This window comes from Procambarus clarkii, chromosome 94, assembly GCF_040958095.1.
Source record: "Procambarus clarkii isolate CNS0578487 chromosome 94, FALCON_Pclarkii_2.0, whole genome shotgun sequence".
In the NCBI taxonomy this organism is placed as follows: Eukaryota; Metazoa; Arthropoda; class Malacostraca; order Decapoda; family Cambaridae; genus Procambarus; species Procambarus clarkii.
In genome coordinates, this window is record NC_091243.1 from 13,415,418 (window position 1) to 13,559,596 (window position 144,179).

Here is a 144,179-nt window from a genome sequence, read left to right on the forward strand (position 1 = left end):
ATACGCAACCTCGCCAGAGCTGTTTCCCACCGCCGGTTATGGTGGAAGGAGGACGGCCACGAGGAAACACAACATTTAAGAGTACGTAGCTTGTTACCAGTAACAGACAACCAAGAAGCCTGCCAACGGGTAAGGACTGAGGAATGGATAACCGGGTAAAAGTCGGAATACGGAATGCCTTTACGAGAGATGGGACAAGAGCGGACAGCTTCCTTAGCGGCAGCATCCGCACGCTCATTTAAAGACACGCCAATATGGCTGGGAACCCAACAAAACTCAACCGACTTAAATTTACTGTGAACGAGAAACAGCCAATGCTGGATCTCGACAACTACTGGATTAAAGCACCCGAGAGCCATGAGGGCACTACGAGAGTCAACAACAACCACAAAGGAAGACTGACAACGAGAAAGCAGGAGACGAAGAGCATAGAGAATAGCATAAAGTTCCGCTGTAAAGATGCTAGTCTCCGGAGGCAAGCGACACATATAAGTGCGATCAGGAAAAACAACAGAGTAGCCAACACCGTCCGCTGACTTAGACCCATCGGTGAAGACAGAAACGGAGCGGGAGTGAGAAGAAAAGTGCTCGAGGAAAAGGCGTTTTAGAACCGTAGGAGGGGTAAAAGCTTTAGTGATTCGAGTCAAGGATGTACAAAACCGCGGAAGAGGGACCCTCCACGGGGGCAAAGAAGGAACAACACGAGGAGAAACATCAGAAATACGAACGGAAAGAGAATCCTGTAGGCGAGATAACCGGACAGAAAGAGGGAGGAGGTGAAGAGGAACAGGAACCGCAGGAGGGGTAAAAGTTAAAGCACGACAGAGGCGAGAGGAAGGATGTTGCAAGGACCGCGCAAGATAGCGAAGACAGTAGCGATCACGGCGGTCCTGGAGAGACAGGAAGCCAGTGTCAACATACAAGCTAAGGATGGGAGTCGAACGAAAGGCACCAGAACTGAGGCGCAACCCAGTATGGTGCAAAGCATCAAGACGGCGAAGAGTAGAAGGAGAAGCAGACGAGTAAGCAGGGCAACCATAATCGAGCTTAGACAGGACGAGAGAGGAATGTAAAGCAAGGAGAGTGCGCCTATCTGCCCCCCAAGAAGTATGGGACAAGACCCGAAGGAGGGTAAGGGCCTTAGAGCACTCAACACGGAGGTAAGAGATATGGGGAGACCAAGACAAACGAGTGTCAAGGAATAACCCCAAAAGCTTTGCGGAATCTTTGTATTCAAGGGGATGACCATAAAGTGACAAAGAGGGACGAAGAACAACCCGTTTCCGCGTAAAAGTCATGGCACAAGTCTTAGAAGTAGAGAACTTGAAGCCATGACCTGTGGCCCAAGACGACACGGCATCAATTGCAAGTTGAAGCCGGCGTTGAAGGAGAGGCGAATCATCACCCTGGCAACAAAGGGTAAGATCATCGACATAGAGAGCGGAGAAGACACCAGAAGGAAGAGAGGAAAGAAGACCATTGAGGGCAACCAGAAAAAGAGTAGTGCTCAGAACACTACCCTGGGGCACACCTTCGTATTGCTGAAAAGAGGGAGAGAGAGCGGTACCAAGGCGCACCCGAAAGGAACGACGAGAGAGGAAGCTGCGGAGAAAGAGAGGGAGATGACCACGAAGGCCAAAAGAATGAAGTTGAGATAGGATATGATAACGCCAAGTGGTGTCGTAAGCCTTTTCTAGGTCAAAAAGGACGGCAACAACGGAGGTCTTCGCAGCAAAAGCAGTACGAATATAGACCTCCTAGTTCACCAGGACATCTGTCGTGCTGCGGCACTTGCGGAAACCAAATTGAGAAGGGGAGAGGAGGTGATGGTGTTCCAGGAACCACATCAGACGAACGTTAACCATACGTTCAAAGAGTTTGCAGACACAACTTGTGAGAGCAATAGGGCGAAAGTCCTTAGGGGAAGTACCCAGAGACCCCGGTTTGCGAACAGGGAGGACAACGGCATCGAGCCAGTCCTCAGGGACTGACGACGACTCCCAGATCCGATTATACAGACTCGGTAAATACTGAGACGTGCTCGGAGGGAGATGGCGAAGCATCTCATAATGAATACCATCGGAGCCCGCCGCCGTAGAACCGCAGAGGGCCAGGGCACAACGAAGTTCAGAGAGAGAGAAGGGATCATTATAGGGAAGCTGAAGATGAGTGCAGAAATCTAAAGGACGAGACTCAAGGACAGGTTTACGAAGAAGGAAAGATTGGGGAAGATGAAGACCAGAGCTAACAGAAGAAAAGTGGGAACCCAGTTCGGAAGCGACCTGCAACGGGTCCGCCACAAGAGTATCATGGAGGTGAAGGACCGGTGAAACATCGGGAACGAACTTACCCGCTATCTTGCGGATACGCTTCCAGATCTGGGCCAGAGGGGTTTCGGACGTAATTGTCGAGACATAAGATGCCCAACATTCACGTTTAGCCGTACGGATGGCCCTACGGGCCACCGCACTCGCTTTCCGAAAGAAAAGAAAAGAATCGGTCGTCTGCCTACGGCGGTGCTTCTTCCAGGCTGCACGCTTACAGCGGACAGCCCGAGCACAGTCCGCATTCCACCAGGGAACGCACTTCCGTGGACCCCGAGAGGAAGAGCGAGGAATAGAGCGGAGGGCAGCGTCGAAGACAGTGTCATGAAAAAGGAGGAGAGCGCGAGAGAGGGGCAGAAGGGAGAGGTCAGAGAGAGTAGCACTGAGGGAAAATAGGGTCCAGTCCGCCTTAGCAAACTGCCACCTAGGGAAAGAGAGGGAAGGGCGAAAAGAGAAAAAGGAAACAAGGATGGGGAAATGATCACTTCCATGGAGGTCATCAAGAACCTGCCACGTGAAATCTAAGTAAAGAGAAGAAGAGCAGAGAGAAAGATCAAGACAAGAAAGGGTGCGAGTCCGGGAGTCCAAATGAGTGGGCTCACCAGAATTCAGAAGAGACAGGGAAGAAGAGAGGAGAAACGGCTCAAGGAGGCGACCCCGGGTATTCGTCAGAACGTCACCCCAAAGAGAATGACGACAATTGAAGTCACCCAGCAGGAGCACAGGCTCCGGCAAGGAGTCCAGGAGGTGTTTCAAATCAGGAAGAGAGAGCGGGACACTCGGGGGGAGATAAATGGAACAAACTGTGTACCATTTCCCCACAAAGATACGAGCAGCAGAACAATGGAGAGGCGAAGGAAAAAGTAAAGGAACAAAGGGAACATCAGCCCGAATCAAGAGAGCAGAAGAATTAGAAGCCCCAGCAATGGCTGGGGGGAGGGAGAGAAAGGAATAGCCACGAAAACGACCAGGACGAGCACCAAGCATTGGCTCCTGGAGACAGACACAAAGGGGCGAAAACCGCGAAACCAGAAGTTGGAGTTCGAGGAAATTGGCGTAATAACCTCGAACGTTCCATTGAAGAATGGACAACGACGAGAAGAGAAAGGACAAAAACAGAGAACAAGGAAGAAACAAAGGCGAAAGACCAACAGAGCACGTTAAAGAATATCAGGGTCGGGATCAGGGTCAGCAAAGTCAGGGTTAGGGGGCAAGGGTAAACTGAGCAAAGACGGAGGGAAGGAAACGGGAGAACAGATCAGAGGTGGGCGGGCAGGGTCCGGAGGAGGAGGAGGAGGAGGAGGTGGAGGAGGAGGAGGAGACGACGGAGAGGAGCAGTCAAGGACAGCAGCAGGAAGAGGGGGAGTAGAAAGAGAGGAGCGCACCCCAGCAAGAGCAGCAACCGAAAGGGAAGCAGGGGCCAAAGAAACCTCCATAGCAGGAACAGGGGGCGCAAGCACTGAAACGGGAGGGGAAGGAGCAACAGAGCCAGAAGGAGGAGCTGAGGAAGAAAGCGAAGCCTTCTTACCCGCCGGGGAAGAGGAAGGAGAGGAGCCAGGCTTACGCTTCTGACTTAAAGAGACCGGTGTCCCAGCAACTACGTACCGGGCAACGGATTCCAGTGTCTCAACAGGAGAAGCCGAACGAGAGCACACACGACGGCCGTTAGGAGAGCGATGGACATCCGCCCGCACCGACAGGCGGCGGGGAGAGCCGATAGATGGAGGAAGAGGATGGGAAGGAGGATCGGAGGGGGACGAGGAAGAAGACACAGAAGACACGACAGACCGGGTAGAAGGAAGGGGAACCCCAGACAGAGGACCAGAAGGAGGATCCTTCGGGAGAGAACCCAAAGGGACAGAGGAGGGGGGCAGTGGGCGCATCAGGGTCCAAGGCCCGGAAACGGTTGTGAGTCTGAGGAAGGCGGGAAGGACGAGGAGAGGAAGAGCGCAACACGCGAGCATAAGAGATATTAGCATAAGGCGGGAGCCGGCGAACCTGGCGCCTCGCCTCAGGAAAAGATAAACGCTCCCGGTGCTTCAAGTTGAGGACGGCTGCCTCAAGCTTATAATGGACACACGCACGGGAGAAGGTAGGATGGGCCTCACCGCAGTTGAGGCAACGAGCCTGGGGAGAAGCGCACTCCGACTTAGAGTGACCTTCGCCACCACACAAAGGACAGAGAGAGACAGTCCCGGAGCAGCGGAGGGCACCATGCCCAAACCTCCAGCACTTGTTGCAGAGCCGAGGAGAAGGAATGTACTCCTGGACAGAGCACCTGGCACCAGCAAGAATGACAGAGGGTGGAAGGGTCCTACCATCAAAGGTAATCTTCACAACCCGGAGGGGTTGACGGCGACTACCACGAGGGGGACGAGTAAACATGTCCACCTGGAGAATAGAATGGCCCTGGGCAGCGAGGATATGTCGAATATCGTCGTGGCAGTCGCGCAGGTCCCGAACACCGGTCGCAACATGGGGCCGGAGCAAAATAGTGCCAACACTGGCATTCAACTGAACGTTCTTCGAGACCCGAACGGGGGTCTCGCCAAGGCAGGATAAGGCAGCCAAGCGGGAAGCAGCATCCTGAGAAGGAGCAGCAACGACACAACGACAGTAGTGTGTCCCTGTGACCTTCCTCCTACCACCGTAACTAGCAGTGGGAGTGGTTAAGGCAGTGTCTGGGATGCTCCCGGACGCAGGTTCGAATCCTCGTCACGGCCCTTGTGGATTTGTTCAGCAGTGGGAAACGGCTCTGGGAAGGTTGCGTATTGGTCATACACGCTTAACTCACAGGCAGTTAATGGAGCGCCGCCCTGCTCCTTATTATCCAAACTACATTGTCCCTCTTACGGTCATGCATATCCTTGTCCTGACTTCCAACACGAGCGTGTCTTACTTTCCGACCATCCCTCAGTCACTTGTTCCTTGATAGAATTCTAGGTGAATCGGATACATTTGATGTCGTTCGCTTTGTGTGTTTCTGTTCTCGTATTGACATCCTTAGTGATATTTAGCGCCCTATGATTGTCCCGCATATATGATGGTGCTACATAGCCTACCCGGCTTGGTACCTTCTTTTAATAATTACACTACATTGCATTTCACCTCCTTCCTTTTTCGTATGGATATCTCACTTGCAAGATTCCCTCTCAGTTCATGTTAGCAATATATCTCCTTGTATCGTTCCATCTTTGCGCCAATGAAGGATTCCACTGGCAAAGTTTTGCAAGACCTTGACCCACATTGTAAAGGCCCTCCTGCGGTTATGAAATGTTTATTTTTTGTTAAACACTTTTCTTCGCACTCACGTTCCATTGCCCTCTTCCCAGATGGGTCTAAGTCTGTCGATGGTGTAGCCTACTCCGTTGATGATTGATGAAGATTAAGCCACCCAAAAGGTGGCACGGGCATGAATAGCCCGTAAGTGGTGGCCCTTTTGAGCCATTACCAGTATCAAGAGCTGATACTGGAGATCAGTGGAGGTGGGAATGCACGCTGCATGACGGGAGATGTCTCCCTTGTGAATGTGTTATGAAGATGAAGCCACCCAAAAGGTGGCACGGGCATGAATAGCCCGTACATGGTGGCCCTTTTGAGCCATCACCAGTATCAATAGATGATACTGGAGATCTGTGGAGGTGCGACTGCACCCTGCGTGACGGGAGATGTCTCCCACGTGAATGTGTTAAGATGAACATGAAGCCACCCAAAAGGTGGCATGGGCATGAGTAGCTCGTAAGTGGAGGCCCTTTTGAGCCATCACAAGTATCAATAGATGATACTGGAGATCTGTGGTGGTGCGACAACACCCTGCATGACGGGAGATGTCTCCCGGACCAAATGGTGACCAAATGGTCGCTACTCCGTTGTCTTTCCTGACCAGATATATGCCGCCTGCATCCCAAGACTTGCATCTCTACGGTTGAGCAGTATGCAGTCTTGTATGGACTTTGTCAGTTGCTTTCCCGACGTCAACGTTCCTTTGTAATTGTGGTTGAGGTCTCTTGCAGATGTTACTGGGAAATTTCTATTATCGATTCTCATTTTAACTCTTATGACAAGGTATTCTATGTCTTAACTCTGACAAGGTATTAGTGCCAGTGAAATCGATGTCAGTGGCTGCCATCGTGTGATATATCACCCAGAATACGTAACACAAATAAAAATAATAATACAATAATCAGTAGCATATACTGCAGGGATCATGAATCAAATCAGTTGTGACTGGTATTAAGAACTTTATTATGTTTCCACCGACGACACATATACTTAACCCATTTCACTTGAAGTCAAAAACCTGATTATGATTGAGACAGAATGTAAGTATTATCGTCTTTATTGTTGAGATTCATCTGTAAATTATTTGACCAATACTACAGTTAGCCATCAGTGCCTACCACCTTTATTATTCAAGGTTAATATTAAAGGGTGAAAATCATTCTTGAGATCCGAACTATATGCATTTACACACCAACAATATGTCATGTACAGCAATTCTGTATAAATGATGAGTCACTTATAACAGCAGTGTTCAAGTGCACTCACACGGGTGCTGGACTTAGAGGACACACTCAAGAGTCTCGTGCAGACGAGGAGTCACAATAACGTGGCTGAAGATATGATGACACAACCACACATCAACATTATGAAACGAGGACGTTTCTTCATCTTCTGATGCGTGGTTTGGTCATCAAGAGTTACGTGTGTTAGGCAATAATCGTACTGCTCACGCATAACTTGGCTAAAAGGCACTTAACTTTCCTTCCAGAATAAAATTGCCAGGTACAGAGATGGATTTTTGGATTTTGGATCACCATGGATTTTGTTTTACGCAGGTTGGTACAGGAGCAGACGACTATTTGTTCCTATAAGGAACAGTTTACCTTCAGACCGAAAGCAGTAGGAACCTAGGCAGGTCTACACACTGTACACCTGCACCACACAGAAGCAGATGCTCTGCGAGAGAAGACCTCTACGGAAGAGAGACACATATCGGCCTACAAGGGTGGTGGAGCCTGTGAGTGTGAGGACCTCCCCGGGACTGGCCGGACCTTTGTAGTTCACCAGTAACGTATCCAATATGTTCCCTTTGTCACCCACCTATAAACAAAAAGGTTACTATAGTCATCCACCTTCCTTAAACTTAGTTCTCGCACGTGCCTAGTTAATGACCCAAACTGACCGACCAAATCAGCCCGCGGCATTTATGGTTAAAACTGTCATCGGGTGAGGCTACCACCCGCCTCTTCTGACGTTTTGCGACTCATGAAAAACCTTTAACGACATTGTTAATCTAAATTCTACCCTCTCTTACCACCCAGGAATTAAAATACTTTTTTTTATTTTCAGAAACATAAGAGGAATTTAAATGATAAATTTTAACATTTTATAATTGGCATAGTTATTCCGTGGATAAATAAATTCTGATTTTTTCCCTATACAATTTCGAATCATCATTTTTTCCATGGTAATGTTTAAGTGCTCTCAGAGAAATGATTATTATATAAATCTTAATTTTAATCTTTAATTTCACATATATTCCATAATTTTGTTCATGCATATTAATGACAGGTGCATATTTGGAGAGGTGTGGTGGCACGGCCTCAGAGCCTACACACAGCACCAGGAAGAACCTACGCGTATATCCACGTTTGTAAAGTAGTGTGGGTAGAATCTGGAGACGGTGACGACGACGGTGACGACGGGGCTGGAGGTGCTCAGGTCCACCGTCAAGTAGGGGACCAGTTGTAGGGGCGAGCAGTAGCAACCTGTGGATGCTGCCTCGCACCGGGCGCCGCCCACCTGGTCACCACACACACACCGCCCACACGACGGCACGCACGTCACATGTCGTCACGCCCACACATGTCGTCACGCCCACATGTCATCACGCCCACACATGTCATCACGCCCACATACGTCGTCACGCCACACATGTCAGAGGGTAAAAATAAACAACAAAAGAGAACGTAAATAACAACATTGAGAATAAGGCTGCCAAAGAAGGCATCAATTTAATAATTTTCCAAAAGTAACAATTTCAAGGTGAATGTGTAATGCTTCACCTGAGGAGCAAGTCGCATATCACCTGGTGGACATGTTTTACTATATACATTATTATATGTAAACTTGTCTAAATCTAATGCACTATTACCAGTTTTATTTTGATGATTTCAACATCTTATTTATATAATTTTGTATCTGTCAATATATGCAGCATCAGCAGCTTCGTTCACTGTAACAACATTTCAGGACTGATATAAAGCAATACTATAACATAAGGGTAAGGAGTTACAGCCCCACTCCTGTGCCAGATAAGTCCAATACGGGCTCACCATAGCCCGTGCTGCTTGGCACTTTTTGTTCCTAGAAGCTGAGTCTTAAACAACAACAATAAGGGTAAGGATAACATACGACTGTGTAGCCAGGAGCGTAATTGGTCCATGAGCCTGCGTCCTTGACAGTCTTGCCGAGGGCCAGGTCTCCTCTGGAGGCTAAGAAGGGGACGAAGCAGGCGACCCCGGAGGATGACTGGGAATTACCAGACTGCCACACACCAGACGCACCCGCTACCTTCAGCAGGTGACAGGTGGTCTCTGAAGACAGGTGAACAACATTAAATACAACCACCAACGATGATTGTTACAGCCAAGTTCCTAAAGGTAAGGCTGATAACGCCGATACAGCCTTCCTGCTATCAGACTTTTTAGCACTACGACTGGATACGATAATCTTGTTTGCAGTATCTTAATAATTATGTTAAACTAAATAAATGAATAATAATAATTAAAATATAATAATTAAAATTAAATAACGAGAAACTTTGTACATTCTTATACAATATTAACACTCGGGCTCGCACTGTAATGAGACCATTTCTGAGATATAAGCTTTATTTTTGTTTGTGTTTAACAGTTAAAATCAGAAACAATTGCGAATTTTTTTAATTAGTGATTCTGTGTTAGAATTGAGCGAGGGATATGCGTAGACTGTTTCCAAATGTTAACTACTATAATTTTAAATTTATAACAAAGTCCCAGGAAACATACGATGAGCAAACGGTTGTAGAAAGACTGTATGCACTGTTAGTTGGGTGAGTGTGTGTGTGTGTATGTGACCTAACTTGTGTCCTAACTTGTGTCCTATGGCCAGCTTCCCTTCACTGCCCGCCATACTCCTCTCGCATTCCTCTGCGACCAGCCGCCATAATACACGCTGGAAACGGCTCTTACTAGGCTGCATATCGGCTATACGCGCTTAATTAACTCAAGGGCATTAATGGAACGACGCCCTGCTCCTTATTGTCCGGCATACAGTCGGCACAAATTCTCCTAGTTAAATTTATCTAATTTTCAGAATGATAAGTCTTGCTTTCCAATTGTTACTTGTCCCTAGAGTAACTTGAAAGTAGCCAGAAATCTTGACGAATCCAATACCTTTGATGTCGCTCGCCGTATGTCCGTTTGTTCTGGTACTGAGATCCTGAGTGATATTTAGCGCCTTGTAAATATCCTGCAATACAGTGATACATAGTCTTTCCGGCTTGCCGCTTTCTTTTGATAAGATTGGAGAGGAAAGTAAATAATAGTCTTTAACCTTGGTGCTCTTTGGCTCAAGATTTGTATCTCTTTAGTCACTAAATTTATCTAATAACTTTCCCAATATTGAGTGTATACACAGAGACGTGCAGGTTGTGAATCCAAAAGCATAATTATCAGCTCTGAGGTTTATGTGTACTGTCAGGTGAGGCGCTAAATAGGCTCCAACCTTAATGATCCTGACAGTCGATAGGCATAAAAGCCTTTAAAAATCGGTTCTACCTAAACAAATTCTCCTAATTACTCTGACATCTTTGTTTCTTGCTAATTAGTATAAAATATTTCCTCCTCTCCCAATTACAATAAAACAACAGCTGCGGGATTTTCCTCACCAGTGGGACAGAAAGAATTGCAGGTGGGGTGAGTGGCGCAGTGGACGCTACAGAAAAAGACTGGAGACACGTAGAGCGTCTTGGGCAGAGTTACCTCCGCCTGTAGGCAGGTGTTGAAACTGGTGGGCAGCACCGCCTGCCAACACAAGTTCAAGTTCAAGTATGTTTATTGAGATAAGCAAGAAATACATCTCAAATGGATAGAGTAGCTTAGGCTATTTCTACCCCCCAACACAAGCGGTGCGGGGGGTCACGCTGTTACACTTGCACTCAATAGCTTATGGCATACTAAAGGCATTGTCAACATGTATTACCTAATCACACTGCGAGTAGACTATTCATAAAAGTAAACATTTAATCTTATGGAAGTTGCTTGGATCCTGGGAAGGCTGTTTGGTCAGGTTAGATGGCAATGCTTTCAACAAAATTCTCAAGTGGAAATTTGTTTATTTATATTCATAAAGGCTTTCAACCATGAAAATTAATATGTAGCTGTAATGAATAAAGTCGCTATATACCTGTGTAAAGGTAGTGGAGACTACAGTGGCTCCAGTCTCCTGCAAATACAGGAGGAGGCCACCGCCGGACATCAGTAGCCAGAGAGGAGACATCTCCAGCACCTTCCCGCGTGGGCCGGCCCTCCAGAAGAGTGAGGCCCAGCGTGCGGTCCCTGGTGACTGGTGGTCCCAGCGGGGGGCCAGCGCATGTGCTCTCTCATCAGCAGCTTGGTATAGTTTCCTGCTGGCTTGAGGCTTATCACCTGAGCCAGACTTATTGACGCCGCTACAGTACCTTACTGACCAACCATCAAGAGTACTTTTATCCTGGATATACTGTACTTCTGGATTAACGTCAACTCGATGAACAAATCCACAAGGGCAGTGACGAGGATTCGAACCTGCGTCTGAGAGCATCCCAGACACTGCCTTAATCGACTGAGCTACGACAGGGTTAAAAGGGTTGCAACCGAAGTTCTACTGAACTTACTAGATATTTGATGCATCACGTTAGTGTGATCTCTCTGTGTGTGTTAACTCGATGTATATACGTGGAGAAGCAGGTTACACATCTCGGTTTATATATCTCTTGACTGACTGCGCACATCTGTTCGCTTGACGGCCGGTTGTCCTAGTGACCAGAAGCGTTACTCCTGTGTTTGTTGTACTAACGATTGATCAGTTATATATATGTTGAGAACATTACTATAATTTTACGATAAATTTGAAGCCTCTATGACTGTACTGATCGGTAGAGCGACGGCCTTCGTGTAGGCCCAGCGGTCGAGCCTCAGTGGTCCAAGGGGTTGGATACCGTTCCTTCACTCCACCTCATATTATACCTCTAATATATGTCCTTATATCCTTTCTAAGTACTATATAGTCGTACTGGATTAGCACCTGATAATTACCTCACCTCTTAGGGGGGGTAGAAATAGCCTAAGCTACTCTATCCCTTTGAGATGTATTTCTTTCTTGTCTCAATAAACATACTTGAACTTGAACCCCCCTCCCCTTCCGGCCCGTTGGCGTCGTGAGGGGGCTTGGTGGACGGCTGCCGGAGTGTGATGCTCCGTTGGGCAGTCCTCTGTCCTTTTCTGGCCTTGCACTCCTGCTGCTGTCTTCTCCAATTGTGCCGGATCGCTTTTCCTTTTCCTTATGTTTCGTTTTTCTCCCCCCTCTTCTCCTATCTGCTTGTCGTTTCCTGCCGACCTTTTGCTTGTTTTGGATTATTTCTTTGGACTTCTTCTATTTTGACGCCCGGGTGCTTGAGGAGGCATACTCTTGCACCCGTAGAACTGTAGTACCCGACGTCTCGAGCGAGGGGAACCTTTTATTGTCAATCCCCCTTTCGTCGCTGAACCCGATCTCGACGGACTGACGGTTCTTAAGGTGGCGTTTGTGGGGCGTATACTCACGATGCACCCCTAGGGGGCCCCGGCATGATCGGCGATAGCTTCCTGTTGGGTGTCCTGCCTCTAATTGTGGCTCCATGGTGGGTATGGGGGGCACATTCGTGGATGAATTTTTCACTTTTCGTCTCTATGTCGTTGAATGTTTCCGTTGTACCCTCTCAGGCTCGTGGGGTGGGCGACCAAGCCCCCGAGTCGGCCTGTATTGGAAGACCAGGCTCTGTAGCTCCCGCTGCGTTGGGCCCCGACCTTGCTCCTCCTTTGACCGTCCTGACTTCTTCCCCCAGCTCCCCTCCCTCCTCTGAGGTTGGGTCGAGCCTCCAGCCCCCGGTGGTGACCACTTCGTCCCCTGGTGTGGCTAAGTCTTTCGTTGTGACTACTGCGCCTTTTGACCCCTCTCTCTCTAGGGGTTCTCAACGCCGTTCGCGCCCCAACCGCACTCGCTCGATTCCTTCCCGTGCTGATGCGTATCAGGCCTTGTTTGGTCCTGCTTCATGGGCCAAATACTTTGATCTCCTCCCTCTTGATTCTGCGCCTCCTGACGATTTCTCCCTCCATCGGCATCTTGTAGATTCCGTGGATGCGTGTGTTACTTTCAACCCCACTCGTCTCGGTACCCGTGTCGTTGCTGCTCCTTCTCAGGATGCGGCTTCCCGCTTGGCTGCCTTATCTTGCCTTGGCGAGATCCCTGTTCGGGTCTCCAAGAACGTTCAGATGAATTCCAGTGTTGGCACTATTCTCCTCCCACCCCATGTTGCAACCGGTGTTCGGAATCTGCAGGATTGCCACGATGATATTCGGCATATCCTTGATGCCCAAGGCCATTCTGTCCTCCAGGTCGACTCGTTTACTCGTCCCCCTCGTGGTCGTCGCCGTCAACCCCTTCGCGTTGTGAAGATCACCTTTGATGGTAGGACCCTTCCATCCTCTGTCATTCTTGCTGGTGCTAGGTGCTCTGTCCAGGAGTATATTCCTTCTCCTCGACTTTGTAATAAGTGCTGGAGGTTTGGGCATGGTGCCCTCCGCTGCTCTGGGACTGTCTCTCTCTGTCCTTTGTGTGGGAGTGAAGGTCACTCTAAGTCGGAGTGCACTTCTCCCCACGCTCGCTGCCTCAACTGCGGTGAGGCCCATCCTACGTTCTCCCGTGCCTGTGTACATTACAAGCTTGAGGCGGCCGTCCTTAACCTGAAGCACCGGGAGCGTTTGTCTTTTCCTGAGGCGAGGCGCCAGGTTCGCCGGCTCCCGCCTTATACTAACATCTCTTATGCTCGCGTGTTGCGCTCTTCCTCTCCTCGTCCTTCCCCCCTTCCTCAGACTCTCAACCGTTTCCGGGCCTTGGACCCTGATACTCCCACTGCCCCCTCCTCTGTTCCTTTGAGTTCTTTCCCGAGGGGTCCCCCTCCTGGTCCTCTGTCTGGGGTTCCCCTTCTTTCAACCCGGTCTGTCATGTCTCCTGTGTCTTCTTCCTCGTCCCCCTCCGATCCTCCTTCCCATCCTCTTCCTCCATCTATCGGCTCTCCCCGCCGCCTGTCGGTGCAGGCGGATGTCCATCGCTCTCCTAACGGCCGTCGTGTGTGCTCTCGTTCGGCTTCTCCGGTTGAGACACTGGAATCCGTTGCCCGGTACGTAGTTGCTGGGACACCGGTCTCTTTAAGTCAGAAGCGTAAGCCTGGCTCCTCTCCTTCCTCTTCCCCGGCGGGTAAGAAGGCTTCGCTTTCTTCCTCAGCTCCTCCTCCTGGCTCTGTTGCTCCTTCCCCTCCCGTTTCGGTGCTTGCGCCCCCTGTTCCTGCTATGGAGGTTTCTTTGGCCCCTGCTTCCCTTTCGGTTGCTGCTCTTGCTGGGGTGCGCTCCCCTCTTTCTACTCCCCCTCTTCCTGCTGCTGTCCTTGACTGCTCCTCTCCGTTGTCTCCTCCTCTTCCTCCTCCTCCTCCGGACCCTGCCCGCCCACCTCTGATCTGTTCTCCCGTTTCCTTCCCTCCGTCTTTGCTCAGTTTACCCATGCCCCCTAACCCTGACTTTGCTGACCCTGATCCCGACCCTGATATTCTTTAACGTGCTCTGTTGGTCTTTCGCCTTTGTTTCTTCCTTGTTCTTTGTTTTTGTCCTTTCTCTTCTCGTCGTTGTCCATTCTTCAATGGAACGTTCGAGGTTATTACGCCAATTTCCTCGAACTCCAACTTCTGGTTTCGCGGTTTTCGCCCCTTTGTGTCTGTCTCCAGGAGCCAATGCTTGGTGCTCGTCCTGGTCGTTTTCGTGGCTATTCCTTTCTCTCCCCCCCCCCCAGCCATTGCTGGGGCTTCTAATTCTTCTGCTCTCTTGATTCGGGCTGATGTTCCCTTTGTTCCTTTACTTTTTCCTTCGCCTCTCCATTGTTCTGCTGCTCGTATCTTTGTGGGGAAATGGTACACAGTTTGTTCCATTTATCTCCCCCCGAGTGTCCCACTCTCTCTTCCTGATTTGAAACACCTCCTAGACTCCTTGCCGGAGCCTGTGCTCCTGCTGGGTGACTTCAATTGTCGTCATTCTCTTTGGGGTGACGTTCTGACGAATACCCGGGGTCGCCTCCTTGAGCCGTTTCTCCTCTCTTCTTCCCTGTCTCTTCTGAATTCTGGTGAGCCCACTCATTTGGACTCTCGAACTCGCACCCTTTCTTGTCTTGATCTTTCTCTCTGCTCTTCTTCTCTTTACTTAGATTTCACGTGGCAGGTTCTTGATGACCTCCATGGAAGTGATCATTTCCCCATCCTTGTTTCCTTTTTCTCTTTTCGCCCTTCCCTCTCTTTCCCTAGGTGGCAGTTTGCTAAGGCGGACTGGACCCTATTTTCCCTCAGTGCTACTCTCTCTGACCTCTCCCTTCTGCCCCTCTCTCGCGCTCTCCTCCTTTTTCATGACACTGTCTTCGACGCTGCCCTCCGCTCTATTCCTCGCTCTTCCTCTCGGGGTCCACGGAAGTGCGTTCCCTGGTGGAATGCGGACTGTGCTCGGGCTGTCCGCTGTAAGCGTGCAGCCTGGAAGAAGCACCGCCGTAGGCAGACGACCGATTCTTTTCTTTTCTTTCGGAAAGCGAGTGCGGTGGCCCGTAGGGCCATCTGTACGGCTAAACGTGAATGTTGGGCATCTTATGTCTCGACAATTACGTCCGAAACCCCTCTGGCCCAGATCTGGAAGCGTATCCGCAAGATAGCGGGTAAGTTCGTTCCCGATGTTTCACCGGTCCTTCACCTCCATGATACTCTTGTGGCGGACCCGTTGCAGGTCGCTTCCGAACTGGGTTCCCACTTTTCTTCTGTTAGCTCTGGTCTTCATCTTCCCCAATCTTTCCTTCTTCGTAAACCTGTCCTTGAGTCTCGTCCTTTAGATTTCTGCACTCATCTTCAGCTTCCCTATAATGATCCCTTCTCTCTCTCTGAACTTCGTTCTGCCCTGGCCCTCTGCGGTTCTACGGCGGCGGGCTCCGATGGTATTCATTATGAGATGCTTCGCCATCTCCCTCCGAGCACGTCTCAGTATTTACTGAGTCTGTATAATCGGATCTGGGAGTCGTCGTCAGTCCCTGAGGACTGGCTCGATGCCGTTGTCCTCCCTGTTCGCAAACCGGGGTCTCTGGGTACTTCCCCTAAGGACTTTCGCCCTATTGCTCTCACAAGTTGTGTCTGCAAACTCTTTGAACGTATGGTTAACGTTCGTCTGATGTGGTTCCTGGAACACCATCACCTCCTCTCCCCTTCTCAATTTGGTTTCCGCAAGTGCCGCAGCACGACAGATGTCCTGGTGAACTTGGAGGTCTATATTCGTACTGCTTTTGCTGCGAAGACCTCTGTTGTTGCCATCCTTTTTGACCTAGAAAAGGCTTACGACACCACTTGGCGTTATCATATCCTATCTCAACTTCATTCTTTTGGCCTTCGTGGTCATCTCCCTCTCTTTCTCCGCAGCTTCCTCTCTCGTCGTTCCTTTCGGGTGCGCCTTGGTACCGCTCTCTCTCCCTCTTTTCAGCAATACGAAGGTGTGCCCCAGGGTAGTGTTCTGAGCACTACTCTTTTTCTGGTTGCCCTCAATGGTCTTCTTTCCTCTCTTCCTTCTGGTGTCTTCTCCGCTCTCTATGTCGATGATCTTACCCTTTGTTGTCAGGGTGATGATTCGCCTCTCCTTCAACGTCGGCTTCAACTTGCAATTGATGCCGTGTCGTCTTGGGCCACAGGTCATGGCTTCAAGTTCTCTACTTCTAAGACTTGTGCCATGACTTTTACGCGGAAACGGGTTGTTCTTCGTCCCTCTTTGTCACTTTATGGTCATCCTCTTGAATACAAAGATTCCGCGAAGCTTTTGGGGTTATTCCTTGACACTCGTTTGTCTTGGTCTCCCCATATCTCTTACCTCCGTGTTGAGTGCTCTAAGGCCCTTACCCTCCTTCGGGTCTTGTCCCATACTTCTTGGGGGGCAGATAGGCGCACTCTCCTTGCTTTACATTCCTCTCTCGTCCTGTCTAAGCTCGATTATGGTTGCCCTGCTTACTCGTCTGCTTCTCCTTCTACTCTTCGCCGTCTTGATGCTTTGCACCATACTGGGTTGCGCCTCAGTTCTGGTGCCTTTCGTTCGACTCCCGTCCTTAGCTTGTATGTTGACACTGGCTTCCTGTCTCTCCAGGACCGCCGTGATCGCTACTGTCTTCGCTATCTTGCGCGGTCCTTGCAACATCCTTCCTCTCGCCTCTGTCGTGCTTTAACTTTTACCCCTCCTGCGGTTCCTGTTCCTCTTCGCCACCTCCCTCTTTCTGTCCGGTTATCTCGCCTACAGGATTCTCTTTCCGTTCGTATTTCTGATGTTTCTCCTCGTGTTGTTCCTTCTTTGCCCCCGTGGAGGGTCCCTCTTCCGCGGTTTTGTACATCCTTGACTCGTATCACTAAAGCTTTTACCCCTCCTACGGTTCTAAAACGCCTTTTCCTCGAGCACTTTTCTTCTCACTCCCGCTCCGTTTCTGTCTTCACCGATGGGTCTAAGTCAGCGGACGGTGTTGGCTACTCTGTTGTTTTTCCTGATCGCACTTATATGTGTCGCTTGCCTCCGGAGACTAGCATCTTTACAGCGGAACTTTATGCTATTCTCTATGCTCTTCGTCTCCTGCTTTCTCGTTGTCAGTCTTCCTTTGTGGTTGTTGTTGACTCTCGTAGTGCCCTCATGGCTCTCGGGTGCTTTAATCCAGTTCATCCAGTAGTTGTCGAGATCCAGCATTGGCTGTTTCTCGTTCACAGTAAATTTAAGTCGGTTGAGTTTTGTTGGGTTCCCAGCCATATTGGCGTGTCTTTAAATGAGCGTGCGGATGCTGCCGCTAAGGAAGCTGTCCGCTCTTGTCCCATCTCTCGTAAAGGCATTCCGTATTCCGACTTTTACCCGGTTATCCATTCCTCAGTCCTTACCCGTTGGCAGGCTTCTTGGTTGTCTGTTACTGGTAACAAGCTACGTACTCTTAAATGTTGTGTTTCCTCGTGGCCGTCCTCCTTCCACCGTAACCGGCGGTGGGAAACAGCTCTGGCGAGGTTGCGTATTGGCCATACTCGCTTAACCCATGGTCACTTGATGGAGCGCCGCCCTGCTCCTTATTGTCCTAGTTGCATTGTCCCTCTTACGGTCGTGCATGTCCTTCTTGAATGTCCTGACTTCCAGGACGAGCGTGTGTCTTGCTTTCCGACCGCCCCTCGCGGTCACCTATCCCTCGATAGAATTCTTGGTGACTCGGATACTTTTGATATCGTTCGCCTTATGCGTTTTTGTTCTCGTATTGGCATCCTTGGTGATATTTAGCGCCCTCTGGTTATTTTGCGTATTTGATGGTGCTACATAGCCTTCCCGGTTTGGTGCCTTCTTTTGATAATTACTTACTTACTTACTTGAACTTGAACTCACCTCTCCCCCTCCCCTTCCGGCCCGTTGGCGTCGTGAGGGGGCTTGGTGGACGGCTGCCGGAGTGTGATGCTCCATTGGGCAGTCCTCTGTCCTTTTCTGGCCTTGCACTCCTGCTGCTGTCTTCTCCAATTGTGCCGGATCGCTTTTCCTTTTCCTTATGTTTCGTTTTTCTCCCCCCTCTTCTCCTATCTGCTTGTCGTTTCCTGCCGACCTTTTGCTTGTTTTGGATTATTTCTTTGGACTTCTTCTATTTTGACGCCCGGGTGCTTGAGGAGGCATACTCTTGCACCCGTAGAACTGTAGTACCCGACGTCTCGAGCGAGGGGAACCTTTTATTGTCAATCCCCCTTTCGTCGCTGAACCCGATCTCGACGGACTGACGGTTCTTAAGGTGGCGTTTGTGGGGCGTATACTCACGACGCACCCCTAGGGGGCCCCGGCATGATCGGCGATAGCTTCCTGTTGGGTGTCCTGCCTCTAATTGTGGCTCCATGGTGGGTATGGGGGTACGTTCGTGGATGAATTTGTCACTTTTCGTCTCTATGTCGTTGAATGTTTCCGTTGTACCCTCTCAGGCTCGTGGGGTGGGCGACCAAGCCCCCGAGTCGGCCAGTATTGGAAGACCAGGCTCTGTAGCTCCCGCTACGTTGGGCCCCGACCTTGCTCCTCCTTTGACCGTCCTGACTTCTTCCCCCAGCTCCCCTCCCTCCTCTGAGGTTGGGTCGAGCCTCCAGCCCCCGGTGGTGACCACTTCGTCCCCTGGTGTGGCTAAGTCTTTCGTTGTGACTACTGCGCCTTTTGACCCCTCTCTCTCTAGGGGTTCTCAACGCCGTTCGCGCCCCAACCGCACTCGCTCGATTCCTTCCCGTGCTGATGCGTATCGGGCCTTGTTTGGTCCTGCTTCATGGGCCAAATACTTTGATCTCCTCCCTCTTGATTCTGCGCCTCCTGACGATTTCTCCCTCCATCGGCATCTTGTAGATTCCGTGGATGCGTGTGTTACTTTCAACCCCACTCGTCTCGGTACACGTGTCGTTGCTGCTCCTTCTCAGGATGCGGCTTCCCGCTTGGCTGCCTTATCTTGCCTTGGCGAGATCCCTGTTCGGGTCTCCAAGAACGTTCAGATGAATTCCAGTGTTGGCACTATTCTCCTCCCACCCCATGTTGCAACCGGTGTTCGGAATCTGCAGGATTGCCATGATGATATTCGGCATATCCTTGATGCCCAAGGCCATTCTGTCCTCCAGGTTGACTCGTTTACTCGTCCCCCTCGTGGTCGTCGCCGTCAACCCCTTCGCGTTGTGAAGATCACCTTTGATGGTAGGACCCTTCCATCCTCTGTCATTCTTGCTGGTGCTAGGTGCTCTGTCCAGGAGTATATTCCTTCTCCTCGACTTTGTAATAAGTGCTGGAGGTTTGGGCATGGTGCCCTCCGCTGCTCTGGGACTGTCTCTCTCTGTCCTTTGTGTGGGAGTGAAGGTCACTCTAAGTCGGAGTGCACTTCTCCCCAAGCTCGCTGCCTCAACTGCGGTGAGGCCCATCCTACGTTCTCCCGTGCCTGTGTCCATTACAAGCTTGAGGCGGCCGTCCTTAACCTGAAGCACCGGGAGCGTTTGTCTTTTCCTGAGGCGAGGCGCCAGGTTCGCCGGCTCCCGCCTTTTACTAACATCTCTTATGGGGCCATGTCACCGAAAGTCCGATGAAAAATGGAATATTTACGAAAAATTACGAAAAATACTACAACGTTCTGGCAACACTGTGGTCCAAACCGTTTAATGATATCTTAAAAAATAACGTAATTAGAGTCAAATTTCCCGCTGCAACTTTCGTGAATCTGGTCCTCGCGCCGTGAGTACGCCGCGGGGTATTGTATCTTACGTTGTAGATGTCTTATTTTTCGTAATAGCGTTGAAAATAACATGTTATGCATAAAATGTATATAAACTAACCATATGGCAACACAACATATGGTCTGACACGAGGGTGGTGCAGTCAGTGACTGCGTGTCTCTCATGGAGAGAGGATGTACGCTGACGCGCTCACACAATATCTCCCAGAACATGCTATTTTTGAATTTTTAGCTATTTGTACTGCAATATGACTTACCAAACGAACAAGAGAGAAGCATTGACAGCTAGATGCATGCGAGCTCTCCATACGAGCTGGCCGCAATGCGTAAATCACCACTCACGAGTGACCGCAGGTTCAGTAGACTTTGAGAGCGCGCTACGCAACTCCAACTTTTAATACTAGATAAAATTTCACAGCCTTTATTTATTATTCTATTTACATGAAACTTGCACATTATATGTAGAAAATTCACCTCTATAAACGCATGTCATTATTCTTGTCTACGTAGATTTATTGATTTTATAAATAATGATACACCTCATTTTGTTGCATACGTTTTTGGGGAACTTTTATAAAATCTGTATTATTGCACTAAATACATCTAGGAAAATAATGTGACATGCAAATCTTTATTATATAGTAAGGTCATAGCTGAGTGTCTTATAAATGATTTTGGTTCACAATTGTGGGCTGTGAAATTTTTTGAACATATTTGAAAAATTCGTATTTTTTTGTTTTTTTTTTTTTTTCTCCGTCTCTATTTAGGCTGAGATGCTGAAACTTGGCCTAGGTGCAGCACCTTTCACATGTATCAGGATAATAAATTATGAATACCCTACAACAATTTTTTAAATCCGGGTGATATGGCCCCTTATGCTCGCGTGTTGCGCTCTTCCTCTCCTCGTCCTTCCCCCCTTCCTCAGACTCTCAACCGTTTCCGGGCCTTGGACCCTGATACGCCCACTGCCCCCTCCTCTGTTCCTTTGAGTTCTTTCCCCAGGGGTCCCCCTCCTGGTCCTCTGTCTGGGGTTCCCCTTCTTTCAACCCGGTCTGTCATGTCTCCTGTGTCTTCTTCCTCGTCCCCCTCCGATCCTCCTTCCCATCCTCTTCCACCATCTATCGGCTCTCCCCGCCGCCTGTCGGTGCAGGCGGATGTCCATTGCTCTCCTAACGGCCGTCGTGTGTGCTCTCGTTCGGCTTCTCCTGTTGAGACACTGGAATCCGTTGCCCGGTACGTAGTTGCTGGGACACCTGTCTCTTTAAGTCAGAAGCGTAAGCCTGGCTCCTCTCCTTCCTCTTCCCCGGCGGGTAAGAAGGCTTCGCTTTCTTCCTTAGCTCCTACTTCTGGCTCTGTTGCTCCTTCCCCTCCCGTTTCAGTGGTTGCGCCCTCTGTTCCTGCTATGGAGGTTTCTTTGGCCCCTGCTTCCCTTTCGGTTGCTGCTCTTGCTGGGGTTCGCTCCCCTCTTTCTACTCCCCCTCTTCCAACTGCTGTCCTTGACTGCTCCTCTCCGTTGTCTCCTCCTCTTCCTCCTCCTCCTCCTCCGGGCCCCGCCCGCCCACCTCTGATCTGTTCTCCCGTTTCCTTCCCTCCGTCTTTGCTCAGTTTACCCATGCCCCCTAACCCTGACTTTGCTGACCCTGATCCCGACCCTGGTATTCTTTAACATGCTCTGTTGCTCTTTCGCCTTTGTTTCTTCCTTGTTCTCTGTTTTTGTCCTTTCTCTTCTCGTCGTTGTCCATTCTTCAATGGAACGTTCGAGGTTATTACGCCAATTTCCTCGAACTCCAACTTCTGATTTCGCGGTTTTCGCCCCTTTGTGTCTGTCTCCAGGAGCCAATGCTTGGTGCTCGTCCTGGTCGTTTTCGTGGCTATTCCTTTCTCTCCCCCCCCCCAGCCATTGCTGGGGCTTCTAATTCTTCTGCTCTCTTGATTCGTGCGGATGTTCCCTTTGTTCCTTTACTTTTTCCTTCGCCTCTCCATTGTTCTGCTGCTCGTATCTTTGTGGGGAAATGGTACACAGTTTGTTCCATTTATCTCCCCCCGAGTGTCCCGCTCTCTCTTCCTGATTTGAAACACCTCCTAGACTCCTTGCCGGAGCCTGTGCTCCTGCTGGGTGACTTCAATTGTCGTCATTCTCTTTGGGGTGACGTTCTGACGAATACCCGGGGTCGCCTCCTTGAGCCGTTTCTCCTATCTTCTTCCCTGTCTCTTCTGAATTCTGGTGAGCCCACTCATTTGGACTCTCGGACTCGCACCCTTTCTTGTCTTGATCTTTCTCTCTGCTCTTCTTCTCTTTACTTAGATTTCACGTGGCAGGTTCTTGATGACCTCCATGGAAGTGATCATTTCCCCATCCTTGTTTCCTTTTTCTCTTTTCGCCCTTCCCTCTCTTTCCCTAGGTGGCAGTTTGCTAAGGCAGACTGGACCCTATTTACCCTCAGTGCTGCTCTCTCTGACCTCTCCCTTCTGCCTCTCTCTCGCGCTCTCCTCCTTTTTCATGACACTGTCTTCAACGCTGCCCTCCGCTCTATTCCTCGCTCTTCCTCTCGGGGTCCACGGAAGTGCGTTCCCTGGTGGAATGCGGACTGTGCTCGGGCTGTCCGCTGTAAGCGTGCAGCCTGGAAGAGGCACCGCCGTAGGCAGACGACCGATTCTTTTCTTTTCTTTAGGAAAGCGAGTGCGGTGGCCCGTAGGGCCATCCGTACGGCTAAACGTGAATGTTGGGCATCTTATGTCTCAACAATTACGTCCGAAACCCCTCTGGCCCAGATCTGGAAGCGAATCCGCAAGATAGCGGGTAAGTTCGTTCCCGATGTTTCACCGGTCCTTCACCTCCATGATACTCTTGTGGCGGACCCGTTGCAGGTCGCTTCCGAACTGGGTTCCCACTTTTCTTCTGTTAGCTCTGGTCTTCATCTTCCCCAATCTTTCCTTCTTCGTAAACCTGTCCTTGAGTCTCGTCCTTTAGATTTCTGCACTCATCTTCAGCTTCCCTATAATGATCCCTTCTCTCTCTCTGAACTTCGTTCTGCCCTGGCCCTCTGCGGTTCTACGGCGGCGGGCTCCGATGGTATTCATTATGAGATGCTTCGCCATCTCCCTCCGAGCACGTCTCAGTATTTACTGAGTCTGTATAATCGGATCTGGGAGTCGTCGTCAGTCCCTGAGGACTGGCTCGATGCCGTTGTCCTCCCTGTTCGCAAACCGGGATCTCTGGGTACTTCCCCTAAGGACTTTCGCCCTATTGCTCTCACGAGTTGTGTCTGCAAACTCTTTGAACGTATGGTTAACGTTCGTCTGATGTGGTTCCTGGAACACCATCACCTCCTCTCCCCTTCTCAATTTGGTTTCCGCAGGTGCCGCAGCACGACAGATGTCCTGGTGAACTTGGAGGTCTATATTCGTACTGCTTTTGCTGCGAAGACCTCCGTTGTTGCCGTCCTTTTTGACCTGGAAAAGGCTTACGACACCACTTGGCGTTATCATATCCTATCTCAACTTCATTCTTTTGGCCTTCGTGGTCATCTCCCTCTCTTTCTCCGCAGCTTCCTCTCTCGTCGTTCCTTTCGGGTGCGCCTTGGTACCGCTCTCTCTCCCTCTTTTCAGCAATACGAAGGTGTGCCCCAGGGTAGTGTTCTGAGCACTACTCTTTTTCTGGTTGCCCTCAATGGTCTTCTTTCCTCTCTTCCTTCTGGTGTCTTCTCCGCTCTCTATGTCGATGATCTTACCCTTTGTTGTCAGGGTGATGATTCGCCTCTCCTTCAACGTCGGCTTCAACTTGCAATTGATGCCGTGTCGTCTTGGGCCACTGATCATGGCTTCAAGTTCTCTACTTCTAAGACTTGTGCCATGACATTTACGCGGAAACGGGTTGTTCTTCGTCCCTCTTTGTCACTTTATGGTCATCCCCTTGAATACAAAGATTCCGCGAAGCTTTTGGGGTTATTCCTTGACACTCGTTTGTCTTGGTCTCCCCATATCTCTTACCTCCGTGTTGAGTGCTCTAAGGCCCTTACCCTCCTTCGGGTCTTGTCCCATACTTCTTGGGGGGCAGATAGGCGCACTCTCCTTGCTTTACATTCCTCTCTCGTCCTGTCTAAGCTCGATTATGGTTGCCCTGCTTACTCGTCTGCTTCTCCTTCTACTCTTCGCCGTCTTGATGCTTTGCACCATACTGGGTTGCGCCTCAGTTCTGGTGCCTTTCGTTCGACTCCCATCCTTAGCTTGTATGTTGACACTGGCTTCCTGTCTCTCCAGGACCGCCGTGATCGCTACTGTCTTCGCTATCTTGCGCGGTCCTTGCAACATCCTTCCTCTCGCCTCTGTCGTGCTTTAACTTTTACCCCTCCTGCGGTTCCTGTTCCTCTTCACCACCTCCCTCTTTCTGTCCGGTTATCTCGCCTGCAGGATTCTCTTTCCGTTCGTATTTCTGATGTTTCTCCTCGTGTTGTTCCTTCTTTGCCCCCGTGGAGGGTCCCTCTTCTGCGGTTTTGTACATCCTTGACCCGTATCACTAAAGCTTTTACCCCTCCTACGGTTCTAAAACGCCTTTTCCTCGAGCACTTTTCTTCTCACTCCCGCTCCGTTTCTGTCTTCACCGATGGGTCTAAGTCAGCGGACGGTGTTGGCTACTCTGTTGTTTTTCCTGATCGCACTTATATGTGTCGCTTGCCTCCGGAGACTAGCATCTTTACAGCGGAACTTTATGCTATTCTCTATGCTCTTCGTCTCCTACTTTCTCGTTGTCAGTCTTCCTTTGTAGTTGTTGTTGACTCTCGTAGTGCCCTTCTGGCTCTCGGGTCCTTTAATCCAGTTCATCCAGTGGTTGTCGAGATCCAGCATTGGCTGTTTCTCGTTCACAGTAAATTTAAGTCGGTTGAGTTTTGTTGGGTTCCCAGCCATATTGGTGTGTCTTTAAATGAGCGTGCGGATGCTGCCGCCAAGGAAGCTGTCCGCTCTTGTCCCATCTCTCGTAAGGGCATTCCGTATTCCGACTTTTACCCGGTTATCCATTCCTCAGTCCTTACCCGTTGGCAGGCTTCTTGGTTGTCTGTTACTGGTAACAAGCTACGTACTCTTAAATGTTGTGTTTCCTCGTGGCAGTCCTCCTTCCACCGTAACCGGCGGTGGGAAACAGCTCTGGCGAGGTTACGTATTGGCCATACTCGCTTAACCCATGGTCACTTGATGGAGCGCCGCCCTGCTCCTTATTGTCCTAGTTGCATTGTCCCTCTTACGGTCGTGCATGTCCTTCTTGAATGTCCTGACTTCCAGGACGAGCGTATGTCTTGCTTTCCGACCGCCCCTCGCGGTCGCCTGTCCCTCGATAGAATTCTTGGTGACTCGGATACTTTTGATATCGTTCGCCTTATGCGTTTTTGTTCTCGTATTGGCATCCTTGGTGATATTTAGCGCCCTCTGATTATTTTGCGTCTTTGATGGTGCTACATAGCCTTCCCGGTTTGGTGCCTTCTTTTGATAATTACTTACTTACTTGAACTCACCTCTGTGGCTTAATTTAGAGAAGTGAATTTATATACCATTGATAAAAAGCAGAGGAATTGCCTTGTTGGCACTTGGACCAGTGCAAACAAGGCAGTTTGCACCACCCCAGGGCTCTGCTGCTGGAAATCTAAGCTACATGTCGCGGCATTGGGACCAAGAAAGCATTAAGTCCTCGCCATAAATTTGACTATTATTTTAGATTGAATTTATTTGTCCGTACGTCCATTTTTACTGTTGCATCCATGCATGAATTATGAGCCGCCGAATTATAACACAAAAATTAAGGACCTCTTGAAGGCCTTCTGATCTATTTGAGATAGGCTTTGTCTCCCAAGGTGTTTGAATCAGTAGTACCTACGGGCTCACCATAGCCCGTGCTACTTGGAACTGCTTGTTCCAAGTAGCGAATCTTTAACAACATTGAACCAGTCATCAGGTTCCCATACGTCTGCAAATCTTGTTATATAATATATATCAATGTTTATCTTTTATTGTTTAAATGTAAAGAGCTTTATACAAGATTTAATTTAATTGATAGTTACAGACCCTTATTAATATCCTGACGAAGCTGTATGAGTCAGACGAGGCTGTTAGATCCTAGAGGGAGGGAGAACGTGAGAGTTGATGGGAGGGAAGGAGTGAGAGACATACAGACACAGACAGACCCGTCCACTGCCGGGTACCCTATCTAGTATAATATATTATTTCGCGTTAGTGGGAAATGATGAGGATGTAAGTGATTGGATTAATAATTACCCGCGAGCACTGTGCGTGAGGCCACCGTACTGAGCTCAGGCTGATGGATCTTTATGGACTAATATGAACTACGTTCCTCGGGCAAGATATACGACCCAATTACCAAACGAAAGCCTGAGGCAGTGCTGATGGCTGAGGGGGGGGGGTTACCATGCTGAGGTGAGGAAGGTTGTGTTGATTACCGCCTTGGGGGGGGGTATTAGAGGCCCTTCAGCTAGGATACTGCAGCTGTACGGGTTTATGGGGTGGAAGCTAAAGGGATTGGGCAACAAGCTAGGGTGAAAGCAAGGAAGGTGGAGGCATCAAGCTGGGGTGAAAATATAATCGATTCTTAGATATAATTAGCTAGTAGAACAGCAATACTAACTTAGTGAAGGCGAAAATTAAAGAGTAGAAATGATTAAAGTAGGTATAATCGTGATCAATATAAAAAAATGTATTTGGTCACTGCAAGTTGAGAAGGATCATGGGTTAAGTCACAAAGTGAAATCTGAGCATCATGTATCAGCAGTGGGACCAAGAGAGGGGTGACCAGTGCTAGCACGTCACTCAGTGTTAATACAATTTGTTCCTTCACGTGATAATAATGACAGCAGCAAAGCTGTTTTGGCCAATTGCCCGAAACGCATTGCGTAATAGTGGCTTTAGGCATTGTATGTACTAGCTCTATCTATATATCAATCCATTAATGTAACATCACTTGTATGTATATACCTTACCTGAATAAACATCTGAATCTGAATCTGAATCAGGCACTGAAGACTCATGCACATGAGGGACCGTCTTGCACAGCATCATGTGTAAGACAGACTCAGGACGCCTCTGGAGACAAATGAGCTTCCTTGGCCCTTGCAATCTAGCAAGCTGATATTTCATAAGAAATTTGCGAAGGTGAACATCTTTTATGAATAGGTACATAGACATAAGTTGCAATAGACGTTCAGACAATTTAACAAGAAGTCATCAAGATTGTGACCTTTTGTAGAAGTGTCTGAATGTCTATTGCAACTTAATGTCTATGTACCTACTCATACAATTACTTGTGTGTACGACTGGTATCATTCTGGATGTGTAAAGGAAGACATATATATATGTTTATCAACCAGAATGTTCAGTAATATGTTGATTATATACATACAATCAAAATATATTGTATATATACATATCAAGTGGATTAAGGCGTCCTGTACATACCAGTTGCGTTGCTCCTGGCAGTATGGGTTCGAGTCACTTCTGGGGTGTGAGTTTTCAGTTGCATATAGTCCTGGGGACCATTCAGGCTTGTTCGCATACATACATATATATATTCTGTATCAATTCAATTTCTGTATCCCGTTTTCTGTAAAAAATGAGCGATGCGTGTTGCAGAATAATGCACATTTATTGCTCAGGGTGTAGCTCAATTGTTTAGGCTCCAGGAGTGGAATATAATTCTAGTTGATTGTGACAAAACGATGTGTGTGTTGTGTGTATAATTAGTCGCCTTGGTGGTTGGGCAGCCAGTCTCTCTTGTGTGGCCCACACTACGCGTGCGCAGGTGATGGTCACAGAAGTAAACAGAGTGTGAAGAACAGTGTTTTGTCAAACAGGCTGTGAGTGACGCCTTCGAGAGCCCCGTCTAGTCCTGCTGTGGGAGATGTATCAGAAAGACATGCTGCTGATTGGGTTCCTCCTCTCAGGCTTCCAGGAAACCCAAGCCATCATGTATCAGCAGGTATAACTCCTTCTTCTCTTGGTATAGATTAGGGACGTGTGTGTGTGTGTTTCAATTTCCAGTCTCCAGAAACTTAGTCCGGTGGCCATCGTAGCCACTCTGCTCCAGCCTCAGTGACATTTCAGCCCTAGATAACAAGCTAGGCAAAGATTTAAACATTTTTATGCATCGTACTTAATATGTCCCTCAAGTGTGTGTAAGCTCCCAGCATTATTGGAACTTCCAATAATGTGTGTTCAAATGTCCGCGTCACAGGCGCTGTTGCCCGCCCCGGCGTGTCAAAGATTATCCTTAAATTAATTGTGTCTCTTGACTACAGTAGTCTAGCAGGGCTGGTTCATTCTCACCTGCGCTTTCATATATTTACCAATATGATGTATTTTATCTTTAACAAATAAGCATTCTTATTTTTGACCATATCAGTTATTAAAGTACAGGTATTGCGTCTGTCGATCTGTCTGGACAACTTGCCATAACATATAAAACAAAGTAACCACTACTGATCAGTCGATTAAGGCAGCGTCTGGGATACTCTCGGACGCAGGTTCGAATCCTCGTCACGGCCCTTGTGGATTTGTTCATTTAACCATTACTGGTTTGTCACTCGTAACGCGACGCGTGTGACTCACACTACTCACAATTTATTCGGAATTTCATGTTTCCATGAGCGTTGCAATCTCTTTATTCACTCTGGTGTTCTTGTAGATATCCTCATAATACACCTTAAGATGGCCCTCTATGACTATTCATTACGTAGCTAGTTCTTGACACACACTGTACTCCCCTTCATATAGTGTAGGGAAGCTGCACAAATGCAAATGTACCTTAAAGTGTTAAAACCATTTTTTTCAAGTTGTGAATTGTATCTTCCAAATGGTGGCGTGTGTCAGGCGGAGGTGGAGAGCGGGGCGCTGCAGTGCCTGGTGGAGTCGGTGCCCTTGCCGCCAAGACTTACCATGTCACCGCGCACCTTTTGTGCCCTCCAGTGCTCCAGTCAGCTCTTCTGCAACGCCTTCTGTTATACAGGTCACTGTTTCATACATATTTCTACAGAATTGCTAGTTATAAGCGTTAACACCAATCCAAAGAAGAAAACTAATTTCATTCAAAATACAAGACACCGCTGGTAAATATAATTTAATAAATAAAACGTTGTCATTATATATGACTGCTCCATTGCATTTTTATTCCTCATTAATTTCAAAACACTTGCAAGCTTTACTACTTAAGGAATATATTAAGATGCTTCGATGCTTGCACCATAGCGCCCGTCTCTAGCACAATGACTCAGTGCAGACGAGGAGTCACAGTAACGTGGCTGAAAAATGTTGACCAAACCACACACTAGAAAGTGAAGAGACGACGACGTTTCGGTCCGTCCTGGACCATTATCAAGTCGACCATTATCACAATCGACTTGATAATGGTCCAGGACGGACCGAAACGTCGTCGTCTCTTCACTTTCTAGTGTGTGGTTTGGTCAACATTACTCAGTGTTTCTGAGAGTGAAGCTGTCGTCAGATTCTTGTCATGTTACAGAGAGCAACTGTTCCCTTCTGGAGCTGACGGTGGCGTCTGGGTGGGCACCGCCCCTGCTCGACTCCTCCAGCTGGTGCTTCACGCACTATGTAGTCCCTGCAGGCCCCTCCACTACGGACCTGGCACGATACAAGACCGTCTACTCCCTCAACACCATCCTCTCCAACTACGCTCTCGGCCAGACTGCGGTTTGTTGATGTCTTTTAGTGCCCTCTCTACCTTACTCTACTGGATCCAACTTTCTCCTGGTTCCTTCACTCACTAGCTTCAATATAGGCCCATGGGTAGTGCTACTAGGCTTCACCACAAACACTTTTTACATCATCGTGATTTATTGTGTCCATGTAACACAGTGCACTAATGGCCTGTATTCAAATAGCCTAACACCCCATGGAGCTGTGCTCAACAAATTATTATAAAATAATAATACAAAAATTCCACGACCAAATCCTTCCCAGTTTGGTGCCTTCTTTGATAATTACTCCACGACAAAGTGCGACTAGCTGTAAAGGGGACGACTGGACCTGGAGCTCCCTCGCTCGCCATCATCTCCGTCACTATCTTCCCTCACAGTATAAATAAACAATTAAATGAGTATTATTTCCTGCAGAGAAGCATTCATATAGATCTAATGATCTATAAGTTATTCCTAAAGCACTTAATAAATTTAGACCTAAGACAGAGATAAACGTCAAACTTACTTGTGATATCTATATCCTTAATTCTCTCTCTCTGGTCGATTCTAGTATCTTGGTACTAACACTCACAGAATGGGTATGGGGTTCACTACCGTTCATAGGATGGTTATGGGTTCAACTACTGCTCACAAGATGGGTATGAGGTCAACTACTGCTCACAGGATGGGTATGGTGGTTCACTACCGCTCACGGAATGGGTATGGAGTCCACTAACACACAGGATAGGTATGGGGCCAACTACCGCTCACAGGACGAGTATGGGATTCACTATCTGTCACAGAATGGGTATGGGGTCCACTAACACTCACAGGTTGGGTATGGAGTCCACTATCTGAAGCTAAACACAAAAAAAACTATTAATGATGATAACTTGAAGTGCACCAAAGTAATGTTACACTTTTTTATTTCATTTCTTATCTCCTCACTTCTTGTTTTGTGTTTGTTCTTCCTCTTGTGTATGTAATTTATTGACCATATCAGTGAATGTTTATGCCAGCAGGTGAGTGGAGCGAGATGCGAGGTGTCTGCGACGGACTGCTTCTGCTCCACATACCAAGTGATTCCCTTCTGGACGGTTGACCTGGGCAAGTCTCAGGCTGTGGCCGCCGTCGTCGTCACCGTCTCCAAGTTCTCCTACACGTCCTTTACAGATATTGACGTCCGGGTTGGTTCCTTGGCTCTTTCTTAAGCTTATATTAATAACCTCCTCACTAGGATAATATATACACACTATATACTGTATATATAAATGGGGTACCCCCAATGGTAGGAACCCATAGCCTCGGAGAAGAGAATAAAGAGTACAGTATTCAGAGAAAAACTCGTGGTTTGACTCTAAACACTTATGAGTATTTGTTTCTCCTACCACCCCCTTTTTTTATTATATTATTTTATAGATTATCCTGCGCAAATTTCTTCTTAGGCTACGTAGCTAGTTATTATTAGGCTACGTGGCTAGTTATTACAAACATTTTATAGTTGGGCAGTTTGGTCAATGATGTACTGGTCAGTGATGGGTACTAACAAGATGGGTGCTTGTATTTACAGGTGGGTTATACTGGAACCCCGATTGACACGCTGCTCACCACCTACAATGCGACGCCAGGTCCTGGTCAGATAATTAGGCTACAAGGATCTCTCGCCCTCACTGGCCGCATCGTCTCCCTCTTCAGGCAAGGTCTCTTCCAGCGCAGTCTCTGCCTCTGCCTCGTGGAGGTATACTCTGCATAGGACTAGGAGGATGGACAGGCACAGGTGAAGGGAAGTTTAGACATGGAATGTACAGTGAGAATTATGAAAGCAGGCAGACTGTCCCCCTTACTGACACCATGTGTACACAAAGCAGTACACAAATGTGCATCTTAGTTTGTGATTCCTGGTTCGTGTAGGCTTACATGAGCGGCTCCTCGGACAACTATGCTTTAAGCATTGACTGGGATACATTATTTGTGTTTTTTTCTTGAATAGTTGTGTATCAGATACCGTAGCATTGTAGTAGTATGTAGGTATGTTGGTGTGTGTGTGCACGGTGGCCACTCCAGTAACGTTAGAAAAGCACGTTATTAGAATAATGGCTCATGAAAAGTACACCTACACCACAGGACGCTTCAATGTGCACGATAGATGTAATTGTTAATATAATAATCTCCGTTGAGGTCTGATAAAAACCTTTTGCGTCCTCTGTAATCCCTTTTGCGCTACCGCTCACAGGATGAGTTCAAGTATGTTTATTGAGATAAGAAAGAAATACATCTCAAAGGGATAGAGTAGCTTAGGCTATTTCTACCCCCCCCCCCCCCCCTTAGGATGAGTATTGGGTGCACAGTAAACTAGGCGCCTCTGGCGGCAACAATCAATAAAATAATAACCCACCATTTTTAAAACACGAGAAAACGTAGACTATATTTCGATCCTTACCGGGATCTAAATATATACAGTTTACGTTTCCTCGTGTTTTCAAAATAGTGAGTTATTATATTCATTGATTAGTGCGCTATTAGACTTCGTTCTCAAAGAATGTCGTGATCATTGACACTGAGCAAGACTTGGTAGCCTCTTGTCATCATCATGTGGGACTGTCATGAGATACAAATTCCGTAGTCCACTTTATCTACATATTATCTGTGTGATTATTTTATGTGCATATTTACTGTTTAAATTGCGTGCACCTGACTAAGCACTAGAATGGATTAGCAAGTGTTACGTACGTATGTTCACTTTAACTGTATCATTTTAATGAATTTGTGTTAAATGTTAATAAAGTAAGAAAAAGGACATATGTTTCCATCCTTCCTTAATTTTGAAATACTTTCTACAAATCACATTTACATAGCCTCATTTTTAGGTCTGACTTCTGACCTATGGGTTTTGAACTCTATTGGGTTTTATAATACATCTGGAAAAAATCAGGGCAACTGTGAGGTACCTTTGACAAGCTGCTGGCTTCCTGTCCTCGTCGAAGGAAGGAAGGAATTATCAAGGAAAAGCGCCAAGCCATTACGACTATATAGCACTGGGAAGGGGTTAGGATAAGGATTTGGGATGGGACGGGGGAAAGGAATGGTGCCCCAACCACTTGGTCGGTCGGGGATTGAACGCCGATCTGTATGAAGCGAGACCGTCGCTCTACCGTCTAGTCCAAGTGGTTGCCCTTCAGGTAAATATCCTCCAGAAAGTATATGGTGTATGGTGTCTATTAATCTTGTTTAAATTACCAATCATGCTGTCAATGTAATCAATCAGAGCTTTAATATACCAATGTGCTTTAATACTCTTATTAATCTCTCTCATCTCATTTTTTTCCTGCAATGTATTTGTTATCATTTTATTAATTCTGATAGAATTTACCTACTTAAAATTATCTGTTAGATTAAGGACCTGCCCGAAACGCTGCGCGTACTAGTGGCTTTACAAGAGAGTAAATACTGTACTGTGCTATGTATTCTCACAAACCCAATGTACCTTCTTGTATAAACGGGGTGAGAATAGCTTGAGCTACCTCATCCCTTTGTGTGTATTTTACATCAATAAACTTATTTCAATTTCTTGCATAAATATAAATAAATAAATAAAAAATAGTCAAAACTCCCGCGGGAGTAGTTCCGGTGCGGGCCGCCAGGGGGTGAGGGCGTTGACGTCAGAGGTAAACAAACGTGCGGAACATCTTTGAGCGATGACACTTGTTCTTCTTGGTTCCCCTCTCACGCAGCCACAGTATGTAGCCAGGTGTCACCCAGGGCACCTCCCCGCCCTCGGGGGCCTCACCCACCATGCCTTGTTTAACGCTACAACGTTATAATGTGTGAGCGTTGTCATTCGCCGGATAGTGCAAGTCGAGAATTTTTTTAATTAGGTTTTTCACACAACGAAAAATTGGTATATCTGTGCTTGGTGTAATTACCAGAGTGTAGATACAAGATGAGAGCTATGCTCGTGGTGTCTCGTCTTCCCAGTACTCTTTGTTCTATAATGCTTTGAAACTACTGACGGTTTTGGCCTCCAACTTGACTTGTTCTAACCGTCTACCAATGCAAAATTGAACTTACTAATGTCTTTTCAGCAAGTTTATTTCTTTAGCTTGAACCTGTGTCCTCTGGTTCTTGAAGTTGAACTTTTTCAAAAATTCTTCTTTGTCAATTTTGTCAATTCCTGTTACTATTTTGTACGTAGTGGTCATGTCACTTTTGTCTTCTTGGGAATATTTAACTAACCCCGCTTCTAACCCCTCCCCATAGCTCTTGTGTATTGGAAGCCATTTAGTTGCATGTCTTTTTTTACCTTTATAATTTAATGATGTGCTTCTTGAGATATGGGCACCATACAACTGCTGCATATTCCAACTTTGGTCTCACAAAGGTCATGAGCAATTTCTTTAATATTTTGCCATCCATGTATTTAAAAGTGATTCAAGAGTTGAAAGCTGTAGCATATGCTCATCGCAAATGTTCTTTGTGATCTTCTCGTGACAGTTTTTTTTTTTTATCCGGAACTTCCCCCAGAACTCTCTTCCTTTATTAGAATTCTTTAAAGCTTTTTTGCATAATTTGTAGGTTGTGTGTGTCCTCTTTTTCTTGTATTCCACAATCCATAATGTGGCATTTATTCGCATTTTCATTTGCCAAGTGTTGCTCCACATACTGTAGTTATTTTCTATACTATAGACTGAATGCATGGAAGAACAACATGTACTCTTTCATGTTTCCTAATTGGTTCTGTAAATGTTGACTGCTGTATATGCAATCTGCTCTCCCTTTCATATCACTTGGGCTGGATGGTAGAGCGACTGTCTCGCTTCCTGGAAGTCGGCGTTCAATCCCTGACTGTCCAATTGGTTGGGCATCATTCCTCCCTCCTTCCCCCTGTCCCATTCCAAATCCTTATCCTGACCCGTTGATACAAAATCATACTGAGATATGGAAACCAACATCGTCTGCAGCATTCCCTCAAGTGATGATTTTTAATTTCTTCTCCGTAAGTGTTCAACATCTCTTGCTGGGGCCTCCTCCATATCCATCAAAAACAACGTTGCATTTTCCATATTGTTCCAAGGTGTAAGCAACATATTGCTCGCATGCTGTTCTGTAGGTTGCTGGAAGTAACCATACAACTCTGTGTAAAAGGTGTCAGCCATCAATTACGTTGCTTTGAGGACACCAGACAAATCACTTGATAGAAATGTATCCAGAAGATGAACAAGAGTTGATTTCGTACCCTTCTGGTTTGACTTACCATCAAAGAGTGATGGTAGATGTGAAGCAGTTCATACAATAAACTCTGCCAACTCTTTGTCACTTCACACAGTGCATATCATTCATGGAAAAAACTGGTTTGAGTTAATCGCAATGTCTCTCATTATTCACACTGTATGGCAGCTACATCTAATCACCACAGCACTTGGCTCAGATAAACAAACACATAATTTTCACCATTTTTATGTATCGAGTTCAAAGCTTTGCAGCGCACCCACCCCCCAGTTTCATTTTTTTTTTTTTTTTTTTTGGTACTTTCTCCAAAGTACTCATGAAAGACCACAAAATAGTTTGGAGTCAGATGGACTTCAGCTCCTGATACCCCATCTTCATCATCAAATGATAAATGTAGCAATTACCATGACCAATGTACAATATGTACAGATCTTTACTCTGTGTGTGTACATTATATATTATATATTTATTCGTTTCGTATTTATTTGTATTTATTCGGTATTCGTTTTGGTTTTGCTTACACATTTTTTACTTTCATGTGAAAAGTAATATAAAATCACATTTTTGTTTTATATAAATGTAATATAAAACACATAAGGAGCCAGTTGTGCTCCTTATGTGTAGTGGAAGCGTATTGAACAGTCTCTGGTCTCTGATGTTGATAGAGTTCTCTCTGAGTACCTATTGCACATTTGCTTTTCAACAGTATGCTTAAATTATCATATATTTACTTTATCACTGATAAGATATAGCTAGGTAAATGAATTTTTATTACAGAAACAATCAAGCACTTTGATATGAAATGCATTTAGCTTATAAAGTATTTAAGATGCAAAATACTTGTAAAGCAAGTACAGTATACCTTAAAGTTTTATTATGGTCATATTTTTGTAAATCTTATGTTCATGAAACAATGTTATGTGAAATTTGCAGGAGTTGATAATGGGTGTAAAGGAGAGTGGGAGAGTGTGTCTCCTGTCATACCAGCATCTTCCTATGCTTTAGTGATGGTGTGTTTACATCCCTGTGTCCCCCATGGACCTCTCACCAGACTTCAGGTGAATGGAATCTCTGATTGCTTATATTTTATGTAACCTACTAATTTATTGTTTTATATCCTATTCCATATGTGTAAAACTGTATTTTGTTTTTAGGTATCGCCCATGAAGATACATTATAGTTTTCATTAGTTTATTGATCTTAAAAATTTACAATGTCCTTCCAGTATTTGGATAACTTTGCTGTTGTTTATGAAAGTTTTTAAAACTCAAGTATGGTGTTGGAAAAAGATCTTTATTGTTATTAGGCCATGTAGATACTTAATGGTAGATAATAAAGATGTTTTAAAAATCATCAGATGAAGGGACAGGGGACCATGTTTAATATCTTAATGATGAGGAAACATAACTGTTTAGGAATTTCTACACAAGTATCCCATTGTCATGGAATAATCCTCTTAATCTGGGATGCTCATGCACAGGTGTATCCAAGCCTTAAGTGTACCAAATTCCCAGAATGACACTGATCTACTTGGAACCAGGACTAGAATCTGGCCCTCTCCACAAAGTGAGGGGGGGGGGGGAACGTACAGAGAGGTTGACCCAAAATCGAGAAAAATCTTCCAGAAAAATAGATGAAGGAAAACAAACTACTACCCAAAGATACACTACAAAAAGAGGGTTATCAGAATTCTCAAGCACTTACTATATACTGTACTGTACCCATAGAGTGTTATCTTTATGCCTGAATCTGCCTCTAATGTTTTTAGCAAAATCTTTTACATTCAGTTTACAATATTCCATTTCATTTTTGTGTCCTCTCTCTATCTTATTGGTTCACACCGATTCAGTGAGATAGAAAACCTCCAATGACCTGGAGGTTCATACCGAAACCTCCAGGTCTCGAGGCAATTTAAAGTCCCGCTAACTGGTTCTTTCAATGATTCCGCTAAAGTTGCCATCCCATCCCAGGCTGATATTGCAGCAGCCTGTCCCTTATTGCAAACATTTTCTGGCTTAGCTTTTGCAGTTGTTTCTTTTTTCAAGTTTCAGTGACTTGACTGAACACCTGTTATATTTTTACTGATAACAAAATGGTCCATTCTTTTTTTTTTTTTAAGGATTGACGTTTTTTTGTTGAGCTGTGATCTCCAATCTTCTCTCACCTGATAGAGCCTGATTCTAGTCATGGCTCCCATTAGGTCAGTGTTGGTCTTAGAGACCTGGGGAAATTCTTAAGGCTTGGCTTGAGCAGTGCATCAGCTCCATGGAGCTACTGATGGCTGACCAGAAAAAATCATTTCTTTACATTCAATGCTTGATTTCTACTATAAATATCAAAGATTATATAATGTAGAGTATGGAGAGTACATCTCATTGTTTGCCTTACATATGCATATAGAGCTGCAGGAAATGATTTTTATATTTCTTACAACATTGAAATAAGAAATGTTTAAGACAAAGTAATTCTGTAGGCCAAGAGCATTCTCTTTCTTATGAAAAGTAATAATTTTCCTGTTTTGTAAGCTTGTTTGTATATATTTTAGTGTGAGTAATCATCAGCTGGCAAGAAGTGGGAGTCATACCCGTAGTCTGTCGGTCTCAGACTTGTCCCTTGCTTCATTCCTCCCCGAGACTGTCAATGATGCTATTGTTAATGGCACCTATGACAGAAATCTCAATAAGGAAACAGCTGTCAACAGAAACCATGCTGGGTAAGTTACTTATGAATGCTGTGCTGTCATGTATAGATGAGTTGTGCAGTATCTACATTGAATTAATGTTGTGATCCAGATATTATACATATACTGTAATGTTATTCTTCTGGTAGAAAATACTAACTATATATATGTAGACTAGTTGAATGTTTTGTTTATAAAAACTCCTAGTTGTGCTTGTGCGGGTTGAGCTTGAGCTTCTCTCATACTGTTCTATGTGAGAGAAGACTAGTAAATGTGTATTGGATAGTGCTCACACCCCCATAAGACTCAAAAGTAAAACTACCATGGTTCATGGCTTCTGAATGTTAAACCACATATATGCAGATCGCTATTTCATAAGCTTCCTTGTCTCGGCCAGAATATCACACCACTAAGGTAAACTTAGTTGCCTATGGTAGGTATGAATTTTGCCCCATTCATTTTCACCATGAAACTTTTTTAATATTACAGCTGGAAAGAGCAGGTCTTTTCCTTACTAGAAATGTGAATTTTCACAATTTATATTATAGAGTGCATTTTTTCTCCTCAGAGGAATGGCTTAAAAATTTGTCATAGCCAAAGGGGTTAAAATATCCAAAACTTCTTTTCTCTATATTGCTCCCACGTTTTCTCCAAACTGAAGCCTCCCACCCCGTGAAAATAGGAAGCAAAATAATGATGATACTGTATACTCAAAAAGATGTTGATTAGGTCAATCATACATTTGTGACCTAGCATAATGCCAGAAAGATTCCACTATAAATGTTACTTCACTGTATGGGATTGGTTTCCTAGTGTGTCATTCTTGGCATATGTACTTTTGATGTTTGAGGTACAATTTTATCAAATTTAAATTTATGTGCAGGTGGAAATGGTTTGGACACACAAGTATGTCGACCTTTTTCTTATAATACATACATTTAGACAAAGTACAGTACATCTTGTGTATCTGGCATGTTGCTCAATAAAGGCATTGTTCATTTATGCCTTTCCTTGCCCGAAACACTGTGTGTGTGTGTGTGTGTGTGTTAGTGGCTTTAGGCATAGTATATACTAGCTCTATCTAGTAATCCAACATTCTGTGTGTAACTCATCTTGTATGTATGTACTTTTACCTGAATAAACATTTATTTATTATTTATGTATTATATTATTAATTTATTTATTTTTCCCAAGATAAAATATATCTAAACTTATTTGCAGTGCAATGGGTTGCTGGGATGAATTGCCCAGAAAATCATATAGTCTTCCGCACCGCTACAAGACCCACCTCATGGGTGGGTGGCGTGCACTGGGAAGAGATTGCTCAAATAGTCCATCCATACCACCCATCTCCCCCTCAGAATTTAAACAACAGTTCACGCTTATGAGACAGTGGTTCAACAGCTTTACAGATGAGCAGAAGAACCGTGTTTTAGCAGAATTGCTGGTAAGTATTTGTTAATAACGTTAAAAGAAATATAGTAATTAGGTTCCCAGAAGAGGTAACTTATTCTATAGTTTAAATTTTTGTTTATTACTTTGTGATACCCGACTGTGCCCGAGTCTCTTCCCCCTCTTCTCTCTCTTACCCCTCATGTATTGCATTATTTCTTTATTACATTCAAGCAATTAATTTTTAGGAACACATTGGTCCAAGCCAGCTGCATCTCCTCTCGGTTGCCATTGGAGGTCGGCTGCACCACGGATGTCCGCCCAATTGTCAAGACCCTATTGGTTGGCTCCCACCTGGTCTTGCTCTCACTATATTTTCCTATCTTGACCCAGTTTCCTTGGCTCAAGCATCACAAGTGTGCAAGTAAGAATTTTGTATTTCCACAAATGTTCGTCTTTTGTTCATGTTTATTTGTATTGATTTAGGAGCCCAGAGTCAGGCTGGGGGAGAGGAGCCCAGAGTCAAGCACAACATTACAATCTTTAAATAGTCTCAATAATTGGTCAGCAACATAAGTGTTTTCTGCTTTCTAGTATGGCTAGTTAAAGTAATGCTGTATATCAGCTCTTAAAAACATTTTTGGACAACTCCCTCGGTAACATTCCTGAGTTTATTCACTAGCTGCTTGAACATTCACTAGATGCAAGGACAGACTAGCCAACACCAAGTTTTTGTTACTCATTGTCTTCCAAGGACAAAGGCCAGAGCAATCTTTTCCTTGCTAATCTATGATACAGGAAGCACATGAAGATCAGTGATCAATCCAATACTAAGGCAGAACACCTTACAAGCAAATGAAAGAAGTCCGTAAGATACCTGAACACCCCTCTGTTTAGAAAGTCATTTTGTTTCACTCAATTCTCAATTTTTTTAAGGCAACCAAAACTTTCAGACTTTCTGGGATTAGTTTCTTATCCTTTGCATTTTTTAGGCCAGATCAGTAAGAGGAAAGGTAAGTGTTGAGTTAGAGACTGCTATATGATGTTTAAGGCTGTTTCATGAAAACTTTGTATTGTAATATACTATTGTATGAAAGCTGGGATAACTCTAATGATTGCTGAATATTTAATTTTGGATGCTTTAGACACTACAAACAAAGAAACCTAATTTTTAGAACCTGACATAATTTGGCCTTTCGTATAACAATAAAACATGTTTTTCAGAGCCTGGTATAATTTGGCCTCGCGAGACTGTTTATGGCGGAATCTCTCGTTTCATCGTGAATGGCAACTTTCCCTTTCTTCTCACAATAAGCAGTTAACACGTTGCCTACATAAGGATGGTTCAGTAGACTGGAAACAGGTAATTTATCCAAGTTTTACTGTAAACTTAAGCATGGTATTTTTAGGGATTGTCCCTTGCTTCATTCTCCAAAATGAACTCATTTTGGAGAAAACATTAATTATAAGCAATTTGGTTAGGTATGTGTATGGCAGTTCATGTGAATTGGACTTTCTTCCAATATACAGTACTATATGCTATGACATGACATTGGCCTTATGATTATGTAGGCACATGACATGGTACTAAAATGTTATCTTACTTTTTGTTGCCATATTCACAGGATTACAAGTTCATACATCAGAGCACTGAACTTATTTAATGTGGGTGGAAATATCTTGCAAGTAAAATATAGTGCAATTTAGTTATGTAATTGATCATAAAGCCTTTCAAATACGTTTGTAGAGTATACAGTACTGTATGATCAGTTATCTGAAGCCCACTCAACTGAATATTTGGGTTATCTGGCCAAAATTGTGTCCAGATAATTTTCTGGCAAAACTTCATATCTGGACAGAAATCTGGATAACTGAAGATTAGGTTACATAAATTGTCAAGAACTACACATTTCATGATCTACAGTATCAAACAAGAACACACTACAACAAGTTGCCGTTTGTTTTAAATTAAATTTTATATGCTGTATACTGTACTGTATAGTGTTTGTGGAAATTCAAATATTGTTGGTTGTGGTACGAAAAATTTTAAATACGGTCATTTTTGGTCTTTCTCGATAAGAATTCTCATCCGGTGAGGAGTCCTTCCTATATAGTGTGGATAAGTGAGCTTAGACAGCATTGTCACAGTTCATATTGTTTGGTTGTGCTCTTATGAAAAGGTAGAACACTAGGTAAATACAGAAGCTGCAATGATAAGATATCAATTTTTTTTTTTTTTCAAACTTTTCTTGGGTATTTTATGTTCATAGTTGGTAAGTTTCAATCTATTACTTTCTTTGTATTAATGCAGGTATTTGTAGAGCGTTATCGACTCCATCGTAATTGGATGGGAGCGCACTGCCATGTGCGAACATTTGAAGGTCACACAGAGGGTGTTTCTTGTGTGCAGTTTGATGATCATCGAATAGTTTCTGGTTCTCATGATAACACCATAAAGGTAAGACTTGAATATTTTATATAATAAATTATATTTAAAGACTACGTACTGTTATTCTGAAGTTTTGTCAAAATAAACAATGCTTATCAAATTCATCGTTACATTGAATCTACCTTTGCATTTTTATGTGTTTGAGTATTATAACCAGTATAATGTTGATATTTTTCCTGTAGGTGTGGAACATGCGGACTAATTCGCGATGGTCAGTGCAGACATTAGTGGGTCACTCGGGCATGGTCCGCTGTCTTCACTTGGCCGGTAATCGACTTGTTAGTGGCTCGGCTGATGCTACAATAAAGGTACACTATAGTTATATATTTTTTAGTCTATATGCCTGTAATATACTAGTGTCTTTATCACACTATCTTTTAACATATTTAAATTTACACAAGTCACTACACGCATCTGTGCATGATTACTTGCACCCTGGACTGAAATGATTTGGCAAAGCCAGGCAATCTCCCTGGCTTTGCAGGTGATTGCCATGTTTTTGAGTATTATGTTCTTAATTAAATTTTGTAGCTTTAATAGGCCATGTAGTATTAACACTTTCTGAGGATGAGGACTCCTCGCGGCATCCTGTTTCGCCTACCCGCTCCCGCATAGTGGACATAAAGTTATGTCCTCTTTTAAAATATTTGTATAAAATTCAATTTTTATCCGATTTACTTTGGGTTTGTTTCAAACTGCGCGCCATGAGGCTCTCTTTCTCACCAATAGGCTGCATGGTACAATAAGTTCATGAAAGGTTCACAAACATAACAAAAGTAAAAACATTTAGTGTGCGTTTGACTTTCACTGATATGTTCCAGCGTTGTTTTATATTTGGCGCTATTCTATCTTACGCTTTGTTGATCTTTTTTTACCTACGGGCTCATAGAACATTCTATTGTGAACACATTGACACAAAAATGAATGACGTACATAGAATAATAATGTCATGAGAGTGAAATAAGTATAAACTTTCAAAGCGCCGTGCGTCGTCCCGTCACCGATACCGGGTAACAATTTCACCACTTCCCACACTCTTGCGGGCGGGCCGCAATCATTATTCTACGCTTATATTCATATCACCGTGTTGGGAATTTCATTGCGAGTCCATTGATACCAAAATTAACGCTGTAGGACAAGTGTGGAGGTGATAACAATCCCAAGAGTAAAAACATTTTGTTGCTGTTGGGCGCTCACGGCGAGTCATCTTCGTAGTTATTTATTTGGTGCTGGTATCCCTATACGTTTAGTGACTTTTTTACTGATGTTCTTCTAGAGAATTTTATTGCGAACACGTTGGTACCAAAATGAAATACGTAGCTCAAGAACTAAGGTCAGGAGAGTAAAAAGAGTATACACATTTTTGTTTTTACGCTTACGCGGCAAAACGCCGGGAGCACATACGGTTGTTTTTTTTACATTCGCCGGGAGGCTGAAAGTGTTAAGTAGGGGGGGGATTTTAAAAACTTAATGTATTTACAAAATATTGAGGTGAATTCAACTCCTTTGTAGCACTATATTATCATGATGGGGAGAGATTGTGTGCTTTGATGACCTTTGTTTTGCTAGCTGTAAATAGGAACTTGGGAATTCCACAACTGTTATGGATTGTATCTTGAGGAACGTTGGTCTAGGGGGACCTTAATAATCCTAACAGGCTTCCTGTCACCACCTATGGGAAACCATATTTTCTGTGGACAAGTGTCACATTTAAAATTCTTTAATAACTTTATCCTTCTTTTCCAATATTACTATGGGCAAATTCCTCTCAGCATCCACACTACAGAAGGAAATGATGATAATTATAGAAATCTAGGCCCATGATATGACTGGTACTGGTGAGGATGACTTGTCCTAGTAAGTTGGTGTTAGATTGCCCTCATACTATTGAGTGTGGAAGGTTGAGAGTATAGATACCACTTAATAGTCTGGACTCTTATAAATGTGATGCTTCCATCATTTGTGAGCAAGTGCCACCCACTCTAGGAAAATAAGAAACTGGGTTGATAGAAATCTATAATAGCAAAGTAAATATTATGTTATATTGGCATTGGTATTATATAAAATAATATTTTGTATAATTTTAATTATATGGATAGGTTCTCATTTCATAACATTAACTAATAAATATTTAAATTAAATTGTATTATCCATTAATGATTCTCAGGTTTGGGATGTAGAAGAAACCAGTCAATGGTCATCAATTAACTGCAAGGTCACAATGATTGGGCACTCTTCAACTGTCCGGTGTCTTCAGGTAACTTGCCCGTGGGTCCTGTTGTCCCTTCACTTGTTAATTTATAGTATTACCAAGTACTGTAATTAGCCATATTTTATATGGTTTTGTTGTTCTTCGGTGTTCAAGCTAAACCAAAAGATAACAAATGTTAATTCAGAATTGATTAAAATCTTTATTCAGTGTTAACTAGAATCAGCTATACAGTACTTGGTTTTAGATAAGTGTTTTCATTACCAAATTTATGAGTTCTTGGGTTCCTGTGAATATCATTGATATTGTCATGATCAAATAAATCAAAGGAACTATGTATGCATTTTATGATGCAGGTAAATCCACAACCCGTCACAATTAACACACTTCAGTGGCAATGCTGTCAACACCTGCATGCACAGTGAGTTGCTTTAGTGGATTTAAAGTACCCTGTGACGGTAACGCGTTGGTGTTCGGCTGTTTAAGGCTAGGGGTATGGCCTCGTCACATAGTTATAAAAAAAAATAGAAAAACTGGAACTTCGTCTGTGGTAAGGTAAGGAGAAGACACACAAAACACAAGTAAAACTTTAACAATGAAATTTTAATTACGTTAAATAAATCAAAACATGAAAATAATGCACAAACAAATATGTATAATAAAATCAATGAATCAAAATAATAAGAATACTTAAATGACACAATGAAAGTTACGTTAAGGCAAAATAATAAGAAGTGCAACACAAAAGTTAAGTGGGAGGTGCTGGAATATTGGCTTAAAGCCACCACCTCTCTCAGTACACTCTAGAGTCTAGCTGGGAGGAGTGCTGGCTACGAAAGCACGGAACATTCTGAGGACTGATGTTGGGGCGACCCCAGACATCAGGTAGTATTGGGGGCGAGTGCAGGTGCAGCCAGACCGGCGACCAATCAGCGGAGCCGTAGCGATCAACGGGTAGTTTGGTGGTTGGAGTTCGAACAGGTGGCTGGTTGCATACGTTTCTGCTCACCCTGGCAAGCCTTGCTGGTGCTGGTGTTGTTGTCGTTGTTGGACATTTCTTCCATAGTCTTTTTATATAATTGTGAAGACGTAATTTTGGAGGGAAGAGCAGGCTCAATCTCTTGAAGGAGATTATCGTCACAACTCTCCCCCGAAGCCTGCGGTTCTGGAAGAAGTACGTCGTTATGTGGTGGAGTAATGGATGGAGTTGCTTCTACTTCATAAACTCTGGAGAGATCATGGGCTAAGATGTTGTCAGACTCTTGGTATAGCGTGTCTCCAGGTTGAATTTCTGCAGTTAGCAAGCCCATAGTAGAAGACGTTGAGATGAGAAGTGGGCGTGCTGCAGGAGGTGTAGGGTGGTGTGGTCCGTATTGATGGTGGACCGAGCACTTTTCAGGTGTGGAGTGAAGTGCTGAAGCTTCAGGATGAGGAAGAGTAGCTCCTTGCCAATTGTTCCGTCGTTCCTTGTAGCAGTAGTCGCTGACAGGTGTATTCTTCTCGCCTCGTTGCTGCATCACGACACCACCATCGTCGGTACCATTGGCGTCGACATGGAGGATGTAGGGCTTATCTGACGAGGTGAGAGTGGAATTAGAAGAGGGCATAGGAGCACGAGTATTATCCTGAAAGCATTTGGGAAGATCATTAAGGATTTTGGAATTAGAAAGCGCCGACTCCTTGTCAGTGCTTTCGGGAGGAGAAGCTGGGAAGGTCTCACTGTGGATGTAGGGTTCTGTGAATGTGGAATAATTAGTCAAGACAGTGGGAGGAGTACCATTATATTGCTTCAGGAGGTTGACGTGGCACAGCTGGGTCTTCCGCCGCCTATCAGGAGTCTCTATCACATAATTATTATTATTCCTGCACTCTTTGACGCAGTAGGGTCCTGAAAATCTGTTTTGTAAAGGTGAACCTGGGATAGGGAAATAAGCAAGGACGAAGTCTCCCGGCTTGAATTTTCTTACTTTGCTGGTCTGGTCGTAATGAGTCTTCATTCTCACCTGGGCTTTCAATAGATTATCATGAGCAAAGCGGTGGACTCTCTCTAGAATGTGTTGAAGGTTTTGAAGAAACTGGGGCACATTCTGATGCTCACTGAAGGTGGCATCTCTGAGAGAGTCTTTGAAAGCCTTAAGGGGAGTACGGCACTTACGGCCGTAGAGCATCTCATAAGGAGATACTCCTAGGGACTCATTGGGGAGACTTCTGAAAATACACATTATTAGGTCAATCTGCTTATCCCAATCCTTTGAGGTTTCACTACAAAACTTTTTCAAGAGTGCTTTGATGGTCTGATGACTACGTTCAAGAGAACCCTGTGAAGCAGGATGATAGGGGCTGGACAATACCTGTTTGATGTTGAACTCCTCCAGTGTCCTTTTGAAGAGATCACTGGTGAAGTTGGTGCCACAGTCACTTTGAATCTCCCTGGGAAATCCGTATTGAGTGAAGATCTTCAGTAGATGTTTGATAACCGTAGCAGCCGTGATGTTCTTCACTGGAACTGCTATGGGAAATCTGGTGGTAGGACACAGGATGGTTAGGATGTAGGCGTTACCTGAACTGGTCCGAGGTAAAGGACCAACACAGTCTATTATGAGTCTGTGGAAAGGTTCCGCAGGCACCTGTATGGGAATCAGTGGTGCTCTGGGAATGGAGACGTTCGGTTTGCCTGCCATCTGACATGTATGACACTGTTTTACGTACTGTTTGACGTTATTTACCATACCTGGCCAGTAGTAGTCTTGGCGAATCCCATGGTAAGTCTTGTTGAAGCCGTAGTGGGAGAATGCTCCATGGGCCAGGTGTAGAATAGTGGGCCGCAGGCTGGTGGGAATCACAAGTTGTTCGGTGTTGGCCCAATCGTCCTCCTCCTTCAGTTTACTGGGTCTATATCTGCGGTAGAGCAAGTCGTTCTCTAGGAAGAACCCAGGAATACTGTCGGGTTGAGTCTCAGCCTGGAAAAACAATGGTGTTAAAGTAAGATCTTCCCTCTGCAACTTACGGAACTCCAACTTGGTCAGATGCGGGGGTAGTTTCTGAGGGTCTTGAGGGACAGCGGTAGCAGTAGAGTCAGCTGGCTGTGGACGTGCGGCTTGTGCACGGGTGGTCACGAGAACCGGAGGAGAAACTTCACTCTCTTGAACCTCTGCTGGAACATACTCAAGAATAGGGTTACTTGGCACAGAGTTACACACCTGGGGTTTGTCCATGACGATCAGGTTGGTCGGTTGCAGGTCTTCTGCCAAGTCGTTGCCTAGGAGAAGTTGCACTCCAGGCATGGGAAAAGGCTTTTCCCTGACGGCGACTTGGACTTCCCCGTTCACGTAGGGACAATCCAGGTGGACTCTGGCGAGAGGGTATGGAGTAGTAGCAGTGAGGTCAGTGATGAAGACTGTTTCCCCGGTGTAGACTATGTTGGGCACAGCCGACTTCAAGATGATTGATTGTAGAGCCGCTGTGTCCCTCAAGATCTTCAATTTGAAACGTCCCTCCGGATTTGAACCGTTGGCAGAGACAGTTCCAGTATACAGGTGGTTACTGAAAAGAGAAAGATCATTAACATCAACACCAACATTCATCACAGGCTTACCGGACTTAGGAGGAGTTGGTTTGGGTCGTTGTTGGTCAGTGGTTCCCTTGTATTGAGACTTACCACACTTGTCTATGGTATGTCCATAGAGTCTACAATACTTGCAGTACAGTTGTGAACCAGCTTGATCGGGGCTCACCTTCTCGTAACTGTACCACGACTTCTTACTGGAGGATGGTTCAGGTGTCAGCCGGTGGATGAGGCTGTAAGTGTCAGCCGACTTAGCACACTTCAGGTAGTCGGTTTCTTCTTTATCTGCTAAGTAGAGGCGGACAGGAGGTGGCACACGTCTCAAGAATTCTTCAACAAGCATCAGGTTGACGAGTTCTGCAAAAGTAGAGACATGTGCTGCTTCCAGCCATTTCATGAAATACCTCCGTTTCGTGTTAGCAAACTCGAGGAAGGTAGTGGTACTTGCCTTCAGGTGGTCACGGAATTTCCTTCTATAACTTTCAGTAGAGAGGAGGTAGGCGTCCAACACTGCTTGTTTCAGAGTGTAGTAGTCATTCTCAGACGCCAAAGTACTGAGTGTGACTGCAGCTCTACCTGTAAGATGGACTCTGAGAAGTGTGGCCCATTGGTTGACAGGCCAACTGAGTTGATTAGCAAGGGTTTCAAAGGTGGTGAAAAAAACATCAACTTCTGCTTCTACAAAGGATGGCATTAACTTACTTGCATGTGATATATTAAAACTGACGGGAAGATTGGCAGTAGCTTGTTGGCGTTGAGTGAAGTGGGAAGTTTCCAAGGCGATTTCACGTTGACGACACTCTAGAGCCAGAGTTGCTTGTTGCTTGTCATGTTCACGTTGCATTTCCAACTCGCGTTGTTTGGTTTCAAGCTGTACGCGTTCCCGCTCCTGGAGTGCTTCAAGCTGTACTCGTTCACGTTCACGGAGTAATGCGACCTCGCGTTCTTGTTCTTCCCTCCGTATGGCAGCTGTTCGTTCTTCAATCTTTGCCAGTTCTAGTTTGAGTTTCAGCGTTGCCAAGTCAGGTTTATCTGCAATATAGTAAGTTTCATGAGTTTCAGAGTCTATCTTACCTTGCTCTAAATAGTAATCCAGCAACAGGTTGTGTAGGTCATTTTTGTTGGCTTGGTAGGGAACTTCTAGTTGATACTCATGTGCAAGAGTTTGTAATTCAGTCCTCTTGGCACGACTTAAAGTCCCTATTTCACCTGCTGGATTTGCACGGAAAGTTTGGAGACGAAACATGGTGAAATTAGCAAATAAAGGTACACGAATGTTCAATAATGAAATGTCAGAAACAGGACAACGTGGCAACTGGTACCTATCCTGTGTGATCTTTAACAATTAACGTTAAGTGAAAGATATTAAATGATTAAATTAAATCAAGGGCGCAGGAAATCTTGTACCCGGTACTCATGTAAGAGAATAAGGGCAAGAAAATCCTACTAACAAATGAAACAAAGTTTCGAAAACAAATGAAACAGTTAAATGCTTCAAAAGTAAAATTGGTAGTCCAAGGATGTAGGCATACCTTGCCAAGTCTCTATAGGACATAAAGCAAGTTTTTCCTACTGAATTTAATATGATACTTACAGAATTAGCGAACTTTTGTGCTCTGAAAAAATAAGCTAATTCCCTACCGTTGTATGTATCATCATCTCTGACTGACGTGTAGGGGTGCGAGGTGTCAACTGGTGACGAGAACTGCTGCTGAGGTCCCAATTCAGCAACTAAAGTTCGAGCTAGAGGAACTATGGCCCTCTTTGTCCTCCTACAGTCAGATTGCAGAAGATTGGGTACTCTTGACCCGGGGCAGACCACAGTACCAGGGTACCAATATGATGATCTGTCAGAATGAGAAATATTCAAGGGACATAGATGGTAAATACGAGTAATAACAAGGAGGGAGAGATGACCAATTAAGAGTATGACTGAGGCCTACAGTCACCACGTAATCCAAAGTTGTCTCACCTTCACTATATGTTACTCTCGTAATGCACAATACACCGCACCTTATAAAAAATGAAATTGAATGAAAAATAGTAAAGCTACGTTAACAAAGTTAAATACGCTTACCATAAATTACCACTTGGCACCAGTACCTGAGTGAAGCTCCTAGGACAGGCCCCCATATAACTTGTGACGGTAACGCGTTGGTGTTCGGCTGTTTAAGGCTAGGGGTATGGCCTCGTCACATAGTTATAAAAAAAAATAGAAAAACTGGAACTTCGTCTGTGGTAAGGTAAGGAGAAGACACACAAAACACAAGTAAAACTTTAACAATGAAATTTTAATTACGTTAAATAAATCAAAACATGAAAATAATGCACAAACAAATATGTATAATAAAATCAATGAATCAAAATAATAAGAATACTTAAATGACACAATGAAAGTTACGTTAAGGCAAAATAATAAGAAGTGCAACACAAAAGTTAAGTGGGAGGTGCTGGAATATTGGCTTAAAGCCACCACCTCTCTCAGTACACTCTAGAGTCTAGCTGGGAGGAGTGCTGGCTACGAAAGCACGGAACATTCTGAGGACTGATGTTGGGGCGACCCCAGACATCAGGTAGTATTGGGGGCGAGTGCAGGTGCAGCCAGACCGGCGACCAATCAGCGGAGCCGTAGCGATCAACGGGTAGTTTGGTGGTTGGAGTTCGAACAGGTGGCTGGTTGCATACGTTTCTGCTCACCCTGGCAAGCCTTGCTGGTGCTGGTGTTGTTGTCGTTGTTGGACATTTCTTCCATAGTCTTTTTATATAATTGTGAAGACGTAATTTTGGAGGGAAGAGCAGGCTCAATCTCTTGAAGGAGATTATCGTCACAACCCCAATATGGATGTTTCCTGGTACAAAGGATCTGAGTGTAGATGAAAAGCTTCTTTTTGAGCAAGACATTCAGTTGCTCACATTTTCTCCCAATTGCCTCAACTTGGGCTTTAATGGGGCTCTTCATCATTTGTTAAACTTAGTATACCATTTTTTTCACCTGGAAAATATTAGAGGGACTGATTCCAAATCTGCACACAGAAATAATATCACATGAGACAAGAAGGCATGGTAGGATGTGTTAAATAGCCCCATTAAAAAGTAGAGCTGGAATAGGTACATAGAACTCTATCAACATCAAAGAGGCTAAACTTTTCAACATTCTCCTGCTACACATAAGGGGCATAACTGGCCAGCCTCTCGTGGTGTTCAGAGAGAGAACTTGATAAACATCTCGAAAGGCTACTTGGTCAATCAGGTTGTGATTCATGCATGAGCCTACGAGCAGAGGTGTCCAACAGCCTGGTTGACCAGACCACCAACACGAGGCCTGGTCAGAGACCGGGCCTCAGGTATGTTAATCCTTGGAATCGCCACAAAGTAACAAAGTAAGGTATGCTCCATTGTAACCCATCTGTTCTTTTAATGTGATATTAGATTGTCTGTATTTTAGGTTTTGGGTGAAAACATTGGAATAAAGCAAAAACATTTCTCCTGGTGTGGTCTACTGGCTTGCTCAACCCTAGTTCACTGTGGAGGTGGCTTGTAATCAAACCCTGAAATGAGTGTGTTAGGATTTCAAAAAAGATTTTAAGATTAAAATTACAATTGTCATTGTAAAGGGACATGTATATACAAATATATGAGGATATGTTTAATACTGGGATGTTCAACTACTGAAAACTAAAACATAATCTGCACTTAAATATATACAGTACTGTTAACATAAATTTAACATAGACGTTTTCATCTCTCCGTAGGTTGATGGGGAACGCGTGGTAAGTGGCAGCTATGACCATTTAGTCAAGGTGTGGGCACTGGCTTCAGGCGAGTGTCTCCGAACTCTCACTGGGCATCAAGCTCCTGTGCTTACTGTTGCCTTTGATGACAATAAAATCATATCTGGTGCAGCTGATAAAACCATTAAGGTAAGAATTCTCTTCTATCAATACAAAGTAAATATCAATGGTGACAATTCTTCACATTTTGTAAACTTTTATAATTTTTCACTCATTGGATTGGGTTGAAAAATGCTCTATAGTATTGTGCCTATGCTGGTGTTAATAAGAATACAATTTGAGAACTCGGCATAAATATTGGAGGTCCACAACTCGTCAATCTCCTGCCAACAAGTGTAAGAAATTTTGCTGGACGAGTTGTGGAAGCTTTTAAGCCTTAAACTGTTCCTATAGCTCTCGGGGTGATAATGGTCAGTGCACATATCACCTGTAATTACCTAAGTGTAGTTATGAGACGAGAGCTATGCTCGTGGTGTCCTGTTTTCCCGCTACTCTTGTCACATGTTTTGAAACTACTGATGGTTTTGGCACTATCTTCTCATGTTCCAGCTGTCTGCTACTCTATTTGCTAAGGAGAAATTTCTAATATCCTTTTAACACTTTTGTTTCTTTATTAGAATTTATGACCTCTTGTTCTTAAAGTTGCTTGTTTCAAGAATGTCTCTGATAGTTTTTAAATTCATTATTAATTTGTATGTAGTGTTCATATCACATATTTGTCTTCCATCTTCTAGCTTTGGCATATTTAACACCTCTAGCTTTGTTTTCAGTTTTGGAAACCTTTGGAAGATTTAATGATCCCCTTAATAATAAAGTAAGTAAGTAATTATCAAAAGAAGGCACCAAACCGGGAAGGCTATGTAGCACCATCAAATACGCAAAATAATCAGAGGGCGCTAAATATCACCAAGGATGCCAATACGAGAACAAAAACGCATAAGGCGAACGATATCAAAAGTATCCGAGTCACCAAGAATTCTATCGAGGGACAGGTGACCGCGAGGGGCGGTCGGAAAGCAAGACACACGCTCGTCCTGGAAGTCAGGACATTCAAGAAGGACATGCACGACCGTAAGAGGGACAATGCAACTAGGACAATAAGGAGCAGGGCGGCGCTCCATCAAGTGACCATGGGTTAAGCGAGTATGGCCAATACGCAACCTCGCCAGAGCTGTTTCCCACCGCCGGTTACGGTGGAAGGAGGACGGCCACGAGGAAACACAACATTTAAGAGTACGTAGCTTGTTACCAGTAACAGACAACCAAGAAGCCTGCCAACGGGTAAGGACTGAGGAATGGATAACTGGGTAAAAGTCGGAATACGGAATGCCTTTACGAGAGATGGGACAAGAGCGGACAGCTTCCTTAGCGGCAGCATCCGCATGCTCATTTAAAGACACACCAATATGGCTGGGAACCCAACAAAACTCAACCGACTTAAATTTACTGTGAACGAGAAACAGCCAATGCTGGATCTCGACAACTACTGGATGAACCGGATTAAAGGACCCGAGAGCCATGAGGGCACTACGAGAGTCAACAACAACCACAAAGGAAGACTGACAACGAGAAAGCAGGAGACGAAGAGCATAGAGAATAGCATAAAGTTCTGCTGTAAAGATGCTAGTCTCCGGAGGCAAGCGACACATATAAGTGCGATCAGGAAAAACAACAGAGTAGCCAACACCGTCCGCTGACTTAGACCCATCGGTGAAGACAGAAACGGAGCGGGAGTGAGAAGAAAAGTGCTCGAGGAAAAGGCGTTTTAGAACCGTAGGAGGGGTAAAAGCTTTAGTGATACGGGTCAAGGAAGTACAAAACCGCGGAAGAGGGACCCTCCACGGGGGCAAAGAAGGAACAACACGAGGAGAAACATCAGAAATACGAACGGAGAGAGAATCCCGTAGGCGAGATAACCGGACAGAAAGAGGGAGGTGGTGAAGAGGAACAGGAACCGCAGGAGGGGTAAAAGTTAAAGCACGACAGAGGCGAGAGGAAGGATGTTGCAAGGACCGCGCAAGATAGCGAAGACAGTAGCGATCACGGCGGTCCTGGAGAGACAGGAAGCCAGTGTCAACATACAAGCTAAGGATGGTAGTCGAACGAAAGGCACCAGAACTGAGGCGCAACCCAGTATGGTGCAAAGCATCAAGACGGCGAAGAGTAGAAGGATCCCCTTAATAATAAAAAGTCCTAAAGATTCCATGCAGATGTATTCAACACTAGAGACCTCTGGCAACAATTTGCCTTATTGGAAAAGTTTTGAAAGCCTTGGTTCCCTTCCTGGGAATTAATTAAAAGATAGACACCATGTCAAGTGCCTCACCATCTATTTACTAACACTCATGCTACAAACCATTGGTGACATGCAAAATTTTAAGGACTTTAGCAAGGAGATATCTATTAGAAATACTTGAAAATTAATTCTCAGAATTTCAAGTTTTCAACATTTCTTCACCTCACCAGGGCCAAACTAAATTGATCAGAATGTTTATATTTTTCCCAAAAAAAAGAAATGTTTTATAATATATCAAGGAAAAGGGTATATATATTTTGTTATGGGCACCAGGAAATTGACCAAATTTAGGGTGCTCAATTTGAGAGTTAAGAGGGAACTCAACTTTATGTAGTTACTTGATCAACCTGGCTGTGATGGCTATTTGGGGCTTCAGGCTACAAACACTAAAGGTTCATGCAATCACTAGCCAGTAGAAGAATTTAAAAAATCATCTACTGCTAAAATCCTACCTAGTCCAGCTCGACTTTTTTTGCTGGTAGACAACTTTTCTTACCTATTTTCTCATTGAACCCCTATGGAGCCCAATAGCTGAGTGGGCAGCGCTTTGGATTCGTAGTCTTGAGGTTCCGGGTTCAATCCCTGGGGGAGGTGGAAACAAATGGGCAGAGTTTCTTTCACCCTGATGCACCTATTCACCTAGCAGTAAATAGGTACCTGGGAGTTAGACAGCTGCTACAGGCTGCTTCCTGGGAACGTGTAACAAAAAGAAAGCCTGGTCGAGGACCGGGCTGTTGGGATGCTAAGCCCCAAAATCATTTCGAAATAACCTGCCCTTAATTTTCTCTGTGCATTACGGCTTTGTAAGGATATAGAACACCACCAAGACAAGACAACACTCTTTGTTGATGATTTGCCTGTAAGAATTTATATACAGTAGTCCTTGCAAGCAAAATGTCATCTACAAAGGTGGTCTGGTGACTTCTTAGTGTTTGTCTACATCTTTTCAACACTTGGTGCTCTTTTCAACCACTATGCAAGAATGTTCAAAAAGTTTTCTGTAACAATAATGCCTAGAATATATCCTGCCTGATTGTACATATGTACTGTCTGTAGTACAGGGAAAACTTTAGGCAATATCTGAGTTTTTAATTGAACTGAATTTTAGAAAGTCAGAGAGACTTGAGAGTGTTAATCTCCTAATGTTTAAATCAATCATCCACAGGTTTGGCAGCTAGATTCAGGCCTGTGCCAAAAGACACTCGTGGGCCATGAAGATGCAGTTACCACTTTAACCTATGACAACACTACCATTATTTCTGGGTCACTTGACTGCACTATCCGCCTATGGTGCCTCTCGTCTGGCCAATGTCTGGGTGTCCTTGACTGGATGTCTAGTGAAGGTCATACAGGTCTGGAATGCCCATTATACACGTTACTTAATAATAGTATTTTTGTTTTTCTTTTCAAGTCCTTTACTAACATAAAGGACTTGAACTTTCAGGTTAGTTAAAGGACTTTTCAAGACCTTATGAGTAGCAGATAAAATTTGCAATTACAACAAAAAATTTTACAATTGCATTATTTTTCCTATAGTATTTGTTTTAACACTACCTTAGCTTCCATCACAAATTCAGGCTAATTAGCGTTTTCATTGAGAAATGAGAACGGCGAGCTGTGGTTTTTGTTTCTACGATACATTCTATCTAATCGTCTGTTATCCTGAATAATTCCAAAAGCCATTGATGAATGTATATCTGTGTGGCATTATTCAGTCTATTTTTATGCAAAGAGCCAATTTTAAAATGAGGTTTGTAGTACCATAAAACCAAAACTATAACATTAAGGAATGTTTGTGAATCTGTAAACTGATTGTTTTGATATTTATAAAATTAGGTGTGTATGTGCCACCATATTGTGTATTGTTGAAGTAATTCCAGTCACCTAAAGAGTAATTCATTGTGTTTAGAATTATCAGATTGTGAAAATTTTTTATAAAATTTTTAAATATTTGTCTGCAGCATTTGACTTACAGTTTAACATACTAATTTTTTTATTTCTTAGGTGTAATACGGTGCCTAGCTGCCGACTCAAGGCGAATTGTGAGTGCTTCCGATGATAAAACAATTAAGGTAAGAATTGTAAAAAAAAAAAAAATTAATTCCTGAGCAGTTTTGCTCAAGACACAATTGCTTTAGACATGCATTGCGATAGATTACTGGTTTATAAGTACTGTAGTAAATAAAGTTCATTATATGTAACAATTAGTTAATTCGGTTTTCAAGATATTGTAATATGATAAATTTTAACATTGCATTGGTAACTTCATATATACTGTAGTATGATTTTATAATATATATAATGTATAAGTATCTGTTGCTGACATACAATTTAGACCTTGAATGATATAGATGTAGGAGAGTGGATATTGAGTAAAAACCATGAGAGATTGCTTGTCACTATGCAAAAGAAAATTGAGCTTTCATTGCATCTTGTATACAAACATTTAGCATCTCGTTAATAAATTTCAGGTCTGGGACCGGGAATCTCGTCGGCGGTTAGTGACTCTGAGAAACCACACTGATGGTGTCACGTGCCTCGCATTCAATGATCACGTGATAGTAAGCGGGTCTTACGATAAGACTGTCAAACTTTGGGATTTCAGTGTGTGTTAGTTTTACCCGAATGTGCTGCAGGTAAATAGTAGCAAGATGAGCATACGTGATTGTGAAAGTATTTATATAATTTAGGATGATTTATTGTTACTTACTTCTCTTGAAATTTTTGACTGGAATGCTTGTTCAGCTTTGAGCTTATTTGTGTGAATGCATTTAATTGTTGCGTGGTTGTGTTAATTTTTGTTATGGAGGAATGTACTCTTAAATTAATCTTATTAGTCGTTAATTATTTTATACTCGTAATATTACTAATGAAACTATGATATTCTCATCCAATATAAAAATAGTACAAGCTCAGTTTTCACTACATACAATATGGTTACAGTGTAAAATATTAGGCGAGCCATTGTCAAAGTCATCAAATAGTAGTTTATTTTTTTTTATTTTTTTTATGATGTGCTTTATTATTTCTAAATATACATGTTGCAAGGTGAAACGGAAATTTGCACAGATCAAATTGTAGATGATTTGCAAAACAATGTGGTGAAGGCATGTTGTTATCAGCAAGTTGTGTACCTCAAGTCCCACCTTTGGCTAAGGTTGACTTGATTGTTTGTCTTTAACTTGCTGCATATTTACAGCTAGCTATACATAATATTGTAATTTCATACATTTAATTCTTTAATATATAACTTACTCTGTGAAGAGTATAAATGTAAATTATCCTTGTTGATTCCAGTGTAAGTTTACTCAGGTTTCTATTTATTTTCATTTTCATTTGTATCCAAATATCATTGCAATACTCTAGATTCTCATCCCATGCAATGTGGAGAGGAATAGTTGATGGAATGTTATCTTTACTATGAATAAATATGGTTGCTTTAGGTATAGGGAGTCACAGACATAGCTGTTGTGATATTACCACAAAAGAATAGCAGCATTAACGTATATATCAGAGATGTTATTTCCTCTCTGATAGTAGTGTAGCAGCTGTAAGAGAAGTCATGCTAGTCACTGAATGAGTTGTGGTATGGGAGTGCAGGAAAGGTTCCAGTGACCTTTGACTGTAGAGCTGAGGCATGTTGTTATGCCTCCTCTGTCCCAAAATAATTAACTGGAAAAAAACCTGGGAGGACTGAGCCTGTGGGTACTTTTCCCTAAATTTGGGTATAGAGTTCCTCGGATATTTGTCTCATTCTCGAGTCGGGTATGAATAAGCATACTTATTACTCCAGCAACATGATTCATTGCATGGTCAGCATGTGCATTGCCAATGCTCATATCTTTTGGTAAAAGATGTGTTTTAATGCTTCATGTGGCTTACCTATTTCACTGGGCAAGTAAGTTTTCATGTGATTATCTTACTCGTCTATACAAATATTAAATATCTATAATATAAATTTGAACAATAGCTACGTTATTATTCTCTTTATTATACATAACTACAAGCTACAATGCCTATGTATTAAACTTTTTTTAGAAGGTTGAGCACTCTTAGCAAACAAAATTCCTCAATTGCTTGGAGACCTAAGCAGTCTCTTTTGCATCTAAAATATAGACATTTTGGTGAAAAACATATTTATCATTCATTACTAAACCATATTGAAATATTTTATTGAATAAAGCTAGAGGATTTAAGTGTGTATATATAGAAGTATAGTATACAAAAATGAAGCGTGCATATGAATGGGCTAAAGCGGTATAGGATCTGTGCAGAGATTATGATGTGTTACTTCCCATCATTAACTGCTCACTGCCTGTTGTTATTATTTCTAGACATATGCTTATAGAAGAAAGAATATTGGTATTCACTTAAAAACACCGCTGAACTTTTCAAGTTATTCACATAGTAGTGTATTGGATATGTTATGGTACAACTTTACCATAACTTAGAGCATGATGTGGGTCACAGCCATGGAGAGTGAAAGTTTCATCATATATGATGGTCTTCAATTATTATTATTATTATTAAATGTTGTATTCATCTTTGGATAATTTATGTAGTAAAGCAACAGATGAATTTCTGCATGTCCAACAAAATACTGTATATGTGTATTCTCCACGGCACTTTTTACAAAACTTTTGTTTTCTGTGTTTAGTTTGATTTATTATATACAAAATACATAATGGTAATAAAGCATTTGTATTTTCATAAAGATTAGAAATGTTAATGAGAAATTTATTATTATTATTATTATTATTATTATTATTGAGAAGCTTACTACAATACCCTAGTGTTTGAATGAAGGTGAAGAAAAGACCAATACTTGTGTAAGTATATTATTAAACTGAATTTTTCGATGACTCTGCATCCTTTATCAAGGTGGTGTAAACAGTGTATTGAACCAAACTTTTAAGTGCCTGTGTTTATATATCCGGCAGAGTGCCTCAAATGGGTCCATCGTTAGAGATCATTATGATTATGCTCTCCAGGGACTCTAATGTATGCCAAAACCTCTGAGGAATGATCAAATGTCGTGGATTCTGGGAACTGTGGGCCAGGTACCACTGAGACATTATTCCCATTATTATTATTATTATTATGAGACATCATAATCATAATGATCTCTAATGATGGACCCCATTTGAGGCACTCTGCCAGACATATAAACACAAGCACTTGGAAGGTTGTATGAAAAGTGTATTGAATCAAGGATGTAGGTTCATCTGAAAATTCAGTTTAATAATACTGTACACACAATTATTGAGCTTTTCTTCACCTTTCATCATTATCATTATAAAATGCAAAGAAAGTTTTCAATACAGTAGTAAAAATATTACTGACTTAAGAACGAGGATCGTGAGCCTTAACCCTTACAGGGCACAAATGATACATATGCACTGTATATGATTTTGGCCTAACTGACTGGAGGGTGCATAACATGCATGTGTGTTTTGGAGTATTGTGTAAGATTTAAAAGTCCTGTGGCTACGCAGGGTTCACGTTGGCTTTCTCCGAGCGACAGTAAATAGATGCCATTTAAAAAAAAAAAAGTGTGGGCACCATTCCTGGGTGTGAAGGCCGAGTGTAGTACCGAGTGAGCAACCAATACTGGTGCATGCAGTATGAGCTAACAGCACTGCTGTTCACCTTGTGACCACAGCATTGCTTAAAAATTAAAAAATACAAAAAATATATATGTACAGTAACTGCTATTATTTAGGGTTGACTGTATTATTAAAGACCCCTGACTGATAAAGACAGTACACTGTTCAGATATCAGTGAACACAATGTTGTTCATGATGTTCACAGTGCTAGTCAGGCAGCCACAGCACTCTACCTGGTCCATCTAAGCATCTTGAAATGACTTCTCACATTCCTTTACAAAATAAGCTTGAAGAAAATTATTCATTTACAGGATTTAGTGACCAGAATTCTGATAATAGCAGCTTTGTGCCAAGAATTAGCGATGTGCGTAGTATGTTGGGAGGAGGATTCTTGCTGAGTGAAGTAGTGTTGTCAGCTGACTGGTGTGAGGTGGGCTATGCTGTCTGGGCACACCATACCAGCTTAGTGGTTTGTTACGGTGAACAAAAATGTAGATGTTATATATAACGTGTATAATGGCAAAAACTGTTTGATTAACTTAAGAATGTAATACTGGTACCTGTCACTAGATATGAGCACCATATTTTTGAGTATAGCAATGTTCTATACATTTATCTACATGTATGGAGTCCTCAAATTACAGACTATTGAATAATATTGCTGGAAAAACTAGATATAAAACCATTCAAAGACATTGAAATAAATATGTAAAAATGTATTTGCCACACTTGGCTAAATATGTAAAAATGTACTTGCCACACTCAGCTGCCAGGTGATAGGCTGACTTGGATTGTGTTTGAGTTTATATACTCTCAGCATCCAATCTTAGTGGTTAGTTATGGTGCACAGAAATGTAGATAAGTTATATATGTGTTTATATAGTGTAATAACAGCAAAAATACTATGTTTTATTTTTCAAAGTATATAATATGTAACTGATATTAGTGACATGAATATATCTGTGTGTACCAATATTCTATTCCTACTATAATGCAAATATTATTGATAGCCCAATACAACATTGCACTTGAGAAATCTATGGTAAAAACATTCAAAAGACAAAGAAAATATTAAATATTCAATGTGTGCTGTTGGAATTTAGTGCAAAATGTGTGTAACTAAGCTGAACTCTGATAACCTGTTGTAAGATTACTACATATGCCAGAAACTTTGTAACGATGCATGAAAGTATAGATAGTTATATATATAAATAACATACAGTATATGCAGTGGTTCCTGCAACAGCGCTGGAACCATGCGTATTGGCCTTTGCCTTTCCATTGGATAATTTCAGCAACGTGGGAAGGGGGGGGGGGGGAACCCTGCTGCATGGGTAACAGCTTCTCCTTCATATCAACCTGCCCTGGAGAGGACACTCCAGCCTCGACAACCTGACCGCAACTCCATAGTCTCCAGAGACTGCAGGATGCCTACTACTACTACTGCTATATGCAGTGTAGTTACAGCAAAAACATTGTTGTACTGTTCTATAAATATAATAATTGTATCACTATTTTTTTTTTTTTTTTTTTTTTTTGAGATATATACAATTGTTACATTCTTGTACAGCCACTAATACGCGTAGCGTTTCGGGCAGGTCCCTGGAATACGATCCCCACTGCGAAGAATCGTTGTTACAACCAAGTACACATTTTTACTGTTGAGTTAAACAGAGGCTACAGTTAAGGATTTGCACCCAGGAAATCCTCCCCGGCCAGGATACGAACCCGTGACAAAGCGCGCGCGGAACGCCAGGCGAGTCATATTACTCATCATATGCTCTTATGAGCAATATGCTAATCATATTTTTTATTATAGCAATGGTCCTCACATTTTATACAAGTTTATCACATTATACACTGTTGAATAATATTACTGCAAAAAAACAATTGGAGACATTGAAATAATACAGTAATAAATATCTTTGTGACAACTGCCGCCACTGGGCTTGGCTGGAGCAGACCAGCCTGGCCTAGTATCGTGCCAGTGTTTGTATCTTGCCACAATTCCTCGTCCTATCACACCCAAAATCTCTCTCATGCAAAAAAAAAAAAAAAATTCCGTGATATGTATTTTAATAATATTAGAAGAAAATGTTTTAATTTTTTTTTTTGGTGCACAATGCTACTGTTGGCTATTAAATAACTGCTCCCCCCCCCCCCCAGGGGTTAATTGCCACCGAAGCAACCATGTGGCACTCCCAGGATCTTGTATGGCTGCTTGTAGGCATCCTTTGTAATGGTAATGAAAAGTACATTGTGTGAATGAATAACATTATTGTTTAATTAGTTGTATAATTCTAATTGTCCAAACTTTTAAGGCTCCATTATTAAAATGTTACTAACATTTAATTGTAGTGAAAATTACTATGGGGAAGAAAACATTATAGTGCAGACAATGAGTTGCAATAACGTGGCTGACGACGTGAGGACTAAACCGCATACCAGGAGACGAGATGACGACTTTTGTAACAGTCGTCTCATCGTCTGGTGTGCGGTTTAGTTTTCAAACATTATAGTCCTCAATATGCAGGCGATGAGTCACAATAACGTGGCTAAAGTATGTTGACCAGACCACACACTAGAATGTGAAGGGACAACGACGTTTCGGTCCGTCCTGGACCATTCTCAAATCGACTTGAGAATGGTCCAGGACGGACTGAAACGTCGTCGTCCCTTCACATTCTAATGTGTGGTCTGGTCATCATAGTCCTCAAGACTGTATTGGTGGGCAGTGGATCACTGTTATAATTGGAAATAACAGTGTGACAATTCTTGAATTCAATAAATTTTGCCTCGGTGAATATCAAAGGAGTTCCAGTACAATACATCAAGTGCTATTTGAAGGTTTAAAAATAAGTGTTCCACTTGCTTATATTGTTAGCACAGTACATCATTTGTTTTTAATGGTTTATACAAGTGTGATCATTTCATTCTATTGTATACATGACTTGTAGAGGCAGATTGTGTGTTAAATCCTAGCTGGCAGGTTTTTAACTGATGATATGCCTCACTGTGGTATACTGTATTTACTTAATTTGTATTATCAAGTGTGTACATAATTTTCCCCTATACACTGAATTGTGTACATAATTTTTCCCTACAATATTTTGTGCACTTAATTTGTCCTCTACACTATCGATATAATTTTCTCTACACACTATTGTGTACAGTATTTAATTTTGCCATTTTGTCATCATTTCTTCCCTACCCTGTTATCTATGCACATACTGTATTGGTATTGTGCGCTGGATACCATACTCAAAATATTGTATTGGTTTTGGAGTCCTTATAAATTGAGACAATATTAGCTGTATTCATACTTTTCATTCTAAATACTCTATTGCACCTTCTACTTTGATACATTCCTGTTTAATAGTATATTGTTACTCAGTAAAAAGAGAAAGTGTTCATATAATGGGGTGCTTGCTGGTGAGTACTGCTTGTAAAATATATTTCACCCACCAAAAAGGTTGTGATGCCTTTACTACAATTTAGTCAAATTTAAATCTTTCATATTAATACTATGTAATTCTCACAAGTATGGAGACCTATTTAATTCATATTTTTCTGCATAGAGCAATTTTTTTTAGTGTATGTTAAATATTATTATGAAAGATAAAACTTTATACTTCATTAACTGCCTAAATTCCTTTAAAATATGGTATGTTATGAGATATATTCATGCAAGATGTGCATGCAAACTGCATTGTCAAATATTTTCAGTTTCTCTTGAAGTACAAAATGTGTCCCTTTATGATTTAAAGTAAAGTACTTCTTAAGTCATAAATCAGTATATTTTGGTCCCCAAATAAACGTAGTAAGGCCAAGCTGTAAGTGTGATCTGTTCGTGTTTAGCATTACAGTATATAGCCCTTATGGCTTATGGCTAAGCTCTTATGGCTTATGGCTAAGCCCTTATGGCTTAGCACATTTTGATAATTACTAGCTTCCCTCTTTCACACTCCTCAGTCTGTTAATTACAATTAACTAATGTAATAATTTTAAGTTCATTTATGTATAAAGTATTGCCTTTTCCACCTGAAATTTGAATTAAGGTAGAGGGAATGTTTGCATACTCGTAATGGTTATTCAGTTAAATTATTATGTAAATAATGAATAATAAGTTTCATATTCTGAAATAGGTTACATGTGCAACCATGCAAGTCTATATGTTGAAGAAATTTATTATCATGAGTTAAGAGCACATGCAAAAAAGAAATTGCAGTAAAATTGGAATAATGTGAAAAAAGTAGAAACATAACAAAGGATAGTCTTTAAAGTTTTGTTTAATGCTCGGGTTGTCATGTACAGTATTAAGTTAACATTACTATAATGTACTAATGATACATGTTAATGTGATTTCTTTGTGCATGAAAAACTCTGATTCAAAATCAGAGATTGTTGCCATTATAAATTAGTGAATTCATTCCTTGAGCCGACTGCAATGTGATCCTTGGTACCTATGCACTTGGTTTACAGGGATCAGTGATGCAAAATAAAATAAAAAAAATTCTTGGGTACAAATTTTCACGTGTTAGCATTTTGATTGAACATGAAGGATTAACACCCAGTCTTGCCCTCTTATGATGAAGTACACTAAAGAAAAGCTGGTGGAAGTGACTAATCTGCTTTGGATATGAAAATGAAAACATACTTTATTTATATGGCATTAGCTTAAGTGTAAGTATTTATTAAACTGGAATTTTTTTCTTTCTTGTGGATAAAATGTGCTAAATTGGTAAAGTTAGTTTAGCAGTTTCATGTCTGTATTTTAAATTATTCTTAATGCAAAACGGAATACAAATAATGAACCGATAAATGCAATGGCAACTAATTGTGTAGGTAAATTTGTATGTATATTATAAATACAGTAATATATATACACCAATTATTAAAATTGGTGTATACTGGCAGCAAGTTTTCATTTAGACATGTTTCATTAAATATGACTGCATATTCCATGTTGATTATTTTCTTGTTTAGGGCTTCTATCCCTCTGACTAGTGCTCTTGAATTTTGGTTTAATTGGAAGAGGATTTTTCTAAATGTCATCTTTTGTTCTAGGTTGACTAAAAGAAAAATTAACTGTAGAATGTATTACACTTACTAAAAATTTACACACCATTTTGAAGCTACAAGGTTCATTCTCAAGTGATGGGACAGGAGTGATTGATTGATTGATGGATGTAGATTAAGCCACCAAAAGAGGTGTCACAGGCATGAATAGCCCGTAAATGGGACAGGACAGAGCATATCAGATTTATACCACTGGGAGGTCAGGTACATTCAATTAGATGAGAGGTAAAAAGGTAAGATGCCTAAGTCAATAACCTATACATACAAATAGGTGAGGAGTAATGAGTAAAGGTTAGAACCATGGATCAATAACCTATGCTGTACATACAAAGATTAGTCAGGTGTAGTGGGCGTGGCATTGTCATTGCCATCTTCACGTTCTGGTCTTGTTTTCACTCATGGTGGGTAGAGTGAATAGTTTTGTTATTTGAGTATTTATGGTGGGTTGTTCAACTTTTATGTGAAGGGCTTCAAGAATTTGTAATCATACAAAAACACAAGATGTAAGATGATTACAAATCCCTCAGTTAACTTTTAGAAAGGTAATGTTCCAACTCCTGTTTCAAGAAGAGCCCAAGAAATACACAAACTTGTGCCAAAAGTATTTACTGATCCTTTTGGTCATTTTCAGTAACATGCACACAGGTTTTAGCGCTTTCCTTTTATAGTTACTTTAACACAACGTAACACACAGATAAAATTGATAGGGAAGAATTCCTGAAGCCTGGAACTTCAAGAAGAGGTCATATATTTAAACTATCTAAACAAAGCTGCCAAAGAAATATAAGAAAATTCACTTTTGCAAACAGAATGGTAGACAGTTGGAACAAGTTAGGCGAGAAGGTGGTAGGGGCCAAAACTGTCAGTAGTTTCAAAGCATTATATGACAGTTCTGGGGAGATAGGACACCACGAGCGTAGCTCTCATCCTGTAGCTACACTTAGGTAATTACACACACACATACACACCCGGAAATTGTGGAAGTTGCTTCTATCCATAACTTTTAAAGCCAAATTCGACAAAGAATTCAAATGTCAGAACCAGTAGGTGGTGCATAAAGAGCAAGACCTCACTCCACCATAGATATTGATAGGCAAGTTTACACACAAACATAACCCTGCCCCCTCCCCACCAATAGTGTATAGAATATGCATACATTTATGTATATTTAAGGAGTTGAGGAAATGTCAGTGAGTGCATATGTATACAGTATATATATTTTTATATTTTTTTAGCCTGCTTAATCATTCCTTTTGATTTTTTCCGTTTTCTTAAACTTGTGTTCATGCAATATACTGTATATTATTATTCAGAGTACTGTATAAGATATTAACAATATAATTTAATATCTATATCCAGTGTAAAATATATACAGTAATTACCTTAGGATAAGGTTATAAACAAATTAGATGTAATGTATTTGTATGATTATATTTATTTTTTATACACTTAAGAGAATGGAGCAGAAGTCTTGGTAGGAGGCTAAGAACTCTTCCTCCTGCAGCTCATTTCAAGCATCTTCATACATGGGCCCAATTTACTGGTTGGTGAATAGGGCAAACAGTGAAAAATTAGTTCCCAATCATCCCTCTCTGCTCAGGGTTTGAATCTGGGTCATTCACAATTGTGTGGCAAGCAGGTGATGGCACTGTCCACTACACCACTGGGAGCTGTGCATATGAGCAACCAATTTTAAGGTGGTTTGATAACATAGTAGACCCTAATTTATATACTGTAGTTCATAATTATATGTTTTGCATCTTGCCATGCATGGTTGTATAGTGCCTCGGTAATTTCATTACTCGTTTTCGGACATTTCTTCAAGCTACAGTACAACAAAACCTAAAGGTTTGGACACCAGCAACAAAGGGACAAAGGGACACAAAAGACATGTTACAATATGGTAATTTAGCTTGAAGTTTTTTCATCACCATCTCTAAAATGTTCTGTGCAATTAAAATATGTAAATAAATAACTGATGTGCATGTGGGATTCCTGTATTATAAAATCAAATTGATTATTAGTTAATATTCAGATGTGTATTTAAACATCACATTGGCTATACCAGAAGTGTGTCCTCTGGGTTATAGGTGAAGATAGAGCTCAATTATCAAAATGTCTATGCAACCAAGTTTTGAATAAGTAGTGATTGTAGAAAATACTGGAAAGGTAGACTTATGGTAGACATATTTACCAAATTAATTGATCATTCATATGCTCTTGCATTTTTATTGGCATAATGGATACTCTGCTAATCCAGGCAATATTGGCATAGCTAGTAGGACTAGTAGATACTCTGCTAGTCCTAGCAATATTGCAGAGGCTCTGGCTTAATATGAATATTTGGATGGTTGTGCAACTTTGGAAACTGAAAATGGTATAGAATTCAAATATCACTTGACTTATTAGGTCATCATTATCTTTTTACATCTTCTGAACAAGCCAAATATTCCAAATATTGTATATTAATTGCCTCACGTGATGTAACTTTCTAGTGAATAAGCACTTGCACTCCAGTTATGTATTGTTGACTGTAGAACACTGAGCAAAAATGTTAAAGTAGCTGTAATTTTATTGGTGCATTAACAAGATACAGTACAATGAACAAGGCCATTAAGCTGAATGACTAGGCTGAGGACAAAATAAGTATCGTGAGAAATTTTGAACGGTCCTGTATATCTTTAGAACTGTTCTGTTATTTACAGCTTTTGTACTGTGTGTGATTTGCTTTAATTCATGTACAGTTAAAGTGTTCAATCTACAGTAGTTGTATATAAGGTAGTGCTTTTTTTTTAAATAGGTAGAGTGAAGTGACCATTATGGATCCAGTTATCAAGATAACATTTTACATTGTTATACAGTAACCTACTCAAACAGTTCTTAACTATGAATCTTGGTACAGTAGTTGCATTATAATATATAGTTAGGAAATATGAAAATATATCTTAAAAGAAAAAAAGATTTGAGTAAGATAATCGTTGTACTGTATAACAAAATTCTGGTTAAGAAGGTTTTTTATTATAAACATCTAATGCAGTTAAAAATTGTGTTCACCGTTTGTAATAAATGTGTTGTCGTAGAAATATTAACACACATTTCCAGATGCTACTGCTGCAGTTAGATGCTTTGTGATTTTTGGTGAATTCTCATGGGCCTTACAAAATGTATCTATGCAACACAAATTAAAAAGGTGATAAATGACCGGAAGTATATGACCTCATACATGTTACATGTGCAAATGTTTCCTGCAGAAGCAAGTTACTGTTGTGTGTTTTGTGAACTCTGAACACGGCTCGAATGTTAATCTTGTTTTTTGGTGAGAGGTGCCTGGACTTGATTGAGGTGTATTATGATCCGTCATTACAGTGTGCAGACATGTTTTCCTGACACCGTACCTTAGTTGTCTCAAGTCTGAGTACAGCGTGTAAATACATGTTCAATGTATTGTGAAATATACTAGCCAGAGGCCCATGATTGCTTATTCTTGACAGATGTCCATGTTAATGCTTATTCTAGTAACTTTGAGCTATTAATTATTTTGTAGTTGGTGCTTGATGAGGAGATGTGTTATGTAGTAACAAGTTGAGTAACCTGGAATACTCTTTCACAACTTTTTCTGTTCTTTGATGTCATGTCTCTATGTATGAGACATACAGACAGTATATTTTACAGGACAGCACTATTGTAGTTGGTTGGGATGAATTGTGTGTGTGCAGTAATATATTTATATGAAGTAGAACCTTAGCATTTAGATTCTTACAATGTTTAATATAAAGGATACAGTAAATAAGAAGCCTTCTTTGACTTTTCCAACTGATCAAAATGGTCCAGAATTGATTTCCAGTAAAATTGTAAATGAAATCTATAATGTTGCAAGATATATATTTAACAAAACATGAAATTCCACAGATTTAATAAGGGCAACATGGAATAATTATGTTAATACAGGTATTCATGTTTCCCAGTACGTGTGTGTAAAACTAAATTACTTGTAACAAGAGATTCTACTGCAATATAGAACCAAGCTTTAATTTTCATAAAACTTCCCATCATTATTGAAAACGTTTGCTTTGATTACTATATTACTTTTTTAGTATAAATATAACTTATTTATAGAAGTGTATGCAAAACATTTTGGAACCCATAAAAGCAAAGTTAATTTAGCCAGATGCTTCGGTTTTTATTTTGAAATATACAAGTAAAATTAGATTCTTGGAATGTTTTATTTATCCTTTTATTTTATTTCTATAATATACCTAATAGCCAGAATGCACCACTTAGTCTAGTGTGCAAGGCCTGATTTGCCTAACAGGCAGTTTGATTTTGGTTCTTTTTTAAATAATTCAAATAAACAAATTTAAAAGGAAATATTATTTAGAACATGAATTACTGACCGAGTTATGTTAAGATAGGCTTGGTTAGGTAGGCAAGTAAGTTAGGTTTGATCAAATTTGTTAGCTTTAACTTGAACAAAAAAATCATATACTGTATAATATAGTAGAAAGCTATATCATTTCATAAGGCATATTTGTTAGAAAATGTATAATTTTAGGAAACCTGCTTGTTAAGCAATTTGGCCTATTAGGTACAACATTTTATTTATATTGTACCTAATAACCAGAACCACAACTACTTGACCTAGTATGCAAGATCCAATATACCTGACAGGCTGAATGATTTTCATTACTGTATTTTCAAATATTTCTTTCCAGATTGGTTCTTTTCTAACAATAATTATTAAATTAGGAACATGAATTACTGACTTTGTTATGTTAGGATTGATACAATTTATATGTTTTGTCACAAATAACAAAATTGCAATCATATACTGTATAATACAATGAAAATTATCATTACATAAGAAATACATTTAGAAACTTAAATATTTCACGAAAATTCAGCTTGTTAGGAAACGGGCCATTAGGTATGACTATATATATTATATATATAATTTCTCATGTAAATTAGTATAATAATATATTAGCATATTGTGGATATATAGGTTAGGTTAGGTACTTAGGTTCTGTTTGCGATTATTTGTATTTGTAGTACGTAGGTGAAGCATTTACAGCGTTGTGGTTCGAACAAAATTCGTCAGTGAAGCACTTGTTCCGAAAGTGTTCGAACGTCTACATTTGTGAATCGTGTGTAAACCGCTTTTCATTCGTGAACAGGGGGTTTGGCGGGTGCATGGAATCACTTTTGGATGTTTGTTTGGAGGACGGGCTGTTACACGCGACTCACAACTGATGACGTTCGAACACTTCCGGAACAAGTGCTTCACTGACTAATCTTGTTCGAACCACCGCTGCAAATGCTTCACCCACGTACTACAAATACAAATAATCGGCAACAGAATTTAAACACCTAACCTAACCTATGCCTATATATGCACAATATGCTAGTATATTATAATATTAATTTATATTTGAGCAAATTGTCATTTTGCATGAACTTGTTAAAATTTATGAATGTGTGTGGGGTTGACCGAGTCGAGGACGGGTTGGGCTGTGTTATAGATGCAGCAGTCAGTACCTGCTGGACGACAGTATTGTGGCTGCCTGCGGCGTCCAAAAACTGTTCCCCCTCTTACCATTTTGTCTGTGCATATTGTTTGCAACTTGCTCCTATGGCATCAGGAAATCTGTTAAGGGCTTCAACAAGCCGTGGAGCCAAGAGAAAACACGTTGTGATGACTTTCGAACAAAATCTTCACCATTACAAAGGATGTTGAAACCGGAATTCCTAGAAGTGTTGTGTTCACCAAGTACAAAGTTAGTAAAACCACTAAGTGATATATTGAAGGCAAAAGACAAAATTGTTTCAAGTTATGTAAAACTGAGTGATGTAGCAATGTGCAATATAATTTTTTTATTATTAGTGCACGAAGGAAGTTGATACATGGATTGAGTGTGACAGAGATGTTCCACTGCACCAAACATATCTTATGATGATGTTATTAATTTGGTGACAGAAACTAGCCAGGTGAGCAAGAGTCAAGAGGAGGATGAGGAAGACTCGAGCAAGAGTGGCAGAGTATAGAAGGGATTTGAAATCATTTTAAAGTTCACGGAGAGAAGATCGAATGTCAGTCTTCAGTCTGATGGCATTTTATAAATTTTACAGTTTTCACAATTGTAAAGAAATGGCTTGAGGCAATTAACAAGACTTTGGAGAGGACTTCCAAGAGAGAGCGAACTGAATTTCTCTTTAACCCTTAACCCTCAACATCAACCTCCACCCTCATTTAACACCATACTCGTCTATCAATCATTCCAAGATCAAATGTGGAGAAACATCCTGACACTTGGTGAGTACCCATATTTATTGTTACTGTTACAGTACTGTATCAATATTTCGTGTATTTTGTTTTAAAGTATCTAGTGAAACAAAAATGTATTGTTACGTACTTTTGTACATAAAATTATTATTTTTCGTACCTGTGGATAGGTGATGACCAAGACAGGTATGTGGATATCAACGCTCAATCCAGATAGGCATGATTCTTACATAAAGTTAACTGTCACCGACGTTCAAGGTTGATCGGTGGGAGATATGTTTCCTAGTAAATCATAACAAGAGTTTTCGTAGAACAGAACTACAAGCTGTGACGGTAGCTAAAGACGACACACTTGCTTACAAGCTGGAGAGATCGCTGTAGGGAAAATCGGCGCCGAAACAGCTAATGGTGAGGTCGTCAACAAAGTGGGATTGATTGATTGATGACGATTAAGCCACCCAAAAGGTGGCACGGGCATGAATAGCCCGTAAGTGGTGGCCCTTTTGAGCCATTACCAGTGTCAATAGATGATACTGGAGATCTGTGGAGGTGCGACTGCACCCTGCGTGACGGGAGATGTCTCCCGTGAACAACAAAGTGCGGAATGAATCCCCGTATAGTCTCTGTGGCACAGTGGTAAGACACTCGCCCAGCGTTTCGCGAGCGATTTGACCTGGGTTGGCATCCTGGCCGGGAAGGATTAACTAGGCACCAATCCTTAACAGTACGCTTGTTCACCCAAGAGTGAATGGGTACCTAGTTGTTAAACGATTTGGCGGGAAGTATTCCAGGGAAAATTAAGTTGAAGGATCTGCCCGAAACGCTATGCCTGCTAGTGGCTTTTCAAGAATGTAAGAACTTTTGTATATATAAATAAAATAAAATGAAAAAAGTCAGCGTATAGTGAAGACCGGTTAGGGCAGCCAGAGAGCAATGCTTAACACACTAACTTCGGAGACGCCCTTGTAGTGGTAAGATGAAGCTGGTGTAACAGTCCTAAGGCAAAATTTAAAGTCATAGCTGGATATGCAATTCCGCCCTCTCGCGTTGCCACAACGGACATTAAAGGAAGTACTAAAACGTGTGAACTAAACCTAACTTAACCCACCAACTAGTGCAAAGTTAAGTCTATAAAGTGCATACGGTACGTGAAGTACAAAAAAAAAGGAATAACATCTCAACCAAAGATTCCTTGTAACAATAAGCCCGAAGGGAAGAATACATTCCACGCACTGCCAGGATGTAAAATAGCAAGACGAGACAAACACTTTGAGGCCATGCCAACTCTTCAGAGCTGGTGTCTGGTAGGGTAGTGAAAACGCAAGCCTCTGTAGGAGCCAGAGTCCCCTTCCCTGGCCCCGGTCGTAGCGAAATAGAAGCTAGATCGATAGGACACACACACACACAGTATAGGTAAAATATATACAATCGTGAGGCTAAAATAAAATAAGCAAAACAATGCCCCAGGAGGAACAAGTTCCATAGAAAGTAAACAGCAAACTGTACTTACATAAAATTTTGTAGAGCGCCCAGCAGAGACCATCTGACCAAGCGGTAATCACAGCAGGTGGCAGACTGTTCTGGGCTGCCACCTGGAACAGCGGTCGCGTGGATCAGGGTTAGGGTCGTTTGCCTTGTTTAAGGGGGGGAGGGGGTTTTACAATAATGCAGTAATTTGCATTTTTGCTGCTATGCCTTCTGGTGGTTTTATACTGATTTTGGGTTTATCTGGTTTTCGATTGGCCACAGACATATGGGTCTCCCAATCCATTCTCATTATATACATGTTCAATCTACAGTCGTCCCCAAACAACCCGTACTCAGACAAGTCCATTTCATCCAGCTGTCGACCCCAAAGACTCATTCATCAATTATAACATGCTGTTCATTCAAAATAGGAATTTTCTCAAATATAAATTAATATTGTTATATACTAGCATACCGTGCACATTTAGGCATTGGTTGGGTTAGGTGTTTATGTTCTTTTGACGATTATTTGTATTTGTAGTACATGGGTGAAGCATTTATAGCGTTGTGGTTCGAACAAAATTCGTCAGTGAAGAACAAGCTTCCTTCGAACGTAATCGGTTGTGAGTCGTGTGTAAACCGTTTTTAATTAATAAACAGTTGGTTTGGCGGGTGCATGGAATGCACATTGGCCTTTGTTTATGAGGACGGGCTGAAATCCTTCACCCACGTACTTCAAATACAAAAAAATCACCGAATCTAAACACCTAACCCAACCATACATAGAACTATATTGTATAATAACATTAATATACGAATGAGAACGAACTTATTTCTAATGTACATTACGTTAGAATTGATCAATGCCTTTTTTTTTTTGGGGGGGGGGGGGTAGGTGGCCGCAGCTTTAACGAGCCTGGCCTGAGGACGGGTTGGAGTCTCGTGTAGTGTTTTCAATAAAAAAAAAAGGAGGGGGGGTTTGGCGGCTATATTAACGACCATTTGGCCTTTGTGAGGACAGGCTGCTGAGCGAGGGTTACCCAAAGTGTAAGCCAGGTGAGCTACTGGCGACCCCCCCTCACAGGACAGTTGCATTTTGGCTGGGTACAGCATCCCTTCAATAATAAATACTAACGCATATAAACACAATGTCAAAGACCATCATAAAGCCGTTAAAAAAATAGCATCATCAGTATCAACTAATAGATCTCTTGTTGCATACACACAGAAACCACAATAGCGTGATACATCAGATGATCAAATCCACGAGGGCCATGATGAGGTTCGACCCTCATCACGGCCCTTGTGGATTTGTTCTCTTCTTGAATCCTTTTTGCGAAGTAGCGTCTTAATTGTGACCCCGAGACACGATCTGCCAAGTGTGGCAAAATGATGCACTTGCAGCAGTGTTTGTCTCGTGAAGGACTATCTTGTTTTGGTAAATGTAATAATAAAATGTTGTTTTTATTTATATTTAAAAATATATATATACATAAAAAAACGAATCTCGCCAGACATCAACATAAGGTGCAGCGCTGGGCCTCAGACTCGATCTATATATCAACCATAAAATATGACATTAACTTATGAAATCAAAACGTGACTTAATTAGCTGGTATTTACAAGCAGCTTTCAAGTTGCAAGACAACAATTGCTGGCATCAGGTCTGTCCTGCACGGGAGCTGAACCCGAGCCACTCGACTGTAAGCGTCTACAGAATCCTACGTACGATGGTGTCCGTAAAAAGAGCCTGCTGTTACAGGGGGCGCAGGCCCGGGACTTGTCAGGACGCCGCAAGACGGTTACTTACTTTGCTGCGAGGCTCCGCGCTGATTAGCGGGTTAGGCTTGTAATAGAGAGGTACCATGATCAGGTTTGATGGAACCCGAAAGACGGTGAACTATGCCTTGTCATGAAGCCAGAGGAAACACGCGTACGTACGCAAACGTACGTACAACTTAACAATATTTATTAACAATTTTTTTATTAACAATTTTTACAGATGTGTTTTTCTCGCGATTTTTTAACTTAAATTTATTTTCAAAATTCCCTTAAAAACGTCTTTGGATCAGTACTCTAACTAGTTCCTGCTTCAAATTACATTAATTTCGCCCATGGCTTCGTCCGCCTGGCCTTTACCGAGGTGGATCTCCTCGTCGTCGTCGTCGTCATCGTCGCGTCCGTCTAGACACATCACCCCGTGCCCCCTCAACACTACCTCCTCTTCCCCCTCTTCCTCCTCTTCTTCCTCTTCACCTTCCAGTTCTTCGCCTCGTTCCGCCTCCTCGCCTTGCTCCCTCTGATTTCCTTCCTGCTGTTGCTGCTGCTGTTGCTGTTGTTGCTGCTGCTGTTGCTGCTGCTCGCGCTTTTTCAGCTCCGCGTGACGCCACTTCATTCTTCGGTTTTGGAACCAAACTTTGACCTATAAAAAGGCGAGAACAGTTTGGTAACAACATAAGCATGTCAAGATATGTGTCTGAGGTTTGAATGCGTGTCTTAGCTCTTTACAGGCGACGGTGAGCGACCGTGTGAAGGGGTTAACATACTAAGAAGGTTAGGTAAGGTCGGTGTTTTCTATGAAGCTTTTCAAGGTAAACTAAAATATTCACAATAAATTAGTATGTCACATATGCACGTATTTAATAAGTCAATATTGACTATAAGAAAGTGCGAGAACGGGTTGGAAGGGTAGACTACCTGTGTTGTTATTTTTATAGCATCAGATGGGAATAATAAACAGTAATTGGGGTTTACACGCTCCCGCTACACATAATGGGCATAATTGGCCGACCTCTCGTTTTGATCAAGAGAGAGATCCCGACAAACATCTCTAAAGAATACCTGATCAACCAGGCTGTGATTTATACGTCAGGCTGCGAGCAGCCGCGTGCAACAGCCTGATTGACGAGACGACCCATTGGGAGGCCTGGTCGGAGACCAGGACGCGGGCCGTTGATCTCTGGAACCTACACAAGGTAGAGTTATAGCGTTGACAAAGATAAATATTTTACATCAAAACAATTATCAAACTATGTGCATCATTTTCAATGCTAGAACCACTGATACAGTTTATTTGTCACATCTGACGCATGAGACATAATTCGAACGCAGCCTCAATTGACCCCCACATTGTGACATAACATTAGAATTAAGGAAATTGTGAAAGGCCTTTTTGATCCATACAAGGTAATGCCTATTTATATCTAACCATGCACTCACTCAGTACATGCCTAACATACTAAAAATCTAGCGATCCTACGCTATTATGTAACCCGGTAGACAAGAAGGCGTAGCAAGTGTAAGATACGGAGAACTTTGTTACTCTAGATATTTAGTAATTTAATTTGTTACATTTTTGTAATTGCACGTAAAGATCTTACAATTTATTACGTATGTTAGGGTCAACCAACCTGTAGTGATTCTTAAATAGGCATTATGAGTATAGATCAATAAATACCTATTTCAAATATTGATAATATGAGAGAACAGTGCCTACGTACACCAGTATTCACAGCAAGTAAGACTTACAGTGTAAGGTTAGTTATTATCATAACTGCGCGACCTACAGCACGCAAGCTTGGCTATGAGTTTCGTCAATATACAGTTCTGGCTCAAATGTTTAATATTTCTTAATGATGCCGTAATTGTTGTTAGATTCTTGGAATATTTCATTCGTTATTAAGAACGTACATGAAGTACGTTAAGCTAAATTATCATCTAGGTGAAGCAGTGGTGTGTAGGGCGGCTCACCTGGGCGTCGGTGAGGCCAAGAGTGGCGGCCAGCTGGCGTCGGTCGGGCTTGGTAATGTACTTCTGCAGCTGGAATCGCTTCTCCAGTCCCTTCCTCTGTAGATTGCTGAACACCGCCCGCGTCCACGTCCGCTTCCTCCGCCCGTGACTACCTGCTGTCACGCCCACTACCTCGTGTCTGCTGCTACTTCCGCCCACGCCCCCACCGTATACTGCCGGGGGAAACAAAAAGAGACCTTGTGAGATGCTTTATTAATAGGAGAAATGACTGAATTTAAAAGAATTTAGGGCCAGAAATGTTTATATTCCCGATATATTTTAGAAACAGTACAGTAAATGTGTAAACATATGGTTCGTGCAAAAAAAAATTACGAAAATACAGCACTTGACTTGCTATAAACCGGCGCCAGCCATTATGCTGGATGGGTGGATGATGTGTCACACACCCATCCAGCGGGGGCGGTGGATGATAGTGTCACACACCCATCCAGCGGGGTCGGTGGATGATAGTGTGACACACCCATCTAACGGGGGCGGTGGATGATAGTGTGACACACCCATCTAACGGGGGCGGTGGATGATAGTGTCACACACCCATTCAGCGGGGACGGTGGATGATAGTGTCACACACCCATCCAGCGGGGGCGGTGGATGATAGTGTCACACCCATCCAGCGGGGGCGGTGGATGATAGTGTCACACACCCATCCAGCGGGGGCGGTGGATGAGTGTCACACACCCATCAGCGGGGGCGGTGGATGATAGTGTGACACATTCATCTAGCGGGGGCGGTGGATGATAGTGTCACACACCCATCTAGCGGGGGCGGTGGATGATAGTGTCACACACCCATCTAGCGGGGGCGGTGGATGATAGTGTCACACACCCATCCAGCGGGGGCGGTGGATGATAGTGTCACACACCCATCCAGCGGGGGCGGTGGATGATAGTGTCACACACCCATCTAGCGGGGGCGGTGGATGATAGTGTCACACACCCATCCAGCGGGGGCGGTGGATGATAGTGTCACACACCCATCTAGCGGGGGCGGTGGATGATAGTGTCACACTCCCATCTAGCGGGGGCGGTGGATGATAGTGTCACACCCATCCAGCGGGGGCGGTGGATGATAGTGTCACACCCATCCAGCGGGGGCGGTGGATGATAGTGTCACACACCCATCTAACGGGGGCGGTGGATGATAGTGTCACACACCCATCTAACGGGGGCGGTGGATGATAGTGTCACACTCCCATCTAGCGGGGGCGGTGGATGATAGTGTCACACCCATCCAGCGGGGGCGGTGGATGATAGTGTCACATACCCATTCAGCGGGGGCGGTGGATGATAGTGTCACACACCCATCTAACGGGGGCGGTGGATGATAGTGTCACACACCCATCTAACGGGGGCGGTGGATGATAGTGTGACACAGAGTTCAGGTACTGAACCCACATTATCTTAGCTAAGCAAATTTGTGCCAAAATGTTTGTTTAGAGACATCAAAAGGTCAGAGTGCGCAATATGTCACACAATAGTTCACTGGCTGAACAAACTGCACGTTCTGGGCCTGGTTTACGGATAACAAGCCAACTCACAGTCTCACGAAGGGAGGGAATTATCAGGGGGGGGGGAAAACGCCAAGCCATTATGACTATATAGCACTTTGAAGGGGTCAGGATAAGGATCACTCAATCTCAGTCTCTCAAAATCTCTTAATTGTTTTTCATTCCTTACAGTTTTGTCATAATTTATGTATAAGAAAGTACTGAGCCCAATTAACAATAATTAGCATTAACAAATTATGCCCAATTATTACAAAAAGTATGACTATTTACTGGGAATTATTCTCCGATATTAAGTTCCCCCTTAATAAATGTCTTAAAACAGAATAATTAAAGGTATATTGTTAAGGTTCTGAAGATGGACACCTCCATCCTCCTCCACACGGGTTTGTGGAGGGTAGAAATAGCCTACGCTAGTCTATCCTTTTGAGAGGTATTTTATAGTCTCAATAAACGTACTTATGATAAATAATTTAAAGGCTACTGATGCAATTTCCAATATTATAACAATTCTAGGACATTTCTTAAAAATAATAGTGCATCTTTTGTTACTTATATATTTTGCCTCCCTCGCTCTGTTTAGCCATTACGATATATAGTTCCTCCCTCCCTAGCCTATCACATTTCTTTAACATGTAAACTGAAAACTTGGAGCGTGCAATATGCGGAACAGATGACACCACTGGTCAACAGTTTAAGTAATTGTGGCAGGCGCGGTGTTGGTGTCGTCACTGTTCCCATATAAACGTTTGCAGCCTCGGCTCATGTGGCCATTATGGCGCTGATTGATGAAACGCTATAGCCTAATAAAACGGTATAAATGCGGGCCTCTTCCGAGAGCCCGCTAAACATTGTTACAAACACAGTGTTCCTTCCCTTGCCTTCCTTCTGTTTCTCTTCGTCCGCCAACACCCTCCAGGTATGAGGCAAACTGAGCGAAGTGCAGAGGAAGTCTCAGATTAACTTAGTATTCTGGGTATGAGCTATAAACAGACGCCAATGACTCAAAACGCTGACAGAAACTTGTAAACTGTTTGTTCTCGACCAATCACAGCTCCCTGTGTGCAGACTAACTCTAGCCATTCGTGATAAACAACCCGGAGCCGTAACCCGGTGGAATGAAAGAGACCATCCTCACCCTTATGACTTCCGGCCCCAAGGCCCATGAAAGACAGCCACCTTCAATGATCCCTGTACTAATGGTAACTGTGTGTGTGTGTGTGCTGATGTGGTTGGAGACTCGCTTGAAAGATAACATAGTAGCCTGGGGAAGGAAGGAGCACGTGCAGCAGCCCCCAACACTCTTCTTAGTGCCGCAAACTGCCACGATGGATGCGACCAGCTTAAACAACTGACATCATGAATGCCTCCCTCCCTCAATATTTCACACAACTTGAGCAAACAATATCGAGAAATGGTGGTAATATCTCCATTTCTCGATACTGTTTGCCCAAAGTTGTTTGAAAGACTGAGAGTTTATCTCTGAGCAGGCAAGCTCAGGAACCAACCCAAGAACCACATCTCGCGTCACAGTTTGTTTGGGCAGGTTTTCTTGTACACATACGCAGAGAATCCTAGAAGAATTAAACTTAATCTTTCTCATCTGGATGTTCTTACATGTGTTCAATACTTTACACATGCTTCGTAACGAAAGGCAGCATGTCTAGTGAGCTCCGCCCCAGGCCAGGTGTGGCTGGTGATGGAGGCAAACCTGGGAAGTAAATGTGCATAAGAAAACCACCAAAATAAGTAATATTTACGGTGAGTAGAGAAAACAATATGATAGCAATACGTCTGATGAAGAGGAACTGCGAGACGAAGGGAAAGAAAATACGAACACAGACAAAGGAAAGCTCAGAGTATTTAATGTAGATGTTGGTGGATTGGGTTGGTTTCTGTGTAAAGTTGCATATATGTATGTACTATAATAATGTCAGTAGTAGCACTACCATTCACACTCCTCGGCTAGCGTTACTACCACTTGCATTGTTACTATTATTCGGCTTGATAATGGTCCAGAACGGATCGAAACGTTGTTGTCACTTCATCTTGTGTGTGGTTCGATCATCATATCTTCAGCCACGATATTGTGACTCATCGTCTGCTTACTATTATTCCCTCCACTCTTACTCATACTGTCACAGCTGTGCCAGAAACCCTGTGTCAACTGCTACAGTCCCTGGCACCTAGCAACCATTTGGTCGTAGGTCTTCTATCCCTGAACTATATGTTTAACACATCTCTAACCCTGTCCATGGAGGACAGAAGAAAATGTATATATGCTGCTTAGTATTGTAAATGTGTGGCCACGTCTGTGGTAGAAAATAATAATAACAAAAAAGTGTAAAGCAGCAACAGTTACTGGTGTCATCACCACAGAGAGAACAGGGGAGCAAGGGAACGGTAAACAGGATGGGGGAAGAGAAAGAAGAAAAACTAACATGATGATAACATATATATGGTGGGGTGGGAGGAAAAGGCAGAAAATAGGAGGCAAGTCAGTATGGGTAGAAAGCGTCAAGCCAGTTTGGTTACATAGCACTGACGAGGCAGAGGAAGGAAGAGGAAGAAGCATAAGGAAGAGGTGGAAGAGGAGGCTGGAGGCGGGTGGCGGCCACAAGCCCAGGGTAATGAAGGTGTTGGCTTATGTGTACAGCGTCGAGGCGCCTCCCACCACCCAGTGTTTGACGCTCGCAAAACAACATTAAACATAACCAGTAGCGCGCCCACGCCCACACCTTCCGCGCCCCCCACCACACCTACAGCGCCCCCACCATGCCCACACCTGTCGCACTTATACCACGCCCACACCTGTCGCACTCATACCACGCCCACACCTGTCGCACTCATACCACGCCCACACCTGTCGCACTCATACCACGCCCACACCTGTCGCACTCATACCACGCCCCATCTTACGGGGTTGTGAATTTGGTGGAGAATGGTAACACAGGAGACCAACCCATTGTCATGACCATTAAGCACCTCCATCAACCGCAGCCCATTAGGACCCTTCCTATGCCGTACTCATGCACGCCGCCACATTTATACCCATACTCCACACTCACGTGCCCCCATCACCACCTCCCCTCCCCACACCACACTCCAGCTCAGCCACACCAAGGACTATGTAAAAATGGCTCAGGGGTCGGTGCTGAGGCCGGAGGGTGTAGTGTGGACCCCCCACGCTTTATGGCGTGTCGTGGCCGCGGCCAGCTGGAGCGCCCGCCTCTCACTCGCCTACATGTCCTCACCTACATGTTCTCACCTAGATACACTCACCTATATGTCCTCACCTACATGCCCTCACCTAGATACAGTCACCTCAAAGCCCTCCAAATGTACTCACTAGAAAGAAGACGAGAGATATATCAAATAATATACACGTGGAAGATCTGGAGGGTCAAGTACCAAATCTACACAGTAAAATAACAACGTACTGGAGTGAACGATATGGAAGAAAATGCAGAATAGAACCAGTGAAGAGCAGGGGTGCCATAGGCACAATCAGAGAACACTGTATAAACATCAGAGGTCCGCGGTTGTTCAACACCCTCCCAGCAAGCATAAGAAATATTGCCGGAACAACCGTGGACATTTTCAAGAGGAAACTAGATTTATTCCTCCAAGGAGTGCCGGACCAACCGGGCTGTGGTGGGTATGTGGGCCTGCGGGCCGCTCCAAGCAACAGCCTGGTGGACCAAACTCTCACAAGTCAAGCCTGGCCTCGGGTCGGGCTTGGGGAGTAGAAGAACTCCCAGAACCCCATCAACCAGGTACCTATATGTCCTCACCTACATGTTCTCACCTAGATACACACACCTAGATACAGTCACCTATATGTCCTCACCTAGATATGCTTGTAAGGGTCAATTAAGCTTCGGTTCCCAGTGTCCCGGATTTCAAACTTTTTAAGTTTAATGTAATTCGCCAATTTCGATTTTTTTTTATATTTACAGTTATAGATTGTACATTGAATTATCTTAAACCATTTCTTCGTCTAACCCTTTCCGTGTTCCTCCTCTTTTTCCAGTGTGATGGAGCCTGTTTCCTTAGTCTGTCATCTAATTGTTTCTTTACTTCCTCAGCCTTAATTCTGGTGGTGGTTGTTCCATTGGAAGTCTTAGATCTGGGGACACCTCTGGTTTATCTTAACAGCTTCCTGCAACAGTTGTATGGGTCAACAGATGTATGGGTCAACAGTTGTATGGGTCAACAGATGTATGGGTCAACAGTTGTATGGGTCAACAGATGTATGGGTCAACAGATGTATGGGTCAACAGATGTATGGGTCAACAGATGTATGGGTCAACAGATGTATGGGTCAACAGTTGTATGGGTCAACAGTTGTATGGGTCAACAGTTGTATGGGTCAATAGTTGTATGGGTCAACAGTTGTATGGGTCAACAGTTGTATGGGTCAACAGTTGTATGGGTCAACAGTTGTATGGGTGCACTGGACCAGACCACACACTGTACTGGACCAGACCACACACACTGTACTGGACCAGACCACACACTGTACTGGACCAGACCACACACTGTACTGGACCAGACCACACACTGTACTGGACCAGACCACACACTGTACTGGACCAGACCACACACTGTACTGGACCAGACCACACACTGTACTGGACCAGACCACACACACTGTTCTGGACCAGACCACACGCTGTACTGGACCAGACCACACACACTGTACTGGACCAGACCACACACACACTGTACTGGACCAGACCACACACACACTGTACTGGACCAGACCACACACTGTACTGGACCAGACCACACACTGTACTGGACCAGACCACACGCTGTACTGGACCAGACCACACACTGTACTGGACCAGACCACACACTGTACTGGACCAGACCACACACTGTACTGGACCAGACCACACACACTGTACTGGACCAGACCACACACACTGTACTGGACCAGACCACACACACTGTTCTGGACCAGACCACACGCTGTACTGGACCAGACCACACACACTGTACTGGACCAGACCACACACACTGTACTGGACCAGACCACACACACTGTACTGGACCAGACCACACACACTGTACTGGACCAGACCACACACACTGTACTGGACCAGACCACACACACTGTACTGGACCAGACCACACACACTGTTCTGGACCAGACCACACGCTGTACTGGACCAGACCACACACTGTACTGGACCAGACCACACGCTGTACTGGACCAGACCACACACACACTGTACTGGACCAGACCACACACACACTGTACTGGACCAGACCACACACACACTGTACTGGACCAGACCACACACACACTGTACTGGACCAGACCACACACACACTGTACTGGACCAGACCACACGCTGTACTGGACCAGACCACACACTGTACTGGACCAGACCACACACACGCTGTACTGGACCAGACCACACGCTGTACTGGACCAGACCACACGCTGTACTGGACCAGACCACACACACACTGTACTGGACCAGACCACACACACACTGTACTGGACCAGACCACACGCTGTACTGGACCAGACCACACACACACTGTACTGGACCAGACCACACGCTGTACTGGACCAGACCACACACTGTACTGGAACAGACCACACACTGTACTGGACCAGACCACACACTGTACTGGACCAGACCACACACACTGTACTGGACCAGACCACACACACACTGTACTGGACCAGACCACACACTGTACCGGACCAGACCACACGCTGTACTGGACCAGACCACACACTGTACCGGACCAGACCACACACACACTGTACTGGACCAGACCACACGCTGTACTGGACAAGACCACACACTGTACTGGACGAGACCACACACTGTACCGGACCAGACCACACGCTGTACCGGACCAGACCACACACTGTACTGGACCAGACCACACACACTGTACTGGACCAGACCACACACTGTACTGGACAAGACCACACACTGTACTGGACCAGACCACACACTGTACTGGACCAGACCACACACTGTACTGGACCAGACCACACACTGTACTGGACCAGACCACACACACTGTACTGGACCAGACCACACACACTGTACTGGACCAGACCACACGCTGTACTGGACCAGACCACACGCTGTACTGGACCAGACCACACACTGTACTGGACCAGACCACACACTGTACTGGACCAGACCACGAACATGGGTCTGGTCACCTCACCAGCACCAGAGACCATAATCCTTCATTCCATCATAACTAAGCATATATAAAACACTGATCTATCGTCACGTCGGCTGTAATAACAGGCTTTTAAAAACATTATTTCTAGTAGATATTTTTATCGTTCCCAGGGGTCTAAATATCTCAAGTTATGAACAGAATGGTCCAGTCATTGCAGAGGTTGCAATGATTACAGAGGGTGTGAGGAATACAGTGTGCTGTTGTACTTACAGGCAATACTAGCACTATAATGAATTTAGTCTGGTGCTGTAATGGAGGCGGGAGGGAGATGGTGGTGTGGTGTGGTGGTGGTAGTGTGGTGATGGTGGTAGTGTGGTGGTTGTGCTGGTGTGATGGTGGTAGTGTGGTGGTTGTGCTGGTGTGATGGTGGTGTTTTGGTGGTGCTGGTGTGGTGGTGGTGCTGGTGTGGTGGTGGTGCTGGTGTGATGGCGGTGTAGTGGTGGTTGTGCTGGTGTGATGGTGGTGGTTGTGCTGGTGTGATGGTGGTGTGGTGGTGGTGGTTGTGATGGTGGTGGTTGTGCTGGTGTGATGGTGGTGGTTGTGCTGGTGTGGTGGTGGTGGTGGTGGTGGTTGTGCTGGTGTGGTGGTGGTGGTGGTGGTGGTTGTGCTGGTGTAGTGGTGGTGGTGTGGTGGTGGTGGTTGTGCTGGTGTGGTGGTGGTGGTTGTGCTGGTGTGGTGGTGGTGGTTGTGGTGGTGTGGTGGTAGTGGTGGTGGTTGTGCTGGTGTGATGGTGGTGGTTGTGCTGGTGTGATGGTGGTGGTTGTGCTGGTGTGGTGGTGGTGGTTGTGTTGGTGTGGTGGTGGTGGTTGTGCTGGTGTGATGGTGGTGGTTGTGCTGGTGTGGTGGTGGTGGTTGTGCTGGTGTGGTGGTGGTGGTTGTGCTGGTGTGGTGGTGGTGGGTGTGGTGGTGGTGGTGGTGGTTGTGCTGGTGTGGTGGTGGTGGTTGTGCTGGTGTGGTGGTGGTGGTGGTGGTTGTGCTGGTGTGGTGGTGGTGTAGTGGTGGTTGTGCTGGTGTGGTGGTGTGGTGGTGGTGGTGGTTGTGCTGGTGTGGTGGTTGTGATGGTGGTGGTGGTGGTTGTGGTGGTGGTGCTGGTGGTGGTGGTTGTGGTGGTGGTGGTGGTGTGGTGGTTGTGCTGGTGTGGTGGTGGTGGTGGTGGTGGTGCTGGTGGTGGTGGTTGTGGTGGTGGTGGTGTGGTGGTTGTGCTGGTGTGGTGGTGGTGGTTGTGCTGGTGTGGTGTGGTGGTTGTTCTGGTGTGGTGGTGGTGGTGGTGGTTGTGGTGGTGGTGCTGGTGGTGGTGGTTGTGGTGGTGGTGGTGTGGTGGTTGTGCTGGTGTGGTGGTGGTGGTTGTGCTGGTGTGGTGGTGGTGTGGTGGTTGTGCTGGTGTGGTGGTGGTGGTTGTGCTGGTGTGGTGGTGGTGGTTGTGCTGGTGTGGTGGTGTAGTGGTGGTTGTGCTGGTGTACTCACCTAGTTGTACTCACCTAGTTGTGTTTGCGGGGGTTGAGCTCTGGCTCTTTGGTCCCGCCTCTCAACCGTCAATCAACAGGTGTACAGATTCACGAGCCTATTGGGCTCTGTCATATCTACACTTGAAACTGTGTATGGAGTCAGCCTCCACCACATCACTTCCTAATGCATTCCATTTGTCAACCACTCTGACACTAAAAAAGTTCTTTCTAATATCTCTGTGGCTCATTTGGGCACTCAGTTTCCACCTGTGTCCCCTTGTGCGTGTTCCCCTTGTGTTAAATAGACTGTCTTTATCTACCCTATCAATCCCCTTCAGAATCTTGAATGTGGTGATCATGTCCCCCCCTAACTCTTCTGTCTTCCAGCGAAGTGAGGTTTAATTCCCGTAGTCTCTCCTCGTAGCTCATACCTCTCAGCTCGGGTACTAGTCTGGTGGCAAACCTTTGAACCTTTTCCAGTTTAGTCTTATCCTTGACTAGATATGGACTCCATGCTGGGGCTGCATACTCCAGGATTGGCCTGACATATGTGGTATACAAAGTTCTGAATGATTCTTTACACAAGTTTCTGAATGCCGTTCGTATGTTGGCCAGCCTGGCATATGCCGCTGATGTTATCCGCTTGATATGTGCTGCAGGAGACAGGTCTGGCGTGATATCAACCCCCAAGTCTTTTTCCTTCTCTGACTCCTGAAGAATTTCCTCTCCCAGATGATACCTTGTATCTGGCCTCCTGCTCCCTACACCTATCTTCATTACATTACATTTGGTTGGGTTAAACTCTAACAACCATTTGTTCGACCATTCCTTCAGCTTGTCTAGGTCTTCTTGAAGCCTCAAACAGTCCTCTTCTGTTTTAATCCTTCTCATAATTTTTGCATCGTCCGCAAACATTGAGAGAAATGAATCGATACCCTCCGGGAGATCATTTACATATATCAGAAACAAGATAGGACCGAGTACAGAGCCCTGTGGGACTCCACTGGTGACTTCACGCCAATCGGAGGTCTCACCCCTCACCTTAACTCTCTGCTTCCTATTGCTTAGATACTCCCCTATCCACTGGAGCACCTTACCAGCTACACCTGCCTGTCTCTCCAGCTTATGTACCAGCCTCTTATGCGGTACTGTGTCAAAGGCTTTCCGACAATCCAAGAAAATGCAGTCCGCCCAGCCCTCTCTTTCTTGCTTAATCTGTGTCACCTGATCGTAGAATTCTATCAAGCCTGTAAAGATGTTATCCGCTGTGGTGTGGTGGTGTGATGGTGGTGGTGGTTGTGGTGGTGGTGGTGTGGTGGTTGTGCTGGTGTGGTGGTTGTGCTGGTGTAATGGTGGTGGTGGTGTGGTGGTGGTGTGCTGGTGTGGTGGTGGGGGTGGTACTGGTGTAGTGGTGGTGGTGTGGTGGTGGTGGTGGTGTGATGGTGGTGGTGGTGTGATGGTGGTGGTGGTGTGGTGGTGGTGGAGAGTGACGAGGAGTGACGGAGTGACCGCTCACACCTGACAACACCACTCTTGTTGGTCCCTCCGCACTTCCTTCCTTTCTCTCACATTTCTTTACTTTTCCTTCATTATATTTCATTGCAACATTTCATTCATCTTTATTCTTTATTTACTATATACCCTTTATTTCATTCTTTCAATTCAATTTATTTCTTTATTATGCACCCCATACCCATCCCGTGGGCGGTGGTGGAAAGGGTTAGAGACACAATGGGTTCAGGAACTGAACCCCCATAGTTCGTTTAGCTAAGCAAGTGACAATATTTCTTTACGCAAAAAATCATTACTAGAAAAGATGACCCCCATACGGGACTACCCTGTAAACCCCGGCATGTTGAGAGAGAGAGAGAGAGAGAGCGAGAGAGAGAGTGAGAGTGAGAGTGAGAAAAAGAGAGAGGGAGGGAGAGGGCGAGTGAGAGGGCGAGTGAGAGGGCGAGAGAGAGGGCGAGAGAGAGGGCGAGAGAGAGAGAGTGAGAGAAAGAGAGAAAAACAGAGAGAGAGAGAGAGAGGGTCGTAATCACTCACAGTGGCTGTAGGGTAGGAGGTGGCCCGCCGGGGTGTTGGCATAGAGCGGGGCGTAATAGTAGCCGCAGTCAGAGGGGCACTTGCTCCCCGCCGCGTCACACCCGCAGCCCGCGGCGGAGGTCACATACGAGGTCATGATCGGACAGGTGACGGAGGAGGAGGAGGTCATGCTGGGGCAGACGGAGGCGCCGTGTGAGGAGGTAACAATGGTGGAGGGGGTGATGACAGGGCAGGTGGTGGCTCCCAGGGTGTTGAGGAGGGCGGAGGCAGACGGAGGAGCCGACGGGAACATGTGTGCTAGAGGACCCATCAGTGACGTCACGTGTGCTGTGGGAGAGACAATATAATATTAACTGTCCAAGGTCAAGCTCGATATGTTATATAAATGACGACAACAGTAATAATAATAACAATGCAAGCAAAAATAGCAATAACGAAATGTGCCGATGTTTCTGGCGTGTGGTCGACGACGTCAAGAATGGCGGCAAGCTTTGCGCTCTTTACGGCAAGCAGGCGTGTCCTGGCCCGGGGCCGAGGCTTCTCTTGTATTTCTCTCTCCTTCTTCATAAATTTATCTTCATCCATCTTCTTGCATCCTCTTCTCCTTCTTTTGTTGTTGTTACTTGGAGGTTAACCCGGGGCGAATTAATTGCTGATTTTCCTAATGAAACTGCAAGCTAAGAATTGTTTTCCCAACAGCAGCTCGTATAAAGCCTAAATCTAGAAACTGTTACCGAGGTTATTATTAGTTTGTCATTAGGAATAAACTATTTAATATTAAGTTCCAATCATGATGTTCCATAGTAAAGTTCCTCATCATGTTCCATAGTAACATGATGAGGCTGGAACCAACTGTGTACCTTATCAACGTGTTCAGCCAACATGTTCCTAATACGGGATGAGAACACCTTGAGCTACCCCATCCCTTTGTCTGTATTTATACATCAATAACATTATTTCAATTTGAATGTTCCTAATGCTAGTATGTGTAGTGTGTGTGTGTGTGTGTGTGTGTGTGTGTGTGTGTGTGTGTGTGTGTGTGTGTGTGTGTGTGTGTGTGTGTGTGTGTGTGTGTGTGTGTGTGTGTGTGTGTGTGTGTCTGCCTGTGCATGAGTGTCTCTCTCTTTCTGGATCAGTGGTTCCCAAGCTTATTGTCAGTACTCCGTTTTCATATAGTGTCTTTATTAATGTCTCCTACACTCGGTATTAACAATGTTTTTGCAGCCTAACCACTATAGGTGGCTGTGTCGCCCTTCCCTCTGGTATCAACCCGTACACTTCCTAAACATATGGCCCCTACATCGTAAAAAATAAAATCCTCCAAGGGGCCATGGTTCCCAGTTGGAGGCCATGAGAGACTCTAGAGCATCCCCCTACCATCAAGCCTTTTCCATATCTTTTACCGCTCCCATCCCGTTTTTCCCCTTCCGTCCCTCCCTCCCTCCCGGCTGGTGGTGCGGCCAGGCGCCGCCACTCACTCACCACTCGGGCATCATGAGACTGTACAGGCGCAGGGCTCCTCCTGTTTACACTTGCTCTGGGCTGATGATGTGGACAACACCATCAACGTCGTCATCATCATCATACACACGCGCTGACAGCTGATACCATCACACCCGCGCCCCGGTGCGCTGGGACGAGTATGGGGGAGGAAGATAACAGAGAGAGAGAGAGAGAGAGAGAGAGAGAGAGAGAGAGAGAGAGAGAGAGAGAGAGAGAGAGAGAGAGAGAAAGAGAATTATCAGCATTCCGTGTCCTGGCAGTGCTTGTCACCCGTGTCCTGGCAGTGCTTGTCACCCGTGTCCTGGCAGTGCTTGTCACCCGTGTCCTGGCAGTGCTTGTCACCCGTGTCCTGGCAGTGCTTGTCACCCGTGTCCTGGCAGTGCTTGTCACCCGTGTCCTGGCAGTGCTTGTCACCCGTGTCCTGGCAGTGCTTGTCACCCGTGTCCTGGCAGTGCTTGTCACCCGTGTCCTGGCAGTGCTTGTCACCCGTGTCCTGGCAGTGCTTGTCACCCGTGTCCTGGCAGTGCTTGTCACCCGTGTCCTGGTAGTGCTTGTCACCCGTGTCCTGGCAGTGCTTGTCACCCGTGTCCTGGCAGTGCTTGTCACCCGTGTCCTGGCAGTGCTTGTCACCCGTGTCCTGGCAGTGCTTGTCACCCGTGTCCTGGCAGTGCTTGTCACCCGTGTCCTGGTAGTGCTTGTCACCCGTGTCCTGGCAGTGCTTGTCACCCGTGTCCTGGCAGTGCTTGTCACCCGTGTCCTGGCAGTGCTTGTCACCCGTGTCCTGGCAGTGCTTGTCACCCGTGTCCTGGCAGTGCTTGTCACCCGTGTCCTGGCAGTGCTTGTCACCCGTGTCCTGGCAGTGCTTGTCACCCGTGTCCTGGCAGGGCTTGTCACACGTGTCACCGTGCAGCTTGTGTTAGCTGAAGGTGACTGCCTTGATGATAGTAAAGTACAATACTGTCCGTACAGTTGTGTAGCCTTTATGTCCAGACCCGTACATCCTTCCTCTCTCGCCGCCTCCCTCTCTCTCCCTCCCATCTCCCTCTTCCTTTCCGCTTCCATCCCTCCCTCTCTTCCTCCTCCCTCACTCTCTTCCTCCTAAAGAAGCCAGCTCCCTCTCTCCCTTCCCTCTCCACTCCCGTCTTCCCAGGTTTACTGGCCGTGTTCACTCGGGGTCAACAGTCCCACACTCGTTTACTCAAAGGTTTTCATAGGTTGGATTATTGGTTGTTAGGTCGTCAACAAGGTGCTTGCCTGTAGGCCAGCCACGTGTTCCTCCGCCTTCCTACACAAAGATCTCATGTCATACTAAATGTCAAAGTGCATATTTGGTGACCCCTGGGAGCCAGAGGCCGCGTTAACACCAGACTGTCGCTGGTTGACGGTCCTGACGGCCGCCTTGTCACCCTCGTGACCTCCAGTGACCTGACCTCTTCACCGAGGCCAATGACGACCAGTAAGGTGGCTCTCACCAGTTGTTAACCCTCCCACCCACACTCCCACACACCCTCCCTTCCCCCACAATCCTTCTCCCTCACACACCCTCCCACCCACACACCCTCCCACCCCACACACTCTCCCACCCCACACACTCTCCCACCCCACTCACCTTCATACCCACACACCCTCATACCCACACTCCCTCCCACCACACACTCCCTCTCGTACATACAGCAATGAAGCGCGTCAATGATTGGGTAAGTACAACTCCAATCGAACTTGCAGGCATATACCTTGCCACTGAATTTTTAAAAGACAAAGGCAGTGGACTTACATACTGTGACTCGCAGAGTGCACTCCTGGCATTGAACGCACATAGTAGTAACACCCAGAAAATAGTCAGTGATATTCGAATGAATGTTTTAGCTGCTAAAGAAAACAGATGTAAAATTAAATTCCTTTGGATACCATCACATGTTGGCATCTCAAGGCATGACACTGTAGACATATTTGCTAAGACAGCCTGTAGAAAACCAGTGGTAGAAATTGATATTAGTGTTTCATTAGCAGTGACAAAGAGAATACAATACCTAAACAAATACCTAATGAAAATCTTACTGACCTAACTAATTCACAACGACCTGAAAGTTGTAGCTATAGACGTATCTGGCAGCTTTCTCAAAAATACACAATGTGTCAACTTTGTGAAAAAGAAAACATGCATTCCCTTGAACATTATATTGTAGAATATGCCCCATACTGACTGAATTTCGCCCTCCTGGGCTAAGGTAACGGGTGATGAGTGACGCTGCCGAGTACTGTCACTATGGCGGTATGTTCACTCACAGAATGAGTGACGCTGCCCAATATTGTCACTATAGTGGTGTGTCCACTCACAGAATGAGTGACGCTGCCCAATATTGTCACTATAGTGGTATGTCCACTCACAGAATGAGTGACTGTGCCCAGTACTGTCACTATAGTGGTGTATTCACTCGCAGCATGAGTGACGCTGTCCAATAAACTCGCCCTTCGGAGAAATTGTTTAAATTAAACTAAGTTTAGTACAAAATTAGCATATGGTTATGTTAAAACCCTAGTTTACAAAAATTACTAAATATTAACAAGTAAATTCAGCCTACTGTTTTAACTTCATAAGACCATAATTAGCATAAAATACTCGGGTGTTTATCGCTATTAAGAAGCGTTAACAAAATCGGGCATTATGTAAGGCAAGATTAGAGTTGTTTATGGCGTGTTGTGGCGGCCCCCGACGGGCCTGGCCAGACTCACCACAGTTACCGTCTGGTAAATACCGCCGTCTTCCCCGTCGAAGGACAGATGCCGGACGACAGCGGCGGCGGCGACGACGGCGACGGCACGCTGTGCTTCCCAGACGTCTCCCCCTCCCCCCCGCCCTCTCCCGCCCTCAGCTAACACCATAGTGTATTTTAATGATTTTAAATGACTGCGAAGTATCTGGTACTATAACTCATCCTCATGAGAAACAATGGGCAGAGTTTCTTTTCCCCTATGCCCCTGTTACCTAGCAGCAAAATAGGTACCTGGGTGTTAGTCAGCTGTCACGGGCTGCTTCCTGGGGGTGAAGGCCTGGTCGAGGACCGGGCAGCGGGGACACTAAAAGCCCCGAAATCATCTCAAGATAACCTCAAGATAGATCCTTCTGTACAAGCTTTAAGTTAAAAAATAACACGAAAATTGTAATGTTATTATTCGACATAAAGTACTGTAAGAATTCGTCTTGGATACACATATTCATAGAAATTCGGGATGGAAACAACAGCGGAACTGCAGAATCTGTGGTGAGAGTGACGGGCACCGCCTTGACCACTACCTGAGACAATGTGACTATCTAAGAGACATTAGAAATGTGGACAATTTTTAACCCCCCACATTGTTTGAATTAGGAAAACACTGTGTCAAATATATATACTGTTCTTAAAAGATTCCCTCATTTTGCACCCGCAAGATAACTTAATAACTTAACTTAGGAAAGAGTAAAGTAATGAAATTAGGTGAAGGGAGCAGGAGGCCAAACACAAGGTACCATCTGGGAGGTGAAGCGTCAAATAGAGAGAAAGATCTGGGGGTTGATATCACACCGAACCTGTCCCCAGAAGCCACACATCTAAAGGATATCAGAGCCGTATGCTAGATTGGCCAACATAAGAACTGCCTTTTGAAACTTGTGTAAGGAATCATTCAGAATCTTGTATACCACAGAGCTCTAACTATGAGCTCACAGTACAAAACAGAAGAAAAAATAATAAAAACTATAATTTCAAATGGAGTGGAACCGACAGCCCCAGACCAGTTAGTTCATTTATTATGCACCTCATACCCATCTTGTGGGTGGTAGTGGAAAGGGTTACAGAGGCACATAATGGGCTCAGGGACTGAACCCCACAATTCATTTAGCTAAGCAAGTTACAATCTTGATGAGCTAGTTACAGAGTTCAGTATAAGTCGTCACATCATCAATGGGTCAACAACATCAACAAAAGCCCCAGACCAAAAATTGAAATTCATTTACAAAACAAAAAGTACTGCTGTAAAATATCAGGCCGTGAGGCTCTATTATGAGGCCGTGAGGCTCTATTTTCTGCCCGAAACGCTGCGCGTACTAGTCGCCTTACAAGATTGTAATTAACATATTATGTATCCTCACAACCCCAATGTACCTTCTTGTATATGCATACATAAATGAGGCCGTGAGGCTCTATTATGAGGCCGTGAGGCTCTATTTTCTGCCCGAAACGCTGCGCGTACTAGTCGCCTTACAAGATTGTAATTAACATATTATGTATCCTCACAATCCCAATGTACCTTCTTGTATATGCATACATAAATGAGGCCGTGAGGCTCTATTATGAGGCCGACGATAGAGCGTCGTCCTCACATGCGTGGGGTCCAGAGTTCGATACCCATACAGCCCCGGTGAATGGAGTGGAGGAAAAAAACTGCTGATGTAATACTTAAGAACAGCCTAAGTTAACAAGACAACACTGCAAATAACAAACAAGGTATACCAGTTAACATGCCCCAACGAAGGATGTCACCTCCGATCTACTTATATTGTTGTCACTACCACAAATATTTCCATAACACTCGTTTGATATTTACAAGCTGGTGCCGGGAGCCGGTCGGCCGAGCGGACAGCACGCGGGACTTGTGATCCTGTGGTCCTGGATTCGATCCCAGGTGCCGGCGAGAAACAATGGGCAGAGTTTCTTTCACCCTATGCCCCTGTTACCTAGCAGTAAATTAGGTACCTGGGTGTTAGTCAGCTGTCACGGGCTGCTTCCTGGGGGGTGGAGGCCTGGTAGAGAACCGGGCCGCAGGGACACTAAAAGCCCCGAAATCATCTGAAGATAACCTCAAGATAACCCTAGAAACCCTATACAACGTGAACACTTACTAGCAACATGCTAGTCGATAATACAAAAATCATGGACTCTACCACCGACCAAAGACGATTGCAAATCCTGAAAGCTATAATAATAAGAGAAAAAAAAGACCCACTTTAAATATACAGATCAACGACTTCGCTACATTACCGACACTCTGATCCAGATCTGACCACAAACATTACTGGATGACGACGACATCTCTACCGAGTACTCCCGCCCGCCCAGAGTACTGGTACTACAGTACTCCCGCCCGCCTAGAGTACTGGTACTACAGTACTCCCACCCGCCTAGAGTACTTCGTGACGTCTTACCCTAAGTTTGGCCCTTTCCCTCATTCTTTCCTTATTCACCTATTCCCCTACCGTATGTTTGATTTATATATATATATATATATATATATATATATATATATATATATATATATATACATTATATATATATAATCAATTGTATTAAACATTATCGAATTTCGTACTAAACTTCGTACAAAATTTAGCTTATTTAGTAAGCTTGTAGGCGTGAATGAGGAAACATCACCTTGGATTACAGACGTACTAGAGAGAGATGACAAGGCTGCCGGCCTTGCTGCCCCGGAGATTAACACATGACAACATGCATTAGTGTAGTGGTGTTAGGCCTATGACCGCTATATTGATGTGTGTTAATTGGTGCGAGAACTTATTGTATATTTCCAAGCATCTCCATAATGGCTTTCACGCTGGTGCCACCATCACGTGACCAACAGAGTGTATTAACATCAAAGTTCACCACATCAAAGCACTACTATGCTTCCTCTAGTGTGGATATACTCTAAGGACACCGTGTATTTTAAAATATAACCAAACTTAACTTTAGTGTGTTACGTGGGATATGTTGTTAACTTCCTTTAACACACAAACTTGCAGCAAGCTGAGACATGTCAAACACTTACTGAATCCTGCACCTCGCCAGGCAGTCTCGCACAAGGCTGTAGAGCAGGACAGCTGTAAAGATACTAACAACCTCGTCCACAGACCCGCCGTAACCCAAGCGTCACCGTCTTGGGGACAACGAGTGTTAATGAACAACAGTAAACCACGTCAGACGTCAAGGTACTACAATACTACACGCACTCTAGCACACAAAGAATAGAGCGAGAATTCTAACCAAAAACATATCCTACATATCGTTACTGAAGGTCCGCGGACCTCGACCCCAACGAGGTCCGCGCGGTGGCTGACACGCTGATATACAACCCAGATACTTTCCTGAAGGTACAGTGAAACAGACAAGTTAACATGTGCGCATTAGATTAGGGTTTCTCTGTCGGTAGATCATAGGCATCCAGGTGACCAAGTCATCAAATTCAATTTGACAATAGAAGGAGCCGGTCGGCCGAGCGGACAGCACGCTGGACTTGTGATCCTGTGGTTCTGGGTTCGATCCCAGGCGCTGGCGAGAAACAATGGGCAGAGTTTCTTTCACCCTATGCCCCTGTTACCTAGCAGTAAATAGGTACCTGGGTGTTAGTCAGCTGTCACGGGCTGCTTCCTGGGGGGTGGAGGCCTGGTAGAGAACCGGGCCGCAGGGACACTAAAAGCCCCGAAATCATCTGAAGATAACCTCAAGATAACCCTAGAAACCCTATACAAAGTGAACACTTACTAGCAACATGCTAGTCGATAATACAAAAATCATGGACTCTACCACCGACCAAAGACGATTGCAAATCCTGAAAGCTATAATAATAAGAGAAAAAAAAGACCCACTTTAAATATACAGATCAACGACTTCGCTACATTACCGACACTCTGATCCAGATCTGACCACAAACATTACTGGATGACGACGACATCTCTACCGAGTACTCCCGCCCGCCCAGAGTACGGGTACTACAGTACTCCCGCCCGCCTAGAGTACTGGTACTACAGTACTCCCGCCCGCCTAGAGTACTGGTACTACAGTACTCCCGCCCGCCTAGAGTACTTCGTGACGTCTTACCCTAAGTTTGGCCCTTTCCCTCATTCTTTCCTTATTTACCTATTCCCCTACCGTATGTTTGATTTACATATATATATATATATATATATATATATATATATATATATATATATATATATATATATATATATATATATATATATATATATACATTATATATATAATCAATTGTATTAAACATTATCGAATTTCGTACTAAACTTCGTACAAAATTTAGCTTATTTAGTAAGCTTGTAGGCGTGAATGAGGAAACATCACCTTAGATTATAGACGTACTAGAGAGAGATGACAAGGCTGCCGGCCTTGCTGCCCCGGAGATTAACACATGACAACATGCATTAGTGTAGTGGTGTTAGGCCTATGACCGCTATATTGATGTGTGTTAATTGGTGCGAGAACTTATTGTATATTTCCAAGCATCTCCATAATGGCTTTCACGCTGGTGCCACCATCACGTGACCAACAGAGTGTATTAACATCAAAGTTCACCACATCAAAGCACTACTCTGCTTCCTCTAGTGTGGATATACTCTAAGGACACCGTGTATTTTAAAATATAACCAAACTTAACTTTAGTGTGTTACGTGGGTTATGCTAACTGCCTTTAACACACAAACTTGCAGCAAGCTGAGACATGTCAAACACTGAATCCTGCACCTCGCCAGGCAGTCTCGCACAAGGCTGTAGAGCAGGACTGCTGTAAAGATACTAACAACCTCGTCCACAGACCCGCCGTAACCCAAGCGTCACCGTCTTGGAGACAACGAGTGTTAATGAACAACACTAAACCACGTCAGACGTCAAGGTACTACAATACTACACGCACTCCAGCACACAAAGAATAGAGCGAGAATTCTAACCAAAAACATATCCTACATATCGTTACTGAAGGTCCGCGGACCTCGACCCCAACGAGGTCCGCGCGGTGGCTGACACGCTGATATACAACCCAGATCATTTCCTGAAGGTACAATGAAACAGACAAGTTAACATGTGCGCATTAGATTAGGGTTTCTCTGCCGGTAGGTCATAGGCATCCAGGTGACCAAGTCATCAAATCCAATTTGACAATAGGAGCCGGGAGCCGGTCGGCCGAGCGGACAGCACGCTGGACTTGTGATCCTGTGGTTCTGGGTTCGATCCCAGGCGCCGGCGAGAAACAATGGGCAGAGTTTCTTTCACCCTATGCCCCTGTTACCTAGCAGTAAATAGGTACCTGGGTGTTAGTCAGCTGTCACGGGCTGCTTAATTAACGTGACTGAAAAATACTGACCAAACCACACAGTAGAAATTGAAGATATGACGACTTTTCGGTCCGTCCTGGACCATTATCTAGTCTATTGTGATGAGACGAGATTGATTGATTGATGAAGAATAAGCCCCTCAAGAGGTGGCACGGGCATGAATAGCCCGTAGCAACGAGACGAAGTCGTTGTTCCAAGAATCGCTACTTGGAACAAAAAGTTCCAAGTAGCACGGGCTATGGTGAGCCCGTTTTCACCGAGACGAGGGAGGCAAAGGGCATTAAGTAAGGCAAGAGAAAGAGGTGAGGAGATGGAAATCTTAGAGCAAGGGAAAAGGTAAAGTGATAAATGTCAATCACTTTATGTCGAAAATGCAAGAATTGACTTAGATTGATATACACCAGTTTAGTCCGGCCAGTACTGTAATGATACGTGTAAAGTGTTACCAGTAGTAACCTTTGTGACAACGACAATGTCCGCGTGGTATACTGTTGTTGTCACTCTTATGTAATTAATATACTCTAAGTTTTATATAAACTTTACCCAATTATAAATATACATTTACGATGGATTTGACTTCTGTAAAAGCACATAAAGCTGAAGACGATGGAATTGGTAATAGACAAGTTTGAAGGACTGGAGCAACAAGTGGCACTCGGAGTTCAACTCATTTAAGTGCAAAATAATGAGGCCGGATGCCGGAGACAAGAAACCAAATAGGAAAGGAAACCATAATGGAATATGAGATTGATATTATGTATTGTACCGTCGTCCAACACCCAGGTATACTGTACCGTCGACCAGCCCAACACCCAGGTATACTGTACCGTCGACCAGCCCAACACCCAGGTATACTGTACCGTCGCCTAGCCCAACACCCAGGTATACTGTACCGTCGCCTAGCCCAACACCCAGGTATACTGTACCGTCGACCAGCCCAACACCCAGGTATACTGTACCGTCGCCTAGCCCAACACCCAGGTATACTGTACCGTCGCCTAGCCCAACACCCAGGTATACTGTACCGTCGCCCAGGCCAACACCCAGGTATACTGTACCGTCGACCAGCCCAACACCCAGGTATACTGTACCGTCGCCTAGCCCAACACCCAGGTATACTGTACCGTCGCCCAGGCCAACACCCAGGTATACTGTACCGTCGACCAGCCCAACACCCAGGTATACTGTACCGTCGCCTAGCCCAACACCCAGGTATACTGTACCGTCGCCTAGCCCAACACCCAGGTATACTGTACCGTCGCCCAGGCCAACACCCGGGTATACTGTACCGTCGACCAGCCCAACACCCAGGTATACTGTACCGTCGCCTAGCCCAACACCCAGGTATACTGTACCGTCGCCTAGCCCAACACCCAGGTATACTGTACCGTCGACCAGCCCAACACCCAGGTATACTGTACCGTCGCCTAGCCCAACACCCAGGTATACTGTACCGTCGCCTAGCCCAACACCCAGGTATACTGTACCGTCGCCTAGCCCAACACCCAGGTATACTGTACCGTCGCCTAGCCCAACACCCAGGTATACTGTACCGTCGCCCAGGCCAACACCCAGGTATACTGTACCGTCGCCTGGCCCAACACCCAGGTATACTGTACCGTCGTCCAGCCCAACACCCAGGTATACTGTACCGTCGTCCAGCCCAACACCCAGGTATACTGTACCGTCGTCCAGGCCAACACCCAGGTATACTGTACCGTCGACCAGGCCAACACCCAGGTATACTGTACCGTCGCCTACCCCAACACCCAGGTATACTGTACCGTCGTCCAGCCCAACACCCAGGTATACTGTACCGTCGTCCAGCCCAACACCCAGGTATACTGTACCGTCGTCCATCCCAACACCCAGGTATACTGTACCGTCGACCAGGCCAACACCCAGGTATACTGTACCGTCGCCTAGCCCAACACCCAGGTATACTGTACCGTCGACCAGCCCAACACCCAGGTATACTGTACCGTCGTCCAGACCAACACCCAGGTATACTGTACCGTCGTCCAGACCAACACCCAGGTATACTGTACCGTCGTCCAGACCAACACCCAGGTATACTGTACCGTCGACCAGCCCAACACCCGGGTATACTGTACCGTCGACCAGCCCAACACCCGGGTATACTGTACCGTCGACCAGCCCAACACCCAGGTATACTTTACCGTCGTCCAGACCAACACCCGGGTATACTGTACCGTCGACCAGGCCAACACCCGGGTATACTGTACCGTCGACCAGGCCAACACCCGGGTATACTGTACCGTCGTCCAGCCCAACACCCTGGTATACTGTACCGTCGACCAGGCCAACACCCAGGTATACTGTACCGTCGACCAGGCCAACACCCGGGTATACTGTACCGTCGTCCAGCCCAACACCCTGGTATACTGTACCGTCGACCAGCCCAACACCCTGGTATACTGTACCGTCGTCCAGCCCAACACCCAGGTATACTGTACCGTCGTCCAGCCCAACACCCAGGTATACTGTACCGTCGACCAGCCCAACACCCAGGTATACTGTACCGTCGACCAGCCCAACACCCAGGTATACTGTACCGTCGTCCAGCCCAACACCCAGGTATACTGTACCGTCGACCAGCCCAACACCCAGGTATACTGTACCGTCGTCCAGCCCAACACCCAGGTATACTGTACCGTCGTCCAGCCCAACACCCAGGTATACTGTACCGTCGACAAGCCCAACACCCAGGTATACTGTACCGTCGACCAGCCCAACACCCAGGTATACTGTACCGTCGTCCAGCCCAACACCCAGGTATACTGTACCGTCGACCAGCCCAACACCCAGGTATACTGTACCGTCGTCCAGCCCAACACCCAGGTATACTGTACCGTCGTCCAGCCCAACACCCAGGTATACTGTATCGTCGTCCAGCCCAACACCCAGGTATACTGTACCGTCGTCCAGCCCAACACCCAGGTATACTGTACCGTCGTCCAACACCCAGGTATACTGTACCGTCGTCCAACACCCAGGTATACTGCACCGTCGCCCAGCCCAACACCCAGGTATACTGTACCGTCGACCAGCCCAACACCCAGGTATACTGTACCGTCGCCCAGCCCAACACCCAGGTATACTGTACCGTCGACCAGCCCAACACCCAGGTATACTGTACCGTCGCCCAGCCCAACACCCAGGTATACTGTACCGTCGTCCAACACCCAGGTATACTGTACCGTCGTCCAACACCCGGGTATACTGTACCGTCGTCCAACACCCAGGTATACTGTACCGTCGTCCAACACCCGGGTATACTGTACCGTCGTCCAACACCCGGGTATACTGTACCGTCGTCCAACACCCGGGTATACTGTACCGTCGTCCAACACCCGGGTATACTGTACCGTCGTCCAACACCCAGGTATACTGTACCGTCGTCCAACACCCGGGTATACTGTACCGTCGTCCAACACCCAGGTATACTGTACCGTCGTCCAACACCCAGGTATACTGTACCGTCGTCCAACACCCGGGTATACTGTACCGTCGTCCAACACCCAGGTATACTGTACCGTCGTCCAACACCCGGGTATACTGTACCGTCGTCCAACACCCAGGTATACTGTACCGTCGACCAACACCCGGGTATACTGTACCGTCGTCCAACACCCGGGTATACTGTACCGTCGTCCAACACCCGGGTATACTGTACCGTCGTCCAACACCCAGGTATACTGTACCGTCGTCCAACACCCAGGTATACTGTACCGTCGACCAGCCCAACACCCAGGTATACTGTACCGTCGTCCAACACCCAGGTATACTGTACCGTCGACCAGCCCAACACCCAGGTATACTGTACCGTCGTCCAACACCCAGGTATACTGTACCGTCGTCCAACACCCAGGTATACTGTACCGTCGTCCAACACCCAGGTATACTGTACCGTCGTCCAACACCCAGGTATACTGTACCGTCGTCCAACACCCAGGTATACTGTACCGTCGTCCAACACCCAGGTATACTGTACCGTCGTCCAACACCCAGGTATACTGTACCGTCGTCCAACACCCAGGTATACTGTACCGTCGTCCAACACCCAGGTATACTGTACCGTCGTCCAACACCCAGGTATACTGTACCGTCGTCCAACACCCAGGTATACTGTACCCAGGAGGCCTGGTCGACGACCGGGCCGCGGGGACACTAAGCCCCGGAAGCACCTCAAGGTAGCCTCAAGGTAGGTAGGTACCGTCGACCAGGAACATGCTATACAAGGGAGGTACAAGCAGCAAACACGTCTCACTAATTATTTTGGTTCCTCGTCATGCAGGAAGCCATGGACTGGAGCTTCATACAAAGTTGACGGAGGGAACACGCAGGGAGACGGTAGATGTCAACACCTCAGCCGGCATCAGTAAATTAAAACATTACTAAACTAGGATTGAAACAACGATTCCTGCACGACCACGCCCTCTCTAACACCTCAACAACCATATGAACACTACTCAACCACTGCTTGCTCAACTGTAACAAGTTCCATCAGCTAGAAACCTGCGCAGTAAAGGTATAAATGACGGATGCGGCCAAAGTTGTTATATATGATGAATTTGATTGATTTTTCCTTGTGAAATAAATCTCAAATTTGCAGGTTGTGCGGGTGCAACCCCTCTCCTGGAAAACCATTTCCCATGCAACATGTAATCTGATGCTGCTTCTCCAACAATATTATGATGCAAGTGGCGCAGGCAGCTGGTGGTGGGTGTGGCCAGCTGGCGGGCCACCACCTCCAGCTGGCCTGGCCAGCTGCGATAATTTAAACCGTTACATTACATGACGTCAGTAACACGCCAGATATGAGAAACCACAGTCATTATATGGAGGCTATAAGGCCTAATGTAATTGTCTGGGTAATGGTAAAGTTCCTATGGAGGTCGGAGAGGGAAGCTCACCTGTGCGGGGCTCTGCGGCCAGCAGGCGGTCAACGCCGAACTTGAGCGGCGGTGCTGCGGGCGGTGATGATGCCTTGGTGTACTGGGCGTGTGTGGTGGTGGGCGTGTGGCGGGTGCTGAGGGAGAGTGTGGGCGAGGGGTTGATGTTGGCCTGAGAGAGTACCACACACGCAGCGGTCCTGGGCACGGGCGGCGGCAAGAGCATGGACGCCCGCACGCCCTCCTTGCCGTCAAACATACTGAGCAGGCCGCCCAGGGGAGGCATGGTGGGCGGCGGCACCTCCCAGGGCAGAGCACCGGAGACGAACATGAGCGGGGCACCAGAGTCGACCTTCACCAGGGCGACACACACACACACAGACACACACACACACACACACGACGGGTATCTACACTGACGATCACTGATGGGCAAGTCCAGTCACTGACGCCTGACGTGGAGCTGTCAGTGAGTGCGCTAGTGCGGGTTTACTACTGACTAGCCTGAGTGCCTCTTGTCCTGATTATCCTGCCCGGGCACGACTCTGTAGTCCCGCCCCTCGCCCCGCCCACCCATGCCCATCACCCAAACATTTCTTTCATTTAATTTCACATTACCAGTTTGGCATTCCTAATGCCCATTTCGAGAGCAATGTGCAAGACCAACACTCAGTTTATATCTCACGTGCATCCATCAATCTCTTAAAACGTACGAAACAGTGAACTAAGAAGTACATATGATGGGTAATACCCTTCCCAAGACTAATGGGAAGGGCGAGGAGCGTGAGGTGATCGACGATTGGTGGACGGCGAAGCCTGCCAGCTATCATTGGCTGGGGCAGCGCCTGGGCGGGGGCGATTGGTGGAGGCGTGTGCGGGTTGTACACTGTCGTGTGAGACTCGTCACGTGGGTGTCAGGCGCCACCACGGTATCTGAGTTTGGTCTACAATGCGTTGGCTGCTGATGGACGAGGACAACCCCGTCTGCACACAACCTGTTGTTTCATACAGTTGATCTCTAGCACAAGCTGGCAGACTGTATGGCGTCTCTCTCTTCATATTATTCGCTAAGCCATCAGTTTATCCGAGGATCGTCAGTCAGTAATGCTGGTGATAATGAGGTGGTGAAAGAGTGTGCAGAAATTGGTGCGGCCGCTTCTCTAACACGGTGGTGAGATTCTCTCCTTGAGGGCTCCTCTCTGCCGCTCCCACCCAATTACTGGACCCTTTTATCTCCCGCCACGGATACTCACCCACGCCCATATTCTCAGAACACAGCTCATTAAATATGGTAATAAATCACTAAGTTCCCTTCACCACAGGTGGACACAATGAGTCAAGTTCCCTTCACCACAGATGGACACAATGAGTCAAGTTCCCTTCACCACAGGTGGACACAATGAGTCAAGTTCCCTTCACCACAGGTGGACACAATGAGTCAAGTTCCCTTCACCACAGGTGGACACAATGGATCAACAGACTTTAATACAAATGAAAGCTGACCTTATCTCAGGGTCAGTGTAACCTGTTAATCGAACTAATTTTCGTTCAGCACTTGCTGTCTTCTGTCCACGAACTTCAGCACTTCCTGTCCTCTCTATCCATGAGAATTCTGATGCGAAATTTACAAGTAATTATTTCACTGGTCTCGGTAATCATCCAGAGACAGGATTATATGTGAGAGGACACACACACACACACACACACACACACACACACACACACACACACACACACACACACACACACACACACACACATACACACACATACACACACACACGCACGCACACACGCACACTCAGGTCAAGGGTGCACACATGAGAAGGCAGTATTTCTCGCTGGTAGTGAGGTACACAGCCGTGTCCCGCTGACACGGTGTGTACCTCACTCACTCACTCACTCCACCTTGCCCCACAACGGCGAGTTTTACTGTGCACTCTAATGTGTAAGTACTCACCTAGTTGTGCTTGCAGGGTCCAGCTCTTAAGCCCAGTCTTTCGACCATCATTAGTTCAAAGCAGTGACTCTTTTCACTCTTTTTTCTAATCTAATTACATGAAGAACTATGTATCGAATTGGCTTGGACCACTTTAATTCTTATCTAGTCCGTTCCAGTTATTGACGACGCTTAGACCGATAAAAGTTCTGCTGACATCTCTGTGACTCATCTATGTTTCCAGTTATGTCCTCTAGTTCTATTGTACCTTAATTTGAACACTGCTTTTATGTGTACTTTGTCAATCTCCTTAAGTATCTTATACGTCGTTATCATGTCTGCCCTATCCCTTCATTCCTGCACTGTAGTGAGGTCTTACTCTCTGAGTCTTTCTTCGCAGCTCAGGAACGAGCATTGCAGCATACTTTTGTATTTTTTCTAGTTTGGCTTTGTCCTTTAGATTGGGAACCCATGCTGGGACAGCATACTCAGTAACAGCTCTCACGAGGATGTGTACAGTGCTCGGGGTGTTGTTGCTGAAGAGAGAGGGCAGGGGAGTGTTGTACATGAGAGGGTTGGGGGGTGGGGGTTGTAATGGAAGATTGGGGTTGTGAGGAGCGGTAATGAAAGAGGCTTTAATGTACAGATAAACTTAAAAGTATTAGTAAAACTCTTAATATATAATTTTACTAATACTTTTAAGTTTATCTGTACATTAAATCCTCTTTAATCCTTTACTCATTATATGAATATAATGAGTAAACATAAATATTAAGTGTAAACATAGTGTAAACTAGTGTGACTACTGCGACTCTCCCAGCCGGGTGTACCTGGTCACCCGCAGGAGACATGTATACCCAGAGGTGTACCTCGCTCCTCAGTGTATACACACACAGTATACATTAGTCCTGGACTATTTTCAAAGCTAAAGTATACTTGCTGTTAGTCTATTGTGGCCTAAACAACCCTCCAGCTCCAGAGGTTGACCGGCCTTAAGCCCCAGGTACACTAACTAGGGACGCGGGTGGTAACTAGGGACGCGGGTGGTAACTAGGGACGCGGGTGGTAACTAGGGACGCGGGTGGTAACTAGGGACGCGGGTGGTAACTAGGGACGCGGGTGGTAACTAGGGACGCGGGTGGTAACTAGGGACGCGGGTGGTAACTAGGGACGCGGGTGGTAACTAGGGACGCGGGTGGTAACTAGGGACGCGGGTGGTAACTAGGGACGCAGGTGGTAACTAGGGACGCGGGTAGTAACTAGGGACGCGGGTGGTAACTAGGGACGCGGGTGGTAACTAGGGACGCAGGTGGTAACTAGGGACGCGGGTAGTAACTAGGGACGCGGGTGGTAACTAGGGACGCGGGTGGTAACTAGGGACGCGGGTGGTAACTAGGGACGCGGGTGGTAACTAGGGACGCAGGTGGTAACTAGGGACGCAGGTGGTAACTAGGGACGCGGGTGATAACTAGGGACGCAGGTGGTAACTAGGGACGCGGGTGGTAACTAGGGACGCAGGTGGTAACTAGGGACGCGGGTAGTAACTAGGGACGCGGGTAGTAACTAGGGACGCGGGTGGTAACTAGGGACGCAGGTGGTAACTAGGGACGCGGGTGGTAACTAGGGACGCAGGTGGTAACTAGGGACGCGGGTAGTAACTAGGGACGCGGGTGGTAACTAGGGACGCGGGTGGTAACTAGGGACGCGGGTGGTAACTAGGGACGCGGGTGGTAACTAGGGACGCGGGTGGTAACTAGGGACGCGGGTAGTAACTAGGGACGCAGGTGGTAACTAGGGACGCGGGTGGTAACTAGGGACGCGGGTAGTAACTAGGGACGCAGGGTGGTAACTAGGGACGCGGGTGGTAACTAGGGACGCAGGTGGTAACTAGGGACGCAGGTGGTAACTAGGGACGCAGGTGGTAACTAGGGACGCGGGTAGTAACTAGGGACGCGGGTAGTAACTAGGGACGCAGGTGGTAACTAGGGACGCAGGTGGTAACTAGGGACGCGGGTGGTAACTAGGGACGCAGGTAGTAACTAGGGACGCGGGTGGTAACTAGGGACGCGGGTGGTAACTAGGGACGCAGGTGGTAACTAGGGACGCGGGTGGTAACTAGGGACGCGGGTAGTAACTAGGGACGCAGGTGGTAACTAGGGACGCAGGTGGTAACTAGGGACGCGGGTAGTAACTAGGGACGCAGGTGGTAACTAGGGACGCAGGTGGTAACTAGGGACGCGGGTGGTAACTAGGGACGCGGGCAACATGGATGTTAGAAACACTTCCTTATTTTCATGCTAAATAAATGGAATACACGTGGATGTGGAGGTAGATGCCACATAGATTAAAATACAAAACCCAAAAGGTTCCGTATCTCTACATCATACAGTTCGATATACATTTAGGTTGCTACACACACGCGCTTGAGACCGCGTACACACACTCACACACGAGGTTACGAGGAAAGGCTGCGGGAAATGCACCTTACGACACTGGAAGACAGAAGAGTAAGGGGAGACATGATCACAACCTTCAAAATCCTCAGGGGAATCGACCGGGTAAACATAAACTATTCAACACTGGTGGGACGCGAACAAGGGGACACAGGTGGAAACTGAGTACCCACATGAGCCACAGGGACGTTAGAAGGAACTTTTTCAGTGTCAGAGTGGTTAACAGATGGAATACATTAGGCAGTGATGTGGTGGAGGCTGACTCCATACACAGTTTCAAATGTAGATATGATAGAACCCAGTAGGCTCAGGAACCTGTACACCAGTTGATTGACAGTTGAGAGGCGGGACCAAAGAGCCAAAGCTCAACCCCGCAAGCACAAATAGGTGAGTACACACACACACACATACACACACACACATACACACACACATACACACACACACATACACACACACACACACACACACACACACACACACACACATACACACACACACACACACACACACACACACACTAAACAGCTCGATTCTGTAGGCACAAAACAAAACAAATTGTCAATGCACACACACACATACACACACACACACACACACACATACACACACACACACACATACACACACACATACACACACACATACACACACACATACACACACACACATACACACACACACACACACACACATACACACACACACAACTTTGAGTACCTGGTAGAGCTAGGACTTATCTCCCCCCAAAAAGAACTAGGAATCAAAAGGCTGGCATACCGAAAGGGGAATTATGAACAGATGAGAAGTTTCCTAAGTGAAATACCTTGGGACACAGACCTCAGAGACAAGTCTGTACAGGGTATGATGGACTATGTTACCCAAAAGTGTCAGGAGGCAGTAAACAGGTTCATCCCGGCCCAAAGGGAAAAATCCGAGAAGCAACAAAAGAATCCATGGTATAATAGGGCATGTATGGAAGCGAAGAAACTGAACAAGAAGGCGTGGAGGAACTTCCGGAATAACAGAACACCAGAAAGCAGGGAGAGATACCAGAGAACCAGGAATGAGTACGTCAGGGTGAGAAGAGAAGCAGAGAAAATTTTTGAAAATGATATAGCAAACAAAGCCAAGACCGAACCAAAGCTACTCCACAGTCACATCAGAAGGAAAACAACAGTGAAAGAACAGGTATTGAAACTTAGAACAGGCGAGGACAGGTATACAGAGAATGACAGAGAGGTGTGTGAGGAACTCAACAAGAGGTTCCAGGAGGTCTTCACAATAGAACAGGGTGAGGTCACTGTGCTAGGAGAAAGGGAGGTAAACCAGGCGGCCTTGGAGGAGTTCGAAATTACGAGAGAGGAGGTCAAGAGACACCTGCTGGATCTGGATGTTAGAAAGGCGGTTGGTCCAGATGGGATCTCACCATGGGTACTGAAAGAGTGTGCAGAGGCACTTTGCTTGCCACTCTCCATAGTGTATAGTAAATCACTAGAGACTGGAGACCTACCAGAAATATGGAAGACGGCGAATGTGGTCCCAATATACAAAAAGGGCGACAGACAAGAGGCACTGAACTACCGGCCAGTGTCCTTGACTTGTATACCATGCAAGGTGATGGAGAAGATCGCGAGAAAAAAACTGGTAACACATCTGGAGAGAAGGGACTTCGTGACAAATCGCCAACATGGATTCAGGAAGGGTAAATCTTGCCTTACAGGCTTGATAGAATTCTACGATCAGGTGACACAGATTAAGCAAGAAAGAGAGGGCTGGGCGGACTGCATTTTCTTGGATTGTCGGAAAGCCTTTGACACAGTACCGCATAAGAGGCTGGTACATAAGCTGGAGAGACAGGCAGGTGTAGCTGGTAAGGTGCTCCAGTGGATAAGGGAGTATCTAAGCAATAGGAAGCAGAGAGTTACGGTGAGGGGTGAGACCTCCGATTGGCGTGAAGTCACCAGTGGAGTCCCACAGGGCTCTGTACTCGGTCCTATCTTGTTTCTGATATATGTAAATGATCTCCCGGAGGGTATCGATTCATTTCTCTCAATGTTTGCGGACGATGCTAAAATTATGAGAAGGATTAAAACAGAAGAGGACTGTTTGAGGCTTCAAGAAGACCTAGACAAGCTGAAGGAATGGTCGAACAAATGGTTGTTAGAGTTTAACCCAACCAAATGTAATGTAATGAAGATAGGTGTAGGGAGCAGGAGGCCAGATACAAGGTATCATCTGGGAGAGGAAATTCTTCAGGAGTCAGAGAAGGAAAAAGACTTGGGGGTTGATATCACGCCAGACCTGTCTCCTGCAGCACATATCAAGCGGATAACATCAGCGGCATATGCCAGGCTGGCCAACATACGAACGGCATTCAGAAACTTGTGTAAAGAATCATTCAGAACTTTGTATACCACATATGTCAGGCCAATCCTGGAGTATGCAGCCCCAGCATGGAGTCCATATCTAGTCAAGGATAAGACTAAACTGGAAAAGGTTCAAAGGTTTGCCACCAGACTAGTACCCGAGCTGAGAGGTATGAGCTACGAGGAGAGACTACGGGAATTAAACCTCACTTCGCTGGAAGACAGAAGAGTTAGGGGGGACATGATCACCACATTCAAGATTTTGAAGGGGATTGATAGGGTAGATAAAGACAGTCTATTTAACACAAGGGGAACACGCACAAGGGGACACAGGTGGAAACTGAGTGCCCAAATGAGCCACAGAGATATTAGAAAGAACTTTTTTAGTGTCAGAGTGGTTGACAAATGGAATGCATTAGGGGGTGATGTGGTGGAGGCTCACTCCATACACAGTTTCAAGTGTAGATATGACAGAGCCCGATAGGCTCATGAATCTGTACACCTGTTGATTGACGGTTGAGAGGCGGGACCAAAGAGCCAGAGCTCAACCCCCGCAAACACAACTAGGTGAGTACACACACACACACTAAACAGCTCGATTCTGTAGGCACAAAACAAAACAAATTGTCAATACACACTCACACACACGGGAAGTGATTGGTGTTAACTGGCGGCTAGAAAGGCGGGGCCCAAGAGGTAACGCTCGATACTGCAGCACAAATAGGCGAGTACACGCCACAGATAACATATAAAATATATAGTAACAACGAGGATGAGGAGTGAGTAGGGAGGGAGTGGGAGCATATTGAGGCGGGGAGTGGGAGCATATTGAGGCGGGGAGTGGGAGCATATTGAGGCGGGGAGTGGGAGCATATTGAGGCGGGGAGTGGGAGCATATTGAGGCGGGGAGTGGGAGCATATTGAGGCGGGGAGTGGGAGCATATTGAGGCGGGGATAGCGGCGTCATATCACACAAACGTGAAGGTTATGAGAGGCCCCGGACGCGGCCCCGGCCCGCCAGCAGGTCACTGGCAGTTAGCGCCTCAGTGTGGAGTCTTGCCTTACGAGGCCCACCAGCTGCAGTCTCCTGTTGCTGCCCTTAACCTGGGGTGCGGCCGGCCTCCAGCACCCCCTCCTCCTTCCCCTCTCGCCTGGCTTACCCCCTCCCTACTCTCTTGGCTCACCCCCTCCCCACTCGCTTGGCTCACCCCCTCCCCACTCGCTTGGCTCACCCCCTCCCTCACTCGCTTGGCTCACCCCCTCCCTCACTCGCTTGGCTCACCCCCTCCCTCACTCGCTTGGCTCACCCCCTCTACACCCGACTGGCTCACCCCTTTCCCCTGGCTCATCCGCCTCAGCCATTAATCTTAATCAAATATTTGTCAGGTAGAGAAGACTACCACAAATAAGACAAAATCAGCCTCTGGAAACATAGAACAGCGTGGAAAATAATCAATGCAGTTCTTATAAATGGAAACCGAGTGCAATCAACAAATCATTTATGATTCATGCTACACCAGCCCGCCAACAGTTGTTAATTCAACAAGTATTATAGTTGGAGGAGAACCACCCTCTCTTGCCATCAAGCTGACAATGGCTTGGTCACCTCCCCCTCAACACCCATAGTGACATAGTAGTGACATGAGTGCCAGTGCCACTCATGTCACTGCTATTACTACCACGAACGATCAATATATTATACATTAACAGCTATAACGCCATCTCATCACACAAATTTGTATCAGTGGAGTGTTTCAGGTGCTAAATTATATGTCCGTTATCTTCCAATTGTACATACAGGCGTATGTGTGTGTGGTATGGCACGGTTCAGTATAATATATATATACAGGCATATGTGTGAGTGGTATGGCACGGTTCAGTATGATTTATATATACAGGCATATGTGCGAGTGGTATAGCACGGTTCAGTATGGTATATATACAGGCATATGTGAGGAGTGAGTGGTATAGCACGGTTCAGTATGGTATATATACAGGCATATGTGAGGAGTGAGTGGTATAGCACGGTTCAGTATGGTATATATACAGGCATATGTGAGGAGTGAGTGGTATGGTGACCTGTCCTTGAGGTAAGCCCAGCCTCACCCTATCTCTAAGCAGTGTTAGCAAGTTGGGTCTAGGTCATCACGTGTTGAGTGCTAAATGGCATAATAGCCACATCGTGGCCTGGCTGAGGTCAGGTCAGGTCAGCAGGCAACCTTCTCAGAAGAAGAGTAGACCCGTTACTGTTGACAACACCGTACGAACCTTTGGTCTATCTTCTGCCGCCACCCTCACTAACCTGACTCCTTCCGCGCCCGGGGGGGGGGGGAGGCTCATATGAACACTATTAACTGCTTTAATCACAAAGTCAAACATATATTAATATATATGTATATATATATATATATATATGGGAAGAACTTCCCATATATGGGAAGTTATCTTCCCATATTAACAGGGACTTGATGAAATTAATGTCTAAATGACCCCTCACTTGCTCTGGTGCTCTTGGGAGGTGTTGATCTTTGGGGTATTTAAATAGTCCGAAATTACCATCTCTTTTAAGGGTCTGAGCGGTGGTGCAGAGGGTTAAGGCGTACCTGTTATGCCAGTTGCTGGAAGGCTTCTGTGCTGGCTAGGGTTCGAGTCTCCTGGTGGGAAAGTGTTCTAAAGTTGTATATATATATATATATATATATATATATATATATATATATATATATATATATATATATATATAATGACAATGTCAGACCACGGAGGAAAAATGAAACAGGAAATTTCCTTAAGTACTTTCGTATATTAAATACATCTTCAGAAGGTCATTTTACAGATCGAGTGATGGGTATAAATAGGCAGGAAGGAGTGGTGAAGTAAGGTGAGGTACAATACTTGGACAACGCAGACGGCCCATTGGCCCATCAGATGCACCCAATTGGCACATCCGATGTAGCCCAATGGCCCATCTGATACAGCAGACATACAAGCATAATATATAGGTAATTATAACATAAAGAAGTAAATATATACAATAAATTAGTATATATATATATTAGTATATATTATATATATATATATATATATATATATATATATATATATATATATATATATATATATATATATATATATATATATATATAATGTATATACGTACATACAAAAAAATAATAGGGGTGGTAGGAGAAGAAAAGAATAAGGTATTCAGTGAGAATCCACAAGATCTTCTCTGAATGCTCTTTGTTTTCTTCTTCGAGGATGTGGGTCCCTGCAATTGCACCAGAGGTGGTACCCCTAATATATATATATATATGACAGTGTCAGACCACGAATGAGGGATTGAAACAGGAATTTCCACAAAATAATTTCGTATTTAATAATACATCTTCAGAAGGATCCTTATGAAGATGTATTATTAAATACGAAATTATTTTGTGCAAATTCCTGTTTCAATCCTTCATTCGTGGTCTGATACTGACATATTTTTCGTCACGTGTTAATTTTCGTGATTTACACATATGCTGGGGAGGAGGTGCTGGGGAGGAGGTGCTGGGGAGGAGGTGCTGGGGAGAAGGTGCTGGGGAGGAGGTGCAGGGGAGGAGGTGCAGGGGAGGAGGTGCAGGGAGGAGGTGCAGGTGAGGAAGTGCAGGTGAGGAGGTGCAGGAGAGGAGGTACAGGAGAGGAGGTGCAAGGGAAGAGGTGCAGGGAGGAGGTGCAGGGGAGCGAGGGTTGTGGAAGGTGGTGCAGATACTGAAATTCTTCGTCAGTGTTATACGCCATTTACTCATCCATGGGCAGTATTATTTCACAGTCTAGTTGTGGGCAGGTAAGATAAGGAGCAGCGTTGGGTAAGGTGGTGGGGAGTTCATGGAGGTGGGGTGTGCTGGGCAGGGGTTTAGGGCCTCGTTACCCACGTGATTTACCTTAACCAAGTGTGCGCCCCACAGCTTTAGCGGCTGGACCCCTCCAGCTCATAATGCATAATAAAACGCTGTTCAGATCCATCTGAAGAACATAGTGCGCCTTGTACGACCTCCACTTGTGCCCGCAGTCTCCTATTGTGAGTGCAGGGAGGGGGGAGGCCGGACCCAAGAGCTGAAGCTCGCCCTTCAAGCGCAGAGACGAGAACGGTGCCATGTGTCACAGATGAAATGTAAGTTTCAAGAAGCCTATCATGCCTATTAAACCGTTTCTTAATGGTTTGTGATATGTTTACACCAATGACATCGCAGGAGACTGTTCCCAGCTCAGAGCCACAATGGGAACAGAAAAACCCAGAGAAACAAAAATTATGCCAGAACTTACATGGGTCCAAAGATCAGATTGTAAATATTAAATTTGTATGTAAATGGTGTAAATACAATTGGAAAGATCAGAGAGAGAGAGAGAGAGAGAGAGGGGGGGGTGAGAGAGAGAGAGGGGGGGAGAGAGAGAGAGGGGGAGAGAGAGAGGGGGGGGAGAGAGAGAGAGGGGGGGGGAGAGAGAGAGAGAGAGGAGGAGAGAGAGAGGGGGAGGAGAGAGAGAGGGGGGGGGAGAGAGAGAGGAGGAGAGAGAGGGAGAGGGGGAGGAGAGAGAGGGAGAGGGGGAGGAGAGAGGGGGAGGAGAGAGAGGGAGGAGAGAGAGGGAGAGGGGGGAGAGAGAGAGAGGGGGAGAGAGAGAGAGGGGGGAGAGAGAGAGAGGAGGGAGAGAGAGAGAGAGGTGGGGAAAGAGAGAGGCGGGGAGAGAGAGGAGGGGGAGAGTGAGAGAGAGAGAGAGAGAGGAAGGGAGAGAGAGAGAGAGAGAGAGAGAGGGAGAGAGAGAGAGAGAGAGAGAGGGGGGGAGAGAGAGAGAGAGAGGGGGGGAGAGAGAGAGAGAGAGGGGAGAGAGGGAGAGAGAGAGAGAGGGAGAGAGAGGGAGAGACAGAGAGAGAGAGAGGGAGGAGGGCTCCCCATGAAGGCTGGGGCCCCATAACGACACTGCCAATATACAGCAAGTGACGCCCTCCTCCCAGCCAAAGATACGCACATTTGCATATAATTGCTGCGTCTGAACGTGGTGAAGGTGACCCTAATGGGGGACCCCAAACACCACTACCTTCACCTTCTCCCCCCCCCCCCCCCGCGCCCCACACCGCTAATCCTCCCACATTTCCTGATAGTGTGGGGAAAATATTCTCACTGTTACTTAAGAACTCATTTTTTGTATGAGTAATTACTGCAAAAAGAAGAGCGTTAATGTATATGATGAAGACTTAGCGGTCCGCGGATCTTCACCCGGAGACTACACTCACTCTAGAACCTGTCCTCTAAAAAGAACGTCGCTTTTGGCCGTTTACCCGTATGGCCGAATTTGGACGTAATTTGAAAATGAAAAAAAATGAATATAAATTTGGGATTTTTTTTTTCAACAACAGTAAGTTAAGGGTCCTCTGATAGGTTAGGTGGGCAGGAAATTCTCATAAAGTTTCAAAAGGTTATGAAAAACGTTAATTTAAAGTGTCCTCTTATAACCTCTGCGCGTACGCCGGACAACTCAAATAGAAAACGGAACAGAACGTCACTTTTGTGAGTCGATTTCATTTCAAATTACGTCCAAATTTGGCCATAGTGCCGCGCATACCAGCCAAAAGTGACGTTATTTTTGCTCAACTTCCTCTTAGTCTGGACCCTTCAGCGTCCTCCTACTGTCACTCCTGGAACATTAAGGATAAACAGGAGAAATAAAAAATCATTCTTATTTTGTTTGTTTTTATTCGAAATGCATTTGAAGTACAGATCATTTGGGTTTTGACTACACCTGGAGAGTGTGGTGTGGGGTCCTGACACACCTGGAGAGTGTGGTGATGGGTCATGACACACCTGGAGAGTGTGGTGAGTGTCCTGACACACCTGGAGAGTGTGGTGTGGGTCCTGACACACCTGGAGAGTGTGGTGATGGGTCCTGACACACCTGGAGAGTGTAATGAGTGTCCTGACACACCTGGAGAGTGTGGTGAAGGGTCCTGACACACCTGGAGAGTGTGGTGAGGGGTCCTGACACACCTGGAGAGTGTGGTGAGGGTCATGACACACCTGGAGAGTGTGGTGAAGGGTCCTGACACACCTGGAGAGTGTGGTGAGTGTCCTGACACACCTGGAGAGTGTGGTGTGGGGTCCTGACACACCTGGAGAGTGTGGTGAAGGTTCTGACACACCTGCAGAGTGTGGTGAGGGGTCCTGACACACCTGGAGAGTGTGGTGAAGGTCCTGACACACCTGGAGAGTGTGGTGAGAGATCCTGACACACTTGCAGAGTGTGGTGAGAGGTCCTGACACACCTGCAGAGTGTGGTGAAGGTCCTGACACACCTGCAGAGTGTTGTGAAGGTCCTGACACACCTGCAGAGTGTGGTGAGAGGTCCTGACACACTTGCAGAGTGTGGTGAGAGGTCCTGACACACCTGCAGAGTGTGGTGAAGGTCCTGACACACCTGCAGAGTGTGGTGAGAGGTCCTGACACACCTGCAGAGTGTGGTGAGAGATCCTGACAAACCTGGAGAGTGTAGTGAGGGGTCCTGACACACCTGGAGAGTGTGGTGAGAGGTCCTGACACACCTGGAGAGTGTGGTGAAGGTTCTGACACACCTGCAGAGTGTGGTGAAGGTCCTGACACACCTGCAGAGTGTGGTGAGAGGTCCTGACACACCTGCAGAGTGTGGTGAGAGGTCCTGACAAACCTGGAGAGTGTAGTGAGGGGTCCTGACACACCTGGAGAGTGTGGTGAGAGGTCCTGACACACCTGGAGAGTGTGGTGAAGGTTCTGACACACCTGCAGAGTGTGGTGAGAGGTCCTGACACACCTGGAGAGTGTGGTGAGAGTCGTGACACACCTGGAGAGTGTGGTGAGAGTCCTGACACACCTGCAGAGTGTGGTGAGAGGTCCTGACAAACCTGGAGAGTGTAGTGAGGGGTCCTGACACACCTGGAGAGTGTGGTGAGAGGTCCTGACACACCTGGAGAGTGTGGTGAAGGTCCTGACACACCTGGAGAGTGTGGTGAGAGGTCCTGACACACCTGGAGAGTGTGGTGAGAGTCCTGACACACCTGGAGAGAGTGGTGAGAGTCCTGACACACCTGGAGAGTGTGGTGAGAGTCCTGACACACCTGCAGAGTGTGGTGAGAGGTCCTTACACACCTGGAGAGTGTAGTGAGGGTCCTGACACACCTGGAGAGTGTGGTGAAGGTCCTGACACACCTGGAGAGTGTGGTGAAGGGTCCTGACACACCTGCAGAGTGTGGTGAGAGTCCTAACCACACCTGGAGAGTGTGGTGAGGGTCCTGACACACCTGGAGAGTGTGGTGAGGGTCCTGACACACCTGCAGAGTGTGGTGAGAGTCCTAACCACACCTGGAGAGTGTGGTGAGGGTCCTGACACACCTGCAGAGTGTGGTGAGGGTCCTGACACACCTGGAGAGTAATTAACCAATTACGATAATTGGTTGTTAATCTTTATATTGTCTGGTATTTTCTTGATTTTTAATATCCCTTGATATCTTAATTGGCTGTTATTGTTTTTGTTGCTGTGTTAATCCATAATTGGTAGTTAGTGAGTTGAGCACCGGCATCTGATCGTCTAATTACCCCCAGTCATCGTCGGTCATAAAATGTTAACTACTTTCAAATATAGTCTTGATTAGTTCTATCAAGATTGAGCTATTGAATAGTTCCAGTTTTGTCAGTTGTGTGCAGTTGTCGTACAGCTGTGTCGCAGTTGTCGTACAGCTAGGTCGCAGTTGTCGTACAGCTGTGTCGCAGTTGTCGTACAGCTGTGTCGCAGTTGTCGCACAGCTGTGTCGCAGTTGTCGCACAGCTGTGTCGCAGTTGTCGCACAGCTGTGTCGCAGTTGTCGTACAGCTATGTCGCAGTTGTCGTACAGCTGTGTCGCAGTTGTCGTACAGCTGTGTCGCAGTTGTCGTACAGCTGTGTCGCAGTTGTCGTACAGCTGTGTCGCAGTTGTCGTACAGCTGTGTCGCAGTTGTCGTACAGCTGTGTCGCAGTTGTCGTACAGCTGTGTCGCAGTTGTCGTACAGCTGTGTCGCAGTTGTCGTACAGCTGTGTCGCAGTTGTCGCACAGCTGTGTCGCAGTTGTCGTACAGCTATGTCGCAGTTGTCGCACAGCTGTGTCGCAGTTGTCGTACAGCTATGTCGCAGTTGTCGCACAGCTGTGTCGCAGTTGTCGCACAGCTGTGTCGCAGTTGTCGTACAGCTGTGTCGCAGTTGTTGTACAGCTGTGTCGCAGTTGTCGCACAGCTGTGTCGCAGTTGTCGCACAGCTGTGTCGCAGTTGTCGTACAGCTATGTCGCAGTTGTCGCACAGCTGTGTCGCAGTTGTCGCACAGCTGTGTCGCAGTTGTCGTACAGCTATGTCGCAGTTGTCGCACAGCTGTATCGCAGTTGTCGCACAGCTGTGTCGCAGTTGTCGCACAGCTGTGTCGCAGTTGTCGCACAGCTGTTTCGCAGTTGTCGCACAGCTGTGTCGCAGTTGTTGTACAGCTATGTCGCAGTTGTCGTACAGCGGTGTCGCAGTTGTCGTACAGCTGTGTCGCAGTTGTCGTACAGCAGTGCCGCAGTTGTCGTACAGCTGTGTCGCAGTTGTCGTACAGCAGTGCCGCAGTTGTCGTACAGCTGTTAACTAGCCGTTGCATAGATGTGCCCCATTTCATTGAGCTGGTTCTTAATTGAATTGGTTCTATGTTGCAGTTGTCATGTCTTACAGTTGTGTCAGCAATACAGTTGTCATGTCTGTCCTACAGTTGTGTCAGCAGTACAGTTGTCATAGTTGTCTTACAGTTGTGTCAGCAGTACAGTTGTCATAGTTGTCTTACAGTTGTGTCAGCAGTACAGTTGTCATGTCTGTCTTACAGTTGTGTCAGCAGTACAGTTGTCATAGTTGTCTTACAGTTGTGTCAGCAGTACAGTTGTCATGTCTGTCTTACAGTTGTGTCAGCAGTACAGTTGTCATGTCTGTCTTACAGTTGTGTCAGCAGTACAGTTGTCATGTCTGTCTTACAGTTGTGTCAGCAGTACAGTTGTCATAGTTGTCTTACAGTTGTGTCAGCAGTACAGTTGTCTTACAGTTGTGTCAGCAGTACAGTTGTCATAGTTATCTTACAGTTGAGTCAGCAGTAAAGTTGTCATAATTGTCTTACAGTTGTGTCAGCAGTACAGTTGTCATGGCTGTCTACAGTTGTGTCAGCAGTACAGTTGTGTCAGCAGTACAGTTGTCATGGCTGTCTACAGTTGTGTCAGCAGTACAGTTGTGTCAGCAGTACAGTTGTCATAGTTGTCTTACAGTTGTGTCAGCAGCACAGTTGTCATAGTTGTCTTACAGTTGTGTCAGCAGTACAGTTGTCATGTCTTACAGTTGTGTCAGCAGAACAGTTGTCATACCTGTCTTACAGTTGTGTCAGCAGTACAGTTGTCATGTCTGTCTTACAGTTGTGTCAGCAGTACAGTTGTCATGTCTGTCTTACAGTTGTCAGCTGTACAGTTGTCATAGTTGTCTTACAGTTGTGTCAGCAGTACAGTTGTGTCAGCAGTACAGTTGTGTCAGCAGTACAGTTGTGTCAGCAGTACAGTTGTGTCAGTAGTACAGTTGTCATAGTTGTCTTACAGTTGTGTCAGCAATACAGTTGTCATAGTTGTCTTACAGTTGTGTCAGCAATATAGTTGTCATGTCTGTCTTACAGTTGTGTCAGCAGTACAGTTGTCATAGTTGTCTTACAGTTGTGTCAGCAGTACAGTTGTCATAGTTGTCTTACAGTTGTGTCAGCAGTACAGTTGTCATGTCTGTCTTACAGTTGTGTCAGCAGTACAGTTGTCATAGTTGTCTTACAGTTGTGTCAGCAGTACAGTTGTCATAGTTGTCTTACAGTTGTGTCAGCAATATAGTTGTCATGTCTGTCTTACAGTTGTGTCAGTAGTACAGTTGTCATAGTTGTCTTACAGTTGTGTCAGCAATATAGTTGTCATGTCTGTCTTACAGTTGTGTCAGCAGTACAGTTGTCATAGTTGTCTTACAGTTGTGTCAGCAGTACAGTTGTCATAGTTGTCTTACAGTTGTGTCAGCGGTACAGTTGTCATAGTTGTCTTACAGTTGTGTCAGCAGTATAGTTGTCTTACAGTTGTGTCAGCAGTACAGTTGTCATGGCTGTCTTACAGTTGTGTCAGCAGTACAGTTGTGTCAGCAGTACAGTTGGCATAGTTGTCTTACAGTTGAGTCAGCAGTACAGTTGTCATGTCTTACAGTTGTGTCAGCCTTACAGTTGTCATGGCTGTCTTACAGTTGTGTCAGCAGTACAGTTGTCATGTCTGTCTTACAGTTGTGTCAGCAGTACAGTTGTCATGTCTTTCAGTTGTGTCAGCAGAACAGTTGTCATACCTGTCTTACAGTTGTGTCAGCAGTACAGTTGTCATGTCTTACAGTTGTGTCAGCAGTACAGTTGTCATGTCTTACAGTTGTGTCAGCAGTACAGTTGTCATGTCTTACAGTTGTGTCAGCAGTACAGTTGTCATAGTTGTCTTACAGTTGTGTCAGCAGTACAGTTGTCATGTCTGTCTTACAGTTGTCAGCTGTACAGTTGTCATAGTTGTCTTACAGTTGTGTCAGCAGTACAGTTGTCATGTCTTACAGTTGTGTCAGCAGTACAGTTGTCATGTCTGTCTTACAGTTGTGTCAGCAGTACAGTTGTCATGTCTGTCTTACAGTTGTGTCAGCAGTAAAGTTGTCATAGTTGTCTTACAGATGTGTCAGCAATACAGTTGTGTCACCAGTACATTGTCATAGTTGTCTTACAGTTGTGTCAGCAGTACAGTTGTCATAGTTGTCTTACAGATGTGTCAGCAATACAGTTGTGTCACCAGTACATTGTCATAGTTGTCTTACAGTTGCCTCAGCAGTACAGTTGTCATAGTTGTCTTACAGTTGTGTCAGCAGTACAGTTGTCATAGTTATCTTACAGTTGTGTCAGCAGTACATTGTCATAGTTGTCTTACAGTTGTGTCAGCAGTACAGTTGTCATGTCTTACAGTTGTGTCAGCAGTACAGTTGTCATAGTTATCTTACAGTTGTGTCAGCAGTACAGTTGCCATAGTTATCTTACAGTTGTGTCAGCAGTACAGTTGTCATAGTTATCTTACAGTTGTGTCAGCAGTACAGTTGTCATGGCTGTCTTACAGTTGTCATGGCTGTCTTACAGTTGTCATAGCTGTCTTACAGTTGTCATAGTTGTCTTACAGTTGTGTCAGCAGTACAGTTGTCATGGCTGTCTTACAGTTGTGTCAGCAGTACAGTTGTCATAGTTATCTTATAGTTGTGTCAGCAGTACAGTTGTCATAACTGTCTTACAGTTGTCATGGCTGTCTTACAGTTGTCATAGTTGTCTTACAGTTGTGTCAGCAGTACAGTTGTCATGGCTGTCTTACAGTTGTCATGGCTGTCTTACAGTTGTCATAGTTGTCTTACAGTTGTGTCAGCAGTACAGTTGTCATAGTTATGTTATAGTTGTGTCAGCAGTACAATTGTCATGGCTGTCTTACAGTTGTCATAGCTGTCTTACAGTTGTGTCAGCAGTACAGCTGTCATGTCTTTCAGTTGTGTCAGCAGTACAGCTGTCATGTCTGTCTTACAGTTGTGTCAGCAGTACAGTTGTCATAGCTGTCTTACAGTTGTGTCAGCAGTACAGCTGTCATGTCTTTCAGTTGTGTCAGCAGTACAGCTGTCATGTCTGTCTTACAGTTGTGTCAGCAGTACAGCTGTCATATCTGTCGTACAGTTGTGTCAGCAGTACAGCTGTCATGTCTGTCTTACAGTTGTGTCAGCAGTACAGTTGTCATGTCTGTCTTACAGTTGTGTCAGCAGTACAGTTGTCATGTCTGTCTTACAGTTGTGTCAGCAGTACAGTTGTCATGTCTGTCTTACAGTTGTGTCAGCAGTACAGTTGTCATGTCTGTCTTACAGTTGTGTCAGCAGTACAGCTGTCATGTCTTTCAGTTGTGTCAGCAGTATAGCTGTCATGTCTGTCTTACAGTTGTGTCAGCAGTACAGCTGTCATGTCTTTCAGTTGTGTCAGCAGTACAGTTGTCATTTCTGTCTTACAGTTGTGTCAGCAGTACAGTTGTGTCAGCAGTACAGTTGTCATGTCTGTCTTACAGTTGTGTCAGCAGTACAGTTGTCATAGTTGTCTTACAGTTGTGTCAGCAGTACAGTTGTCATAGTTGTCTTACAGTTGTGTCAGCAGTACAGTTGTCATGTCTGTCTTACAGTTGTGTCAGCAGTACAGTTGTCATGTCTGTCTTACAGTTGTGTCAGCAGTACAGTTGTCATAGTTGTCTTACAGTTGTGTCAGCAGTACAGTTGTGTCAGCAGTACAGTTGTCATAGTTGTCTTACAGTTGTGTCAGCAGTACAGTTGTGTCAGCAGTACAGTTGTCATTTCTGTCTTACAGTTGTGTCAGCAGTACAGTTGTCATAGTTGTCTTACAGTTGTGTCAGCAGTACAGTTGTCATAGTTGTCTTACAGTTGTGTCAGCAGTACAGTTGTCATAGTTGTCTTACAGTTGTGTCAGCAGTACAGTTGTCATAGTTGTCTTACAGTTGTGTCAGCAGTACAGTTGTCATAGTTGTCTTACAGTTGTGTCAGCAGTACAGCTGTCATAGTTGTCTTACAGTTGTGTCAGCAGTACAGTTGTGTCAGCAGTACAGTTGTCATAGTTGTCTTACAGTTGTGTCAGCAGTACAGTTGTCATAGTTGTCTTACAGATGTGTCAGCAATACAGTTGTGTCACCAGTACATTGTCATAGTTGTCTTACAGTTGTGTCAGCAGTACAGTTGTCATAGTTGTCTTACATATGTGTCAGCAATACAGTTGTGTCACCAGTACATTGTCATAGTTGTCTTACAGTTGTGTCAGCAGTACAGTTGTCATAGTTGTCTTACAGATGTGTCAGCAATACAGTTGTGTCACCAGTACATTGTCATAGTTGTCTTACAGTTGTCTCAGCAGTACAGTTGTCATAGTTGTCTTACAGTTGTGTCAGCAGTACAGTTGTCATAGTTATCTTACAGTTGTGTCAGCAGTACATTGTCATAGTTGTCTTACAGTTGTGTCAGCAGTACAGTTGTCATGTCTTACAGTTGTGTCAGCAGTACAGTTGTCATAGTTATCTTACAGTTGTGTCAGCAGTACAGTTGTCATAGTTATCTTACAGTTGTGTCAGCAGTACAGTTGTCATGGCTGTCTTACAGTTGTCATGGCTGTCTTACAGTTGTCATAGCTGTCTTACAGTTGTCATAGTTGTCTTACAGTTGTGTCAGCAGTACAGTTGTCATGGCTGTCTTACAGTTGTGTCAGCAGTACAGTTGTCATAGTTATCTTATAATTGTGTCAGCAGTACAGTTGTCATGGCTGTCTTACAGTTGTCATGGCTGTCTTACAGTTGTCATAGTTGTCTTACAGTTGTGTCAGCAGTACAGTTGTCATGGCTGTCTTACAGTTGTGTCAGCAGTACAGTTGTCATGGCTGTCTTACAGTTGTCATGGCTGTCTTACAGTTGTCATAGTTGTCTTACAGTTGTGTCAGCAGTACAGTTGTCATAGTTATCTTATAGTTGTGTCAGCAGTACAGTTGTCATGGCTGTCTTACAGTTGTCATGGCTGTCTTACAGTTGTCATAGCTGTCTTACAGTTGTGTCAGCAGTACAGCTGTCATGTCTTTCAGTTGTGTCAGCAGTACAGCTGTCATGTCTTACAGTTGTGTCAGCAGTACAGCTGTCATATCTGTCGTACAGTTGTGTCAGCAGTACAGCTGTCATGTCTGTCTTACAGTTGTGTCAGCAGTACAGTTGTCATGTCTGTCTTACAGTTGTGTCAGCAGTACAGTTGTCATGTCTGTCTAACAGTTGTGTCAGCAGTACAGTTGTCATGCCTGTCTTACAGTTGTGTCAGCAGTACAGTTGTCATGTCTGTCTTACAGTTGTGTCAGCAGTACAGTTGTCATGTCTGTCTTACAGTTGTGTCAGCAGTACAGCTGTCATGTCTTTCAGTTGTGTCAGCAGTATAGCTGTCATGTCTGTCTTACAGTTGTGTCAGCAGTACAGTTGTCATTTCTGTCTTACAGTTGTGTCAGCAGTACAGTTGTGTCAGCAGCACAGTTGTCATGTCTGTCTTACAGTTGTGTCAGCAGTACAGTTGTCATAGTTGTCTTACAGTTGTGTCAGCAGTACAGTTGTGTCAGCAGTACAGTTGTTATAGTTGTCTTACAGTTGTGTCAGCAGTACAGTTGTGTCAGCAGTACAGTTGTCATGTCTGTCTTACAGTTGTGTCAGCAGTACAGTTGTCATGTCTGTCTTACAGTTGTGTCAGCAGTACAGTTGTCATAGTTGTCTTACAGTTGTGTCAGCAGACAGTTGTCATAGTTGTCTTACAGTTGTGTCAGCAGTACAGTTGTGTCAGCAGTACAGTTGTCATTTCTGTCTTACAGTTGTGTCAGCAGTACAGTTGTCATAGTTGTCTTACAGTTGTGTCAGCAGTACAGTTGTCATAGTTGTCTTACAGTTGTGTCAGCAGTACAGTTGTCATAGTTGTCTTACAGTTGTGTCAGCAGTACAGTTGTGTCAGCAGTACAGCTGTCATAGTTGTCTTACAGTTGTTTCAGCAGTACAGTTGTCATAGTTGTCTTACAGTTGTGTCAGCAGTACAGTTGTCATAGTTGTCTTACAGTTGTGTCAGCAGTACAGTTGTGTCAGCAGTACAGTTGTCATAGCTGTCTTACAATTGTGTCAGCAGTACAGTTGTCATTTCTGTCTTACAGTTGTGTCAGCAGAACAGTTGTCATAGTTGTCTTACAGTTGTGTCAGCAGTACAGTTGTGTCAGCAGTACAGGTGTGTCAGCAGTACAGTTGTCATAGTTGTCTTACAGTTGTGTCAGCAGTACAGTTGTCATAGCTGTCTTACAGGTGTGTCAGCAGTACAGTTGTCATAGCTGTCTTACACTTGTGTCAGCAGTACAGTTGATATAGTTGTCTTACAGGTGTGTCAGCAGTACAGTTGTCATAGTTGTCTTACAGTTGTGTCAGCAGTACAGTTGTCATAGCTGTCTTACAGGTGTGTCAGCAGTACAGGTGTGTCAGCAGTACAGTTGTCATAGTTGTCTTACAGTTGTGTCAGCAGTACAGTTGTCATAGCTGTCTTACAGGTGTGTCAGCAGTACAGTTGTCATAGCTGTCTTACAGGTGTGTCAGCAGTACAGTTGATATAGTTGTCTTACAGGTGTGTCAGCAGTACAGTTGTCATAGCTGTCTTACAGTTGTGTCAGCAGTACAGTTGTCATAGCTGTCTTACAGGTGTGTCAGCAGTACAGTTGTCATAGCTGTCTTACAGGTGTGTCAGCAGTACAGTTGTCATAGTTGTCTTACAGTTGTGTCAGCAGTACAGTTGTCATAGTTGTCTTACAGTTGTGTCAGCAGTACAGTTGTGTCAGGAGTACAGTTGTCATAGTTATCTTACAGTTGTGTCAGCAGTACAGTTGTCATAGTTATCTTACAGTTGTGTCAGCAGTACAGTTGTCATAGTTATCTTACAGTTGTGTCAACAGTACAGTTGTCATAGTTATCTTACAGTTGTGTCAGCAGTACAGTTGTCATAGTTATCTTACAGTTGTGTCAGCAGTAGTGTTGTCATAGTTATCTTACAGTTGTGTCAACAGTACAGTTGTCATAGTTATCTTACAGTTGTGTCAGCAGTACAGTTGTCATAGTTATCTTACAGTTGTGTCAGCAGTACAGTTGTCATAGTTATCTTACAGTTGTGTCAGCAGTACAGTTGTCATAGTTATCTTACAGTTGTGTCAGCAGTACAGTTGTCATAGTTATCTTACAGTTGTGTCAGCAGTACAGTTGTCATAGTTATCTTACAGTTGTGTCAGCAGTACAGTTGTCATAGTTATCTTACAGTTGTGTCAGCAGTACAGTTGTCATAGTTATCTTACAGTTGTCTCAGCAGTACAGTTGTCATAGTTATCTTACAGTTGTCTCAGCAGTACAGTTGTCATAGTTATCTTACAGTTGTGTCAGCAGTACAGTTGTCATAGTTATCTTACAGTTGTGTCAGCAGTACAGTTGTCATAGTTATCTTACAGTTGTCTCAGCAGTACAGTTGTCATAGTTATCTTACAGTTGTCTCAGCAGTACAGTTGTCATAGTTATCTTACAGTTGTCTCAGCAGTACAGTTGTCATGGTTATCATCCAGGCCTGTCATTGTTGTCTTCCAGTTGTGCAGCTGTCTTAGAGCTGTATTACACCTGTTGAACATTTTTTTTATAGTTGTCGCACAGCTGTGGCATTTGTTACACGTGTGTCCTGGTTGACAGCTGCGTTATCGCATAAATATTGTCAGATACTTCTACCATGATTATTGTACATGAGCGCCATAGTTGTACAGTTTTGTTCTGATTACTGCCCTTTTGGGCCATAGCTGTTTGTACAGATTTCTCATAATTTTGTACAGTTGTGGCATAGTTGTACAGTTTAGTCATGATTATCGTACAGTTGTGGCATAGTTGTACAGTTTAGTCATGATTATCGTACAGTTGTGGCATAGTTGTACAGTTTTGTCATGATTATCGTGCAGTTGTGGCATAGTTGTACAGTTTTGTCATGATTATCGTACAGTTGTGGCATAGTTGTACAGTTTAGTCATGATTATCGTACAGTTGTGGCATAGTTGTACAGTGTTGTCATGATTTTGGTACCAATCCGTCCTCCTAATAGAACGTCGCATTTTGACGTACACTTTACCTAAGGCCAAAAATCGTCGTACTAGAAAATGGTAGCGACTCGCGAATTGATATAATGTCCCGTTTTCTCTTAGTTGGTCCTCTGGTGGGTTAGGATAAGGCACTTTAATACGACAGTTTCTTGACGTTGGAGAACCTTAGGAGGACAGGTTGATGATGACAGTTGTGGCATAGTTGTACAGCTTTGTCATGAGTACAGTTGTGTCACAGTTATACACTACAAGTTAGAGGCTTAGATGCGTCAGTGTGCAATAGTTGTCGCATATTGTGTCAGTGTGTAATAAAGTTTTAACAAAGTTACCGTAAAGTTGGGTCATATTTATTTCAGTTGTCATATATTTCAGTTTGCAAAACCACATACACATTTGTCACAATTAACACAGTTGTCATAGTTGAACATATTTGTTAAAACTGTCATGGCACTCGTTATATAGTTATGCCATAGCTGTCAGAGATTTGTCATGCCTCAATTGCAACAGATTTAGAATGTTAGTTTGAGCTCATCGCTACACTTGATTGAACTTAAGTTAGGGACTTGGTGGAGAAAAGTGTTAGTGAGTGTAGGTGTTTGAGTTAAACATGCGAGTTAACACGTGTGCAGAGGTGTGGTGGCCCACACTACCCAGCGGGTCTAGGCCTGTTGTAGACCCGTCAAGCCTACCACCACCGGACTATTGCACCTGTCAACTCGAGCACCTGGAGCAAGGACCTATTGTGAACACCTGTTTATTACTGAACCCTGATACCTGGGGGTCCCGCCACCAGGATTTCTGTCAAGGCACACACATGGGTGGCATACATGACCTCAACCCAGTTAATATTGACACGAAGGCACCAGACCACGACCTGTCAACTTGACCTGTCATGAAGACATGAGGTAGAGGCATCATTAGTGCTGCCACAACAGGTCCGTGGGACAGGTCTTAACTAACAGTCTTGTGCTGTAACTTTAATAGAACTGATTAAATTGTATAATTTCTCAACCCATGAACTAACTCCTAACTTGGAGCTCCTTTGAAGTCTGTTATCAAATTTACGGCGAAGCTGAGTTATTTAAGTCCAGTTGGTGCACAACGTCAGGTGTGTCACGTCAGGTGTGTCACATCAGGTGTGTCATGTTACCTCAGCATGTCACGTCAAGAGTAAAATGCCATCTTAGTGTGGCTAATCAGGTGTACTTCAATTTTAAATGTAATCACATTTTACAAGTCAGGTGTGTCATGTCACTACACGTTGACAAGTCAGGTGTGGCATGTTATCTCACCTCCTGTATACCAGAACACACACACGTGTAGCTCGAGTGAAATGATCTATTACCAGACAACAGGACCTTCACACAGTCAGCAAACTGCCTTCATATATATATATATTTTTTTTGTATTTTTATATTCCTGTTATAGCCCGCCAGCGGGAACAAATATAAAGTATTTAAACTTAACAAATAAATAAATAAGACAAGAAGCAGGACGGAGTAGGTGTCCTGACGACCCAGGGAGACGACCTATTGTACGGTCGTTGCTCTCCCTGGGTCATGGTGACAGAGACGACCTCCAGTGAGGACACGACTCCCAGAGCGAGGAGCGAGGGTCTGGTACTGAGCTCAGGAGCAGTAGACAGCTTCAGCATCCATCAGCCATCTTCTCCATCCGTCTCCAGCGTCGCTAAATAACCACTAGGTTACTGAGTGCTGATATTGTTCTTTTTTTAAGCTAAAGCAAATATAATGTGCGTTTCTGGTTTCCTCCAGGACCACGCGGACCTTCGCGCTCTGACTCACACAACTCCGTGACCGATCAGTCGTGGTGTGGGTGGTGTCCGCCAGTGCCCAGGATTTACTACTATACACGAAATGAAAACGGGTTATGTTTTTAGCCATAACAAAAGAGAAATATTACAGGGGGATAGGTCCAGGGTTATCTTGAGATGATTTCGGGGCTTTTTAGTGTCCCTGCGGCCCGGTCCTCGACCAGGCCTCCACCCCCAGGAAGCAGCCCGTGACAGCTGACTAACACCCAGGTACCTATTTTACTGCTAGGTAACAGGGGGGGGGGCTTAATAATTATCGTGAGTCACTCTAGAGTGAGTAGAACTCATTGTATACTCGGCCAGGCTCCAGCCGTCAGTTTCATAACACGCACTCCAGAATTTTTTAGCACTTATCGAAAACGGTATTTTCTCAACTATGAATTAATATTATTATATATTATTATTTTGCTCATAATTAGGCCTAGGATAAGTTATATTAGGTGTTCTGGTGTCATTGGAAATTATTTGTATATATACTTTAGCGCTTTTAATGTAGGAAGTGAGTGAAGCGCTGTTCAGTAAAATGTTCAAATGCACGCAAATGTGTTATGAGTAAATTATGTTGTCACAACCAGGGTATGAAGGCGGCTGATGAGTTAACCCTTTCACTGCTACACACGCCAGTTGCCGTTCCCGGCTACCATCACTCACTGCCATCAACTGACGTTTACCACCGTAGATAACCACCACATTTGAGTTTTCCTTTTAAGTTCCTACAATGATCAACAGCCGATATAACAATTATTGCTTACTGGGAAGATAATTTTATTCATAAAATGTCATGAATTAGATCAATTATGGCAATGGTGATATAAGCGCGTCTGATAACATTTGTGGAAAATAACGAGTTTGGTCACTCTTCTATCAATTTTCTAATTTTCAGAAGAAGAAAAATTTGATCTTGAATTTGAATAACTTTTGATCCGAATTTCGGGAACTCATCGATATCGGTATTAAATAAAATATAAAATTCAGTACACACAACGAAGTATATGGAACATTTTTTTCAAGCTTGTTTACTGTCATTTATAAGGAAGAAACTCTAATTTGATTTGAGTATTTTAAGATATGAGCTTATGACTGTTTTCTAATAAGTACTCCGCACACTAAGGATATTTGAGCATTGACAAATGTGTATGAGTATTTGTTGGTGGATATTACGGTCACTCCCGCCAGCTGACCCAGCTCAACACACCTGACCCAGCCCCAACACACCTGACCCAGCCCCAACACACCTGACGCAGCCCCAACACACCTGACCCAGCCCCAACACACCTGACGCAGCCCCAACACACCTGATACAGCCACCTACCTTCCAGCCCTCGCACCGTGCTCAATGTGTCTATAGTGTTAGGTCGTTTGGTGAGTGTTGTCGTGTGAGGGTCGTCTAGTGAGGGGTCGTCTGGTGAGGGTCGTCGTGTGAGTGTTGTCGTGTGAGTGTCGTCGTGTGAGGGTCGTCTAGTGAGGGGTCGGTTAGTAAGGGGTCGTCGTGTGAGGGTCGTCGTGTGAGGGTCGTCGTGTGAGGGTCGTCCTGTGAGTGTCGTCGTGTGAGGGTCGTCATGTGAGAGTCGTCTAGTAAGGATTGTCTGGTGAGGGTCGTCGTGAGGTGAGGGGTCGTCGTGTGAGTGCCGTCGTGTGAGGGTCGTCGTGTGAGTGTCGTCTAGTAAGGGTCGTCGTGTGACGGGTCGTCTGGTAAGGGTCGTCGTGTGAGTGTCGTTGTGTGAGGGTCGTCGTCAAAGAGAGTAGGTTGTGAGTGCCGCTGGTGTCGGAGCTCTCGTCATATTGGTAAGACAACGTCGGACTAGTGTCGTGTCACACTGACATCAACCTTAGGGATGGTATCTAGTGTCGAGTTTGTGGCAATAAATGGGCTGGTGTTAATCGTTAGGTCAAGCATCAGGCTGGTGTCAGGTACGAAGCATCAGGCTGGTGTCAGGTACGAAGCATCAGGCTGGTGTCAGGTACGAAGCATCAGGCTGGTGTCAGGTACGAAGCATCAGGCTGGTGTCAGGTACGAAGCATCAGGCTGGTGTCAGGTACGAAGCATCAGGCTGGTGTCAGGTACGAAGCATCAGGCTGGTGTCATATATCAAGCGTTGGTCTGGTGTTAATTATTAGGCGTATCTCCAGTGTTAGAGTAGGATGAGTGTTTAAGTGTTGAACTAGTGTCAATAACCAGGCTAGTGTTGGTTAAAGTGCGGCGCTGGTGTCAAATATATGTCGATTTCGTGTCAAGTATTAGGTGTCGGGCTGGTGTCAAATATTATATATCACGCTGGTGGCGAGTATTAAGTGTCGAGCTGGTCTCAAGTATTAGGTGTCGGGCTGGTGTCAATAATCAAGCATGGGTCAAATGTCAAGCATTGGTCTGGTGTGTCATATGACAAGCGTCAGGCTGATGTCAAGCCATGAGGATAGTGTCAAGCGATAAGGCTTGTGATTGGGCAGGAATCAAGTGATGAGGCTGGTGTCAGGTGATGGAGATAGTGTCAGACGATTTTAATGGTGTCAAGCAATGGGGCTGGTGTCAGGTAACTGGGCTAGTGACGGTTGATACGGCTGGTGTCAGGTGATGGCGCTGGTGGTGTCCAGTGGAGGGTTAGTGTCAGTAGTAGCGAGGGCTTCAAGCGTACGGTATTTGACGGGTGTTGAGCGGGTGTTAAGTGCCGCTCCGCCGTCAGGAGTAGGCCTGGCTAGTCTCAAACATATGCCTGCAGGTGTCAAGACGCAGGGTTGACGTGAAAGCGTAGGATTAGTGTCAAGAGAAGGGATAGTATCAAAGTGTCGGACTGATGTCATATGTAAGCCTGGTGTCAAGCGTAATAGCTGAAGTTAAGTATAAGGTTGGTGTCAAGCATAAGGTCAAGCATAAGGATGTGGCAAAGGGAAGGCTGTCAAGTTTTAGCTGTCCAAGGAGCACTGTCGATGCAGACGCAGCTACAGGATGGGACAGACACATAAGGTTAGTGTCAAACGTAAGACTGGTGTCAAGCATAAAGCTGGTGTCAAACGTAGAGTTGGTGTCAAACGTAAAGTTGGTGTCGGGCATGAGGCTGGTGTCAGGTATTAGGCTGGTATCAAACGTAAGGCAGGTGTCAAGCGTAAGGCAGGTGTCAAGCGTAAGGCAGGTGTCAAGCGTAAGGCAGGTGTCAAGTGTAAGGCAGGTGTCAAGCGTAAGGCAGGTGTCAAGCGTAAGGCAGGTGTCAAGTGTAAGGACGGTGTCAAGTGTAAGGACGGTGTCAAGTATAAGGACGGTGTCAAGTGTAAGGACGGTGTCAAGTATAAGGACGGTGTCAAGTGTAAGGACGGTGTCAAGTGTAAGGACGGTGTCAAGTATAAGGACGGTGTCAAGTGTAAGGACGGTGTCAAGTATAAGGACGGTGTCAAGTGTAAGGACGGTGTCAAGTATAAGGACGGTGTCAAGTATAAGGACGGTGTCAAGTATAAGGACGGTGTCAAGTATAAGGACGGTGTCAAGTGTAAGGACGGTGTCAAGTGTAAAGACGGTGTCAAGTGTAAGGACGGTGTCAAGTCGCGTGATAACAAGAGGACATGGCTGATCCTGGAGGAATAAATACGATACTTTAGCAATAAATAATCTAAACTAACTTTTGAATTCGCCTGTTTAATATATATATATATATATATATATATATATATATATATATATATATATATATATATATATATATATATATTGTTTAAATAAATGTAAAATAAATAGCTCTAACTTGGACAAACGAGTAACAATGTCTAGTTAAAGGGTGCGCCGGTAACCATTATAGTGATGGTTGGCATTGAGGTGCGTTGGTTAGGCCGTGTGGGTGTGTTGTGGGCCTTGTAATGGTCAATGCCTATGTCATCTAGAACTTCAGAGCTCCAGTCAAAATAATAAATATATTGCAGCCTTACAGTAATGGCTGTAAATTAAAAAAATATCTACAACATGTAGCGTGGGTCAGTTGAATATGAAGGTAGACACTGATCTTTTGAGAGTTTGGGGGGCAAGTGGGTGATCCTGGCGGAGAGTGATGTGCTGGCCGGTGGACGAGGCTACCTCCAGCCACAAGCTTCTCGCACCTGCATCAACCAGTTTTTAGAAGTCGTTACACTCATTGAAGATCTCCTGGCAGTTTTCGCCTACTCGTCCCCTCCTGCCGGCGTCATTGTAGATCTCGAAGGGAGTGTAGGTGGAACGCTCCAGGAAGTAGCTCACGCCATAACTGCAGGATGAAGCAGTGAGTGAGGACAGAGCGCGCCAAAAGACCCAAGGACTAAAATTTTCAAATACCTGTCGCCACAATTACGGGCTCACCATAGCCCGTGCTACTTGGAACTTTGTTCCAGGTAGCGAATCTTTAACAACAACAACCCCAGGACTAGGTAAGGTAGAGGCGCTCGGGCAAGATACGCGTCAACAAGAAAATCAATGTAGAAAAGGAAAACTGGTCTTAAAGACAATAACAAATGAAACAACTAAAGAAAAAAACTTGGGGGGAGGAACAAAATATATATACAAAATTACATGAGGAACTACTCAATTGTTAAACTCTAAGAATTCCTTCTCACAGTAAAGAGCCAAGTTCCTTGCCCCAGTTAGAGAGGTATAGAGCTTACGTTCCCATCTGGCAGAAGAGGTATCCAGTGTCGCCGGTGCCGTAGACACAGTCGGAGTTGGCCTCACACAGGTACTTCTGCATGCAGATGTCGTCCTCGGTCTCGTAGGTCTTGATGTAGCTCTGGCAGGACAGAGGGCCACATGATACATCGTAACATGTCAACATGATAAGTAGACAGGCGTGTAATCTACGGCCATGTAATCAAATAGTTTAAAATGCCTAATTATTTGCACGTATTTTACTTGTAAATTTCTAATCTTCATTGTAATTACTCTCTTAGTAATATTGTCCTACTTATATTATACTTATAAAAGTTATGGATGTGTGACACGTGACTCCAGGCTAGATGCACTGATGTCATGAGGGCTTGGGAGAACCTTCAGGGGAGCAGGACGGGAACTTATGGGAGAGGTGTGACACACAAGTAAAGATCTCACTTTGAACATGGTGGTGGCGGCGACGGCGGCGTCAGCGAGGGGATCAGTGGTGCCGAGGCTCCTGGCCTCGAAGGACCTCTGGGAGAAGCTGGTGCGCAGGGCATCAAGAAGGGTCACCACCAGACCGAACAGCTACAACAACACCCACCAAAAATTACGTTTAGAAATCCCACTCATTATATTAAAGACGCCACATGCGGGTATACATTCACTTCATTCACATATATGCGGACAAAATGCAACACGTGTGTTACTTAAGCTACTAAACATTGTACCTCAGAATAATTGATGACCTGTGCAGGAATGCTATAATAGTATCAATTACTGTGCGTAGTATCTCACCACGGTAAACATATACCTAGCATATACTGAGCATCGTACATTACTCATCTGCCTGGAAACTCACCTCAGACGCCTGCTTGGCCATCACGCCCACTTCCTTGGGGTCGTTGGAGCCGGTGAGGTAGGAGATGACAGCAGTCAGGATGCCCTGGAGGATACCACACAATGTACTAACTTTACCACAATTGACAGGAAAGCAAACAAGGTTAACAGGTTAACACGGGGAGGGTAAGCATGAGCTACGGGGATAAAACTGTTTACAATGAGGAGACTAGAGGAAATATGAAGAGACGGGTTGTGTTCGTATTAAGACTAGCAGTGATAGTTGTACACCAGGCGTCATAATAGTCGTAGAATGAGAATAGTGTACGAAGATATCACACTAACGTGATGTATCAATGAGGAAATCAGTAGGAGTCATGAGGAGGATTCAAATCCTCATCGTGCCTCCTGCTGATTTACTCATTTATACATCACGTTAATAGGATTTCTTTGTACATGTGAAGAGAAGCGTTTGGGGTAGAGGTTGTGTGTCGCGGCCTGAGTGTATACACTAACACGGGTTACCTTATATGACTTGTCTTTTGTGTAGACAAGTTGTAAAGTTTGTTATTATTACATACATTTCGACAATTTTTGGTTATTATAATATTTGTTATTTGATAATATTAATAAAATATATGTAAGATCTTATATAATATAATATCGAGTACAATTGTATTAGTACATCAGGTGGGCGGGGGGGGGGGGGTCTCAATTGATGTTTGAGTTCTCTCTGACGATTACTTTTATTATTAAATAAAACTTTCCAGTGAATCTTGGTGGCACTTAATTAAATTAAGAAATATGGATGGCAATACAGCCTGATTTATTACAAGAATGTTGGTGAGTGAGAGTATAACTGTTGACTGTGCACACCTGCACACTCTTCTCTCATAATGCTCCCATATGAGCAGTCTACTGCTCTGTCATTACGCCCTCTAATATATAGTGAGGCGAGGGCTCAAACTTTCTCCTCCCGTACCTCTGGCTTTGTCAACAGTTTACAGTCCTCCTCTTTGTGGAGGCGCACCATGACGAGTCCAGTCTAATAGATGACGTTTCCTTGTGAGGTCTTTGATAAAGATCTTACAAGAGAAATGTGTACTGTGTTCACGATGATTGTATACACCGTCGTCAGCACTTGGTAATCTTGAATACAAGTATATATTGGCATATACGAAATGACACTTGTAGGGCTCACCTCAACTGGAGATCCACCGTCCATCTTGTCAATGGCACCATTATCTCCTCCCAAGACGCTGAGCACCATTTGGACACCCAGGGAGAACAACTTGGACCACGAGAACTCTCCTGTCTGTAAGGTTAACGCACTCTTATATTCTCAACACAGGCGAGCAGTAAAGCTTAACACGTTCAAAGTACGTAAATGTATGAAATGGTATAACAAAATTTATAAAAAGCCGTATTTTTATCCTCAACACAAAATACAACTCGAAACTCTGGATATAATCTGGAGAAAATTAGATTCAGGAATGACCTGGGTAAATACTGATCTGTAAACAGGGTTGTTAATTCATGGTACAATTCACCGGGTAATAATAAACTTAGGATCGCTGGATTATTTTATGCGTAGGTTACACATACGTGAATGAGTCTGAGTAGAAGTAACTAGGAGCTGCCTCTTACTGATCAGAACACCTTTTGCAGTTTCCTTTGTCCTTATATTAATGAAGTGTTTATTTGTTACTGCAGTTCAAGGCGTGAACACTGACGTTAAATGACTGTGGTCAAAGAAATATGAGTAATGAAACAGTTGCAAAATTTTTGAAGATAAATATAATCTTGTGGCCGGGTCGACCACACTCCCACGACAAAGACTTTACTTCACTAAAGTAGCTTTTATAAAAACATGTGAACATGAACGCAAAACTATTTTAGGAGTTCCCACACCAAATAGTCCTTGATAAACCAAGTGTACATGTTCAAATATGGTCTGTGCATATCATTATAATGTGAGAGAACTTGAGTGTGTGGCCACCAAGACCAGCAAGGGCCTTACCGTGAGCTGGGTGAGGTAGTCCATCTTGTCTGAAGCGCCGTTGGGTCCAGCATGAGGTCCTCCGATGAAGAGCTGCATCACCATGCCCAGGAGGTTACCCCACTTGAACCCTCCGTCATTAGGCAGTTGTTCCTGCAACACCACAACACCACATCAGCCGGGGCTCTCATCAACCACTTCCTCTACTTTATATCACCTTCATTCAAGCTCAATTCTTAAAGTTATTTCTGCACGATTCCTCATTAATTCCCTTATATAGTGGAATATCGTTCCTAATTATATTATCTCTTATTATCAGCATTAAATAATGCACCTTCCTATCTACCTTCTTAACGTTAGCCTGCTGCAGCTGTTGCTGCTTCTTGATATCGTTGGGCTTAGAGACGAATTTGCGCGCCTCCTGCGCCTCCTGCGCCTCCACAGACGCGGCGAAGGTGGAGGTGACGAGGGAGGTGGCCAGCAGCGTCACCAGGGCTGCACCAATCATCTGACGGGTCATCATCTGCAGGAGAAAGAGGTGCTCGTTAGAGACAATCTGGCGAAGAGGGAACTTGTGCTGTTGAGACAGAAGCTGGTGGAGAGATGAAGCATGATTGTGGTGGAGAGATGAAGCATGATTGTGATGGAGAGATGAAGAGAGAAGTATGGTACAGGTGGTGATGACATAAGGCTGTGAAGAGAAGCCCCATCTGACGGAGGCTGAGGGTCGACCTGATACTCTTGGGTATCAGGTATCAGATACAGCAACATCAGACACCACTAACCACGTTCTCAGTCAACTCGTCCAAGACAAAACATTAACGGAAGTACAGTGAAAGTCACACTAAATTTTGACAGTGAAGCTTGACGTTAGAAACTGTCTATGTATTGACTTTGATAATTACTTCCCATTGTTGTGCAGCAAATGTTTTTGACAAGAGTGGTGGCAGCCATTGTGTGCTAACACTCTCCGGTGTTAGCGGCCCGCCTCACTAGTTATGAAAGGTGCGTCTTTCCTCACACATGACGCAGTTACCCCTCGCCTCACTCACTCACTCACTCACTCACTCACCACTGTCATCATCAACTTTCTAACATTTGCATCATTATGTCGCTGATATCGGGCTCTTCCGCGCCTCACCCAGCCCTTCCCCGTCCCATTACACCCAGCCCCTTCCCTTCCCATTACACCCAGCCCTTCCCCGTCCCATTACACCCAGCCCTTCCCCGTCCCATTACACCCAGCCCTTCCCCGTCCCATTACACCCAGCCCCTTCCCGTCCCATTACACCCAGCCCCTTCCCTTCCCATTACACCCAGCCCCTTCCCGTCCCATTACACCCAGCCCCTTCCCGTCCCATTACACCCAGCCCCTTCCCATCCCATTACACCCAGCCCCTTCCCGTCCCATTACACCCAGCCCCTTCCCGTCCCATTACACCCAGCCCCTTCCCGTCCCATTACACCCAGCCCTTTCCCTTCCCATTACACTCAGCCCTTTCCCTTCCCAATACACCCAGCCCCTTCCCGTCCCATTACACCCAGCCCCTTCCCTTCCCATTACACCCAGCCCTTTCCCTTCCCAATACACCCAGCCCTTTCCCTTCCCAATACACCCAGCCCTTCCCGTCCCATTACACCCAGCCCCTTCCCGTCCCATCTCACCCCCCCCCCCTTCCCGGAGAAAGAGAGGGAAGTTGAAATTGAATTTGAAATAAGTTTGTGTTATAAAAATGTTATATATACAAACACTCAACATATTACTGAACAGTCTGGTCGATAAACACATACAGTACATGTCTTCCTTTACACATGCAAAATGATACCAGACGTACACATAAATACTTTTATGATGAAGTACATAGACATAAGTTGCAATAGACATTCAGACAATTCAGCAAGAAGTTACAATCTTGGTGCAAAATTCTTGTATCTCTCCAGAATATCACTCCGTGTCATTGAAGTGTGTACGTCACTCTCCGTGTCATTGAAGTGTGTACGTCACTCTCCGTGTCATTGAAGTGTGTACGTCACTCTCCGTGTCATTGAAGTGTGTACGTCACTCTCCGTGTCATTGAAGTGTGTACGTCACTCTCCGTGTCATTGAAGTGTGTACGTCACTCTCCGTGTCATTGAAGTGTGTACGTCACTCTCCGTGTCATTGAAGTGTGTACGTCACTCAAGCAAGTGTGAACGCTTTAAAAGAGCGTCTCTCCTCCTCTCATACCGCCAGATCTCTAGTATCAGTCATTGATACAGATAATGGCTCCAAAGAGCCTCAACTTACGGGCTCGCCATAGCCCGTGCTACTGGAACTTATTGTTCTGAGTAGCGAATATCGAACAACAACATCCTCCTCTCCTCTTCAGGAAGTGAATACTCTTGTGCAAAAATAATCACAAAATCACATGATTTGGTTATGCGTAAATATCCATTAGGAAAATGATACGAAAATTGAGAAAGTTTTCGTGTTTTAAGACAAGGAACACAGGATGGAATACTCTTGTGTTCATGTTAAGAACTCTGTCATAAGCACTCTACAAAATCCTTAGAAGTAAAGTTCATATGTTCCTGTGTATGGTAACTCTTTTTTGCCAAGCTGTCCTTGGATATTACCTGTTGTATTGAGAGACAAGTTAGTACACGGCTAAACTATTGTTTACTATACTGTGGAAAGTTTAGGTGAGTGCCGCCTCACTGGCCCCGCCCACCATACACGCCTCTGTGTGGTGCACCGCTAGTGTGTAATGATGTCCTGCTGGTGGTGAAAGTTGGCTGTGAGGCTCTGCTGGGGCATGACACCCCTGGCACACTCGTGGCACACCCCCCAGGTACACTCGTGGCACATACCTCTCACCCCCCAGGTACACCCCTGGCACACACCTGTCACACCCCAGGTATACCCCTGGCACACACCTGTCACACACCTGTCACACCCCCAGGTACACCCCAGTAACAAACCTGTCAAACCCCGGTCGCACACCCGTCACACCCCAGGTACACACCTGGCAATACTTTCACTCAAGAGGGGGGTGTTGGGTGGCTGGACCCCCCCCCTCTCAGTGAGGAGGGGCAGACAACGCGCACATATGGTGCCTGGCTGGGGTGCCTGGCTCCTGCGCCAGGTAAGTCCACAACGGGCTCACCATAGCCCGTGCTACTTGCAACTTTTTGTTCCCAGTACTTGAATCTAAAACAATAACAACAAAACAACATCATAACTGTCATATGAACATATGCAATGCATAACTGTCATTAGACGAAGTAAGAATTATAGCAACTTGAAAAATGCATTATTTGATCACAAGTGATCATGTGAGGTACTGTCCTTAGATCATGTTACGGTGTCTTGCTCTCATGGGACCTCCAGCTCTTCTTGTGCTGTGTGTACGCTAGTGTGTACATGTCCTGTGTGTACGCTAGTGTGTACATGTGCTGTGTGTACGCTAGTGTGTACATGTGCTGTGTGTACGCTAGTGTGCACATGTGGCCACACTCGGGGCGGTCTCTGTTTGGAGACACTCCAAATTTCCGGTGTCACTCTCCGTTCATGTAAGTCAATCTTGCTGTCTACGCCGTCTTCAGTGAAATGGGTGTGTGTTAAGCAGCCTATCCCTCCCCGTCTCCCCTCCCGGTACTGCCCAAACACTACAACTCTAATATTCACCGCCCCCGTCCCCCCCCCCCCCGTCCCATCTTACGTCTGTTCCATTAACCCCCCCCCCCACTTCTTTCACTAACGAAAAGCACCTCCCTCCTCCCCCCATTCTCGGCGCCTAATAGTGTCTTCCCCCATTTCTTTCAGTGACCAAGAGCACCGCCCTCCACGACGCCTAGCGCCCCTCCTCCCCCTCCCCCCTCTTCCAACCAATCAAGAGCGCCCCTCCTCCCCCCCCCCCCCTCTCTTCTCACCAATCAAGAGCGCCCCTCCGTGATGGTGCCGCCGGCGCTGCCTGATTCACGTCGGCGTCACATCCTCCCGGATGTCAACTTTCTCCTGAGGTCTTCCACCTGAGTCAGTGACGCAAAAGTTGCTCCTGGTTGGTGGACTTCGTGGCGCCGCGCGATGACCGGAGCAATGTGACGCAGTCACCTTCTTTCTTTAAGGTTAAACATAACAGTCTCTGTGTATAGGACGAGACGCGGAGACTTCTCATTTTGGTGTGTAATTACGCAAGTGTAGTTACAGGACGAGAGCTACGCTCGTCTTCCCAGTGATCTTTCTCATATAACACTTTGAAATTCCTGATGGTTTTTGCCTCCAACTTCTTCTCGTTTATCTTGTTCCAACCGTCGACAACTCTCTCCGCAGTAGCGAACTTTCTAATATTTTTCCGGCACCTTTGTTTCCTCACCTCTGAAGCTGTGGCCGCGTGTGCTTCAAGTTGCTCATTTCAAAAATTCCTTCACGTCTACTTTGTCGATTCCCGTTACTATTTTATATATGGTGATCATATCCCTTTTTGTTCTTCTATTTTGTAGCCTGACATGCTTAACGCATGCATGAGTTAAGGGTGTACACTTATTTACTTTATCTACTTCTGTACTAGTGTTTCCAGGACCGAGCTCTTAGCTCTTGGACCCCCAGTCTTTCTAACCATTTGTCGTCTATCTTAATGACTCTCCTCCTATTTTCCTCTATTATATCAACTACATATATTTCTCTCTCTCTCTCTCTCTCTCTCTCTCTCTCTCTCTCTCTCTCTCTCTCTCTCTCTCTCTCTCTCTCTCTCTCGCTCTCTCTCTCTCGCTCTCTCTCTCTCTCTCTCTCTCTCTCTCTCTCTCTCTCTCTCTCTCTCTCTCTCTCTCTCTCTCTCTCTCTCTCTCTCTCTCTCTCGCTCTCTCTCTCTCGCTCTCTCTCTCTCGCTCTCTCTCTCTCGCTCTCTCTCTCTCTCTCTCTCTCTCTCTCGCTCTCTCTCTCTCGCTCTCTCTCTCTCGCTCTCTCTCTCTCTCTCTCTCTCTCTCTCTCTCTCTCTCTCTCTCTCTCTCTCTCTCTCTCTCCCTCACACACACATCCCCAGGATGCAGCCCGTAGCAGCTGTCTACAGACCAGGTATCTATTTACGCTAGGTGAACAGAGCATCAGGATGAAAGAAACTGCCTATTTGTTTCAGCCTAGGCCGTGAATCGAACCCAGGCCCTTACGACTACGACTCCCGAGCGTTGTCTACTCAGCCGCGAGGCCCTTATACTCAGCCTCGAGCAGTGTATGTGCTCGCATGTGTAATTACCCAAGTAATTACCTAAGTGTAGTTACAGTTGTATTATTTTGTTTTTAGATTCTGTAAATTTTTCCTGAATTTAATTAAGTCAGTCCTGAATTTTTATGTATCTTGAGGTTATCTTGAGATGATTTTGGGGCTTTAGTGTCCCCGCGGCCCGGTCCTCGACCAGGCCTCCACCCCTAGGAAGCAGCCCGTGACAGCTGACTAACACCCAGGTACCTATTTACTGGTAGGTAACAGGGGTATAGGGTGAAAGAAACTCTGCCCATTGTTTCTCGCCGGCGCCCGGGATTGAACCCGGGACCACAGGATCACAAGTCCAGCGTGCTGTCCGCTCGGCCGACCGGCTCCCTGTACTGTACCTTTATGTACAGGTAAGCCGAACTAGCCGGTCTCTGGGGCTTTCTACCGGCAACAGGGAAGCTCTCTATCGGCTACCTGGAGCCTCGCCGGATACTAGGAACCCCCACTTCCCATCTTCTCTACTGTCTCTGTCGGCTGCTTTTCTTTTTAGAGGTTACTGAACTGTCAACGGTCCGCTCGGAGCCTTCTCCCCGGGGCTTAGAAACCCGGATGGAGGTCCAGCCGGAGTGCCTGGTCATATACGCCCAGGTGATTTATAGTAGAACACGAGAACAAGGAAAGAACAGCGGGCCTATAGCCCATGCGAGACAGCTCATGTTAACACCAAATGTCATTACAGATCTTATATTGTTACTACTGGAGATAATTATGTGATCTAACACCTTCGTGGCGTTCATAAACATTACGAAATGTCAACAACTTTAATATTAAGTAGCCATAAAACGAGTTATGTATGTGTGCCTGAGTGCCTGGCACCCAGAGCCAGGCACTTAGGAGAGAGACACTCTGGATAAGACTCTAGGAAGTAACACAGAAAGTGTGGCAGGTATTAGAGGCGACCTGCGCTCTGTACGTGACCACGATACTCTTGTGTGCTTCCCATGGTGCTCAGATGATGTTTGGAGCGCTGTGTGCACACTCATGGTGTGTGTGTGTCCTATATGATGTCCACCTTCCTAACATTTTTTACCTCGCTCCGTCAACGGGGAATGAGAAGAGTCCCACTTCGGACCAACCTCTAGTTCCCTTATACTTGATCTTCAAGCCTCTAAAGATGGTTTCTTCCACCGTCTCTGTTGTTGACTGTGGCGCCCTGGAGTGTTGGTCGTGGTCTCTGTTGGTCACTGTGGCGCCCTGGAGTGTTGGTCGTGGCCACTGTGGCGCCCTGGAGTGTTGGTCGTGGTCTCTGTTGGTCACTGTGGCGCCCTGGAGTGTTGGTCGTGGCCTCTGTTGGTCACTGTGGCGCCCTGGAGTGTTGGTCGTGGTCTCTGTTGGTCACTGTGGCGCCCTGGAGTGTTGGTCGTGGTCACTGTGGCGCCCTGGAGTGTTGGTCGTGGTCTCTGTTGGTCACTGTGGCGCCCTGGAGTGCTGGTCGTGGTCTCTGTTGTTCACTGTGGCGCCCTGGAGTGTTGGTCGTGGTCTCTGTTGGTCACTGTGGCGCCCTGGAGTGTTGGTCGTGCTCTCTGTTGGTCACTGTGTCACTGTAGCGCCCTGGAGTGTTGGTCGTGGTCTCTGTTGGTCACTGTGGCGCCCTGGAGTGTTGGTCGTGGTCACTGTGGCGCCCTGGAGTGTTGGTCGTGGTCTCTGTTGGTCACTGTGGCGCCCTGGAGTGTTGGTCGTGGCCTCTGTTGGTCACTGTGGCGCCCTGGAGTGTTGGTCGTGGCCTCTGTTGGTCACTGTGGCGCCCTGGAGTGTTGGTCGTGGTCTCTGTTGGTCACTGTGGCGCCCTGGAGTGTTGGTCGTGGTCTCTGTTGGTCACTGTGGCGCCCTGGAGTGTTGGTCGTGGTCTCTGTTGTTCACTGTGGCGCCCTGGAGTGTTGGTCGTGGCCTCTGTTGTTCACTGTGGCGCCCTGGAGTGTTGGTCGTGGTCTCTGTTGGTCACTGTGGCGCCCTGGAGTGTTGGTCGTGGCCTCTGTTGGTCACTGAGGCGCCCTGGAGTGTTGGTCGTGGTCTCTGTTGTTCACTGTGGCGCCCTGGAGTGTTGGTCGTGGCCTCTGTTGTTCACTGTGGCGCCCTGGAGTGTTGGTCGTGGTCTCTATTGTTCACTGAGGTGCCCTGGAGTGTTGGTCGTGGTCTCTATTGTTCACTGAGGTGCCCTGGAGTGTTGGTCGTGGTCTCTGTTGGTCACTGTGGCGCCCTGGAGTGTTGGTCGTGGTCTCTGTTGTTCACTGTGGCGCCCTGGAGTGTTGGTCGTGGTCACTGTTGGTCACTGTGGCGCCCTGGAGTGTTGGTCGTGGTCACTGTGGCGCCCTGGAGTGTTGGTCGTGGTCTCTGTTGGTCACTGTGGCGCCCTGGAGTGCTGGTCGTGGTCTCTGTTGGTCACTGTGGCGCCCTGGAGTGTTGGTCGTGGTCTCTGTTGGTCACTGTGGCGCCCTGGAGTGTTGGTCGTGGTCTCTGTTGTTCACTGTGGCGCCCTGGAGTGTTGGTCGTGGTCACTGTTGGTCACTGTGGCGCCCTGGAGTGTTGGTCGTGGTCACTGTGGCGCCCTGGAGTGTTGGTCGTGGTCTCTGTTGGTCACTGTGGCGCCCTGGAGTGCTGGTCGTGGTCTCTGTTGTTCACTGTGGCGCCCTGGAGTGTTGGTCGTGGTCACTGTGGCGCCCTGGAGTGTTGGTCGTGGTCACTGTGGCGCCCTGGAGTGTTGGTCGTGGTCACTGTGGCGCCCTGGAGTGTTGGTCGTGGCCTCTGTTGGTCACTGTGGCGCCCTGGAGTGTTGGTCGTGGCCTCTGTTGGTCACTGTGGCGCCCTGGAGTGCTGGTCGTGATCTCTGTTGGTCACTGTGGCGCCCTGGAGTGTTGGTCGTGGTCTCTGTTGTTCACTGTGGCGCCCTGGAGTGTTGGTCGTGGCCTCTGTTGTTCACTATGGCGCCCTGGAGTGTTGGTCGTGGTCTCTGTTGTTCACTGTGGCGCCCTGGAGTGTTGGTCGTGGTCTGTTGTTCACTGTGGCGCCCTGGAGTGTTGGTCGTGGTCTCTGTTGTTCACTGTGGCGCCCTGGAGTGTTGGTCGTGGTCTCTATTGTTGACTGTGGCGCCCTGGAGTGTTGGTCGTGGTCTCTATTGTTGACTGTGGCGCCCTGGAGTGTTGGTCGTGGTCTCTGTTGTTGACTGTGGCGCCCTGGAGTGTTGATCGTGGTCTCTGTTGTTCACTGTGGCGCCCTGGAGTGTTGGTCGTGGTCTCTGTTGTTCACTGTGGCGCCCTAGAGTGTTGGTCGTGGTCTCTGTTGTTCACTGTGGCGCCCTGGAGTGTTGGTCGTGGTCTCTGTTGTTCACTGTGGCGCCCTGGAGTGTTGGTCGTGGCCTCTGTTGTTCACTGTGGCGCCCTGGAGTGTTGGTCGTGGCCTCTGTTGGTCACTGGAGTGTTGGTCGTGGCCTCTGTTGTTCACTGTGGCGCCCTGGAGTGTTGGTCGTGGTCTCTGTTGTTCACTGTGGCGCCCTGGAGTGTTGGTCGTGGTCTCTGTTGTTCACTGTGGCGCCCTGGAGTGTTGGTCGTGGTCTCTGTTGTTCACTGTGGCGCCCTGGAGTGTTGGTCGTGGCCTCTGTTGTTCACTGTGGCGCCCTGGAGTGTTGGTCGTGGTCTCTGTTGGTCACTGTGGCGCCCTGGAGTGTTGGTCGTGGTCTCTGTTGGTCACTGTGGCGCCCTGGAGTGTTGGTCGTGGCCTCGACAGAGAGAGCGAATGAGTCTGAATAACAAAGTGTCTTCTGAAGGGTCAAGAAACTTCCGTGTAAGGAACACACTTTCTCTGGCCACTGGTCCCGTGCGTGCGGGCGTGTGTGTGTGTGTGTACCCACACATGTGTGTGTGTACCCACACATGTGTGTGTGTACCCACACATGTGTGTGTGTGTACCCACACATGTGTGTGTGTGTGTACCCACACATGTGTACTCGTATAGTTGTGCCTCTGAAAGTTTACTTCTTGGACTTCGTCTTTCCAGTTGCTAGTTTTCTACTACAATCTCTCTTTCAATTATTCTAATTTTGAAATGATGAATAAAGGCAGCGTCTACAAATATCTCGTTTAGTTCATTAAGTGTTTCTACTATTCTTACCATAAAAATCCTGCATATCCTCTTTTTCTACTCTCATTCCCCGCCAAGGTATTTTGTACGTCTGCGTCATGCCTCCTCTCTCTCCTTTTCAAACAGCGCTCTTTCTGTTTCTCTTCATAACCCATCCCTCGTAATTCTGGGACAAGCCTCGATGCAAACGTGTGTGAACCTTTTCAAGTTTTCTTATGTGTTTTTTGAGGTTAGGATTCCACAATGGGACTGCATACTCTGCGAGTGGTCTAATGTAGGTGGTGTAGTGTTCTGAATGACTACTTTTTTAAGTTCTTGAATTATTTTCTTACTTTATAATATACTGCTTACAGGGCCGAGCATCAGCTCTTAGACCCCAGCTTTTCTATAATTGGCAACCTAATGCAATGACTCCCGATCCTACTGTTCTGTTTAAGACGTTTTTAAAGCTGTGATTAAGGTAACATTAAGTTTAATTTATTACACTTCACCCACACTGCTGGAGTGCGTCCCTACAGACTTATCTGGGAGTCATTTTCTCCTTCCAAGTATCTCACAATGACATGTCCCTTCTAAAAGTCTTACACATTCTTATATTGTTCTCTAAATCTCTGCTTTCATCCCCAGTGTTACGAGGTAAACTTTCTTCAGCCAAGACTCATATTCTCTCAACTCCAAGTCCAGTCTCAACGTGGGTGGTGCTTCAGGCCCTCAAGACTTCCTTGTCTAGCTTTATGAACACAACTCGTATGTGGTAAATTAATATTATATTAATATATAACCAGAGTGAAGGACTGGTCACTGTACCTGCACCTGTAGCCAGGATACCAGAGTGAAG

At 45.2% G+C, this 144,179-nt stretch overlaps 5 protein-coding genes and 2 long non-coding RNA genes across 10 annotated transcripts in view; 2 read left to right on the forward strand and 5 right to left on the reverse strand.

Moving 5' to 3' along the window:
• Positions 1–4,954: 4,954 nt before the first annotated feature.
• On the reverse strand, positions 4,955–9,020 carry LOC123747205 (uncharacterized). The gene is made up of 3 exons (XR_006771652.2): positions 8,742–9,020; positions 7,965–8,129; positions 4,955–7,427 (listed from the first exon to the last, which is right to left on the reverse strand). It is a non-coding gene; the product is annotated as an uncharacterized lncRNA (long non-coding RNA).
• LOC123747207 (uncharacterized) lies at positions 8,123–32,400 on the forward strand. Its single transcript, XM_045729242.2, has 6 exons — positions 8,123–8,271; positions 27,773–27,897; positions 28,788–28,923; positions 29,437–29,624; positions 30,634–30,798; positions 31,182–32,400. The coding sequence occupies exons 2-6, from the start codon at positions 27,820–27,822 to the stop codon at positions 31,362–31,364; spliced, it is 750 nt and encodes a 249-aa protein (XP_045585198.2). The 5' UTR covers positions 8,123–8,271; positions 27,773–27,819; the 3' UTR covers positions 31,365–32,400.
• Positions 32,401–33,270: 870 nt separating this feature from the next.
• Positions 33,271–68,114, forward strand: LOC123747434 (F-box/WD repeat-containing protein 7). 4 transcript variants are annotated; one of them, XM_045729660.2, is made up of 13 exons: positions 33,271–33,347; positions 35,771–35,895; positions 37,383–37,550; positions 38,739–38,964; positions 39,158–39,333; positions 40,134–40,272; positions 41,221–41,367; positions 41,541–41,666; positions 43,526–43,615; positions 50,885–51,052; positions 54,385–54,571; positions 55,224–55,291; positions 55,691–68,114. In XM_045729660.2, exons 2-13 carry the CDS (start codon positions 35,873–35,875, stop codon positions 55,832–55,834), a joined length of 1,662 nt encoding a protein of 553 aa, XP_045585616.1. In that variant the 5' UTR covers positions 33,271–33,347; positions 35,771–35,872; the 3' UTR covers positions 55,835–68,114. The 4 variants fall into 4 exon arrangements, with proteins under 4 accessions (XP_045585616.1, XP_045585617.1, XP_069176109.1 ...); XM_045729661.2 differs by having other exon boundaries at positions 33,332–33,435; XM_069320008.1 differs by lacking the exon at positions 33,271–33,347 and adding an exon at positions 33,366–33,425.
• A 4,994-nt stretch (positions 68,115–73,108) lies between these two features.
• Positions 73,109–101,700, reverse strand: LOC123747208 (Homeodomain protein 2.0). The gene is made up of 4 exons (XM_045729243.2): positions 101,221–101,700; positions 86,686–87,012; positions 75,403–75,614; positions 73,109–74,074 (listed from the first exon to the last, which is right to left on the reverse strand). The coding sequence occupies exons 1-4, from the start codon at positions 101,528–101,530 to the stop codon at positions 73,745–73,747; spliced, it is 1,179 nt and encodes a 392-aa protein (XP_045585199.1). The 5' UTR covers positions 101,531–101,700; the 3' UTR covers positions 73,109–73,744.
• Positions 101,701–115,655: 13,955 nt separating this feature from the next.
• LOC138360051 (uncharacterized) lies at positions 115,656–116,642 on the reverse strand. The gene is made up of 2 exons (XM_069319986.1): positions 116,141–116,642; positions 115,656–116,098 (listed from the first exon to the last, which is right to left on the reverse strand). Exons 1-2 carry the CDS (start codon positions 116,640–116,642, stop codon positions 115,656–115,658), a joined length of 945 nt encoding a protein of 314 aa, XP_069176087.1.
• Positions 116,643–125,076: 8,434 nt separating this feature from the next.
• LOC138359929 (uncharacterized) lies at positions 125,077–130,203 on the reverse strand. The gene is made up of 2 exons (XR_011226159.1): positions 127,835–130,203; positions 125,077–127,755 (listed from the first exon to the last, which is right to left on the reverse strand). It is a non-coding gene; the product is annotated as an uncharacterized lncRNA (long non-coding RNA).
• Positions 130,204–130,257: 54 nt separating this feature from the next.
• The window catches only part of LOC123747209 (uncharacterized), a 46,690-nt gene continuing 32,768 nt past the window's right edge, over positions 130,258–144,179 (reverse strand). The window contains exons 2-8 of the mRNA XM_045729244.2: positions 134,365–134,541; positions 134,040–134,171; positions 133,221–133,334; positions 132,042–132,125; positions 131,636–131,767; positions 131,197–131,318; positions 130,258–130,802 (exon numbers count right to left, since the gene is read on the reverse strand). Of these exons, the coding sequence (XP_045585200.1) occupies positions 130,676–130,802; positions 131,197–131,318; positions 131,636–131,767; positions 132,042–132,125; positions 133,221–133,334; positions 134,040–134,171; positions 134,365–134,541 (888 nt within the window). The 3' untranslated portion in view covers positions 130,258–130,675. The remainder of the gene's footprint in view (positions 130,803–131,196; positions 131,319–131,635; positions 131,768–132,041; positions 132,126–133,220; positions 133,335–134,039; positions 134,172–134,364; positions 134,542–144,179) is intronic.

Excerpts from the sequence above, each read along its gene's own strand:
- LOC123747207 (XM_045729242.2), top strand. The coding sequence starts at position 27,820 with ATGTATCAGAAAGACATGCTGCTGATTGGGTTCCTCCTCTCAGGCTTC. Across the intron at positions 27,898-28,787 it reads AAGCCATCATGTATCAGCAG|GCGGAGGTGGAGAGCGGGGC; the intron begins GTATAACTCCTT and ends GGCGTGTGTCAG. Across the intron at positions 28,924-29,436 it reads CAACGCCTTCTGTTATACAG|AGAGCAACTGTTCCCTTCTG; the intron begins GTCACTGTTTCA and ends GTCATGTTACAG.
- LOC123747434 (XM_045729660.2), top strand. The coding sequence starts at position 35,873 with ATGGACCTCTCACCAGACTTCAG. Across the intron at positions 41,368-41,540 it reads CTCATGATAACACCATAAAG|GTGTGGAACATGCGGACTAA; the intron begins GTAAGACTTGAA and ends TTTTTCCTGTAG. Across the intron at positions 41,667-43,525 it reads CGGCTGATGCTACAATAAAG|GTTTGGGATGTAGAAGAAAC; the intron begins GTACACTATAGT and ends AATGATTCTCAG.
- LOC123747208 (XM_045729243.2), bottom strand. The coding sequence starts at position 101,530 with ATGTTCGTCTCCGGTGCTCTGCCCTGGGAGGTGCCGCCGCCCACCATG. Across the intron at positions 87,013-101,220 it reads GGCCGCAGAGCCCCGCACAG|CACACGTGACGTCACTGATG; the intron begins GTGAGCTTCCCT and ends TCTCTCCCACAG. Across the intron at positions 74,075-75,402 it reads TTGGCCTCACCGACGCCCAG|GTCAAAGTTTGGTTCCAAAA; the intron begins GTGAGCCGCCCT and ends GCCTTTTTATAG.
- LOC138360051 (XM_069319986.1), bottom strand. The coding sequence starts at position 116,642 with ATGAAATGGGGCACATCTATGCAACGGCTAGTTAACAGCTGTACGACA. Across the intron at positions 116,099-116,140 it reads GCGACAACTGCGACACAGCT|CTGTGCGACAACTGCGACAT; the intron begins GTGCGACAACTG and ends ACTGCGACACAG.